Source organism: Suncus etruscus, chromosome 1 (assembly GCF_024139225.1).
Source record: "Suncus etruscus isolate mSunEtr1 chromosome 1, mSunEtr1.pri.cur, whole genome shotgun sequence".
NCBI classification, from domain to species: Eukaryota; Metazoa; Chordata; class Mammalia; order Eulipotyphla; family Soricidae; genus Suncus; species Suncus etruscus.
The window spans coordinates 111,212,091-111,356,269 of record NC_064848.1 but is presented as its reverse complement, the minus strand read 5'-3'; the positions used below and the strand labels follow the sequence as shown (position 1 = coordinate 111,356,269).

The window sequence follows — 144,179 nt, the reverse complement described above, 5'->3', positions numbered from 1 at the left end:
ACAAGATTAGCATGTGCAAGGCAAATGCCCTACCACTTGCACCACCACTCCAGCCCCTGAAACTCTTATTAGTCCTTTGACTTTGATGACTATTTAAGATTTCCTAAAATATTGACCATGTTGGTCCAGTAGCTAAGTAAACTTTACATTTGCTGTCCAGCTGAGGAAACCTTAATTAGAACTACTCTATTCCTGAAATATTGACCATGCTGGTCCAGGAGCTAATTAAACTTTACATTTGCTGTCCAGCTGAGGAAACCCTAATTAGAACTACTGTATTCCAGCACTTCCCTCCACTTGGCCTCTGTAATATGCACATATCAAAAGGACTTAGTTGTAGAAGTGACTATGTGAGAACAAGGACACCAATGCCTCAACATGAAGCCATTTAAAGAGCAGTCTTAGGTCCTAGCAAAATTAGGGGTCATGCCTTTTCCCACCATTGTCTATGAACTGTGAATTAGCTACATATGAGTAAGAGAATGTCAAGCGATAGTATCAGTGGTGGGAAGTATAAAGGCAGGAAAAACATTAATGAATGAGGGGGAAGTGGCCTATGAATGCTGCCACCCCATCATTTGGAGCCTTAGGAGATAATAAGCCTCTTGGAGTTAATGCCAAGCATGAGATGCAGAAGGCCAGCTCGAAAATTAATATTCAGCTGACCATTTATCCTTCCATGAATATTCAGAAAGCACAAAAGAGTCCATGTCATTTAAGTACTCAATTCTTCCGAGAGAAAGTTTATCACAAATCTGACACAAATCTGAAAAGCAAAAGCATGAACAAGTATATATGCTTAAAGAAACATCTTCACGGGAGATTATCTGACAGATGGAAACAAATGCAGACTTCTCTGTAATCTGTTACAAAGATCAAGTTAGCCACAGAAATAATTTACTTGCCTTTTATTCTTGTTTTATTTTGTTTTAATTTGAGCCAATATGAAAATTTTTTGTGATTTCAAATATAGGAACTCAGACAAAACCATACATGTTTCCCAGAGGGCAGACATCAGGAGCTGAGAAATGTTTGCTGTTCTGTAAGGTTAGGGCAGGAGCTTCGCATGGGGTCAAAGCACACACACACAGCTATATTTTCAACATCTTTAAATATTCTAAAATCAGGTATGGGGCCTAAAGAATAGCAAAGTGGTAAATACCTGTTGTATAAGTGTGAAGTCTGAGTTGTGAGTTAGAATCCTGGTGCCAGTACATGTGGTAAGTGGTGGCTCTGCTGTCGGAACCCCTGGTGCCACAACAGACTGAGCAGTCTCAGGTGTAACCAAAGTGTGCTGCCTCTGGAGAACACCACATCTAAAGCTGTGTGAACATAATGGTCAGGAGTACAACTGCTGGCTGGTAAGCCTGTGCATGGCACCAAAGTCAACCAAGATAAGCAGGACACCAGAATGTGCAAAAAGTACCACAATCAAATGAGGTCAACTCTCAGCAAACTTATATGTGTAACCCCTGGTCAAAGGTGTCTGACCTGACCTCTAGCAAGCACCGTAGCTCCATGTGCTAGCACTGCAACCAGATACATAATCTCTGGTGTGCACCACAAACAAATGTGAAAGCCCTGGCCATTGTAACTATAGCAATCAAAAGAAGAAACAGATCAAAATTAGTCAGTGAGACCAGCAAAAAACTGAATGGCAGGATAAACATCCTGATGCAGACTCTGGTATCAGTATTATGTCTACTGAGTTTGTTTATTTAGGGGGCCATTGAGTCACTCACTTTATACACGGTATTCAGTTATAGTAAGAATATGGGTTGGCATGTTCTATAAATGCAGACTTTTCTGTGATTAGAAAATGTTCTAAAAAAAAAAAAAGAAAATGTTCTAATTCTCAAGGAATTTGGAAATATTTTCTTCTGCTTTATTTTACCTTTTTTATTTTATTTTGAAGTGTCTGAGGTCACATTCTTTGATTTTCAGGGAGCTTCTCCAAATTCAGTGCTCAGGAGATAATTCCAGCAATGCTGAGGAATCATGTGGTGCTGGAGATTGACCTGGCCCTCTAGCATGCATTCCAGGCCTTGGAGCTATCTTCATAACCCTAACCTTTTTTACTTGAGTAAGAGGATTGGTTAAGGGGCAGAAGCTATAGAACAATAGGAAGATTATTTGCCTCTCTTTCTTTCTCTCTCTTTCTCTTTCTTTCTATCTCTTTTAATTTCTCCCTCTCACTTTCTCTCTTCTGCTCTCTTTTCTTTTGTGACATTTTGGTTTGAGTACATTTTAAAATTTTATTTTATAGAAATAATTATGATCTACAGAGTCCTCCATAGTTAAATTTCAGTATATACAATGAGTCAAGGCCCTTCCAGTGTCTACCTCCTACCTCCTACCTCCTACCACCAGTGTCTATGTCCCTCCACCAATGGACCCAGAGTGCATCCTATACCACCACACTTTGCTCCTGACCTGCCAGTATAACTGGCAGTTGTAAGTTTAGATTGTTTAAATTTAAGTTTAGATTGTTAAAGTTTAGGCCCCTTGATTCTATTATTGTTGATTTTGGCTTGGATATTTAGTTCTGTCCTTATTTATTTCCCTGGCAATGCATCTGAGACCACTTGGCCCTTGTCCCCCAACCTTTCTTTATTCCATTCTTCTTAGTTTTATAGAAGAAATGAAGTAATAAATAAGTTAATTTTATTAATCCCAAGTTTCTATGAAAAAGGCAGGAGCCCCAATTTAAAAGATAAGAGATTTAAAAAAGTACAATTAAAAAAGGGTGTGTGTGTCAGGGTTTTTTTTCCCAAAGGCACAGAAAAATATGGGGAAAATAGAAAGAAAAAAACTTTGACCTAAATTGGAGCTGGAGTAATAGCATAGTGGTAGGGTGTTTGCCTTGCATGCAGATAACCCTGGTTGGACCTGAGTTTGATCCCCAGCATCCCATATGGTCCCCCAACCCTGCCAGGAGTGATTTCTGAGCACAGAGCAAGGAGTAACCCTTGAAAGCTGCTGGGTGTGGCCCAAATATTAAAAATAAATAAAAATAAAAAGAAGGAGACCTTATGTCATGCCATGCATAGGCATCTCCATTAAAGGGGTGATTCAGTAGGTTCGTCAAATAATTTTTTATTAATATCTTTATTTAAGCACCTTGATTACAAATATCATTGTACTTGGGTTTCAGTCACGTAAATACCCCCCCTTCACCGGTACAACATTCCCACCACCAATGTCGCAAAAATCCCTCCTCTCCACCCCACCCCACCTGTACTCTAGACAGGCTTTCCACGTCCCTCATTCATTCACATTGTTATGATAGTTCTCAGTGTAGTTATTTCTCTAACTGCAATCCCCGCTCTTTGTGTTGATCTTCAGGTTGTGAGCTGGACCTTCCAGCCCTCCTCTCTTTGTCTCTGAAGATTATTGCAAAAATGTCTTTTATTTTTCTTAAAAACCCATAGATGACGGAGAGATAGTACAGCGGCGTTTGCCTTGCAAGCAGCCGATCCAGGACCAAAGGTGATTGGTTCGAATCCCGGTGTCCCATATGGTCCCCCGTGCCTGCCAAGAGCTATTCCTATTTCTGAGCAGACAGCCAGGAGTAACCCCTGAGCAATGCCGGGTGTGGCCCAAAAACCAAAAAAAAAAAAAAAAAAAAAAAAAAAAACAAACCATAGATGAGTGAGACTATTCTGAGTCTATCTCTCTCCCTCTGCCTTATTTCACTCAGCATAATAGATTCCATGTACATCCATGTATAGGAAAATTTCATGACTTCATCTCTCCTGACGGCTCCATAATATTTCTTTGTGTATATGTACCACAGTTTCCATCAGATAAATTTTATTTCTGGAGCAGATAACAAGTTCGCCCCAAGAGATGTTTGACCAGGAGGCCCACTGAGGAATATTTCTGAGATTCATGTCATGGTACTGACATTATATTCTCTTCATATTAGTTGGCTTATTTCTCTCTTGTAAATTTACAGGTCGAAATATGGCCTCAAATAAATTCTTTTGCTCAGATAATTCTCAGCACCAAAAATGATATTAAGACAAGTTTCCTCTCTCTCTATCTTCCCTATTTACATCTAAAAGTCAAGTCAGGAATTTTGCTCTCAGTCACTATAACTCATAGAAAGGCACAGAAATGTACATTTCTTTGACCTAGCTCTCTGCTACCCAAATAGCAAACAAGCAGTTTACCACTTTTACTGCTAGCCTGCAGAAGCCTGTCATTCGGGCTCAGTTCCCAATAGCAGCCACCTTTTGTTTTACTTTCTAACTCAAGACTTCCTAGATAAGATCCTTTTCACCTGAGCTGCCTACCAGTCAGAATTGTTATGTATATACTAACATGCCTACCACTAATGTTTTTGTTTTTCCAAACTCCGCTCTTTGTCAGCGTCAAAATGCCTTTCATGCCTAAGACTGTGGTTTTGCCCTATATATACTCCCAGCATGGAGATTAAATTTTGTCACACGCTTGCCAGAATGTGTTGTCCCCATACATTGTGTGGTCTCATCATTTATTTCATATTTCTCCATCTGTTTATCCACTTTCCTTAAAGGGGACTCAAAAGAAGCCCTCTAATGCATCCAGACCCCAAGTGACAGTCCACGGGATCTGGCTGACCTAAGCTAGCCAACAACAACCTTACCCATGAAGCATCCTGGCATAAGACCAACTACAGGCTTCAAGCATACTAAGTTATCTAACCCCAAAGTCTTTCTCTATAGTCCCAATAAAAGGTCTTTCCAATCACGGTTGTTGCAGTCAAGTTTCTGTAGTTAGAGATCCTGGTTTTTATACAAATACTATGTTGAAGTCAGGGTGGCACAGAGCATCTTCTGGTTTCATCTCACCATTAGTTGGCAATGCAGAAAACTCTGCCCTGAAAGCAGGTTTTTTGCTGTTACCAACTCGTCAGGGTGTCATATGACCCACTCTGGAGGAAGTCAATGCCAGGGCAGCATCAGGGCCTTCCCTGGTAGAAATTTGGTTCCTGAAACTGGTGTAGGAAACCATGCTGTTTCCATAGATGGATCCAAGGTTCATGGGTGAATGGCTAATGTCTGATTTTCTGAAGCTCACTATGACAAGTGTTCATGGTGTAAGGCCCCACTACAATATAAAATTTATGTGTTCCTATCTCTATTAGATAAGAACTTGGTTGCACACATGAGATTTCCCCATTATATATAATATATAATATACCTATGAAAAAAGGACAATGCCACATGGTACTACTGGTGCATATGGGAGTAAAAATAACAACCTAAACAATCCAGATAACCTGGTTCTTTTTTTCTCCCAATAACCTGGTTTTAACATGAATGTGGAACACTAGAGAAACTTATCTACTAGAATTTCCTACTAAATAGATACCTACCCTGCAAAAAATGGGGAAATTGCTGTTACACAAGAAGATAGACAATAAGAGTTATATCCATTACGGAAGTACATCTAAAGAAATATTCAAAGGAGATATACATGTCCCCTTTAAATCTTTTGAAATAGGGCAGGGGGATAAAAACCAGTGCACAGCTTCAGCCTGTGATATGATCTTGCAGAGACTAAAAAATGGTTCCCATTTGTCACATATTAGGAAATGTCTTCTAGCTGGGGACTTCTCAGAAACCAAATCTGTAGCAAGCAAGAGTCCTCAGTGAACGTAGGTGGAGGAAAAGGGGCCACCAAGAGCAAATCAGCAGCAGTGACAGTGGCGGCTTCTTGAGCTGAGGCAAGGTGGGCTGGAAATCTATCTTTTCACTTTGGGAGCTGGTTGGCAGCTGGCTAGAGTGAGAGAAATTTCTTTTTTGAAATTCTCTTTTGACTTCTTTATCACTGCTGCTTTGTAATTTGTCTGCAAGTTCCTATGCGATTCTCCAATTGTGTAATTTGAGGGGGGCTCACACCCGGCAGAGCTCAGAAATCGCCCCTGGCAGGCACAGGGGGCCATATGGGATGCCAGTATTCAAACCACCATCCTTCTGCATGGAAGGCAAACGCCTCATCTCCACTATCTCTCCGGCCCCCAATGTGTAATTCTACTATTATGGCTTGCTAACATGTTCAAATTATATAGAGTTCTTTGAGTTGGTTGAATTGTTCAACTATAGATTTCTTAATTTTGCAGGCTAGTGACTCCTTGATTTCCATTGTTAAACCATTAAGTGTTGATTTTAGGGCCTCATCTATAAGGTTCATGCATTTGGGTTGACTTGGAGATTTGCCAGGATTTCTCTCCATCTCCTCCACAGTGGTTGTCTTTCTTAGCTACCCCATTGATCTTTACATTTAGTAGTTTGGAATGCTTGAACTATCAGAGTGTTTAAGAAAGTGATCTATTGAATTGTTTGTATGAAATTTGGTTTAAGGAATATCTTCCTTAGAGGTTATTTTTCTAAACTGGCAAGGTTGTCTAAGTATGATAAAAATTTGAATACTAGCTTGTTGATTTGTTCAGCTGGTTTTTGAGATGTATATTTTCTAAAAGAAAGAAGTACTAGATAAAATCTACCAGGAACTCTTTGATATGAGTTGAAATGACTTTGCTGGAGTTTGAGTAAAGGATGGCTGATGGGAAGAAGGGGCTTTCGGTAATGGCACTGGAACCCAGAAGGAGTCTGAGGGAAGACTGGAAAGAAGGCCCTATTCACGCTTTGTGAAGATTAGGGCAGGAGTTTCCCTGTTCCAACCCAGACACAGACTGGACTGTCCCTAGTGGACAAAGGATCAGCAATGGCACTGGGACCCAGAAAGTGGCTAAAAAAAGACCCCAAAAAAACAGCCCCGTTTTCATTTGGTGGAAAAGATTAAGAAGTGAGGTGATATTCCTTATTCCCTCCTAGACACAAACCTGGTTGGCCCCAAAGGGCAGAGGATCAGTGATGGCCATGGAACCAAGAAGGAGGCTTGAGGAAAGGCTGAAAAGAAGCTCAAATATTTTTTTTTTTTTTTTTTTTTTTTTTTTGGTTTTTGGGCCACACCCGTTTGACGCTCAGGGGTTACTCCTGGCTATGTGCTCAGAAATCGCCCCTGGCTTGGGGGGACCATATGGGACGCTGGGGGATCGAACCGCGGTCCGTTCCTTGGCTAGCGCTTGTAAGGCAGACACCTTAGCTCTAGCGCCACCTTCCCGGCCCCAGAAGCTCAAATATTTAAAGACAAATTTACATCTCATTCTTAGTAACTATTATATTTAACAGTGAATATCATCTTGATTTCATCTTATATTTATTCTTGTCCTTTGTCTCAGCCTTCTCTCTAATTTTATTTTTAAAATGGCATTTAGGGAACTGGAGGAAGAGCTCAATGACGTAGAATACTGACTCCCACACATTACTTGGAATATTGCTTTAGTTCAAGTCCCGCTGCCATGTGTACCCAATGCAATCTTGACAGCTCTGCCCATGGAGCCCACAGCTCTGCCCATGGAGTCCCCAGCTCTGCTGCAATTCCCAGGCACCAAAGCCAAGAGGTACAGTCCTTAACAAGCACCACACTAAAAATATATACATTGCAAGGTTGTACTTTCTTATTTAGGATGCCATAATTCTTTTCTGATAATTCGCAATAGCAGATTTTCTTTTTAATAAAAGTCTTCACTTTTTATTCAAAGAGATACTGGAAGGATAATCTGACGAGAAATCTGATGAACTAATGTTAATGGTGTGTTTTCTTAGATCTACAATAATGACTTTATGATTATGTTTTAATAGTGGAGTCCTTATCTCTTAGATATAATTACCACATATTTGCAGACATATATGGTGCTGTTTGGGACTAAAAATTATCTGTTGTATAAAGTGAAAACTGGTCAATCAATAATTATTGGAATTGGTTAATGAGTACATGAACTCTATTATGTTGTTCTATCTATTGTATATGTTTAAAATTTGTGTTGGGGGCGGGGAAAAATAAAAAAAAGGAATTTGTGTTGTATGAAGCTTAAAATCTCTGAAAGACTATAATAATGAGTTTTTATCACATTAAATATATATGAAGCTGGTTTTTAACATTTTTATAAAGAATGTTTCTCAAAGTATAGAAGATATTCATTTTACATGGAACTTCATATATAATAATTTCATATAAAATTATGATACATAATAAACTAGTATATATGATAATATATTAATTCCACATGAGACATTAAATTCCATATAAAATATACAATAATTTTATGTAACATACAATATTATATAATTCCTTATATGATATAACAGACCACAGAATGCACCCTATTGAAGCATAGCTTTCAATATCTTTTAGATTTTTTTCACAGAGCTGTGCAACTATCACAATGATCTAATTTTAGAATACTTTTATCTTTCCAAAAGGAAACCTCTTGCCTATTAGCAATCCTGCATGTAATCTGATTGCATATTTTCCCTACTGTTATTTGGTTCTTCCTTTCACTATATTAAGAGACACCTCTATTCTTCTGCACAATACTTGTTTATTTAAAATTATATTTTGTATGCTAGCAGGGAAATAAGATCCCAATTATGACACTTTCTTTCTACCCACTTCCTTATCATATGCCTGGCATAAAAAATACAGTCACCTACTAGACTAGATTGCTGGGCTTATCCTCAAGAACCGCCTTCCGGAGCAAGGATTAGGCAACCTCACTCACTGATGTTGGGTTTGGCAAAAGGAATGTGGGCAGATAGGGTGACGTACATCCATATTCCAAGCAGAAAGTTTGATAGAAGTTAGTGAATTCCCACCAACCTTCTTTGTTTTTTCTGTCCTCTACCGTGTAAAGGAAAATTTTTTCAGGAAGGAAAGTTCTTTCAGTTTGGGTCCTAAAATGAGAAAATATGTGAAGCTTACCTATTAGCTGACAGATTACTACAATCCACAATCTGTATGTGATATGAGCAAGCCACTGAGATCACGACCTTGAGAAAATGTCTTCACATGTTACTCTAATTCTGAATGAGTTTCAGCTCAGTCCTAGGTTCAATAATTTTCAGTATTCTTAGAGGAAAAAAATAGTTGCTAGTAAGAAATCCTGAAACAAAGCAGTAGTTTCTTTGTCTTTTGAGAAGTTACAATCTTTTTTTTTTTTTTTTCGGTTTTGGGTCACACCCGTTGACGCTCAGGGGTTACTCCTGCCTATGGGCTCAGAAACCGCTGCTGGGTTGGGGGACCATATAGGACATAGCAGTCCGTCCTAGGTTAGCGCATGCAAGGCAAACACGCTACCACTTGTGTCACTGCTCCAGCCCTTGAGAAGTAACAATCTTATAATATTTAGTCAATAATATTTTGAAGACATTTTGACTTTTGCTTTCAGAACCATCACAAGTGAGTTCTTCTCAGAGACACAAAAAATTAATAGATAGGAGCAGAGCTACAGGAACTGAGAGAGAAAAACCCCATCTTTATTAGAAAGTGAATTTTGCTGAGATGCCCGTACTGTAATGGAGCGGGGGGACAAAATGAGCTGAGAGAGATTTGTCTCTAACAACCATGGCCAGTAAACAAAAAGAAAATTTCTTAAATTTTCTCAAAAAGAGAGCACTTCGGGCCCGGAGAGATAGCACAGCGGCATTTGCCTTGCAAGCAGCCGATCCAGGACCAAAGGTGGTTGGTTCGAATCCCGGTGTCCCATATGGTCCCCCGTGCCTGCCAGGAGCTATTTCTGAGCAGACAGCCAGGAGTAACCCCTGAGCAATGCCGGGTGTGGCCCAAAAACCAAAAAAAAAAAAAAAAAAAAAAGAAAAGAGAGAGAGAGAGAGCATTTTTTAAAATGTTACTTAAATCAAACTGAATAATTTTCAAATAAAAGGCTCTATTTTTTCTGAGATTTTCATTCTAAATATAGAATTTATATGTGAAGACAGATCTTTCTAGAATGAAAAACACCATAAAACTTGATTTGCTATATATTTGTATATGTATATATGTGTTTATATGTATACATATATGCACATATATGTATATATATAAAGTCCATTTCAGAAAGGAGTGCTCCCTTGCAAATGTAATGTACAGTTCCAGTTATGAAACTTATTTCACACACAACTACTAAAGCAGACAATTGCTGTGTAAACTGAGATGATTTGGTAGCCGAGGTACTTGCATACAGTGATCACGTTTTCCTTTAGGGCTGCCTCCTATTTGGTTCAAATGTCAACCTTCATCTTATGCTTGAATGTGGCAATCTGTAGATGACAGCCTATTTGTTCAGTTGCTAAATATTATCTTTTTAAGGATGAGGAAAGGGTGGTTGCAATGCTTTTGTCACTGCAAATAGAGGAAGTTGTGGTTTTTATACAAGCTCGATTTCCTATTTCTGGGCCAAAGATAAAATTGCCATTATGCTGTGCAAAGAGCTTACCTATTCTTTCCCTCCCAGGGGTCTCAAACTTGCGCAAACGGCCCTCCGTACATTTTGTGGCCCTGCCCTAGAGGAATCTTTTTTTGATTTGTTTTGTTTTAGTTGTTTGGGTCACACCCCCCAATGTTCAAGGCTTACTACGGACTGTACTCAAGGATCCCCCCCCGACTTTGCCTCCTGCGGCCCGCAGGTAAATTGAGTTTGAGACCCCTGCAAGTTGTTGACAAGAAAGAATAGGAGGGAAAGAATAGGTAAGTTCTTTCAGTTGAAGAGAGGGATATGCGATGAGTACTGGAATGCTGAATGTTTACATATGAACAATTACCATGTGAAGTGAATTTCAGGATAAACTGGTACAATTTTGTGGAAGAAAATTTGATGGCATCTGGTAAATTCGAATAAAAAACAAAGACCACATGTAACCTAAAGGCCCAGGGATGGCTCCATGATAAAGCCCCTTCCTCAGTCATAGTGCAGGAAGTTACATGCCAGCCCCACCCTATTCACACTAAGGGTAAACCTACAGTACTTCCATTTGGTTTTTTTTTTTTTTAGTTTTTGGGGAGTTTTGTTTGTTTGTTTGTTTATTATTTATTTTTTATTTTTTATTTTTTTTGGTTTTCAAGTCACACCCGGCAGAGCTCAGGGGTTACTCCTGGCTCTATGCTCAGAAATTGCTCCTGGCAGGCTCGGGGGACCATATGGGATGCTGGGATTCGAACCACTGTCCTGCATGCAAGGCAAATGCCTTACCTCCATGCTATCTCTCCAGCCCAACACCACTTCCATTTGGAATTCAGATTTCATAACAAAGGGCACTGTAGCCACTTATGTGCAAATGCCAGACAGAAGTAGACACCCTACGAGATATGAGGCACACCGAGAGCACAAATACCAGTCCAGTGTGTGTGACTCCATCATCACAATAGCAGTTTCAGGGCTGAAGGGATAATACAGTGGGTAGGGTGCTTGCTTCGCAGGCAGTGAACATGGCTTCTATCTCTGGCACCCCATATGCATCCCTTCCAGTCCTACCAGGAGTAATCCCTGAGCACAGAGCAGGGACAAAGCCCTGAGCATGCCCCCAAACCAGCAGTTTCAGCCACAGATGCAAGATAGCCTTCAAGAAAACAAATTATGGGGCAGGAGAAATGGCATGGAGGTAGGGCGTTTGCCTTGCATGCAGAATGGTGGTGGTTTGAATCCCGGCATCCCATATGGTCCCCCGAGCCTGCCAGGAGTGATTTCTGAGCGTGGAGCCAGGAGTGACCCCTGAGCACTGCCGGATGTGACCCAAAGACCAAAAACCAAAAATAAATAAATAAATAAATAAATAAGAAAACAAATTATAGAAGCCTAGTCTACATAAAACTCTTTTACATTTATTTGAAGGTTTATAAATTTACCAAAAAATGTTTCAATGTCTTTCAATAGGAATATGGTTAAGTTACTGCACATCATGCTGTAAAATACTGGTAGTCTTTAAAAGACATAAGGTAGTGTTCTGGTTGAAGGTGATGAATTAACACTAAATTCTTAGCTAATGGTAGTAAAGGAATATAAATAGCAAACATGTTGTGCAAGGTTAAATATATGTACTAAAAATGGCGACTGAAAGCAAGAACTTTAATTTTGTATAAACCTGAGTTATTTGGAATAGGTTATTTAAGCTCTTCAAGCCTCAGTTTCCTCATCTATAGGATACCAATGAAGCATAGTACCTCTTTTATAGCAGGTGACTTGAAGAATAAATAAAATGCTATAGTAAAACTCATAGTGTGCTGTGTGGTATACAGTAGCTGATCAAAGCAGTTGATTTCTTTTTATTGCCCTAAAAGACCTTTCTTTTCCAGTTGCCAGTGATCAGTCTCAGGATCTCATGTGTTCTCTACCACTAACTACATTCTTAGCCTCTCAAACACCACATTTCCTCAACTCTTCACTTATTTTTTAAAAATATATAGCCTTAATACTTAATATATTTTATCACTAAAGTATCATATGTGTGTTTACAAGTTTAGAATCTAAAATATAAATGCCAGTGTACAATGCAAACTCACCACCTATATACTGTGTACTCTTGAATATCTCTACAACTAAAGTGAAAAATGATTAATTTTTTCACTTGTTTTGAGGCTCAAAAAATAATGTAATAATAAAGATTTTAAAAGTCAGCTACTGATATTATTCTTAAAGCTACATAAATAATCACCTAGCCTTGTACTTAGTGGTAGATTAATACAGTCCAGTGATGTATCACTCAATGATGTTTTTATTTCTTAATCAATGGACCATTTTTGCAAGGTGGTCTCTCTGAGCTATGCCATAAAAACAAGAATTGTTAAGTAATCTATACTATGGTGGTTTGGTAATTCTACTCTGAATTTGGCATAGCAGCAAAGTTGCCTAACAAAAAATTTCCCCATAAATAACTGCCCAGGAAGCAATATTCTCTTTCTTCTTCATCATTAGTCCTAAAGTCCATAAGAACTCAGGAAGCTGAGGAATAATTTTTTACATCATGAGATCTTTTCTTTGAAAGGACTTAACAGGCATCTTTAATGATATATCTGTGAAGCAAAGTTTATCTTAATGCCTTGTGTATTTGCTTTACTATTTTTTTGCTTATTTGTTTGGTTTTTTAAATATGTACTTTATCCATAACAAACAGGAACACGAGATCTGGAAAGAGGACATGTAATACTAAAGATTTTAAAAGTCAGCTACTGACATTATTCTTAAAGCTACATAAGAGTACAGTGATTTCTCATCAGTAAAAAATATTAACTTATGCATCATGATTTGCACTCTTATAATGTTTTAGGGGGCCAGTAAGATAGTAAAGCAATAAGGGTGCTTGCCTTGCACAAGTCTGAGTCGGATTCGATCCTTAGCATCCCATATTGTTCTTTGAGCACCTCCAGGTGTAAGCTCTGAGTACAGAGCCAGGAGTAAGACCTGAGCATCACTAGGTGTGGCCCAACCCCCCCCCCGCAGTAAAAATAAGAAAATATTAATGTTTAAGGCACACCCTGTTACAGGAAAATCTTGAGCAATTACTTCATTCTGATTATTTTTGTTTGTTTGTTTTTTGTTTTGAGGCCACACCTGGAGGCACTTAGCAGTCCACATACCAGGCTAATGTCCTAACCACAGTTCTATAATTTCGGCCTCTACTTTATTCTCTTTCTTACTTTACTCTGGTCCCTTTTTTACTCCAATTTTAAAAGCTTGTCATAGTGACACTAACTTTTTTCAGAAAATATCTTTATCATATCAAATGCAAAAAATAATTATTTATTCAAACCTATAGACTGTTCATAGACTCCATTCTTCAAAAAGAACTAAAATATCGGGCCCGGAGAGATAGCACAGCGGCGTTTGCCTTGCAAGCAGCCAATCCAGGACCAAAGGTGGTTGGTTCGAATCCCGGTGTCCCATATGGTCCCCTGTGCCTGCCAGGAGTTATTTCTGAGCAGACAGCCAGAAGTAACCCTTGAGCACCGCAGGGTATGACCCCAAAACCAAAAAAAAAAAAAAAAAAAAAAAAAAGAACTAAAATATCATCTCCTCAGTTGAGGTTAGTGCTGTTAGAATTGGGCTTCCATGTATAGCTTGTTCTGCAATATGTTGCTTAATTGTGCTATTGGTTCAATTTAGTTCTACTTTATACCTAACCAGGCTCCTTTGTGGAATCTGTGCTTCTCTCACCTGGAACACCATTCAGTTTTTCTGGAAAAAGAGATGAAGCTTGTATTTTCATCTTGGACTCTGCAGTTAATTACATGGTTTATTTCTTTATTTTCTAAAGTAATTTTATTTCCTGCTATACATTTATTTCTTAATAGTGACATCTAAACAGACTTTCTTAAGTTTGGAGACTATGGAAGAAATGATTATTGATTCCTGTGCCCTTCTTCTGCACTTTAATATTAAAAATCCCAGCATCCATTGAGTAAATGATGGCCTGAGGCAAAGACTATATTTCTCATTAACACCCACAACTGCCTAGTGTTTTTCTTTTGGTGTTTTTTTTTTTTTTTGCATTTTTTTGTTTGTTTTGTTTTGTTTTTTGTTTTTGGGTCATACCCAGTGATGCTCAGGAGTTATTCCTGACTATGCGCTCAGAAATCGCTCCTGGCTTGGGGAACCATATGGGACGCCAAGGGATTGAACGAAGGTCTGTCCTGGGTCAGCTGTGTGCAAGGCAAGCACCCTACCACTGTGCTACCGCTCTGGCCCCAACAACTGCCTACTGTTATAAATAACTGATTGCGAATCGAGGTGTCTACATCCTTTATCAAAAGATCACAGAAGTAAGTCAGTAGATGAAGAAACTGGACTTCTCATTCATTTCAATGAATCTGAGCACATATCATGAAAAGCTATGGTAAGAGTCTATTAAGGAAGATTTAAACTAAGATTTGGCTTTTGTTGGTGAATTTTAGGGATGTTTGAAAGAAGTCCAGCTTTTTTTCTGAGTTAGATATTGGCAAAATAGGCAGTCCAGAGTCCAGAGCCGTGACACAGTGGTAGGGCATTTGCCTTGCACGCGGCTGATGTAGGATGGACTGCAGTCCGATAGATCCCCAGAGTCCCATGTGGTATTCCGAGCCAGGAGCGATTTTTGAGCACATTGCCAGGAGTAACCCCTGAGTATCACAGAATGTGGCCCAAAGAGCAAAGAAGAAGAAGAAGAAGATGAAGAAGAAGAAGAAGAAGAAGAAGAAGAAGAAGAAGAAGAAGAAGAAGAAGAAGAAGAAGAAGAAGAAGAAGAAGATATCAAGGGAATCCAGATAGAAAAGGAAGAAGTAAAGCTCTCATTGTTTGCAGATGACATGATACTCTACTTAGAAAACCCTAAAGACTCTATCAAAAAGCTTCTAGAAACAATAGACTCATATAGCAAGGTGGCAGGCTACAAAATTAACACACAAAAATCAATGGCCTTTCTATACACCAATAGTAATAAGGATGAAATGGACATTAAGAAAACAACCCCATTCACAATAGTGCCACAGAAACTCAAATATCTTGGAATCAACTTGACTAAAAATGTGAAGGACCTATACAAAGAAAACTATAAAACTCTGCTCCAAGAAATAAGAGAGGACACACGGAAATGGAAACGCATACCCTGCTCATGGATTGGCAGGATTAACATCATCAAAATGGCAATACTCCCCAAGGCATTATACAGATTTAATGCCATCCCTCTAAAGATACCCATGACATTCTTCAAAGAAGTGGATCAGACACTTTTGAAATTCATTTGGAACAATAAACACCCTCGAATAGCTAAAGCAATCATTGGGAAAAAGAATATGGGAGGAATTACTTTCCCCAACTTTAAACTGTACTACAAAGCAACAGTTATCAAAACAGCATGGTATTGGAATAAGGATAGGTCCTCAGATCAGTGGAATAGGCTTGAATACTCAGAAAATGTTCCCCAGACATACAATCACCTAATTTTTGATAAAGGAGCAGGAAATCCTAAATGGAGCAGGGAAAGCCTCTTCAACAAGTGGTGTTGGCACAACTGGCTAGCCACTTGCAAAAAATTGAACTTAGACCCCCAGCTAACATCATGTACGAAGGTAAAATCCAAATGGATTAAAGACCTCGATATCAGCCCCAAAACCATAAGATATATAGAACAGCACATAGGCAAAACACTCCAGGACATTACAGGCATCTTCAAGGAGGAAACTGCACTCTCCAAGCAAGTGAAAGCAGAAATTAACAGATGGGAATATATTAAGCTGAGAAGCTTCTGCACCTCAAAGGAAATAGTGCCCAGGATACAAGAGCCACCCACTGAGTGGGAGAAACTATTCACCCAATACCCATCAGATAAGGGGCTAATCTCCAAAATATACAAGGCACTGACAGAACTTTACAAGAAAAAAACATCTAACCCCATCAAAAAATGGGGAGAAGAAATGAACAGACACTTTGACAAAGAAGAAATACACATGGCCAAAAGACACATGAAAAAATGTTCCACATCACTAATCATCAGGGAGATGCAAATCAAAACAACGATGAGATACCACCTCACACCCCAGAGAATGGTACACATCACAAAGAATGAGAATCAACAGTGTTGGCGGGGATGTGGAGAGAAAGGAACTCTTATCCACTGCTGGTGGGAATGCCGTCTAGTTCAACCTTTATGGAAAGCGATATGGAGATTCCTCCAAAAACTGGAAATCGAGCTCCCATACGATCCAGCTATACCACTCCTAGGAATATACCCTAGGAACACAAAAATACAATACAAAAACCCCTTCCTTACACCTATATTCATTGCAGCACTATTTACCATAGCAAGACTCTGGAAACAACCAAGATGCCCTTCAACAGACGAATGGCTAAAGAAACTGTGGTACATATACACAATGGAATATTATGCAGCTGTCAGGAGAGATGAAGTCATGAAATTTTCCTATACATGGATGTACATGGAATCTATTATGCTGAGTGAAATAAGTCAGAGAGAGAGAGAAAAATGCAGAATGGTCTCACTCATCTATGGGTTTTAAGAAAAATGAAAGACACCCTTGTAATAATAATTTTCAGACACAAAAGAGAAAAGAGCTGGAAGTTCCAGCTCACCTCAGGAAGCTCACCACAAAGAGTGATGAGTTTAGTTAGGGAAATAACTACATTTTGAACTGTCCTAATAATAAGAATGTATGAGGAAAATGGAGAGCCTGTCTAGAGTACAGGCGGGGGTCGGGTGGGAGGAGGGAGACTTGGGACATTGGTGGTGGGAATGTTGCACTGGTGATGGGTGGTGTTCTTTACATGACTGAAACCCAAACACAATCATGTATGTAATTAAGGTGTTTAAATAAATTTAAAAAAAAAGAAGAAGAGGAGGAGGAGGAGGAGGAGGAGGAGGAGGGAGGGAGAGAGGAAGGAAGGAAGGAAGGAAGGAAGGAAGGAAGGAAGGAAGGAAGGAAGGAAGGAAGGAAGGAAGGAAGGAAGGAAGGAAGGAAGGAAGGAAGGAAGGAAGGAAAAGTAAAAGCACTCATGCTTGTTTGGGCAGAACAGGAAGATGTTGGATCATTTTGCAGATTGGATAATGTTCTTTTATTTGTGTTGAGACATAATTTATAAAGAATCTGGTTTTCATGACCTTATCTGATGCTAGTGTCCATTCTGCCATTGGATAGAGAATATCAGGCCTAGCCAGGAGACCCAGTGCAGCTCTCAGAGGTCAGGAGCTACTTTTCTCTTTCATATTGTAAGCAATAAAAGACACTGAAACCTGTTAAAAAAAAATAGCTGGGCCGGGCGGTGGCACTGGAGGTAAGGTGCCTGCCTTGCCTGCGCTAGCCTAGGACGGACCGCGGTTCGATCCCCCGGCGTCCCATATGGTCCCCCAAGCCAGGAGAGACTTCTGAGCGCATAGCCAGGAGTAACCCCTGAGCGTCACAGGGTGTGGCCCAAAAACCAAAAAAAAAAAAAAAAAAAAAAATAGCTATCATGTGCCCTTTACCAGAATTATTTCCCCAAAATACTGGAATGTGCTTGTGATAGTTTTAATAGTCAGATGAAACATGAGGAGATTCTGAAAATGAAAGCTGTAATAGCACTGGACCACCTTAGTTCCAGACTAATATGAGAAGCAAGACTATGTCAAGTCATTGTTACTTGGATCTTGTTATCTTTTTCATGAATTCGTCATATTGTCTGTCTAAGATATTACACTCCTGGAAGGAATGAGGGCTTAAACATCTTTGTGTTCTATGTATTATCTCTCTCAATACTTTTGATAATTAATTGTGTTAATTAATTAATAATTAGTTAATTGTGTTTCTAAAGTTTTGAGAAAGTTTGTGATATAATTATATTTTTAGAGAAAAATCAAATATAACAAGAGTTATTTAAAATATGACAATAGGCTTACATATAGAATAATAGGAAGACGGTTGCTATGAAAGATCTTTTTTATATTTACTTTGTATTTTGGCTGGAGAAGATACTTTAGAGGATACAAAACAAGTTCTGGTGAATTTTAGATTACTTTGTATTTGGTATCCCTTTGAAGTCTGTTCATGGTTCTCCAGCTTCCTGTCTTTAGATATGGTTTCCTATTAGCACCTTTAGTGAATTTGACCAAGGAAAAGAGAAAAAAACTCATTTAGCTGATGAAGTTTCTTATTAATAGCTATGGAGAAAACTAGAATAGGAATGAAGCTTTTTCAAATATTTTGTTTGTACAATGATCTGACCACAGCTCAGGTATGCCAGTTTAGGGACTAATAGCACCAAGGCTTTTTGGAGTGATTGTGGGCACCCTCTCCCCATATCTCCCATCTTCCAGGGGGCCTGCCCCTAAAAGTCTTAGTATCAGTAATAGTGCTTTGAATTTCTGTACAATTTCATTTGTTTGATGCTGTCATCCCTAAAGGAACACCCGAATTTAACAGAAAAGAGAGCTAAAAACAAGAGCTTACTAAACCTTCTGCCATTGTATTAATGGCTTCATTGGAGAGACAATAATTTTCACAAATGTGCTTACTACTGTACTTTTTCTTTTTTCTTTATTTTTTTCTCTTTTTGTTTCCCTTCCATCTTATTTTTTTCTATTTTTTCAATAACTTTGCTTTCACTTATCTGGAAACAAGTTTATTATGATCAATTATGCCAGCTATGTGATACATTTTTAATTAATTAAAATTTTAAATCAATGGTTTCAAGTATACTATTGTAATGTAAATTATAAATAAAATAATTGGATATAAATTAGATATGTTTTATAGGTATAATTATCATTTTTTAATCAGTGGTATTTCTCATTTTATTTTCTTATAAATTAATGACAGCATCTAGAAATGCTGAGTTGTATTTCTCTAATTCTGACAGTTTCCATAATTATGAACTTCTCTAATTTACTGAGTTGGAGGAAGATATACATATTCTATTCTCAGTGGACTTGGGTGTGAATTGAGTTCAGTGTGGAATTCATAAATATCATTTCATAGATCACATTTTCACCTTAAGTAGAATGGTTCCATGTAGCCATAAAGATTTTGTGCTAATTTAGTATCTCAGAAGAACATAATTATAAAGCTGTTTACTATTACTAATAATATGTTAATTAATACATTTATAAATTTTGACATATTTTATCCTATTCTGTCATTGTTGATAGGGGTTATTATTGTTATTTAGTCATTCTAAAGTTTACAAAATTACTTATAATGCCCTAGCAAATCTGATTTGCAACTGGTAATCTGGATTTAAATATTACCAATTCTAATTCATTTGAATATGTCCTTCGCCTTCCTGTCACAATGTTAAGTAAAATGGCCTAGTGTAATGGAAATTTTTTTTTTTTTTTTTTTTTTTTTTTGGTTTTTGGGTTACACCCGGCAGCGCTCAGAGGGTCCTCCTGGCTCTGTGCTCAGAAATCGCTCCTGGCAAGCTCGGGGACCATATGGGATGCCAGGATTCGAAACACTATCTGTCCTGGATTTTCTGCATGCAAGGCAAACGCCCTACAGCTGTACTATCTCTCCGGCCCCCTAATGGGAAATATTTTAAAATATTGTAACCTGTAGTTAGTTATGATGAACTTATAATACATTTTATCATACTTTTGCCAAACTGTAATGTTTTTGCTAAATAGAATTATTAGAACTATGGGGCCAGAGTGATGGCACAGTGATAGGGTGTTTGCTTTGCACGTAGAGACCCAGGACAGGCCTGGGTTTGATCTCCGGCATTCCATATGGTCCCCAGCGCCTGCTGGGAGTGATTTCTGAGCGCAGAGCCAGGAGTAACCCCTTAGCGCCTCTGGGTGTGACTCCAAAACAAAACAAAACAAAAATATGTATTAGAACTAATAATATTTTCAAAATTGTTTGGGGGAGGGGGTTGATGGTATACCAGTGGTGCTTAGGCGTTGCTCCCATCATTGTAGGGATCAAACTGGGACATCCTAAAAACAAAGCATGCACTTCGCCCTCAGAGCTCTCTCTCCAGTCCAAGAAGTTGTTTTTTTGTTTTGTTTTGTTTTGTTTTGTTTTGGGGTCACACCCAAAAACTCAGGAGTTACACCTGGCTCTTTGCTCAGAAATCACTCCTGGCAGGCTGGGGGTGGGGGCATATGGGATGCCGGGATTCCAACCACTCTTGGTTCTGGGTTGGCTGCTTGCAAGTCAAACACCCTATTGCTGTGCTATCTCTCCAGCCCCTTAATTAAACTCTTTTTTTTTTTTTTTGGTTTTCCGGGCCACACCCGTTTGATGCTCAGGGGTTACTCCTGGCTAAGTGCTTAGAAATTGCCCCTGGCTTGGGGGGACCATATGGGACGCCAGGATCGAACCTCGGTCCTTCCTTGACTAGCGCTTGCAAGGCAGACACCTCGCCGGCCCTTAATTAAACTCTTAACAAATGTTTTATTATATTATTTCTCAAAGAAATTGATAACTCAAATTTCTCCATTCATGATTCTCAAAGAAATTGTGAATCATGATTCTTTCCTCACTCTTTTCATCATATTAAGTCTGTTTTGCACAGCTTGTCACCCCTCCCCATTCATTCACCACAATTAGCCACATGGTCTTCTTTAAGAGAGCAAATGCATGTGCTTTAAAATGTTCTTGTGAGGGCCAGAGTGATAGTACAGCCGGTCGGGAATTCGCTTGCAGGCATCTGACACTAGTTCGATCCCCAGCATCCTATATGGTCCCCTAGGCCTGCCAAGTGTGATTTATGCACACAGAGCCAGAAGTAGCACCTGAACATTACCAGGTGTGGCGCAAAAACAAATCAAAACAAAGCAGAAAATGACTGAAGGATGTGTGCTTACAGTGAGTCTAATAAAAAATTCTTAATAATAATCTTTGATTTTAATGTTATTTAAAATTAAACAAATAAATCTTCAGGCAGATTTCCACTATATTTAATTCTTGGGAGATAACTCAAAGGGTTGGAGCATGTGAAGTCTCCTAGTTTGATTCTTGGAACTACATAGTCTCCCAAATACCACCAGGGTGATCTTAATGGCCACAAGCACAGCTGAGCCTGACTAGCAACAGGTCAAGTATTGTCTGGAGTGGTCAGGAAATACTTAAGTACTAATTGGAAGACCTCCTTTCCCGTAAAAGACTCTTAGGACTGGAGATATAGTAAAGGAGGTAAGGAAGTTGCCTTATATATGATTAAAGTCAGAGACCCTGAGGGGGAAATTCCTAGCACCATATGTGGTTCACTGAACAATGGAAAGTGTCATTCCTGAACACAGAGCCAGCAATAGCCCCAGAGCACAGTCGAGTGTGGCCCAAGACCTTCCTCCTCTATTAGAGCTCTAATTATATTAACATTTTAACATAACAATTCCCTTCTTCATCTGATCCTTATAAGCATCTGTCCTGCTCTTCAAGTATTCTCAACTATGTGAAGCTAAAATTGCCAGACACTTCCTGTATCCCATGTCATTTCCTATGTCCGGAATGTCCTACTTGTGAGTCTCTATTCATCTTTGACTATTTGAATGTTACCTCTGAAATTTCCCCCTGATAAACATAAACTGAAAATAGTTTTTCTCTTTTGCATTCCAAAACATGTAGTTTACATGCTATTTAAATACAAAATTTATTTTACTGCTCTAATTATTTTTTAATTGTCTATACCCACCACAGCACAGACACTTAGATAAATTTATAGTGTCTTTAACTAAATGATTAGTATTGTATTTTATTTTGGGGGCTGCACCTAGAGGTGCTCAGGTGTTTCTCCTGACTCTGCACTCAAGAATCACTCAATCACACACTCCTGATGGTGCTCTAGTGATTCCAAGGAATACCAAGGGTAGAACGCAGGTCAGCCTGCATGCAAAGCAAGAGCCTTACCTATAGTGCTATCTCTCTGGCTCCTTCATCAATATTTAAGAATACATTTTTAAATTTTAAATGCAGAGAATTGGTCTATCAGCTATAAAAAGTTGCCAATCAGGAACTAGTATCTACAATGTTTTGTTTACATGGTGTTTTTTGTTGTATTTTTGGTGGGGAAGTACACCCAACTGTGCTCAAGAATTTCTGATTTTGTGTTCAGAAGTGACCCCTGTCCGTGTTTGGAGGAACCATTTATAGTGCCAGGAATTAAACTGTGGCCAGCCACATGGAACAAGTGACTTATCTTGTACTATCTTTCTGATCCTGAGGAAATGTTCTAGTGAATATATTAATCTTAGTTTAAAATGTATTCTAAATACATTCATTTTAAGTACATTTTATATATATTCCTATGTATATATTCATATGAACAAATAACCTAAGTGAGAGCATTCTCAGAACCAACCCCATGTCAAGAAACTGCATGGAAATGGTAAAAAAGTCTAGGCTTCCCTATCAGGTTCTTAGTAGCCTTGTCACCTATAAGTTCTGAGTAACTCAGACAAGATACTTTCTCTATACCTTTATTTATACCTTTATTTCGTGTTTGTAATGTAACTATAATAATTACTTAATTCATATGTTATTTCATGGATTCAGTTGAGATCAAGTACTTTAAACACTCACTCTACTGACTGGTAAAGAATTAGTACTCAACACATATCAATAATATACTGTATACTAAGATACATGTGATTGCTCTTCCTCAATTTCCTCTTCCCATTTCCACTATCCAAAGTTTAAAGATATAGTGTGTGTTTCGCATATCAGGAAATTGATCAGACATAGTAGGAAGAATAGCTTTCAAGTTTTCTTGCTTTTATTTCTAAAAGTCCTGAAGAGGTAAGAGTCTCAAGACAACAAGATTTTAAAATCAGAGAAGTGGGGGGAAAAATTCCTCAAGACAGAACCAAATACCCCTAGGCTAGAAGTAAAGGATGGAAGTCATCAAACAGGGCTGTGTTCTTTGTGTTTTTCTGTGTTTCTAGATAAAGTGGGAACTTGAGCCTTATTTCCTGTGCAGAGAAACTAGGAAGGTATCATCCCAGGAAAGACCAATCAGATGGCATGTTGGGATGGACAGGGCCTAGATAATCCCCAGTAACATCCATACTCCATAGCCTAATAAAACAGCAAGAGAATGCTTGTGTTCCTGGGCTTTTTTGAGAGAAAACATAATGTTTAGATGTGAATATGCCAGGCTGGATTAAATATTTTTGTTACCTAAAAAATTAATTTTTTAATAAAACCTCTCAAATAACAATGGGTTAGAACAGCCACAAGCTTTTATTATATCACACCATTTCTGTTAGGAAGTATACCGGAATTGTGCGATCTCTCAAGAGCTTGTAGATTTAATATCAGTTGGGGCTGTGGTCAACTGCACACTTCGCTGCCTTGCCAGAGTATCCACTTCTAGGCTGGCTCACTTACACTGCTGGCAAATTGGTGCTGCTTTTGGCAGGAAGTCTCAGTTCCTCCCAAGGGGAACTCTGAGAGCTTCAGAGTATCCTCACAACACACTGGCTGACTTAACGAAGACAGACACATCCAAGAGACCAAATCAGAGGTGACAGAATGTCTTTTTTTTTTAACCTAGTCTCAGAAGTCACATACTATCACCTCCCTTGAATTCCATTTGTCACACAGGCTGGCCTTGGTATGATGCATCTGGAGGCTACACAAGGGCATAAAAATCAAGTGGTTAAGGACGCTGGGGGCTCTCACAGAAGCCAGCTGCCACACATGACAAAGTAGTTGGGAACTGTCTCAGCAGTGAGCTGCTTAGTCTTACTGCTTGGACAAGACATCAGTACCTGGCAACTGGCCCCTGGGTATGATTTTGAAAACTGGCATACTAAGGGAGGAGGGGAAGCTTGAAGGATTGCACTAAGATTTTTGGTCAGCATGAGGGAACTGGAGGCATGAAGCAGAATTTAAACAATTATAGAAATAAATGGATTCCTTACACATCCAACTCTGTAAATATTTAACAGCAATTACCACTGTTATTATAAACAGGGAATAAGTTAGCTTTTGTATAATTTGTGTGACTCCATTTTCACATGGTCAATAATTCTCAAACTAGAAAATCAACTGCAAATGGGAAATTTTAAGAAAATACCAACCGGGACCAGAGAGATAGCACAGTGGTGTTTGCCTTGCAAGCAGCCGATCCAGGACCTAAGGTGGTTGGTTCGAATCCCTGCGTCCCATATGGTCCCCCGTGCCTGCCAGGAGCTATTTCTGAGCAGATAGCCAGGAGTAACTGCTGAGCACAGCCAGGTGTGGCCCAAAAACAAAACAAAACAAAACAAAAAAGAAAATATTTCTGATAGGGATTTTTGAGCACATTTCTGAGCACATAGCCAGGAGTAACCCCTGATCATCAAATGGGTGTGGCCCAAAAACAAAACAAAACAAAAACAACCAAAAAAAAAAGGAAAATACCAACCTGGGACCGAAGTGATAGCACAGCAGTAGGGCCTTGCACACAGCAGATCCAGGACAGACCTGGGTTCGATCCCTGGCATCCCATATGGTCCCCTGAGCCAGGAGCGATTTCTGAGCACAAAGCCAGGAATAACCCCTGAGCATCACCACCCCCCAAATACCAACCTCTGAAGCTTCTGATTTATTTAATATAGATTATAGTCTGGACATTATATTTTATAAAGTCCTTTAGATGGCTTTACTAACTAAAAAGGATTGTGACCCAGTGCCTTAATGCAAATCCCAAGTTTCTTTATACCTCAGACAGACATCTATGAGTCTATCCTGAAGCACCATCTAGAAAGCTATTAATACTCCTGGCTAGCTGCCTGAATTATTTTCTTCAGAAACACTAGAAACACTTGTAATATTCAACAAGAGAGCAAAGGCTAAACAAGCAAATTCAAATAAAACCAAGGTAAGGAGGTTCTTAGGACCAACGCATTTAAGGATTGTTTTGAACTCACTCTTCATCTTACTACACACTTTTTCCTATTAAAAAAAAAGTCTTACTTAAATAGTATATATCATCTATTTAATAACAATTCCCGGATTTGTTTTCCTGTCCAGATTTCTTTCTTGTGATTCTAACCTGCATTTGTAGCTTCCTGTTAATGGAGGACTCAGATTCAATAGATTCTAAATCGAATTATCAGCCATTTCCACACAATCTCCCTACCAGTTTCTCCTTATTTTCCTATCTTAGAGTCATAGTTCTAGTCATCCATTGCAGAAAGCAGACATTATCTGAGAACAGAGGCTAAAAATCTGCTTATTTACTGAAGTTGTCTTGTTTAGTTCAGTCAAAACTTTAAAAACAAAAACTCTGTTGTATCTATATCTATTATGTGTGCATCTCACCTGTAAGTTCAAATTTGACTTATCTTTAAAAATCAAAATAGAAAAAATCAGGAGGTAGTGCATGTGGTAGAACATATACCCACTGTATATTAGGCTATGAATTTGATCTTGGCACCGCATGCTGTCTTCTCCATTACTGATAGGTGTAGCTCTGCTACTCCCTAACACAATTTGGACAGGCAACACTGAAGAACTAACTAGAGCTGGGCAGATATTCCATCTAAACTGAGATAAACACTTGGCTCGTGTAATATTCAAAATGGCTACAACAGATACTGGGCTCTTCTCATTAATCTGTTTCAGTTCTCTGGCCCTTGAGTTAAACACCTGAGCTTTTTTGGTGGAGAGAAACCACACCCAGCTGTGTCCAGGTATTACTACTCTTGGCTCTGTGCTCAGAAATCACTCCTGGTGACTCTCAGGGGACCATATGAGATCCAGGGATCAATTCCTGGTCGACCACTTGCAAGGCAAGTGCCCTACCTACTCTGAGTGTCCCTACCTACTCTGAGTGCCCCATCTCTGAGAAATTTCTTTTCTTCATACATCCACTCCATAATCTGAAACTTATATACAGGCTAGCATTTTTCTTACCCATTTCCTTCTCTGCACCTAAATTGCTTTATTATTCAGAATCTCTATCCCTGCTCATGTGAACTTCTGTAACAATTTAATCTCTAAATTCCACCTGTAGAATCCATTGCTGGCTTGTCATTCAAGTAAACAGAAATGACTTTCCTGTCTAAAAGATTTCAATGAGTCTCCACTGCCTATAAAGTTCAAATTCCTTTAGTTCATGGCACCAGACCATCCATGCCCTGACCCCTGATCACTACACTGGCCTTATCTCACTAACACCCAGAGTAAGTCTATGCTGCAGCCCTGCCAAATAGTTCTGTTAATCAGGTGGATTATTTCAAACCTCTGGATCAGGCAACTCTTAATGCCTAGAATAGTTTAATCTCGCTCATTTAGTTCATGCAGCTACATTTGGGATGAGGAGTTGGGGTCACAACCAGTGGTGCTCAGGGGTTACTCCTGGATCTGCACATCAGGAATTACTCCTGAAGAGCTTGTGAGACCAAACGAGGTGCCAGGTATCAAACCCAGGTTGGCCACATGCAAGTCAATCCTACGTGCTGAACTATCACACTAGCTTCTCAACTACATTTTAACCACAGAGAATCAATTCAAGTGTTTCTTTCTTGAAAATTTTCCTGACTCATTCCCAGTTCTGCAGGTAGATATAACCACAACACTCCCACATATTCCCTTTTTATTCCCTACCAGGTTGCTATTCTGATGACGATGACATTTTACTATACATGCTTACTTTTCTGGCATGTTTAGATATCTAATGAACACTCCTTAAAGACTGAGACTTTGCCTTATTTGTCATTATATTCCAGACCCTTGCTTGGTATATAAAAACTACTGTGCCTGCCAGGAGTGATTTCTGAGTGTAGTAACCTCTGAGCACCACTGGTTGTGACCCAAAAACCTAAAACCAAAAACAAAACAAACAAAAAACCTACTGAATATTAAACAAATATAGAAATAATTTCAAATTATTATATACAAGTAGACTGTCCATTAAATAGGTTGATTAACTTTCTGTAATCCTTGCCTCACTGACCTGTTTTATTTAAAGTTTGAGAAAGGTTAAACACTTAAGCTGAGTTTAAGCAAATTATTGCAGTTTCTAAAATGGTAGTAGCTTAAATCAATAGAAATCTGAATTAACAATGTTTTCCCAGTTTTATTCTTGACTCCATACAGTGCCTCTGACACCTAGGGCAATTGATTGATAAGTAATTTATGACTCAGGTTAATTATACCACATGTAGGACACACATCAGTGTGCCTTATGGGTATGGCTTATAAATAGTACTAGGTTGAAGCTGTCCAACTTCTTAATGAGGAAAAGAATACAAAAGGACCTTTAAAGAACCAATAATGAATCAACCAACTTTCATGGCACAAGGGAATATTAATGGCACTACACTCCAAGAAATATACTTCATATTACTTCCTACAAAATCTTATTAATATAACTGTAAAAAATTAAACTTTCATACTGTCAAATAAAATAATCTTAAAATAGCAACTTTGGAGTTCTGAAAATACTCATCCACTCAATAAATAACTTATTTGGTACAAATTTTATGAGAAGCCCTGTCTTAAACTCTAAGGCTTTTGTTGCCTTTATAAATAGAACTAAGGAATGGGAGAAGTCAGTAGATTATGTTGAAATATAATAAAAAAGCAAAGAAAAAGACTTAACCCAGTTGTATATTACCTGCCTTAAATAAGCGTGAAGACCTAGGTTTAATCCTTAGCACTAAACAAAAAATAAATAAGTAATTAGAGAGTCCACATCTAAGTAGCATATAAGAAATAGGGGCCAGAGAGATAGCATGGAGGTAGGGCATTTGCCTTGCATGCAGAAGGACGGTGGTTTGAATCCTGGCATCCCATATGGTCCCCCAGCCTGCCAGGAGCAATTTCTGAGTGTAAAGCCAGGAGTAAACCCAGTGCGCTGCTGTGTGTGGCCCAAAAACCAAAAAGAAAATAAATAGAAAGCACTTTTTGAGGGAACTAAACAAATTTTCCACTAGCACCAACACACAATTTTCAGGTATCCTTAAGAAGTTTGTATTTAGTGTAAAAGGTAGTAAACAATAGACTAAGAACAACAGGGCTGGAGCGTAGGTGCAGGCGGTAGGGTATTTGCCTTGTTCACACTAACCTAGAACTGACTGTGGTTCAATCCCCAGTCATTCCATATGGTCCCCCAAGCCAGCAGCGATTTGTAAGCGCATAGCCAGGAGTAGCCTGAGCATCACCGGCTGTGGCCCCAAAACAAAAGAAAACAAAACAAAAGAACAATAGACTAAGAACAAAAGGTGAAACAACAGACAACAAAAACTAAAACATACTTTCTCAGAAAGTATCAAGTTCTATATAAGAAACAGCTGGAAAAGACAGGAAGAATGCTTGGAAGAGAGGTACAATTTCAAATAGGCTGGCTAGTCTAACTCACTGTTGGTAAGAATGTCAGTTGGTTCAGCCTCTAGGGAACAGTATAAATATTCCTCAGAGAGTAAGATTAGTGGGGCACAGAGACATATAGCACAAGGGTTAAAGCACTTGCTTTGCATTTTATTGACCCCAGTTCTATAATCCTTGGCATTTATTTATTTTTTGGAGGGTCACACCCAGCAGCGCTCAGGGGCTACTCCTGGCTCTATGTTCAGAAATCACCCCCGGCAGGCTCGAGGACCATATGGGATGCTGGGATTCGAACCACCATCCTTCCGCATGCAAGGCAAATGTCTTACCGCTGTGCTATCTCACCGGCCCTTATAATCCCTGGCATTTAACAGTGTCTCCTAAACAGTGCCAGTAACAGACTCTCGGGGTTATTACTCCTACCTTCCAAGTAACATTAGCATTTTCATATGGTAATTTCACATGCTAACATTAATCCAAAACACACACAAAAAAAACATTAATTTGAAAAAATATATATGCAAACACCTATATTCATTGTAATGCTTAGTACAAGAACCAGGAAACAACCCCATTGTAATATCCAATTACAGTTGAGATTTAACGAATCTGTGGTAGATATACACAATGAATAATATAAACTGTAAGAAAAGATAAAATTCACTGCAAAGTGGATGAAACTGGAGGGTGTCAACTCAAGTGAAATAAGTCAAAGGGAAAGAAATAAGTACCAGTATGGTATATAGAGAAACAAAACATGAAAGTTGAATGACAAACCCTTGATTTTGGATTACAAAACTCAATATTACCAAGCAGTGGGGTCAGGTGGGCAAGGAAGCTAAGATAAATAAAAGAGTGAACTGGAGGTGGCATAGGCCAGTGGTGGAGGGTCTTAGGCTACTTGGTAGTGGTGGGGTGCAGTAACTTTAGGCATCATGCCATAAATGCAATATAATGCTATTATAGCCATGTTAACTAAACTATAAGTAAAAAAATAAGTATAATCTAAAAAAAACACAAAACAAACAAAACAAAAACATGGTGATAGGGAAACCTTCAATGATAAGCAGCATTTAAGAAAAGAGTTGAAATAAAGGGGGAAATGAGCCATGTGAATATCGAAATGGTATTACAGCAGAGGAAATAAATAGCAGATACATGGGACAAGAGCAAAAGTACAATGGGTAGGGCATTGGTCTTGCCCACAGTTGCCCACATTTTAATGCCTGGCAGGGTCCTCTTGTGTCAGGAATTACTCTTTAGCATAGTGGGTGTGGCTCCCAAGCCCTTACCCCCCAAAAGCAGATCAGACAGAAATACACAAGTATGTATATGCCTAGAACTTTCATGCAAACTCAGGGAAACCAGTAGCCAAAGTGACTAGAACCAGGGAGCATAGAAAACAGTAAATAGTAGATTAAATCAGACAGGTACATAGGGGAACAAAAGGGCAGGGTGAGAATATGTAAGGAAATAGGGCAGTACTTCTCAAATCTAATAGACCCAATGTTCTCTTTTTTTTAATTTTTAATTTGAGGATTTTGTGGGGAGACTACAGTTGGTGGTACTCAAAGACTATTCCTGGCTCTGTGCTCAGGAATGGCTCTGGCAGTGCTCATGGATCACACGTGACTTAAGATCCCTGGGGATTCAAACTGAGCTTAGAACAATGCAAGGCAAGAGCCTTAACCCCTTTATTTTCTCTCCAGCCCCTGCTCTCTGTTTATAATAAATAGTTTACACTGTTCCCTTACTATCTTAAAATTAAAATTACAGCTATTTTAACCTATATATACATCTAACTTCAAAGTAACCAATGTAATGCTAAATATAATATGAAAGTGTAACTTAAAACATCTATTTCCAAATAGAGACATTTAGATGTCAACATAATGAAATGTGCCACCTTTCTGGAGAAACACTGTTAATATGACAGCTACAAAAGCTGACTAACAGAAGAATGTTCTAGAAACACAAATGGCACAGATGGTCATGCTGATGCTAAATCTCTGCCATAATTTTCCAAAATGGAAAATCAAGGAACTATATCTTCCCATGATTTGCATGGGAGCAGAATTTATAAAACATCAAGTATAGTTTTAATTCATGCAAAAAATTGCATTTAGGTAAAATTGAATTCTAGGCTCAGGGCACTATTCAACATTTTTTCATCTTCAACAAAGATGAAAAGAGGCATTCATGGAGCCAGAGATAGCACAGCAGTAGGGCGTTTGCTTTGCACGTGGCCAACCCAGGACAGAGGGTGATTCGATTCCTGGCATCCCATGTGGTCCCCTGAGCCTGCCAGGGGCGATTTCTGAGCACAGAGCTAGGAGTAACCCCTGAGCACCAGCGGATGTGACACAGACACACACAAACAAAAGAGACATTCAAAAAGTCAATAAAATTTATACAAGGGAACTTTTGGATGCTAATGCATTGTTTATGTATTGCTTGTTGTGGTGGCTATATGAGTGTGAACATTTGTCAGAACACTTCAAACCATACATATAAAATATGTTTCTTTTTATAGAATTTAAACCTAAAAATGATTTAAAAAAATAAAATCGAGGACAGAGCAATAGCACAGCAGTTAAGGTGTTTGCCTTGCACACGACTCACCCAGGTTCCTTCCCCAGCATCCCATACACACCCCAAGTCTTCCTTGTAATTTCTGAATGCAGAGCCAGAAGTAACCTTTAAGCACCTCCAGATGTGGCCCCCAAAATAAACAAACAAATAAATAGGAGCTGGAGCAATAGCACAGCAGTAGGGCATTTGCCTTGCACGAGGCCAACCCCTGACTGACTCCAGTTTGATTCCTGGCATCCCATATGGTCCTTTGAGCCTGCCAGGAGTGACTTCTGAGCAAAGAGTGCCACCAAGTGTGACCCCAAAACCTAAAATAAATAAATAAAATAAAATAAAAGTTAAAATAAAAATAAAATAAATTAAAAGTTATACCAGACTGGGTGTATGGCTCCAGTAGTAGATCACATTTTCTAGCATGTACCACAGCCTGGTTACTATATATAACTGCCTTTTACAACTGCTGTGAATTTCTTTTTTGTTAGTTATTTTATTATAGGGAGGGGGTAAAACTACCCAGCACTATTAGGTATAATTCTAGTGTCCCCTGAGCATCACTCTGCTGGGAATATTCCCCACCACAATTTTAAAACATAAAAGATCCCCAGCATTCCATTATGGTCCTCTGAATCTGCTAGAGAGATTCCTAAGTGCAAAGTCAGAAGTAATCCCTGAGCACCACTGGGTGTGGCCAAAAAAAAAAATATATATATAGAAGACAAACTCACCCATACTATTACCATTCAAAGACGAAACATCTTGATACATTAAATTTCCATGTGCAGATTTTCAGTTAGTTAATATGGTTGTGGTATTTCTATCTGAAATAGTGTTACAATAAAAATAAAGTTAAAAAGAAAAGATAGAAAAAAGAAAAGAAATTAATTCAGGATGAGAAATAAATCTAGAGAGAGAGAATTTGGAGAATGGGCTAGCAGCACATGTTCTTTAAATGCCATTCAATCTTGGGACAATACAAAATGCTTGCCTCAGATTTCTAAAACAATCCCCAATGAGGCCACCAATTCCACTGGGAATATTATGTGCCAATCTCATCTCAGTGGAATGAGAGGCTACAGCAGAGTTTTGAATAGAAGAGTAATGTGATCTGACATGTTTTGAAAGGATTGTTCTGACCTTAGGGGCCGAGATGAGCAAGGGCTGATGGAGAGATGGGTTAAAAGGCTATCTTAAAAGGCAGGTAAGAGAAGATAGTGTCTTAGCCAAGGGCAATCACAAAGTGGTAATCATGCAGTATAAGAGACCTTCAGAAGTGTCAAACATGTTCCAAAAGGACATGAAAGAAGTAAAAAGAATACAATATATCTATTAGACTAGAAGTCAAGAGTCATTTTCAGTATTCTCAACAGAATATATGCTCCTTTCTTATTCAATAAAATTTCAAAAACACTTCAAGAACATAATTGTGTCATTTTATATCTAAAGATGATGAAGCATTATCCCTGATTGAAATGAGATTCAACTAACATATTTTTAAAATAGAAAATTATGCTTCTTGCCTAAGTGAAATATTTTATTTGGCTCCTTATTTAATAATTTAGATCTTACGATACCTTAAGCTCAGTGTAAAGAACATTAGTTTGTCATTTGAGAGTCTTCTTAACTGTAGAAATCCAGGAGATTATACTAGATTTAAGTTAAGACTGGAACCTAGTAGAGTGATTTTTTTTAAGCTCTGAGATCACAGATAATTTAAAATGGATCTCATTCTTTTAAAATTGAGGAACAGTTGAGGCCTGAAAGATAGTACAGCACTAGGGAATTTGCCTTGCTTGAGCCTGACCTGGGTTCAAACTTCCCAGCATTGGACAAAACCCAGTGTGGACAAAAAAAGAAATTGAGAAACTTGATGGTTCTAGTTTGTTGGCTCTAAATAAAATGAATTGTTTAATTTAATGAGCAAATCTTTCACTTAAAAATTGAGAGGGACTGGGGAAATAGCACAGGAGTTAAAAGGCATATTCTTATTAGCATATGTGTGAGACCTCAATCCAGTCCCTGGAACTGCATACCTTCTGCCTCTACCCAGCACCAGCACTGCATATAACAGAGCATTATTGGGAACTGGGTTTCCTAAAAAATTCTGAAAAATTTTTACGAATTATGTATGAATTAAGTATTTCTGAATTTGCTTCAAAATAATGGCAAGGGGAAAGGGATTTATATAAAATATTATTGATGCTATGTTGCTAGTAATAAAAGCTGATTGTTAAGTAATGGGGAGAATTTATTTCAGTTTGTTTTTATTTGATTTTTTTTGGAGGGGCCATATTCAGTGGTGCTCAGGACTTACTCCTGGTGAGATCTCTGGGGAACCATATATGCCAGGGATCAAACCTGGTTGGCCACATGCAAGGCAAGCACCCTACCCACTGTACTATCACTGTGGCCCCTATCATTGCTTCTATGTATAAAATTTTAATTTTATTTTTTTTGGGGGGCCACACCTGGTGACTCTCAGGAGTTACTCCTGGCTATGAGCTCAGAAGTCACTCCTGGATTGGGGGACAATATGGGATGCTGGAGATCAAACCCAGGTTCATCCTGGGTCAGCCACGTGCAAGGCAAATGCCCTACCACTGTGCTATTGCTCTGGCCCCTAAAATTTTTAATTTTTATGTATAAAAACAGTTTTAAAATTCATAATGAAATATTTTAAAATTCAAGGCCTAATAATTTATCCAATAGTTGTTAAGTAACTATCATATGCCAGACATTTACTACTTTGGGAGAAATTTATTATAAAGATAAGATCTCTACATGAAAGAGCTCATATCCGAAATATATAGACAAGCAATGATAAAATTCTGAAAAGAAGCTCAGGAGAGAGCTCAAAAGGCTGGAGCACTTGCTTTGCGTGCTGGAGGCCCCCACAACCACACAACTTCCAACACTTCATGGTTGCCCAGCACTGCTGAGAGTGGCTCTCAAGCACTGTATAAGATGGGGCAAACAAAACAAGCAAAAAAATAAAAACCTAAAAATTTAATTTTTTTTGTTTGTTTTTTGTTTTTTGGGCCACACCCGGTGACGCTCAGCGGTTACTCCTGGCTATGTGCTCAGAAGTCGCTCCTGGCTTGGGGGACCATATGGGACGCCGGGGGATCAAACCGCAGTCTGTCCTAGACTAGCGCTGGCAAGGCAGACACCTTACCTCTAGCACCACCACGCCAGCCCCAAGAATTTAATTTTTGATTAAATGTATAAAGTGCTATAAGAGCAAAGGCATAACTGATTCGGTTCAGCAAAGTCACAAAATCTTCCTAGAAGACTGATTTGAAGATTGGCCCTGAAGATGAAACCATTTTTCACTGGTTCAAGAGGTTCTCAAACTTATTTGGCCTACTGGTCCCAGAAAAAAATTACCATATTTTTTGCTCTATAAGACACACCTAGCCACAAGACGCACACAAGTTTTTTTATGCTCTCCTCCCATGCACTCAGGTATCAGCTCCAGGTGGCATTTGCTCCATAAGATGTACTTTGGGTGGCCTGGAGATATAGCACAGCGGTGTTTGCCTTGCAAGCAGCCGATCCAGGACCAAAGGTGGTTGGTTCGAATCCCATATGGTCCCACGTGCCTGCCAGGAGCTATTTCTGAGCAGACAGCCAGGAGAAACCCCTGAGCATCGCCGGGTGTGGCCCAAAAACCAAAAACCGAAAACCAAAAAAAAAAAAAAAAGATGCACTTTGGGGGGTAGGGGTGGTTGTGTCTTATGGTATGAAAAATACAGTATTTAGCCCTCCCCTGGGAAATACGCCTTATTTAAGTAAAGAAAGAAAAAGTGCCCCCCAATTGCCTGAGGCTACTGCCACTCCCTCAGATAGTTCTAGTGTGATTACCCTTCCTGCTGTGGGGGTGGGGTAAACAGTATCACCCACTTTGGAATAGAGAAACTGGGACAGAAATATGACAGAAAGCCTCCAAAGAGAAGGCATCATAATTTTTTAAATGACCACAATATAACATTAAGAGAAATTCAGAAGTCTGAAGAAATTTTAAAATGTCAGAGTAATGGTTGTATTTTTATTGCCAGTACCTAGTGCTCATGATTATTTTATTGACTGCATGAAAGAAAGGGGAAGAAGAAAATAGGGTAGTGTTTTAAAATACAAGACAGAAGATAACTTAAGAAATGGGGAAATATTTGCAATTCTCAGATCTGATAGGAGTCTAATATTCAGAATATATGACTAAACGTTAAACTCAAGAACAAGAAGGGCTGGGAATGCATCGACTGTGCACAATGAGCCCTGAGTTTAACATACACACACAACAACAACAACAACAACAACAACACACACACACACACACACACACACACACACACACACACCACTTCATGCTCTCCTGAATACCATAGCCAGAAGTAAGCATTAACCCAGATGAGATCCAAAAATGACACTTGGATCCTGGTACCATAGGATTGCCTAAGTATTACTGGTTGTAGCAATAGAGGTCCTCAGAACTAGAGGGTATGGCTTTCAAGGTCACTGAGCATCCCATACGTGGATGGTCTGGGAAACCACAAATACTACAGGCCGGAGGCTGGAGAGATAGCACAGCGGTAGGGTGTTTGCCTTGCATGCAGCCGATTCAGGACAGAAGGTGGTTTGAATCTCGGCATCCATATGGTCCCCCGTGCCTGCCAGGAGCGATTTCTGAGCAAAGAGCCAGAAGTAATACCTGAGCGCCACCGGGTATGACCCAAAAACAAGCCAACAAAAACAAAACAAACAAACAAACAACAACAACACAACAACAACAAAAAAAAACAGCAGGCCCAAGTAGGATCACATCCTCAGACCTGCTCATTGACCTGAAGTCTGATTAGCTGAGAATTGCTGGCAGGTGCTCCAAGTCCTCTGAGCACCACTTGAGCCATCCCAACTACTAGAAAACAAGGTAAAATATTAGTATTTCTACATTGTAACAAGTTATGCTAAATATAACAACTAGACAAAGAGATTAAATGTTGAATGATTCCATTTATATGAAATATCCTAAAGAGGCAAATCTGCATATACAGATTGGTGGTTGTCATGGGGCTAGAGGAATGAAGAAATGGAGAGTAACTGTTTTATGACAAAATATGAAAATGATTTAGAACTAAATAGAGTTGGTAGGTCCAAAACTTTGTGAATGTACTGTCATCAAATTACTCAACTTAAAATGGTTAAACTGAGGGCCTGGAGAGATAATACTGCAAGTAGCTTGCTTGCCTTGCAGATAGCATAAGATTTGACTGTTTGGCACCTTATGCATATATTCTAACTGAGCACTACCTGATGTGATTCTTGAGCACAAAGATAGGAGACCTAACCACTGCCTCAAAATCAAAAATGAAAAACCAAAAAATAAAATACAATAATAAAAAACTTTAAACTGATTAATTTGGATCTGGGGAAATAGCTCAAATTCTAGAAAACACTAAGGCTTTGAATTCAATTCTTAGCACCTCATAGCCCTAGGCAGCCTGGGTCAAGGTATGACCCTGGAAACCTCCAACAGTGACAATGAGTGGCCCTGAGTACTGCTGGAAGCAGCCTCTATAAAAATGTTTTGTAATAAATTGGTTGATTTCATATTATGTCAATATCACCACAGTTTAAAAATAAAATCAAGGAAATAGAGAATTTCAAGAAGATAATTTACTGAAAAGGTTCCAATGCTACTAAAAAGTCAAGTTGGAAACAAAACAAGAAAGAGGTCATCATTAGTCCATGCAGGAAGGTCACCACAGAGAACAGGGGGAGTGCAGTTGGGCCAGAGAAGAGATCACTGTGACAATGAGAGTTGGAAATAATCACTCTGGACAAAAACTGAGTGCTGAAAGGAGGTAAAGTAATATGCATGATACCCTTTCAATAGCAATATTGCAAACCACAGTGTCTAAAAGGAAATAAGGAAGAGAGAGGGGGGAGGAGGAAGGTCTGCCATGGAGGCAGACAGCTGGAGGAGCTCAGGAGAGAAACTGGGACCATTGTGGCATAAAATATGCACTGATGAAGGGTGTTGTACATTCATGTATGACTGAAATTCAATCTTAAGCAACTTTGTAACTGTATCTCACAGTAATTCAATTATAGAATTTATTTATAAGTAAAACAGAAAGAGGTAATCATATCTGATCATTAGGAGCACTTTGAGGAAAATGTGCCAGCAGTCAGATTCTCGGGGCTGCAAGATATAGGATTGGGTAATAGATTGTGAGAGTCCTGTAGATTTTGTAGTAAGAGAGTCAGTGGAGAGAGAAAACTGAAGAAAGATAAAAGAAAGGAAGTATTTGTACAGCAAGACTAGAACGAGATAAAGGAGAACAGAGAGGATCAATTGAAGAGGTGTTAGCCTCTCCAGAACACTTAAATAAGGCAAGTTTGAGGAGCTAGTGGAAGTTATAGAGAATAAATTAATAGCTGTCAGAACAGCTTTTAAGACTTCAGTGGAAATAACAAATATTTGTCAACACACAGATACAAATCTACAATGAAAAATTCTGTCAAAACACTGTATAATTAATGTCTAGCAAATTGCTCATCAAAAATAAAAGACTGCTGAAGCTGGAGCGATAGCACAGTGATAAACCGTTTGCCTTGTACACAGCCAACACAGGATGGACCCCAGTTCAAATCCTGGCATCCCATATGGTCCCCCCAGCCTGCCAGGAGAGATTTCTGAGTGCAGAGCCAGAAGCAACCTCTGAGCACTGCCGGGTGTGACCCAAAAAAAACCAAAAACAAAACAAAAACACAACACACTGCTTAGTACCAGCTATATGTTACATGATTCTGAATATTATTAATATACTTTTGAAGTCATGTGAGAAGCAGAAAAATATCAGTCAGGAATAATAAGAGAAAGCAAACTGGAATCTAATAAGGAAATATTAAATAGTCTACCCCCAACTCAAAAATGAAATGAAAAATTTCTGTTTTATAGTGGTAAGTTACTTCTTTAGAAAGATATGAACATACATTTCACAGAATTATTTTATTTTTATTATTATTATTTTATTTTGGAGGCCACACTTGGCAATGCTTAAGACTTAGCCTTGGCTCTGTACTTTCACTAAAATTTAGAAATAGGGAGCTACTTAAAAATTGGTAACAAAAGTGTAGATAGTAATTGCCTTAAAACATTTCATAACTGATTTTAAATTGTTCTTTGAACAACTGGTAGAGTATATTAAAATAAGTTTTTTAAGAGGATAGAGAGATAGTACAGCAAGTAAGTTGCTTGTGTTGCACTCAGTTAACTGTGTTCAGTCTCTAGTACCCTAAATGGTCCCCAAGCCCACCAGGTGTGATCCCTGAGCACAGAGCCAGGAGTAAGCCCTGAGTACAGTCAGGTGAGGCCCAGAATAAAAAAATAAAAATAAAAGATTTTAAAAGAATTTTAATGGGGCTGGAGAGATAGCACAGAGTTGGGACGTTTGCCTTGCACGCAACCAATCCAGGATGGATGGTGGTTCGAATCCTGGCATCCCATATGGTCCCCCAAGCCGCCCAGGAGTGATTTCTGAGCACAGAGCCAGGAGTAACCCCTGAGCGCTGCCAGGTGTGGCCCAAAAACCAAATAATAATAATAATAATAATAATAATAATGATAATAATAATAATAAAAGAATTTTAAAACCACAGTTAAAAGTTCAGAATAACAATAACTAGCTATTGACAGTAAAGACTTGTAAATACATTTTAAATAGTTGTATTTAAGTAATGACAACAAAATGTGATAGTCACTTGTGAGGCAAGGTAATCATCTAATAATCTCATTGAATGAAACATAATACTGTAAGTCTTAGAGTACCTGTTGGGATTCCATAGACACTTAAAAATTCTTGCATAATGTTATGAATCTTGGAAATAAAATGTGTCCCTACACATTATAGTTTAAATTTGCAACACCAAATATTTATGAATGGTGGGCCGGAGAGATAGCATGGAGGTAAGTGTTTGCCTTGCATGCAGAAGGTTGGTGGTTCGAATCCCAGCATCCTATATGGTCCCCTGAGCCTGCCAGAAGCGATTTCTGAGCATAGAGCCAGGAGTAACTTCTGAACACTGCTGGGTGTGACCCAAAAAACCAAAAAAAAAAAAAAAATTATGTAGAGTTAGAGAAAAATTACTGAGGGGCACATAGAACCTCTTTATAATTGAGAATGCATAGATATCAAGTGTAAAAGAAATTAGTAAATTAGTAAAAGTAATAATAAAAAAAGCAAGTTGAGCTGAAGCAATAGCTCAGCAGGTAGAATGTTTGCAAGCAGCAGATCCTGGTTCGATCCCTAGCATCCCATATGGTCCCCTGAGCTTGTAAGGTGTAATTTCTGAGCACAGAGTCAGAAGTAACTTCTGAGAGCCACCAGATGTGGTCCGAAAAACAAATGAAAGAAAAGGTAAAAAGTCATATAGACACTTTAAATATCATTTTTACTATGTAAATATAATTTTTACTATATATTTATACTACATAAATTTTTTACTATGGTAAGTATCCCAAACATAAAATTTACCATAAAACTATTTAAAAATGTAAGCCAGTGATATTAATTCTACTCATACTCTTATACCATCACCACTCTCTTCCAGTACTTTTCCATCATACTGAGCAACTTTGCTTTTTAAATCATCTTTAAATTTATGCACATTGTGAAACAGAGCTTTAGAACTTTTCCATCTTACTACAAAAAACTCATTAAACTGTCCTTTATGCTTGCCCCGTAGAACCTGCTGGTCAAATCACTTGTCTACACTCCTCTAAATCTACTTTAGCTATCATAAATACAAGGACTCAGATTTTAGCCTTAGCTTTAACTGTTAAATCACTATTGAATCAAAGGTATTTTTCTTATTTAATTCTAGTGCTTTCTGCTAGTGGTTTGGCCTGAGCTCAATAAATACAGTGGATGAATTTTATATGCCATGATCGTAATCACGTTTCTTGTTAATGATCCATTTCTGAACACAGAAATTAAAAGCCATCATGTTGAAGGATCACTAATTAAATGTTCAGGTACTTGACTTTTAAATCATTCATAAAATTTTAATTTTTCTTTGAACGGTAAATGAAACAGTGTAAGTAAGAAATGTGAGCTAGAAAAGTTAGAGAAGAGACCTGATTTAATTACTGCATTCTCCTGCAGTTGGTACTTATTATTTCACTATTAAGCCTTTGTGTGCAACACGGAAATTTTCATTGAGTGGAAAGTCAATTGGATTTTGGATCCAGTTTATACCATCTACATAAACTTTCGGAAATCATTAAACTTTTTTTTAAGGCTAGGCACTTGAAAGACAGTACAGTAGGTAATGTGTTTGTCTCAAGTGTGGCTAATGCGGGTTTAGTCCTGAGCACGACATATGTTCCTTAAGCATTGTCCCTGAGCACAGTGTTGAATGTAAGCCACAAGCAGAGTCAGGATCAAAAATATTTTTTAACAATTCTTATAGGTTAGGCTTTATTATTATTATTATAGTAGTTTGATGCATAAACAAAATGGACATAAACAAAATGTATAAATAAAATGGTGCTGGAGAGATAGTACAGCAGTTGAGGTCCTGGCCTTACATGCATGCAGCTGGCCCAGGTTCAATCCCTAACACCACATATTGTCCTGCCCACTGCCTGGAGTGATCCTTGAGCACAGAACAAGGAGTAAGGCCTGGCACTGCTGGGTGTGGCCCAAACAAAATAAAACAAAAATAATAATACTTGTTTGTTTACTTTTTAGGATATATTGCTATAAAAAAGAAAAAGCTCTGAAGCCTTTATAAGCTTTTTTTTTTAGATTTTGGGTCACACCCAGCTTTGCTCAGGGGTTACTCCTGGCTCTGTGCTCAGAAATCACGCTCAGAAATGGCAGGCACGGAGGACCATATGGGATGCCGGGATTCGAACCACCATCCTTCTGCATGGAAGGCAAACACCGTACCTCCATGCTATCTTTCCGGCCCCCCTTTATAAGCTTTAAAAGCATTTATATAGAGTCAGAAAGGTAGCTCAGAGAGTTGGAACACATGCTTTGCATTCTGGAGCCCCAGGTTTGATCCAGGACCTCTTGGCGTTCAAGCACCAGCAGAAATGATCCTCCCAGGACCCGCCCCTTGCAGCAGCAATAGTGATTCACAAATACTGGTATCCAGAAGTAGCCTTTGAATACCACCAGGTATGGCTCAAAAACAACAAACAACTATGTCTGTTATGTTATGTATACATTAAAAGTATTAAAGGGGGGCCGGAGAGATAGCATGAGGTAAGGCGTTTTGCCTTTCAAGCAAAAGGTCATTGGTTCGAATCCCAGCATCCCATATGTCCCCCCGAACCTGCCAGGAGCAATTTCTGAGCGTGGAGCCAGGAGTAACCCCTGAGCGCTGCCGGGTGTGACCCAAAAACAAAAACAAAACAAAACAAAACAAAACAAGGAAAGTATTAAAGGAATCCCAATGTTTTCAAACTTCTCTCTCGTTTTATATGGCTTAAAAATCATATGCTACTCTAAAAAAGTCATGCTCCTTTCTTTCTTTTTCCTCTATATACTGGACCACCTATTTAAAAAAAAAACTCAAATTGAAAATGGTCAACTTTGAGTATGTGTGTGTACATGCATGCGTGCACATGCATCTGTGTTTTGACTAGATCTAGGAATGAGGGAGTAAGAGATACCAGGAATAAACCAGAGAAGAATTTTCCTCCCTTCTTTCTTATTTACTCTCCCACAATTTCCCAGCTATGAGTCCATGTTTGAAAGTATAGAGAGGACTGAGATATGTAGGATAAAATAACAGGTTATTATTAGAAGTGCTACTTTGGGAGAATCTCAGGAACAGTTTGAATCTTCATCTGTAGTTTCACTTAAATTACAACAGGTATAAAAGTGTGGTGACTCAGTAGTTTATGCAACAGCTGGAAACTCAGGACCTGTGGGTTCTGGCCAAGTGTGTGACTTTTTTTTATTTTTACAAGTGAGTTAGTCATGTTTACTCCCTTGTCTCAGTTTTTCATCTATTAATGAGGACAAGGTTGCCAAATTACTCCCAGTGCTATAAAACAAAGCCCCAAACCCAAAACTCACAAAGAGCTATAATGCCATGAAAGCCCAAACACAGGTAGCATTTGAGAGCAAATAAACATAAATATACTCCAAAAATTAAAATTTCATAAAACATGATATTGAACTTGCTAGAGAGGAAATATTGTGAAGGTGAAACAGGTTTTAGAATTTAGTTTCAAATTCTTTCCCTCTCAAACTTTCACACAAGTACTAAAAAGAGAGATTTTTATACAGAACCTTTTTTTCTCATTTGTTACCCAGAGTGAAAATGGTTAGTGAGTAGGAAAAGAGTGAGCAAAATAAATAAAAGCTAAAAACTATTTATTCTGTATTAGTTTTATTCTACTGTCTGTTATAAATAAGCATGAAATGTGGTACATTGATTCTACTATCAACAGGGGGACACACCCAGCAGTGTTCAGGAGTTATTCTTTGCTCTGCCTTCAGGAATCACTCCTAGCAGGCTTGAGGGACCATAAAGGATGCCAGGAATCAATCTCAGATTGGCTGTACACAAGGCAAGTGCCATATCCATTGTGCTCTCACTTTGACTCTACTAATTCTAATTTTTTTACCCACTAATTCTTAAACATACTATGTAACTTCCCTAAAAGTAAATCAAAATGTAGAAAGGCTAAGTGACTTTCTTTTGTATAATAAATAGAGCAGATTTTGGTTTTGGGGGGGGTGGGGGATCACACAGTTTGTGGCTGGGTGGGGATTACTCCCAGTGGTATTTGAGGGACCATTTAATATGGAAAACAAAACCCAGGCCTCATGCATGCACCCAGCTTCTAAGCTATTTCTTGTGCCCCTAGAACAGGTGTTTGAACCTTCATGTCTCTGAGTTCAAAGTCCATACTTACTATTCTCTTTTAGAAAAGGTAGCATTTACTTATAGACCAAACATTAATGAAATCAGTTCTAAAATGAAATCTGATTTCTGGGGCCTGAGCGATAGCACAGCAGTAGGGCATTTGCCTTGCACACAGTACACCCAGGATGCACCTGGGCTCGATCCCCAGCATCCCATTTGTCCAGTGAGTCTGCCAGGAGTGAGAGCCAAGAGTAACCCCTGAGCACTGCTGGGTGTGGCCCCAAAACAAAAACAAGCAAACAAACAAAAAAAAGAAATCAGATTCCTCAGGAGAGAATGATTCTTCCATCTTTCCCATGGCCATGTGGGTTATATTGTGACATCTCAAATATCTTTTCATGATGCTAAATGTTCTCTTGACTAACCAGATTTTCATACTTTCTATTCTTTCTCACAAGGCTTCACTCTGCCAAACTCCTAATTCTATCCCATGGCATTCAATTTCTTCCTTGATTCTCAATAACTTATTCTTCTTAGATTTCCAAATTCAGATTTTTGAAAGTGAGAAATGATTAACATGGGTCATGTTCCTCTACCAGGACAAAAGTACTAGCTTGTCTACTGGCTGGTTAACTTGGGTCAAGTGTTCTCAACCTTTGGGCATGACTGAGGATTGAGAGGACAGTGAAGTTTTTCTCTAGAAGTATGGTGTATATATAGGTGGACATGCTGAAAGATCAGGTGCCATGTGTCAAGAGTCAAACAAGATTTTTTTTTGTTTTTGCTTTTGTTTGTTTTGAGGCCACACCCAGTAAAGTTCAGGGGTTACTCCTAGCTATGGGCTCAGGAATCCTGGCTTGGGGGGACCATATGGGATGGGCACCGCTACGATCAAACCGAGATCTGTTCTGGGTCAGCTGCATGCAAGGCATGCGCTATCACTCCAACCCCATCAAACAAGATTTACTTTTTTTTTTTTTTTAAATATTCGCTTTTCTATGAAAACTACCGCAATTCATTTTAGCATTTGGGTAGAAAAAAGGATTTAGTTAAAATAATTTAATTTTGTTGGAAAAATAATGCATGCACATGGAAAAGTAATCAAAATATAAATAGTTATACACAGTGGAAGTTGTTTCCTAGAGGAAACCAGAGCTGTTTTAAAGTATGCTTTAGAAATATTATATTATTTCCAAACATTTTAATCCCATTTTTACATAAATGGAAGACCATAAACAATGTAGACTTAATTTTTCTTATTCAATACATATATTTGTTTCATACAAACATACGTGTGGCTTTTTCATTTTTTTTTTACAGCTTCATAGAGAACTAAATTAGATTTATTACTTAAATAGAGACTATTTGTTTTGTTTTGTTTTTTTGGGCCACACCCATTGGTGTTCAGGGATTACCGCTGAAGGCTCTGCATTCAGAAATCTCTCCTGGCAGGTTTGGGAGACCATAGGGGATGCCGGGAATAAAACCCAGTTTGTTCGGGTAAGGCAAATGCCTTACCGCTGTGCTATCTCTCCAGCCCCATAAATAAAGACTTTTTTGATAAGCAAGATTGTTTTCACTTTTTTTTTCTTTTTAGTCTTATCAGTAAGACTAAAAGAGTTATGTATATATTTGCACACAACTATAAATAGAACTGTGAAAGTTTTCCATCAAACTTGGTGGGTTGGAGAGATAGCACAGTGATAGGGCATTTGCCTTGCACGTGGCTAACCCAGGATGAACCCTGGTTCGAAACTTGACATCCATATGATCCCCTGTGCCTGCCAGGAGCGATTTCTGAGTGCAGAGCCAGGAGTAACTCCTGAGCACCACCAGGTGTGACCCAAAAACCAAAAAAAAAAAAAAAAAAAAAAAAAAAAAAGCGAACATGATACATTCATGTATCAAAATACTAAGATACCAAGCAGATTTCTTTCATCATCTCCATAGGTGAATGTCAAATTGCCTATACCACATAAGACCTAGGTCTGTCATTTCTGACTTCTTTCAATCTGCCCAGTTTTTTTTTGTTTGTTTGTTTTGTTTTTGTTTTTGTGTCACACCGAGCAGCGTTTAGGGGTTACTCCTGGCTCTATGCTCAGATATCGCTCCTGGCAGGCTCGGGGGACCATATGGGATGCCAGGATTCGAACCAATGACCTTCTGCATGAAAGGCAAACGCCCTTCCTCCATGCTATCTCTCTGGCCCCAATCTTCCTGTTTTAATGTTTTTGAACTCTACCTTCTTTCCTGCTCCCTAACCAGTTCTAATTCTGAGTCTCTTCTCAGTTCCATCTTTGTCTGTGAGATTACAGAAATGGGACCTTTCTTTCAGAATTGTTACTTTATGTATTTGTTCTTAATCTCTCTTATTCCATTTCCCCCTTAATAATTCATAATTTATACCAAAGCGCCAATTTTACATTTTCATAGTTTTAATCATAAACCTTTGATGGTTCCCATGCCAACAGGATCAAACTTGATCCTAGCCAAGGTATTCAATGCTCCCCAGTGACCATTCTCAGGCTATTTTAGTGCCTTTTCATAAACTGAAGTTCTGCTTGAACCTTCTAATCTACTGTCTTCACTCTAGCTGTTTCATCACTTCTCTCTAGTAGGTTCTTCCTGTTCAAACCAAATTTCACTTGTCCTTCAAGACATGATCATCTCATGCTCTGAGAATCTGCTTCTACCACTGTCTGCTCTCAGAACTGGGTTTGTTTCTTTGTTTTTGTTTTGTTTTGGGGTCACTTGGTGATTCTCAGGGCTTACTTCTGGCTCTGAACTCAGGAATTACTCTAGTGATGCTTTGGAAATCATGTGGGATGCCAGAGACCGAACCCCAGCCAGCCATGTGCAAAGCAAACACACTTAAGTTCTACCCCTCTAGAGCCCTACTCTCAGAATTGTTAAACTACTCATTGTATCATTCATTTGTGGAGTGTACACACACACACACACACACACACACACACACACACACACACACACACACACACACAAATGCTTACATATACCAGTCAAGTACTACATAACTCCTTATATTTGGTGACATACTTAAAAATCTCTCTAGATGGAAACAAGGTTTAAACACTAAATATATTTAGGAGTGGAAAGCCTTTCCAACAGATTCTGAAATCCAGAGATTATTTACATTTGTCTTCCCTAATTTCAGATGCCAAAGGTAATTAATGGGAACTCTAAAGACACTCATATTACAAGAAAGTGAAGTTTGCCAATAAAAGAAAGCTTTTTGTTTGTTTTGTTTTGTTTGGGGTCACATGTGGTGGTATTCAGCCTTACTCCTTTCTTTTGCACTCAGGAATGACTCCTGGTGGGCTCAGGAACTGAATTACTCAGGTTGGCTGCATGCACGGTAAATGCCTTACCTACTGTACTCTCTCCAGCCGCAAGAGAAAACTTTTTTAAAAAGAAAAACATGTTTTTGTACCATGTACCATGTATTCACTCTTTTCCCGAAAGAGATGTAAACCAAACTGTGAAAAATCATGGGTACACTAGAGAAAGGTAGTGGGGAGGGCGGGCCAAACCTCTGCCTGCTGAAGCCCAATGCTATATTTATCAGCTAGAATCACTGTTTTGCTGATGGCCCTGCCTCACTACCCCTCTACAATTCCCTTTGAGACAACAGTCTGACCAAACTTCAGGTACATTGGTCTTTGGGTTAATATCACTAGAGTTTTTTGAATCAATTCTTGGCACTCTCCCTGCCCCCATCCCCTTTCTTTCTAGAGGCCTGGCAGCTGAGAACACACCACTGAAAGCTGCAGTATTAGTAATAGTGTTTGAATTTCAGGACAACTTCATTTGTTTGATTCTTTATCCCCATAGGAACACATCAATTTAATAGAATGGACATCTAACAAGAGCATACTAAAATGTCTGCCCTTGTATTAATGATTTCATTGGAGATAACAATTTTCACAAATGTGCTTGCTACTGTACTTTCTTTTTTCTTTATTTTTTAAACTTTCTTATCTTTCTTTTCCTGTTCTATTTTTTCTTTCTATTATTATTGTTGTTACTATTATTATTATTATTATTATTTTGGTTTTTAGGTCACACCCGGCAGCGCTCAGGGGTTACTCCTGGCTCTGTGCACAGAAATCACTCCTGGCAGGCTCTGGGACCATATGGGATGCCGGGATTTGAAACACCATCCTTCTGCATGTAAGGCAAATGCCTTACCTCCATGCTGTCTCTCCAGCCCCTCTATTATTTTTTTGTTGTTGTTGCCAAGTAATTCCTTTCTATTATTTTTAAATAACTTTGCTCTCACTTATCTGGAAACAAATGATCAATTATGTCAACTATGTGATGCATTTTCTTTAAAAAAAGTTAAAAAAAAAAAACGGAATACCAAACTAGTCAAAACAGTACTAAACTCAAACAGTGAGGCCAGAATGATCATACAGTAGGAATGGATACTTGCCTTGCATGTACCCAAACCAGGTTTGATCTTCAGCATCCCTTGTGATTCCCGAACCCCACCAGAATAATTTCTGAGCACAAAGCCAGGAGTAACCCCTGAGCAGCTCCATAAATCACCCCCATCTTCCAACAAAAATATTAAATTCAAGTAAAATTCTTGTCAGAGTTTGACTAGACAAGTACAACCTCATTAATCACATCAGTATTTATGTATATAGCATTGGTATTAATGGTGCCTAGTTTTTTGTATGTAATTACAAATCCAGAGGATTTGTACAATCTTTGCAATATCAAAAGCAGAGGTACTCCGGATCACTTGCCTATTTCTTTGCCAAGAGCTTAATTTCTCTCCCAGTTTGAGAGAAACAGGCTCTATCTGCAATGTGCCATATTGATAAACTGCAAAGTTCTGATCCTAATCTTCTTAACATCCAGTAAAACATTGTGTTAGTACAGACCCTGTTTCAGATAATGTATAAAAATGCACAGGAAGAGATTTGGGAAGGGTACAAATGAACTGCATGTCACTGAGAAGAGAGGTTATTTATATATAGTGTACCAGTCTCATGAAAAATAATTTTCTCTAAAAAAGATGAAATTATATATTGTATTGCATCAGATATATATATTATTTTTTTTTTTGGTTTTTGGTTTTTTGGGTCACACCCAGCAGCGCTCAGGGGTTACTCCTTGCTCCACGCTCAGAAATCGCTCCTGGCAGGCTCGGGGGACCATATGGGACACCGGGATTCGAACCAATGACCTTCTGCATGAAAGGCAAACGCCTTACCTCCATGCTATCTCACCGGCCCCTGCATCAGATATTTAATTATAGAGGGTTTAATCATTAAACCCCATGTTGTTTCTGAACATTAGTTTAGGAAATGAAGTTTAACTTAAAACTTTTTGTTTGTTTTGGGGCCACACCCAGCGGCACTCAGTGGTAGCTCCTGGCAGGTCCTGGGGACCATATGGGATGCCAGAGATCAAACTTGGGTCGTTCCTGGATTGGCCTCGTGCAAGGCATACGCCCTACCTGCTGTGCTAGAACTCCAGCCCCAACATAAATGGATCATTTTACCCAAAATTCCGAAACAGTTGGATTTGAGAAAATGTTAGTGAATGCAAGAGGCCAAACAGAAAGTAGGCACGGACAAATCTTTCTTTTCTATGAGATTATGAGAAGTCTGTCTTTCCTAGGCAGAGACAATATGGTGTATTTACTTTAGTGTTATTAAAGGGATTAGAATTCTAGTTCTGGGTTGTCTGAGACTGTGAGCTACGGTGGTTATGCTTAGCACTCTGGGCAGATGATTTTGTAAAAGTTAGGCCATTCCGCACTGTAGGCCTCCTCATCCCACTTGGGATGTGTTTAATACCTTTTACTCCATAAGATTCCCTCTTCTTAGTCTCTGTGCTCCTTCTCTCATATATTTCCTAAATAAAGGTGCCTCACTAAATTAAACTTACTAACAAATTAGGTGGCAACAGATAATTCTCTGGTTACTAGAAACTGCAAAATATATATAATGGAGAGTGGTGAAGCCTATTCTACGGGAAAAAAGAAACAATTCGGAAGTACTGCCAATCTAAAACAAAAAGAATCCATTTACTCCAGCATGTAACAGATCTATCTGTAAATATATTAGAAACTCATTCGGAGAATCAGTTTAAGTTTATAGGTATCTGAGAAAAGCAAGTCTTTCCCCTCCAGGGTAGGTTCGTTTTTCTAGGCCATTGTCATCCCCGAGCGTCGAGTCTCCAGGTGGCGAGACCGACCACGTAGCCGGCTCCGAGGAAGACAAACCTTCCCAGCACCAGGGCCGGGTGGACGTGGAGCGGCCCCTACTACAATCCCCAGCACGCTCTCGGCCCTCCACCGCCCTTTCCCCGCCCCCGGAGGGTCGTCGGCCGGCCGGGAGGAGAAAACGAGCCCAGGGCAGGCGACGGCACGGCACGGAAGTACTCCAGTGTAGAACTTAGTCCTACTTGGAGGTGCTGAGAGAGACCACGCGTTCCTAAGAAAAGTCACACAGGCTCTTCCGCTGCGCCCGGCGCCGCAGGGAGCACGCTGAAGCCGAATTCCTCAACCCGACGCGAGCTGCCCCCACCCCGCTGGGGCCACGCCCCGGAAGTAGAGTCAAGCGGCTCCAAGCGCGGAGACGCGTCCTGGCCACGCCCCAAGACGGCTGGGCGGGTGGGCTCGGGAGGGGCGTGGCGATCTCCGAAGGGGCGTGGTCAGAGGCTGGGCGGACGGATCAGAGCGGCGAGGCCGGGAGGGGGCGGAGCCTCGGCGCGGGGGCGCGCGTGTTGGTGGCGGCGGCGGCGGCGGGGGCGCGCCCGTGTGGAGTGGAGTGGAGAGGCGAGGCGGCGGCGGCGGCGGCGGCGGCGGCTGCCAGTGGCCGGGGGCGGGGGGCGGCGGCGGGAGGCGGCTCCGGGAGGGGGCAGGGCGTGCGCTGGGAGCGGAGCGCCTTGTTCCTGCGGCGGAGGAGGGCGGGGCCGGACGGGATGGAGCCGGCCGGGGGTGGGGGCCGGGCTGGGCGCTAGGCGCTGCGGCTGTGCCGGTCGGTGGGAGCCCGCGCGCGGCTGCGGTGCTGCTGGAAGTCGTGCGGGCGGGGAGCGGGCGCGGGCGCGGCGGCGGCGGCGGCGAGCTGGGGCCGACGGAGCGGGCTCTGCGCCGGGCGGGCGGGCGGCGGCGCGGGCGGGGGGCGAGGATGGAGCAAGTGGAGATCCTGCGGAGGTTCATCCAGCGCGTCCGCGCCATGAAGAGCCCGGACCACAACGGCGAGGACAACTTCGCCCGCGACTTCATGGTGAGTGGCCGCCCGGGGCCGCCGCTTTGTGCGGGGCGGAGGGCAGCGCGGAGAGGGGGCGCGCCCGAGCGCCGGGCTCCCCGCGGCCCCCGGGACCACCCATTGTTTGTGGGCCCGGGGCCGCTCGGGGTCTCGGCGCCCGCAGGAGGGAGGGAGGGAGGGACGGAGGAAGGGCCCCCCCATCCCCGGCGGGCTGAGCGGGCACCCCGCTGAGGTCGGCGGCCGTGCCCTCCGCGGTCCCCTCCACGTTGGGCCGGACGTGCGGGAACTGCCCGCAGTTCTGCGTGCGGGTTCGCGGGTTTGTGTGTGTCGCTGGCTGATCGGGCCCGGATCGCCCCCCGAGGGACCGGACGGAGCCTTTTTCCCGATCGAACCTCATTCACATTTTGGCCGCCTTTCCGCCCTGCCCTTCGGTCCCGGGCCCGGCCGGGGGTGCGTGCGGGCTCCACGCGACCGCGAGCTCGGCTGAGGGTTCGAGTGTGTGTCGCGGGCGGCGGCGGCGATCCCGGAGGAAGCCCGGCGCGCCCGCCCTCCCGGGGGATGTGACTCCCACTTCCTACCGGGCGGGGGCGGGGAGCCCGGGAACAATGGTCGGTCCCGGCGGGCGGAGGGAGCGCCGCGGGGCCGGAGCCCTCGAGTGGGCGATGACCTCCGCGCCCACCCCGCCCGCACCCCGCTCCCTTTCCGCCTTCCCCCCGCTCCGCTCCGGCCCGGCCCGCCCGGGAGGGAGAGAGGCAGGGAGGGAGGAGGAGGTCGAAAGTCGGGCCCGAGGTCCTTCCCCGGGAAAGGGGCGTGGGACCCCGCGTCGGCCGGCTTCCTACGTGACCCGCCCGCCTCCATCCCCGCTGCCGCCGCCGCCGCACACGCCCTTTTTCTCCTTCTGCCGGACAATGTTCCCTTCAGGGCTGTTTCCCGGCGCTCGCGACGGTGGTTGCGGCGGCGGCTCCTGCGGATGTTGCGCAAGGCCCGGGCGTTGGAAAGCCTGGCGGTCTGGGAAGGCCGAGGAAGTGAGCGGGGCTTGGGGAAGCGGCGGCTCCCCCGGCCCGGCCTTCGCGGGCTTTGCCGAGGGGAAACGGGCTTGGGGGACTTTGCTTCCGCGCCGGATGCCGGAGCTCCTGGAATCCGCCCTTACACGCTGCAAGAAAAGACACTGGGAAGGAATAGCTATCGAAATGAATGGGGCCGCAAACGTGGGCCAGTTTTGGTTTCAAGGCGCCGAGTACATTTTTACAAGCTGCAGGTGAAACGACTTCGCATTGAAATACTTTTTCACATTTTTAAAGAGACTTCGGCCTAGTAAAGTTTCGACATTAAAATTAGCAGCTTATAAAACAGATCCCTGACTTACACAGTATTGTAATAGTGCTGTTGAACTTTGATGGTTTTCGGCTTCCTAGAATAGAGGTATAGTTTTGTTAATACATCTCGAAGCCACAAAAAATACAGGCTAGATCATTTTATTTTATTGTATCGGGGGTGGGGGTTAGTCGGCCACACCTGACGTTGCTTATGACTTTTCTGGCCCTGCACCGGAAAAGGTCACTTCTGGTGAGCTAGCTTGCGTGCTGGGATCCAACCCGGATTAATCGCATGCAAGACAAGCAAGCACTTTAACGGCCATGCCATACCAGGTACTCCCTGGCCATCTTACTTTAACCAATTCCATCTGATAGTTAACATGTGTTTTAAAATGTTAATTCCTGGGGCCAAGGGATAGTACAGTGGATAGAGCATTTTTGCACGCTGCTCACCCGGGTTTGATACCTGCATCGAGATGGTCACCTGAGCCTTCCAGGAGTAATTTCCAAGCGAAGCGCCAGGAGTAACCCCTCAGCGCAACTAGATGTGCTCCCCTCTCCCAACAAAACAAAAGTTGATTCTTAAACCAAAAAGAGTTAAAGGCAAACATCATTTTTCCTTCTGTGAGTATATTGAATGGTATCACAAAAGTTTAGTCCTTTAAAAAATGTCACATTCTGTTCATAGAAATGAAAAACTATTATGTAGAATATTTCAAAATGTGGGGCCAGAGCCACAGTATAGAGGGGTAGGGTGTTTGCCTTGCATGCAGCTGACCTGGGTTCAATTCCCAGCATCTCATGGGACCTCCTGAGCCTACCAGAAGTGACCTCAGAACATCATAGGGTGTGGCCCAAAAACAAACATATTTTGAAAATGTTCTGTGCTACACTTTAGCATCTTATTTTGATTATGGAAGAAGAGATGCACTGGTCACTTGTGCACAGTAATATTATTACCCCCTGGGCATAGCCTGTCAAGATAAGTGCTTTGTTTGGTGAGGTCAGGGCAGGTGCCCAGTCCCTGAACTCTTCTAGAGGGGAAGTAGCCTTAGGGATCATGCTTTGGGAATGAGTCAGGGATTCCTATTGGAGATTTCATGTCTGAAGAACTAAAGGAGTTTCCTCTTTTCCACACTACCCAGAGTTAGCTAAGTGGTTGTATATTCAAGATTTGGTAACTTAAGGCATTTCCCCTCTATACTTGCTTTTTTAATTTTGTGACTAGCCGAGCAGTAGCTATAATTAAGACTGTTAGTTGATGCCCCTTTCCTCGATTAGAAGACTAGAGGAAACTTTGCCCCTTCTGCATGGAAAGAGTAGAAAATCGGCCGGAGAGATGGCATGGAGGTAAGGCGTTTGCCTTGCATGCAGGACAGTGGATCAAATCCCGGTATCCCATATGGTCCCCTGAGTCTGCCAGGAGTGATTTCTGAGGGTAGATCCAGGAGTAACCCCTGAGCGCTGCTGGGTGTGACCCAAAAGCCAAAAAAAAGGGAAAGAGTAGAAAATAGACTATACCTGTTGTTCTTAAATTCTGATGTGTCGGGCCCGGAGTCAGCACAGTGGTGTTTACCTTGCAAGCAGCCGATCCAGGACCAAAGGTGGTTGGTTCGAATCCTGGTGTCCCATATGGTCCCCGTGCCTGCCAGGAGCTATTTCTGAGCAGACAGCCAGGAGTAACCCCTGAGCACCACTGGGTGTGGCCCCAAAACCAAAATAAATAAATAAATAAATAAAATTCTGATGTGTCTCTCAAAAGTACATTTTTAAATTATAGCATTTTAGAGTTAACCCTATTCAATTGTAAAGTAATAGTGTTCACTTTTTCGTATTTGGAAATGAGAGAGTATTCAATAATGCCTTGCCCTTTGGAACTGGGGGGTCATGCAAACTCTGCTTGCCTTTTCTATTTTTCTCTTTAGCCATCAAATGGTCAATATACAGATGATATTATATGTGAAACATACTGTTTTATATTCTTGGCTTTTTGTTTTGTGGTGGTTTTGTTTTTGGGGGGGCCACATCTGTTAATGCTATATAATTGCAGTGCTGGGAGACCATCTACCTGGACTGTAGCAGAGCCCCTTTTATGCAAAACATAAATAATGATAACTGTAAGAGTTACCTTCCCAGCTATTTTATTTTATTTTTCCTAAGTGTTTGTTTATAAAAATTAATTTGTTTTGGGACTATGTTTTTTTTTTTTTGGTTTTTGGGTCACACCCGGCAGTGCTCAGGGGGTTATTCCTGGCTCCAGGCTCAGAAATTGCTCCTGGCAGGCACAGGGGAATCATATGGGACGCCAGGATTCGAACCGATAACCTCCTGCATGAAAGGCAAACGCCTTACCTCCATGCTATCTCTCCCGCCCCTTGGGACTATGTTGAAGGTGCTCTGCACTATTCCTGGCTCTGCTTAGGGATCACTCTTCTCTGTGCTTGGAGATAGTGCTTTGAGATGCTGGGAATTGAAGCCAGGTCAGCCATGAGCAAGACAAGTTCTCTTTTTTACCAAGACAAGATCTCCAGACCCTATTTATAAAAATGATTTGAGACTTTTAAAGCTCATCAAAAGTCTATGTGATAACCATCTTCTTTTGAGGGCATAGTGTTAATGGTGGCAAGGTTTGTGACATAAAGGTAGGTGTTGGGGGCTATTTTCAGCACTGAGCTTAGAGGTCATTCAGCAGTGTTTTCGGGAACCATTAGATGAAGGAGATTGAACCCACATTGGCTGTATGAGAATGCCACTGCTTTAACTCTGTGATCTCTCTACCTAGTTTAACAGTTTCTTAGGGATGAATATTTAGCCTTATTTTTGTTTTGGGGTCAACACTTCGGTGCTCAGGGGTTACTCCTGGCTCTGTGCTCAAATCACTCCTGGCAAGAACGGGGGACCATATGGCATGCCGGGATTCAAACCATTGTCTGTCCTGGATTGGCTGCGTGCAAGGCAAATGCCCTACTGCTGTGCTATCTCTCCAGCCCCATATTTAGCCATTTTTATTTTCAGTTGTTGTATGTCATAAAAAGCATGATAAGTCTTTATATGTAAACTTTACTTTGGATTATTATATGATACTTTTAATAATGGAAGTATTAGGTAAAGGGATACAAACATTTGATACATTTGTAAGTACCTTTTAAAGAAGTATAGTTTTTTAACTGTTAATAATGTGGATATTCATATAATCATTTCTTGATCTTTGATAAGCCAAAGGTTGAAGATTGGTGTTTTAATTATTTGCTTACTGCTAAGGGTAGACATTTTCTCCCTGTTAACTTTTATGTTACTTATTTTTGGTGGTTATGAGAATCAAACCCAGGACCTCCCTCAGGTAAGGTATGTGACCTACCACATTCCCTAGCCACATTCCCACGCATAATTTTATCTTCTTGACTTAGTCTGTTGTATCCCCCATTTTCTTACAGGCAAAAACTTAAGTTTTTAGTTTGTATAAATTAAAGCACAGAGATACTTACAGAGATAGATTTTTTATAGGTTAAATCATTTGTGGCAGATTTAGAACTTAATCTCACCTTGCAACTTTTAGTCTTTATGATACTAGTCTGTGGTCATGAAAGGAAATGCATAAGATAGGGTGAGAACTTTTTTTTTTTTTTTTTGGCAGACCTGAGTTTCACTCTCTTCACATTGATGGCTAATTCCTTGACCTTGAGCAGGTCACTTAAAAGAGTTTTCTTGGTGAAAAAATAAAAAGTGGGGGGCCAGAGAGATAGCACAGCGATAAGGTGTTTGCCTTGCTTGCATGCTGACGGACGGTGGCTCGAATCCTGGCATCCCATATGGTCCCCCGAGCCTGCTGGGGGTGATTTCTGAGCATAGAGCCAGGAGTAGCTCCTGAGCACTGCCGGGTGTGACCCAAAAACCAAAAAAAAAAAAAGAGAGAGAGAGAAATAAAATGTGGGACTAGAGTGATAGTACAGATACTCCTCGCTTAATGACCTACCTGTTTAGCAACCACTCGCACTTACGACCATCTCTTCACCATTATTTTATTTTAAATATCCTTTTTCCATCTGTACACTCTACAGTTAAGTACTGTGGTTTTTGGTGCTTTAATGTACCTACTTTGCTAACTTTATGTTCTGTAATACATTGCAGTACTGTGTGTAAATTACACAACCTATGCAAATTAAAACAAGTGGAAGTTTTCAATTTGCTCTTTCATTATTTTACTTATTCAGAATGCTGTATTGTCAAGTACTATGCATATACTGTACTACTGTTTACAGTACATGCAGTTCCTCATTTAATGACCAATTCGCTTAATGACCAAGTGGTTGAAATGGAACTTGGTCGTTAAAGGAGGAATATCTGTCTAGTGCTTTCCTTCTAACCCAGGTTCCATCCACAACACCCTGCATGATCCCTCAAGCCCTATTAGGAGTGATCGTTGAGAACAGAGCTAGGATTCAGTACTGAGCACTGCTGGGGTAGGCCAATCCTCTCCACCCCCCAGAAAGAAAGTTACATAATTTACAGACTGAAACCCTGGACTAATACGGTCATCACCTAATAAATTATGTTAAGATAACCAGAGCTAGAAGGAAAGAGGTATCTTTTGGATACCCATTTTCCTTTACTTTGTTAAAGCTTTCTAATATCTAGTTTAAAAGTTTTGAAACAAGAAGTAAAATTATTATCATACTAAAGCTTAATGTGCATTGAGGCATTGAGTATTAATGATTACACTATATTTCATATTAGCATATTTCATGTTACCTTCTAACCAGGCATGTTTCTGAGAGAGTGAAATATGGTGCTGTATAGATTAGAAATGGCGCTGGTACAGCAATTAGGTATTTGCCTTGCATTGTGGTCATCCTAGATTCATTCACTGGTACTGCATATGGTCCCCCAGCAACAACAGGATAGATTTCTAAGCACAGAGGATATAGTTAGCTAGGTACAGTATTGTGTGCCAAAAATGAAAGGAAAGAATAAAGTGATAAAAATTCCTTATACTGGAGGCCTGTGTATTACCATATTTACAGATAAAACATAATTTAGTATTATGAAAACTTTTGACTTCATAGGCTGAAACGTCATGAGTGAGGGTGGTCCTGGGACATGTGTGTTTGCAGTGTTAGATATTAAGCCCACTTGTACATGCAAAACATACCCTTTACCATTTGGGCCACACCCTGCTGTTTGCAGTGTTTACTCCTAGCTCTGCTCAGGGATCACTTCTGGTGGTAGCTCTGGTTCGTTTGTGGTGCTGGGAATCAAACCAGGGCTGGGCACATGCAAGGCAAATGCCTTAGTGCTATACTGTCTCTCCAGCCATTAAAAAATATAGGAGCCACACCTAGGAGTGTCGTGGGGCAATCAGGGTCTGACCACACAGTGGTACTTGGTTTGGGCCTATGGGTACTTGGATCAAACCCAGCCATTTGTTACTTACGTCTTTATCACTTGTGCTATCTCATGAGCACTTCTGGACTTTTTTTTTTTTTTTTTGAGTATTGGTAAAGAAATGAATAGTAAAAGAACAAAGTTAGGAAAGCTGAGACTGAAAATTATTTATTTTTGCCCACACCTGACAGCACTCAGGAGTTATTCCTGGCTCTGCACTTAGAAATCACTACTGGCAGGCTCAAGAGACCATATGATGATGCTGGGAATTGAAACCAGGTTGGCCGCATGTAACACTGTGCTATTGTAACACAGCATGTAACCTGCTGTGCTATTATTGCTCTGGCCCCTAAGTTTTACACTACAACTTCTAGAGTTGTACAGGGAAAAAAGGTAAAGTAATTCTAGCAGTTTCCTCCCTCTCCAGTATCCTACATCCACTCTCCAGACAGTTTTATAAAAAGGCCTTCAGTGATATCATAGATATGTGCTGGTAGAAATGTCTGAGAATCATTACTATGGGCATGTGGAGAGCATCTTTTATGAGAGGTAGTTATTCGATGACTTGTATTATAGGAAAATTGATTAAGATGATAGTGTGATAACTGGAAGGGGCATGAAGGAGAGCATTTTGGAAGCTACTGAAATACAAAATAAGTTATGAGAACCTGAATTCAATTCTGACATCTTTTTTAAAAGAACCTGATAATGACTAAGGATATGATCATAATAATGATTGAGGTATTTCAATGATTTGCTAGATGAAGATACTAAATGAGAAGAGGAATATAGCAGTATGACTCTAGAGTTTATAGCTTTATATTAGTATTACCTGGTTAGACAGTATGGTATGGTAGAGTCAGGAGTAAACAAGGAAATCCTTAACAAGAATCACAGAGATAGATGCTGATGGGGGCAAATTTCATGAAAGAAAATAGAGTTTGGAACATGTTAAAACTGAGCTGCCTATGATACATCGTCTAGAAATGTAGAGATCATGAAAGCTGACAACATAGGGTTACAAGATTGGGAGTCATCATGAAAGAGCCAAAAATCAAGGGAGTAAATGAGCTTATTCAGACAGATAATAAGGAGGGACCAACTTAGGTGAAAGAGCAAAGGAAGTTTGTAAAGACACACAGTTCTCAAAAGGACCAGAGATAGTACATGGGCCACTTGCCTTGGGTCCTGGTTCTTCATCCAGCACTACATAATGGTTCCCTGACCATTAGGTAGGAGTTAACCTTGAACATCTCTAGATGTGACCTACAAACTATATATAATGTATGTATATAAACACATTAATAAAAATTAGTTTTAGATAATAATTTGTGGAAGACCAAGATTAAGTTGTTTACCAAGTATGGGCGATTTGTTGACTAGGAAAAAAACCATTAGGGGGTCTAGAGCAGTAGCATTGCAGGTAGTCATTTGCCTTGCACACTGCTGACCCGGGTTCAGTCCTCAGCATCCCATAATGCAGCGTTTTTCTTTTTTTTGTTGTTGTTGTTTTTTGGGCCACACCCGGCGTTGCTCAGGGGTTACTCCTGGCTGTCTGCTCAGAAATAGCTCCTGGCAGGCACGGGGGACCATATGGGACACTGGAATTCGAACCAACCACCTTTGGTCCTGGATCAGCTGCTTGCAAGGCAAACGCCGCTGTGCTATCTCTCCGGGCCCAATGCAGCGGTTTTCAACCACTGTGCCACAGCACACTAGTGTGCCGTGAGATATTGTCTGGTGTGCCGTGGGAAAAAAATCCAATTTCATCTGTAACATGCGGCTTTGGCTCACAAATAGACCAATCGTAAAATACTTTATTATTTCTGGGACCGGAGAGATAGCATGAAGGTAAGGCGTTTGCCTTGCATGCAGAAGGTCGGTGGTTCGAATCCCGGCATTCCATATGGTCCCTGAGCCTGCCAAGAGTGACCCCTGAGCACTGTCAGGTGTGACCCAAAAACCAAACAAGAAAAATTATAAAATAATTTCTTTGTGTTTATTTGATTCCTATTCAAGAGAATTACTTTATATATAGTCAATATAGGCACAGAGTTAAATTTTTTTTAGCATTTTCTAATGGTGGTGTGCCTCGTAATTTTTTTTTTCATGAAAAAAGCGTGCCTTTGCACAAAAAGGTTGAAAAACACTGCCATAATAGTGCCTGCCAGGAATGAGTGATTTCCGAATGCAGGAGGAGTAACTCCTGAGTGCTGCTGGGTATGGCCCAAAAACCAAAATTATGTATGTATATGTATATGTATATATATACGTATTTATATGGGAATGGAAAAAAACCAAATTATACTGGTTTGAGGAGGAACTGAGTTGGCTACTGATTTCTTTTATTTAACATTCTGAAAGAAAGTGGTAGAGGCTAGAGGAAAATTTGGATTAAAAGGAAGTCCTTCTGTTTGTATCTTTTTAAAAATGTAAGGAAGAGTATACTTTTCAAACAGTATGTGTATATATTCTAAAATGATTTCTATAGGTGGCATAGGTTGTGGAAATGGCGTTTTTTTTTTTTTTTTTTTTTTGGGCTACACCTGGTAACGCTCGGGTTGTTCCTGGCTATGCGTTCAGAAATTGCTCCTGGCTTGGGGGACCATATGGGATGCTGGGGGATCGAACCACGGTTCCTCCAAGGCTAGCGCAGGCAAGGCAGGCACCTTACCTCTAGCGCCACTGCCGGCCCCGGAAATGGCTTTAAAGCCTGAAATATGTACTTGCATATAGGATACCCAGATCAGCATGTTCCCTAGGCACCTCCAGAGTGATTCATAAATGAAAGTAAAATAGCCGAAGCGAGCTTTTTCTTTTTCTTTTTTTTTGGTTTTTCGGGCCACACCTGTTTGATGCTCAGGGGTAACTCCTGGCTAAGCGCTCAGAAATTGCCCCTGGCTTTGGGGGAACATATGGGACTCCGGGGATTGAATCTGCTGTCTTTCCTTGGCTAGCGCTTGCAAGGCAGACACCTTACCTCTAGCGCCACCTTGTCGGCCCCAGATCCTTCAAGTTTTTACTTAATTTTGGAATTGAATTGTTAGAGAGGGAAAAACTAAATACTTAGCAATATGTTATTCTGCAGAGATTAAGAAATCACAAAAATTTACTTTGTTGGACTGTTCAGTATTGTGGTTTTAAAATTTAAAAATAGTTTGATATTTAACCTACCATAAAGTGATTTATTTATTTGTTTGTTTGTTTGTTTATTTATTATTTGTTTGTGGTTTTTGGGTCACACCCGGCAGTGCTCAGGGGTTATTCCTGGCTCCATGCTCAGAAATTGCTCCTGGCAGGCACGAGGAACCATATGGGACACCGGGATTTGAACTGATGACCTTCTGCATGAAAGTCAGATGCCTTACCTCCATGCTATCTCTCCGGCCCTGATTCATTTATTTTTTAAATGATTCATTTATATTGTACAATTTAGTAGTTACTTTTTACAGAATATGTAACCATCACATTTAAATTTTCATTATACAAAGAAAACCTATATCAATTAGCAGTTGATAATTGATAAATCTCTCCTCCCACCATCTCTGGGCAATTGGTAACTTTCTGATTGAAAAATTATTTTTGATAGGGTTTGGTAGGTCCACACCAGGCTATGCTCTGGGGTACTTCTGGCTCTATGCTTAAACTTTGTAGTATTGGGGATGAAACCTGGGTTTCCTACATGCACAACATATTCTCAGACCATTGAACTATCTCTGATCTACATGCTTAAGATTTTGAGAAATTAGCAAATCTGTTACCCAAGATTGCTGTACTTTACACTCTTGTCAATTTCTGTGCATTTGTCACTTGTGTTTTATTTTAATACACTATTTAATAATAGTGTATATGAAGTAGTATCTTGTGGCTGATTAATAAATTAATTTTGTTTAACATTGCCCTTCAAAGCTAGAGTGGTATTTTTCAGGCACATGCAGTTGAGCCAATCTTAGAATTTTTCCCAGTTTCACTGATTTAATCAAGATATTTTCTGCTGGGGCCAGAGAGATAGAATGGAGGTAAGGCATTTGCCTTGCATGCAGAAGCACAGTGGTTCGAATCCTAGCATCCCATATGGTCTCCGGAGCCTGCCAGAAACAGTCTCTGAGCAGTAACCCCTGAGCATTGCCAGGTGTGACCCAAAAACCAAAAAAAGAAAAAAGATATTTTCTGCTTTTGGGAATTGGGAGGATGCTTGGGGGCCACTACTGGTGCTCAGAGATTACTCTTGGCAATGCTCAGGGAACCATTTGAGGTAGCCTGCATGGGAAGAAAAGAGCCTTACCTCTCCAGCCCCATATTTATGATTTTCTTTCTTCCCTGACCTCTCCCCTCCCCTCCCTCAACCCTCCCCTACCTTCCCCTTCTTTTTGTGGGGGAGTGGGGAGCACACCTAGCAGCTTTTAGGGCTTGCTTCTGGCTCAATGCACAGGGATCTGCGACCAGATGTTGGGACCATTGCACCTGAAACAGATGCATACAGGTAGCTAAAGATTTTTTTATCCATTTTTGATAGGTATTCAGTTAAGTATATTTATAGTTGAACTAAATTTCACCTGGAAATAAAGTTTTAAGTAATTTTTTAGATATGGTTCCAAGGCAACACACTAAAATTTTACCTCCTGTTAAATCTATAGAAACATTATTTTTACTTTTAAGGTAGCATTAGTGGGACCAAAGAGATAGTTCAGAAGATGGATGCTTCCTTGCATGCAGTTGAACAGGGTTTAATACCTGACACCCCATCTAGTCCCCTGAAATCCTGCCAGGTATGGCCCCAATGTGAAAGTAAAAACAAAATAGCATTATTTTTTCCTTAATATTTGACAGTTTGTAAAGGAGTTTTAAAAAGTTGAATTGAAAGGCATTATCAGTAGACATACACTTCTTTATTCATGTGTTAAGCAATTCTGTATTTCTGTAGTATTAGATTCATAAACATTTCTGATATGCTCATAATGAAAGCCTCAAAGGCAAGAGACTGAGATTTAATTATCTCTATCCTTGTTGCTTAATAGGCACTAATGACTACTGTGAGCAGAAACGATAGGAAATCTTAATGCTGTAAGATAGATTTCTTTTTCAGGTGGAGTCTTCTAAAGTTCCAGAGGACTTAAAACAGCATAAAAACTGCTGTTTCCCATCTTCTTCCTATTAAGTATGCTTATGCTTACGCAGTTGCAGTTAGGTTTTTAGTATCAACTGAAAAGACAAAACAAGGTGGGACTGTAGAGATACTACAGGGGTTAAGGCACATCTGATCCCTGGTGTGACCCTGGAGATCCCTCATTGCCACCGTGCTGACTCAGTAGGTCCCCAGCTCCACAGGGGCCAAGTAGCTCGAGGACCTAGTGACTAGGTCCTTGGGTCCTTGTTTTGAAATGCAGACCAGTTGGTCAAGATTACAGCAGCAGCCCAAGATCTCTCTGTACCTCAAACCAAAACAACAGAAAAAGCAAGATTCAAGTTCTAGTTTGAATTCTATAAAACCCTTAGAATAAATCTTTTATTCATTATAATATAGTCTATGTAAATATGAAAAATAATACAATTCATATCTCTCTTAACATAGATATATATGTGTATATATATAATTGTGCAAGAATTCAGGAAACTACTTCTCTAATTGTGTATCCCTTCACGCCATGGATTATAACTTGAGGACATTTTCTTAAAGTATTACTTTAAAAATGTCCATTTTAAACTTTTGGTTTAGATTTAATAAAATCCTTACCTGTTAATACCTCTTTCAATGGTGTTACCCTGTAATTTGCATGTGTTTGGGGAGTGATTACAGTCTAGCTATTTCCTTGCCTTCAGTTTCTTGCCCTATCCAAATCATACCACCTATTATAATCACTTTACTAAAATACTTTGAAGTATTGTCATCTATAGGATAATGGCTATAAAGTCAGGAAATATGTGTTTGAATCTCTATCTTACTGCTTAGGTGTATGGTTTTAAAAATTATTCATAAAAAACTGTTGGTTATATGGCTTTACTTTTATTATTATAAATGTTTTTAGAACCAGAGAGATAATATACTTAGTAGCCTTGCATGTGGCCAATCTGCTTTCAGTTCCTATCATCCCATATGGTTTTTTGAGCCTACCAGAGTGATTCCTGAGTGAAGTCAATAATAACCACTGGGCACCAGTGGATGTGGCCAAAAATAAAATTTTTAAAAAAAAATAGATTCTTTAATGACCATGCAAAGTATTGGAATTTTAAATGCCTATGCCAACTGAAAGCATGTGATCCAAACTCTGGCTGACTCAGGACTATATGGGATGCCTGGGGACCAAATTTGGGGCCGACTTTAAGCAAGGCAAGTGTCCTACCCATTATACTATTTCCAGCCTCTAAGTCAAATCATCTTAAAACAAAGCTCCTTTATAAAATTTATATTTTAATACCATCAAGAAAAATATCTTTCATCAGTGTTAAATGAATATCTAAAGCAAGTCCAGTAAGAGGCAGTTGTCCTAAACAGGTTATCTCTCCAAATAGGACTTACACCTTTCCCAGCAATATATTTTTGGATGGGACTTGGGAGTACACCCAGAAGGGTTCAGGGCACAATTTGGGATTCTGGGGATTGAGTATAGTTCAGCTGTGTGCAAGGTACACACCTACCTACACACCTATACTCCCTTCCACCGACTCTCCCAGCATTTAATGCAGTGCTTCTCAAATAGTGAGGCGTGCCCGCGCGGGGGGGGGGGCGGCGCAAGGCTCCATAAAGGGGGGCGCATTTGACTTTGGCAAACATTGTCATAACAAGCTAATCCCTGTGTTTATGTCTCTATGTCTCTGGACGAAGAGTTGCTGTGTCCTGCTTCAAACCCCGTTTGGAAAAGCTATGCATTGCAAAACATGCTCATTGTAGCCATTAATCCAGACATCACCTCTGATTAAAAAATCAGCTCAAATTATTTTCTATATTTTTGTTTTGCAGGTTAAAGTTTTTTTTTTAATAAAGATACTATTTACAGTCGGGGGGGGCGCAAAAAAATGTTTTCTTCTGCCTAGGGGGGCATGACAAAATAATTGAGAGAAGCATCGATTTAATGTATCCTGTAGTATTCAGTGTTTTTAGATCCAACAGTCAATTCTTGACAGTTACATTCTTCTGAAATCACACAAAAATCTTGTTTTCAGGGGTCAGAGAAATAGTACAGAGGTTAAGATTAAGATGCTGGGGGGGGGGGGGGGGATTAAGATGCGGATGACCCCAGTTCAATCTCCTGCACTACCAGGTGTGGACCAAATCAACAAACCCCATCTACCAAAAAAAATCTTGTTTCCATTTTGTAATGTGATAGTGTCTCTGACCAGACTTAAGGCAAATATGTAACTAGCTGATCCCTACACGTTTTTGCTGCATATATGCTATCGATAGATCCTTTAATAACTCTTATTAGATGTAATCTGCATTAAAAAATTATTTAACAGAAATCTGGTAGACTCTAAAGAGTGTGAAAATATGTCCCTGTCATTGACCTTCTTTCCTAGCATCACTATTCATACAAAATTCATACCAAAAGAAACTCTGAACTTGAATGCTATAGCCATTGTATTTAGAATTGACAGTTGGAAATATGTCAGCCATTGCTCTCAAAAAATTAAAACGGCTAAGGGCAGTGGTTTGTTTTTAGGGGATTATAAACCTCCTTTAAGTAAATTATATATTTTTATATATTTTATTTTACATCCTTTTGTATAATTTGTAGAATTTCATAAAAAGGGAAAGATTATACTAGACATGTATTGTAAGAAATCTTAGAACCTTTTGACAAATAATAAACTTCTAAGTCATTAATTAAGAAATAATTTTTGTTTTTATTTTTGTCTGAGGTCTTGGTTCTCCTATGTTAATAAGCAGATTATCTTGGGGAATTGGGATTGTAACATCTGCCTGAAAGAAAAGAACCAAGACCAAAATAATGCATGAAATTTCTAGCAGTATGTAGAAGTCAGTAATAATTCACTGTAGGGGCCGGAGAGATAGCATGGAGGTAAGACGTTTGCCTTTCATGCAGGAGGTCATCGGTTCGAATCCCGGTGTCCCATATGGTCCCCCGTGCCTGCCAGGAGCAATTTCTGAGCCTGGAGCCAGGAATAATCCCTGAGCACTGCCGGGTGTGACCCAAAAACCACACACACACAAAAAAAATTCACTGTAATATGAGTACTGAGTACATGTGTGTGTGTGTGTGTGTGTGTGTGTGTGTGTGTGTGTGTATACTAACTATATAGAGAGAGATACAGAGGGATGAAATCCTAAAATTGCTCTTAAAGCAGCAAACTGGCTATTTGAGTTAACACTTGAAAAAATTGTCAGGTAGCCTAGGTAGATAAAAGGTGTTTCATTTCTAGAAAACAAGTTGCAAAGACATAAAAAGAGTTGGGCTGAGTTGAGCATAGCACTAGGGTGTTTACACGAAGCTGATTTAGGACAGACGGTGGTTTGAATCCTGGCATCCCATATGTGGTCCCCATGCCTGCCAGGAGCGATTTCTGAGCACAGAGCCAGAAGTAACCTCCGAGTGCCACCTGGTGTGACCCCTCCCCACCAAAAGTACTGAGTTATAAGGACATAGAAATGTATTGATCAACAGGACAGCAATAAAATATCACAGTGTTATACTCAGGCAATAAAAAAGGAGATAAGGGAGCCTTGGTGATAGCAGAGCAGGTAGGATGTTTGCCTTGAACACGCATTTCCAAGTATGATCCCTGGCATCCCTTGTGTCCTTCGAGCCTGAATGCAGAGCCATGAGTAACTCCAATGTGGTCCCAAAACAAAACAAAAAGATGAATAGACTGTATTTCTGAATGTTTGACCAGGAGTATTTTTATGTTTCATCATTACATAGCTTAGTCTTAAATGGTTTGGTTATTATGAAACATCTTTTATTTGTTTTTGTTTTTGTCTTCTTTTGTTTTTTTTGGGTCACACCCGGCAGCACTCGGGTTATTCCTGGCTCTACACTCAGAAATCAATCCTGCAGGCTCAAGGGACCATATGGGATGACGGGATTCAAACCACTGTCCTTCTGCATGCAAGGCAAACACCCTACCTCCATGTTATCTCTCCGGCCCATGAAACATCCTTTAGAGGCAGCATTGGTGCTGTAGATGCTGGAGGGAACCTGCCCTCTCAGAATGCCACTCAGGCCTCACATAGCTCTTTACATCTATGAACTATCTCAAGCCCCTCAGCTGAACTTTTTTTTTACCTAGCAGTGGTCAGGACTTATTTCTTCCTCCATAAATAGAGACCACTGATGGCATTGCCATCTGTGAATTAAACAGTATGACATTTGAATTTTTTGAGTTTTTCATGATGTGATTGTGAGGTTTTGAGCCTACGCTTTGGGGACAAAAGGTAAAATGGAATTTTAGCACTCAAGCATCAAATAGGGGAATAGATTTGATACCTTTCTCCTCATGACAGTTAATTTACTAATAAATCATAGGACTGTTGGCAGTAAAATAAATACTAAGGGGTGTGTAGCTATAAATTATAGTGGGTAAGGGCTTGCTTTGGATACAGCTGACCCCTTTGGTTCAATCTGATTCCTAAGCCCTCTTAGGAATGATTCTTGAGCTCAGAGCCAGGAGTAAGCCCTGAAGATTCAGTATGTGGGCAAGAGATAGAAAGGCGCTGGCCTTGCACACTGCTGACTCGTTTTGATTCTTCACACCACATAAGCTTACCCAGTGCCACCATCCCCGAGCACAGCTGAGTGTGTCCTCTCTTTCCTGAAAATAAATGTTTAAAAGTTAAGGCAGAGGTAGCTGGGGAGTGCCAGAGAGATAGTATGGATGTTAATAATTAAGCTCTGAACATTGTCAGATGTGGTCCAAAATCTCAACCAGAAAAACTTGAGGGTCTCATTAAAAATTTTTCAGTTAAAAAGTTGCAGAATGAGTTTTATAACCCATTGTCAAAGCAGATGTTTTTTCTATTACATGATGCTCGGTAGGCCAACTTCATGAACGATGAATGAAAGGGTAGCATTCTTATTAGGAGAAAATCAAGGAAAAACAAAAATATAACAACTCTCCTGATTTACAGGAAAAATACTGCCAGTTAGATGTTTGGTTGCAATCTACTTATTTACTTTAAAATACTTTCCATTAAATTGCTTAAAGAATTGGAACCAAGAAATTTATAACCTAAGTGACTATTCTCTTGATTTTAGCTCCCCTTTTTTTCTTTATAGTTTTTCATATTTATCTTTCTAGAGCTGCTTAGATACTTTGGTTCTTGGTGTATTTATTTTATCATACCTCTGTTTTTATCAGAGATGGATTAATCAGTCATTTGCTTGATCTTAGCTTAGTGAAAGAGTTCAGAATGACTAGAATTATTATCTTACATTCTCATTCCTGAAAGAATTGATCAATTTTTTTCATTTATACTTTCTAATAGAAATATATTAAATTAGAGAGGGAAGGGTGATTATTTGGATGTGTATGGAAGGAATTTAAGGAAGAGGAATGGTTTGAAAACTAGGCAGGCTGCCCAAAGATTAGTACAAAAATCCTTGAAGAAAAATTGGGGGAACTTTTTTATCTACTATTTTAAGAGTTCAGCCCAAATAAATTCCACCCACATTCTTACAGAGAGAAAGGAAAAGAAATTTTACAAAGAGTCCTTGTGATTTGATTTGGAAAAATGTTCTTACTCTGGAAGAGCAGCATTTCATATACCCAGCACACACCAAACATCACAAACATCAGGCAAAATTTTAGTTTTTGTGTGGAGGTTATAAAATTAAACTATAAGCTATTTATTACTGGTACCTAAGAATTTAGTTGTAATTTTTTGGTGTTAAGATATGGAACTAGAGCAATATCTTCTTGTAAAGAAATGCTGTTGTAAAGATAAATTTTTATCAAAATGCTGTGTTAGTCATTCTCCCTCTTCTTATCTCCTTTGTTGCTGTTGCTGTGATGCCTGGGGTCACACTTGGTTGTAGTGTTCTCATGCATGTTTACCAGGTACTGTACACAGGGCTTCAGTATTATTCTTAGTTTTAGTGCTCATAGGTACCTTGCTGTGGCATGCCAGATACAGCACAATATTCCGTGGCTCTGGGTGTTCCAAATTGCAGAGATGCTAGGACTATAGTCAAATACTTGCAGCGAACCATTTCAGACCCTCATGTTTGCACAACAGGTGCTTTGCCATTACTCCATGACCCAACCCTCCTTAGTTATTCTTTATTGGCTCCTTGAATATGCATTTGAAATATATCGTTGTTGTTATATATTTGTCTGAAAGACTTTGTTTTTTTGGTTTTGGCCACTCTGGCGGTGCTCAGTGCTTAATCCTGGCTCTGAACTCAGGGATCACTCCTGGCAGGCTCGGGGACCATATGGGGCATGTTGACCTTATTGGGCATGTGCAAGGCAAATCCTGTACCTGCTGTATTACCACTCTGGCCTTGCAGTTTATTTAGAGTTGCTGTGATTCTTCAAGTTTTATACCATAAGTAGAACAGAAATTTCAAGGAAGGATTTAGAGGACCTGAATATCAGTAATAGGATTTTATAATTAATTATAGAGAAATACCTGTAAACACATTTGTCTATTAGGTGTTTGCAATAAAGTATACATTTAAAAAGATTATGAAATTAAAGTAAGAAAAATTGAGCTTTAGTGTTTACAAGAAACTTTAGGCTTCGTATTCTTGCAGAAAAGCTAAAAGGTTGGTAGGTATTTTAATAGTTAAAAAAATCAGGAACAATGTTTTATTTGGATGGGGGCACACCCAGTGGCATTCGGGGGTTACTCCTGGCTCTGTGCTCAGAAATTGCTCCTGGCAGGGTTGGGGGACCATATGTGATGCTGGGAATTGAACCTGGGTGTGCTGTTGTGTGCTGTTGCAAGGCAAACACCCTACCGCTGTGCTATTGCTCTGGCCCCATGAACACTGTTTTGTGTGTGAAAGTCAATATTCAAGAATTTGTTATTAATGATAAAATGAAGACTGAAAGTAAGCTTTATTAAATGAGTAGTCAGGTAGACATTGGCTAGCTCTACTTTTCTGGCTCCTGCATTCCTTTAATTCTACCTTACCCCAATAAGAAGCTGATTTCAAGCTCTTGAAATCTAAAAATCTATAGTTTATGGTAGTTTCATTGTTGATACATCTTTAACATTCCAGTACTATTCACTACCTTTTAAAGCCCTGCTTTCAATGTTGAAGCATTATTATTTTGTAGTTTTGAGTACACTCTGTGGTGTGGTGCTTAGAGCTTCCTTCTTGCTCTGTACTCAGGGATTATTCCTAGCGGTGCTCAGGGGACTGGGATAGGGTCAGTTGCATGCAAGGCAAGAGCCCTTCTTGCACCAGACCTCAATTATAGCTATTTTCCCCCCACTTAACTAATTATTGGTTAATATGCTTTCTTTCATGCTCTGAGGTCCTAAAGTAATTGAATTTAATATTGAGAACTAGAAAGAATCTTACTAATCATATAAAAATAAGTAGAGTGACAAGTATTCTACTGGAGAGTGGTTCCCAGGGGCTTCAGGCACCCTACTGTAATATTCACTGCAATCCTTAATCAACTAGGCTGATGTTTCAGTGCTAGGGTCTAACAATAAGGTGCTCCTCAGGCTATCGCATGCCTGGGATTGAACTGCATTGAGCACATGCCTTACCCACTGTAATTTCCCAGCCCTGCACGTCATTAATCTGATGCTCCAGGTTAGCTTTATTTTTTCTCTCATTCCCTACATTTTTGTGATGACTGGTATTTTTTTTATGACTGGTATTTTTTTTTGGGGCCACACCCTTCTGACGCTCAGGGGTTACTCCTGGCTATGCGCTCAGAAATCGCCCCTGGCTTGGGGGGACCATATGGGACGCAGGGGGATTGAACCGTGGTCCGTCCTACGCTAGTGCTTGCCTCTAGCGCCACCTTCCCGGCCCCTATGACTGATATTTTTGAAAATGTAATTTAACCTACAAAATGTATAACATAGGGTAGGATAAATAGTGTATGTGTTAAAAGTATTTGCCTTGTACCTGCTGAACCAGTTTGAATCAAAGGCAAACATAGAACCCCCAAGTAGCACCACTGATTACTTCTGAACAGAGCCAGGAATAATACCCAGCACCATCTAATGTGGTCCAAACCTCAACCCCAATAAAAATAAGTAAAAGTTGACTGAGTATTAAAAATAGAATAGAATTATGGATTGATTTTAACTAATACATTAATTTTCTGCCATTATATGTCAGTTTTTATATTGCTTACATGCCATATATTTGTAATCTGTTTATACCATATGTTTATCCCATCGATTTAATATTTTAAAATTTATCCCAAAATCATTTCAACTTTCATTTTTTTTTGTTTGTTTTTCAAATGGAGACTTAGGGGCCAGAGAGATAGCATAGAGGTAAGGCGTTTTGCCTTGCATGCAGAAGGACAGTGGTTCAAATCCCAGCATCCCATATGGTCCCCTGAGCCTGCCAGGGCGATTTCTGAGCATAGAGCCAGGAGTAACCCTTGAGCGCTGCTGGGTGTGACCCAAAAAAAGCCAAAAAAAAAAAAAAGTAAAACAAAACTTTACAATGTAGATTGGGGCCAGAGCGATAGCACAGCAGTAAATCGTTTGCCTTGCACATGGCCAACCTGGAATAGACACCAGTTTAATTCCTGGTATTCCATATGGTTCCCTAAGCCCACAAGCAGTGATTTCAGAGTGCAGAGCCAGGAGTAACCTGTGAACACCACCAGTCTGCCCCTCAAAAATTTATATAAACTGCAGCTCTTCAGGGGGCTTAAATTATATTTTTAATTCCATCACTGTAAATTGCAAAGTTACATTCACAATTGAGGAGTTAAATGCTCTTGACAAAAGAAGTATATAGTAGATCAGATGTTAGATATTATGACTAGAGAACAATAAAACAAAGTAAAGACAGTAGAGTGCATTATTTATATATTATCACAATAATGTTATATAATAATATGAAAACCTTGATGACTTATAAATAGCAAATATTTTTCTATGTTGGTTTTAGATAGGCAACTTTGTTGACTTTGACTTAGTTCATTTATGTTTCTGAGGGTCAATATGACTGTGACTAAAATGCCTAGGATTTGTCCCTGTCCTAAAATGTTTCTCATTCCCCAAAAAACTTTCTGGGACATTATTCTCATAGTTTTGCATAGATTCAAGTGAAAAAAAATAAGGATATTAATAAGATCAACTTATCAATTCAACATGTCATAGATAGTAGGGGTTATTATAACTTAACCATAGTTAAGACATCAAGATTTGAAATAGCAAGAGAATGAACTATTCAGTTATCTGTAAGAATAGTATTCTAGGGGCTGGCATGATAGCATGGCCTGTAGGGCGTTTGCCTTGCAGGTGGCAAACCAGAGTTTGATACTTGGCATCCGAATATGATCCCCTGAGCCTGCTAGAAGCAATTTCTCAGCGCAAAGCCAGGAGTAACTCAAGTGCCGCCAGGTGAGGTCCAAAAACCAAAAAAAGAAGTAAATTTCAGAAGCCGGAACTATAGCACATTGGGTAGGGCGTTTACCTTGCATGAGGTCTACCTAGCATCCCATATGGTCCTCCATGCCTGCCAGGAGGAATTTCTGAGCACCACCAGCTGTGACCAAAAAAAAAAAATCTATTCTAGACAGTGAACATTAAATGCCTTGAAACATAGATTAAGAGTGTGTTGACAGACTTTTAGGGAACTTATGTGTACTTTATCAGATTGCAAGAAGAAGAGCATTGGTTTTGCATTAGGGTTGGGACTTAATGGCAGCCTTGAGTCTTGTAGATCGTTCTAAATATTTTGGTCTTTACTTTTGGTTTGGAGAACCCTTCTGGTATAATATGGATATAATTTATGTTTTAACAGAATCCCTTCAGCTGCCAAATACAAAGTGTAAAGAAGTAAGGATAGAAGATACAGGAGGGCCTGAAAACAGTGACAGCAAATATTTAGGGCAAATCTGAAAGAGTGTTCTCAGATAGCATTAACAAAACTTGTGATTTTAGTCTGAGAGGAAAGAACTTATCTTGTTAAATTGAAAACTAAATTATAATGATGACATGGGTATACAGTACGAAACACGAGTTTGAGAAACTGGGTAATGGGTTGAGTTCAATTTCAGATGTATTGATTTTGAATTGAATTTAGGTCTTAGACCATCAGTCATCAAATTGGCCCTATAGAGTTCTAATCTTTTTTTTCTTTTTTTTTGGTTTTTGGGCCACGTCTGGTGACACTTGGGGGTCACTCCTGGCCTTGCCTTCAGAAATCACTCCTGGCTCGGGGGATCAAACCACAGTCCATCCTAGGTCAGCCACACCCTACTGCTGTGCCACTGCTCCGGCCCCGAGTTCTAATTTTTTTAATATAAATGCTGATTGTTAAAGATTTTCTGTGTGAGGGAGAGCATAACCTCAAGAGCATGTTGGGATGGAAATGAGTTGAAGATTTTTCAGACAAAATGTGAATTTAATCCTAGATTTGACTACTTTTTATCCAGGTTTCTTATTTTTAACTTTGTTTTGATTTAGTGTTGAAACCACACCCAACTTTTCATCTAGGACAGGGGTCTTCAAACTTTTTAAAGTAGGGGCCAGATTATGGTCCCTTAGAGAGCTGGAGGGCCAGACTATATGAGCTACTAATTCGTACTCACACTGCACATATCTTATATAAATAAAATGAAAACCATTTATAAATAAACAGATCACACTCCAGTATTTCAATGGGAACTGTGGGCCTGCTTTTGGCTAATGAGATGGTCAATGTCCGGTTCCATATTTGTCACTGCCAGCCGTAACAAGTGATGCAAGTGGGCATCAGTTAATCTTGATCTGGTTGGAGATTTCAGATGTTTCATTCTTGAAAAAGTCTGTTCACAGGCATAAGTGCTACCAAAGATGGTTACCATTTTGAGTGCATGGTTCCTGATATTTGGATATGTCTCAGAGGGGAGAGATGCATAGAAATTCAAAAGGTTACTTGACTTAAATGCATCTTTCAGAGAGTCACAATTCTGCAGTTCAGCCAGTTCCATTTGGTAAATTGTAAGGACATTTTCAATCTCAACAGAAAATGGGTTACGAAAAAGCTGTATGTCCTGTTCATGGAGATGAAGCTCTTTGAATCTAAATTGAAACTCCTTTTGTAACAATTCTAGTGAAGCCAGACATGTTTCCTTTGGGAATGCAACCAATGGTTTGTCTGCTGACAGGTTTTGAGTTGTTGGGAGATGACTGAAGTTTTCCTCCTGTACTTGTTTGATGAGAAGGCCTAATTTTACTTCAAATGCTTTCACATGCGATATCACAGATGAGCTTCCCCTTGCCTTGAAGTTGCAGATTGAAACTGTTGAGTAGCTCTGTTATATCTGTCAGAAAGGCAAGGTGCCATTTCCGTTCTGCATCATTGAGCTCTGGTACTTCTTGGTTTTTTGAAAGTAGAAAAGCTGTAATCTGCGGAAGTAAGTCATAGAAACGTTTCAAAACTCTCCCTCTACTCAGCCAACAGACTTCTCTATGGTACAGAACATCTTCATGGGCAACATTTACCTCAGATAGAAATTCCTAAAATTGTCTGTGGTTTAGTGCATGAGTTCTAATGTAATTAACACAAGATACCACAATTTTCATAACAGAGTCCCACTTCAGTGATTTACAACACAGTGCTTGTTGGTGGATGAGGCAGTGTATGGCAGTTGGATGAGGATGGTTATGTTTGTCCATCTCTTGTGTAATGTGAGCAATTACTCCTCTCTTAGACCCCACCATGCTAGGAGCACCATCAGTTGTTACACTGACTAGTTTAACCCAGTCCAGTTCCAAACCATTCACAGTTTGGCAAACCTTTTCAAATATATCCACTCCTGTGGTTGTACCTTTGATACTTTGCAGTGCAGCAAGCTCTTCTGTGACTTCAAAATACTCATTTGTCCCACGCATATAAATGAGAAGTTGGGCAGAATCACGAACATCATTGCTTTCGTCGAGTGCCAAGGAAAAATAGCAAAGTTTCTTTGCAGAGTTTTGAAAATGGTGCAGCAAATTTTCTCCCATTTCTTCAATTCTTCGCGTCATTGTAACTCCTGAAAGGCTCACTGTACTAAATAAATCGGCCTTCTCTGGACACATCTCTTTGGCAACAGAAATAAGGCATTCTTTAACAAATTCTCCCTCCACAAATGGTTTGCCATTGCGCGTTATTAGCTTGGCAACTTGAAAACTTGCCCGCAGTGAGGAAGTATTTAACTGCTTCTGCTTCACAAAAGTATTTTGCTGAGTCGTCAGTGTATGTTTCAGTTGTAATATTTTATCTTTTCTCACTTCTCCAACCAAACAATCATATTTATCTTTATGTTGAGTTTGATAGTGACGTTGCAAATTGTATTCTTTGAACACAGCAACTATATTCTGGCATATCGGACACAGCTTTTTCTTTGTATCGCATAAAAAAGTAATCGTAAGTCCACTGTTCTTTGAATATCCTACACAATTTTTCTTTTTCTTGACATCATTGTTTCCTAGGGATTCCAAACTGATATTAGTGAAATACAAATATGTGTCTTTATATACAGTGGTGTGTATATATACACACAGTGTATGAACCCCCATTAGTCCCTGATGTGAACACTTACCCCTTGCAGGCTTTTCTAAGCAGACCAGCTCAGTCCCTGATAGTTCAGTTATATCTTCCTATATAATGCCTAAATTGATATGTTCGGAATCAGCATGTGAACACCGAAAAGGAATTGCAAAATGCATATAAAATCTTCAATGTAACCCCTTTAAAATGCTTCAGCATCGAACCCCTAATTTTCCACATGGACAATTCAGCACCGAACCCCTAACCTCCCAACCACCGCCAACCCCCTAACTTTGATTTCAGCACTGAATGCCTCACCACCCCCAAAGGGGAATTTTCATATGAGTCACCCACAGCCCAGTCGGGCAGAACCCCCCATCTGGCAAAACTTTATTTCTATGGCACTTTTGACTGACCTTTGGCAGTGGAGGGAGTGGAGGAAAACCTCACTGACAGGCAGGCACAGCACAGATACCATCTTGCCTGGGGGTGGAGCAGGCCCCTTTTTACATCAGATAGTCACCCACATGTGGTACTCCTAGCCACTCGGCGTTTGCCGCCCTCCAGCGACGTCATCAGCAACGTGGGCAAGCGCCAGGTGCAAGGGCGCATCAGTGTCCCTCTCAACACCGCCCTCATGCCCACCCTCCCAGCACACAACATGCCGTGGGCGGAGGCGGTTGCCGTCATCCCTGAGAAACCGTGACACTGAGTGTATATGCTGGCAGGTATCTTGGCAACCAAACAGCGCTCACTGCTGGCGAGCGGATCAGACTCTTCTGCGGGCCAGACTCTTCTGCGGGCCGCAGTTTGAAGACCCCTGATCTAGGAAAACTAAAACCTTATACACATTGAACAACTAATTCCCTTCCCCCACCAGTCCCAGCAGTCATTATTCTGCTTTCTATCTGAATTTGGTAACTATAGGTACCTCATGTAAATAGAATCATACATTTTTCTTTTGTGTCATATTTCAACTCACATAATGTCCTTAAGGTTCATTCATTTTGTAATGTATGTCACAAATGTTCTTTGTAAAATCAAATAATATTCCATTGTGTTTTTATTTCAAATTTTGTCTGTTCATTGGACACTTAGGTTACTTCTTGTGGTGAGTATTTTTGTTTTAATCAGGATTGTACACATGATTTGCGCAGATAACTGCTTTCGGTTCTGTTCTATTGTATAATCAGAATGGGAATTAGTGTAAAATGGTAACTCAAGTTTCTAATTGTTTAAGGCATGGCCATATTGTTTTCCATAGAGACCGCATCATTTTACATTCTTCTCAACAATGTGCATGGGTTCCAGTTCCAGTTTTTCTATTCTGTTACCAGCATTTTTCCTTGTTTCATAGTAGCGATTGTGATGGATGTAGGATGGTTTTTAGTTGTGATTTTAATTTGCATTTCTCTTTTGATTAATGCTTGTTGGCTGCTTTCTATCATGTTCATTTCCATCTTTATTGCAAAGGGCCAGTCACTTTATAAAAGTTAATTATAATAAAGCAAAATTGGTTATTTAATTTAAAAGTAAAATGTTCTTGTCACATAATGTGGCTTCATAATTTCAGTTTAAATAATAATTCTTTGGGGGAGCACATCCTGAGCAATGCTCGAGGGTTACTGCATGTAGAAATTACTCCTAACAGTGCTCAGGAACCATGGTATGCTGGGGATCGAACACATTTCAGTCATATGCAAAACTAGGTGTATCATCTCTGGAACCTAAATAATAATTCTAAAAGTCATCCGAAGTTACAATTATTTACCTTTATTTCTTTAAAATTGTTAATAATTTGATAAATCTTCTATTAGATAGGTGCTTACTTTGCACACAACTACAATTCCTGGCACATATAATCTCCAAGTATCTCCAGGAGTGATCCATGCGCTCAGAACCTAAAGTAAGCCCGAAGTGTTGCTTAATGTGGTCATTGCACTAAAAAGAGAAATATATCACAGTTAAAGGGGAGAAAATATGTGTGATTCTGTATTATAATGGTACTGTTCTTCCTCATTGGCAGTGGAGCCAGAAATTAAAAGTAAAATCCAAACCTTCAACAAGCCTGAATTTAAGATGCCACAAAAATAAAAAACACAGAGGCATTTTTTAAAGAACTCATTTCTGAGACTAAAGCAATAGAATAGTGGGCAGGTCTCTTGCCTTACACACAGTCAACCTGGGTTTAGTTCCTCTCATCCCATATGGTCCTCTGAGTACAGCCAGGTGTGGCCCAAAAGGCAAAATTTAAAAAATAAAAAGGAAATTATTTGTGTTGCTTTTCATCAGGTTGATTTAAATTGCTCCTGATGATATTCAGTAAACTATTTAAATGCAGAACTAAAGAGAACACTTAGGACTACAAATATATATATTTTGGGTTTTATTTTGTTTGGTTACTTTTTGGTTTGGGGGCCCATATGGTATGCCAGGAATCCAATTCGGGTCTGTCTGGGGATCATCTGCATGCAAATCAAACACCCTGATGCTGTGCTATTGCTCCGGCCCCTGTATTTTGGGTTTTACAGATCTTATTAAGGACATGTTGAAGAAGGCATCACTTGCTAAAGATAAAATCAATACTAGAATAATTCCATAGAGAATACATTTAGCTGCTGAAAAATCTAGGAGCGAGATAGGACTAGTCAGGTAAAGGGACAGTCAAGAGACAGTTTCTTGAAAGTTTGGGAAAGGAAAATATTTTAAGGAGATGGGTCATCTAAGGAACTGAAGCTTTAGAAATAAAGGAAGGATGAAGTTTTTTTTCGCAGGAGGGTAGGGGAAGAGTGTCATGAAGTAATTGTTTCACCAGGAAGTATAGGTTTCTCTAGAAAGTTGATTACATATTTTGTGGCAGAAAATAATTTGGTTTGATTTTAATGGCAAAATATGAATTAAATTATTTTAAACTGCAAAGATATATTCTTCCTGTGCTTTGTTTTTTTAAATATAATATGAATTAGAGGGGATATCTTTGTTTTACTTTTCAGCTGGATAGTGTTACTACAATTTAATGTAAAGATTCTCAAACATCTTTTGCTAACTGTCCACATTTTAGAAAAATAAATTACTCAGCACCTTTCTGATATTTACCTTTTTTAAGTGAATAAATAAAAAACACCCCACTCCACAATTGCACTACTAACCAACCCCCAACCCCACTCCTATCATTCCAGTGAAAAATACTGATTTAAGTGTGTTAAAGTTAGTTTAAAAATAGTTTTAATTTTACTTTATGTTCATATTACATATTATAGAACGTTTAGTGATGGATTGTTTTGGAACATTATGAGAGTTTTTCAGAGTATTCCCCAATGGAGAAATAGATGCAAAGGGCAAAGGGCACTATATTAAGTCAAAATACATCGCAAAATGGAAGGGTGGCATGGTTAGGAGCAATAGAATTGGCTACATGGAATTGGGAGGATTCTGAGCTATTTATCATAGGGACAGTGAAAAAAATATTTGAAGCTGGGATTGACTTGGAAAATAGAAAACAAAGGTTGAATTAGCTAAATTATTTATTGTGGAGTGGAGAGAGAATTTGAGCGCAAACACACATGCTTTCTTCCATGCTGGAGGTACAGGTTTGAGCTCATCATTGCATGTTCCCCAACTACTACAGAGTAATTCCTAAGCAATGAAAGCTCTGCCTGTAGTATCATTGCTGCGTGTTGCTCCACAAAAATAGTACTACTTATGTATATAATTCATTTGTTACAGGTTGTGCTGATAGTAGCCTGCACTACAGAATAATAATAGATGTTCTACATTATCAGGGAATCCATGTTCTGTTAGGGATGGCCTATCTTCATATCAACAATTATGTATGTTGGAATATATCTTATATTATCGGTATATATAAAGAACTGTGGATAGAAATGAGGAAGCAGTTGGAAGGAAGTGGAAGATGGGGTGGTTGCTAATACTGATGTCAGGAAATGTTTCTGCAAAATAATTTTTATTTGAGTTTAAAGAAAGCAAGGAATTTGCCTGGCATACTAATAGTAAAATAACTGAAATAGGGCCGGAGTGAGATAGCATGGAGGTAAGGCGTTTACCTTGCATTCAGAAGGACGGTGGTTCGAATCCCAGCATCCCATATGGTCCCCCGAGCCTTCCAGGAACAATTTCTGAGCACAGAGCCAGGAGTAACCCCTGAGTGCTGCTGGGTGACCCAAAAAACAAAAAACTGAAATATTGAAATCAACAGGAACTCCAAAATTTTTGTTACCCAAAGACCCATTTACTTTAAAATAGCCTCAGGACTGTCTTAATTTCCAGTAAGAAAGCATTGTTATGTAGTTTTGAAAAAGAAAGGAAGAGGGTCTGGGTTCTACTAATTTATTTGTCTTGCACATGTAAAGTTTCGGGTTTGATCCTCAGCACCACTTTAAAAAAAAAAAAGAACAGTGGCTGAAGAGTTAGTACTGTTGGTAAAATGCTTGCCTTATACAAGGCTGACTCAGGTTCTATCCCCAAACCCCTTACCCATCAGGAGTAATCCCTGAGAATAGCCAACTGCAACCCAGAAACCAAAAAAAAAAAAAAAGGAAGAAGAGTGATTCTCATCTGTGGGATATAAGGGAAATAAGACAGTGTGATGATATCCAGAGACAATAGAGATGAGGATTAGGAGGGACCAGTTCATGATAGGAAGCTTGCCACAAGGAGCTGAGAGTACAGTTAGAGAAGGGTGTACTATGAAAGTGATAGTTGGAACTGATCACTCTAGACAAGAACTAGATGTTGAAAGGGGAAAATGATATGCCCAGCACCCCTTCACTAATAGTAATGCAAACCACAGTGTCAAAAAAACAAAGTGGGGGAGGAAGAGAACTAAAATTAAAATGTCTTCCCTAGAAGTAGGAGATGGAGGGTAGAAGAGGGCATCAGGAAGGGTGAGAGAGAAACTGGGGACACTGGTGGCATAAAATGCACACTGATGAAGTTCATTGTGGTAGTTTTAGAGAAATCAATATTATACAACACATTCTCATTAGCTTCTGTCCTTAGAGTGGGGGTAGAAAATCCTTCTAATGAACTCAAATCTTGATATACAGATGGATACCTTTAAGAGGATCTGTTTATTGTTTTGGAATTTGAGGGGTTTTTTTGTATTTTTTGTTTTTGTTTTGGTTTTGGTTTTTTTTGGACCACACCCAGTGATGCTCAAGGGTTACTCCTGGCTATGCGCTCAGAAGTCGCTCCTGGCTTGGGGGACCATATTGTACAAGGTTAGCATATGCAAGGCAGGCACCTTACCTCTAGTGCCACTGTGCCGGCCCATGGAATTTGAGTTTTAAAAAATAAAAGAAAATTAGGGATGGAGAGATAGTTCAGGGGTTGTTATATATGCCTTGTAATGTACAAGGACTCAAGTTTGAGCCCCAGATAGATTGAACTTGTTTAGAGTTTTATAAAAAAAAAAATCACTTTCTTATCAGAAATTCTGATCTATTAAAAAAAAAAAACATGGTGCCAGAGCAATAGAACAGTTGTAGGGCATTTACCTTGCACGTGGCCGATCCGGGATGGACCCAATTTCAATCCCTGGCATCTCATATGGTTCCCGCAGGCCTGCCAGGAGTGATTTTCTGAGCGCAGAGCCAGGAGTAACCCCTGAGCACTGCCAGGTGTGGCTCAAAATCCCCCCAAAATCTGCCTTATCTGGGAAGCTTAGTAAATCTTCAGTTCACCTTCTTTTATTTTTAAAAGTATTTTTTATTTGAGGTACTGTTTTTCCATAACTGTGTTATGGTTTTCATGCAGTCAACTTTCCAACACTACAACCTCTATCTTGCCTTCGCCATTGTTCCCCACTATATTTAATATGTCTTGCATTATCTTAGATACTTCTCTATGAAGCCGAATCAGATAACTTCATTTCCACATTTCAATTTTGCATTCTAGTATGTGAAACAAGTATTACCAATACTACTTCTAAGATGATAATAGGACAGTGTATTGTTGCATATTCACTGCCCTAATTCTGTAGATCCCTTTTAAGAAGGAGAGGTACAAATAAGGCCTTCTCAAAGGAGTACGTAACATTTAACTTATCAGCAATGTGACAATTGTGAAATTCTTCTTAAGGGGTTGAAGGATTTCTTTTTTTTTTTTTTTTTTTTTTTGGTTTTTGGGGCCACACCCGTTTGACGCTCAGGGGTTACTCCCTGGCTATGTGCTCAGAAATCGCCCTGGCCTTGGGGGGACCATATGGGACGCCGGGGGATCGAACCGCGGTCCTTCCTTGGCTAGCGCTTGCAAGGCAGACACCTTACCTCCAGCGCCACCTACCCGGCCCCAAGTGAAGGATTTCTTATGGTAAATAATTCCATAATATCCGGAGCATCAGATTCTGCCAAGAGATTGTTGAAGAGAGAAAGGCTCTAAGAAATTGGCAAGTAGCATTCAAAAATGACTTGTAATTATCAGGGCCACATGTAATTCTGAAATTGCTAGAGCCAAAATGTGTAACTCAATGCTGGAGTTGTGTCCCACTTGGTGTGTATAAGGTCCTGAGTTCAATCCCTGGCATCACAACAAAACTACACTAGGTACTTTAATTTAGAAGTTAGACACCTATTGGTTTATAGATTTACTGGATTTTTAAGTGTGGATATAACTGGGCTTGTTTTATAGAGCAGTAATTTAGATAATAATGAAATTAGTGGAGGAGTTTTAAATGACTTTCATTTCACCGATACATTTAAGGGACCAGAAGGATAGTATAATGTGGGAGCTAGTTTAATGGGGAGAACATTTGCCTTGCATGTAGTCTACCTAGGTTTGATCCCTGGCATTCCATATGGTAATCCCTGAGCCTGGCCAGATGTGGCCCAAAACAAAGGTACTCTTTTGTTTGTTAGTTTTTGGACCACACCCAGAAATACTCAGGGGTTACTTCAGACTCTGTACTTAGAAGTCACTTTTAACAGACCTGGGGGAGCATATGGAAATGGAAAATGTTTAATTGAAAATGTTTTTCTTAAGACCTTTGATTAAAATTTTAAAGCTATGCTTGATAAAGGGTCTGTTTGCTTAAATAGCTATACTGTTTAGTAGTTTTACTTAAGATAATAAAGTTATTCAGATTTTCTTAAGTGGGAGTTCACATCCAGCAGTGTTGAAGACATTACTGACTCTGCCCTCAGGAATTACTCAGTGTTCAGAGGGCCATATGGAATTCCCAGCATTGAATCCAGATAGGCTGCAAGCCCTAACTGCTATGATATCACTCTGGCCCCTTCAGAATACTTTCTTTAGTATTAACACTGAATTAAATGGGTAGCTCAATAAGTGACTTCTTATATATTTACTTAAGTGCTATTCTTTATCTTTCACATAATTTATCAATAAGCTTATAAATAAGGTTCCGTAGTATGTGGCATGTTTCTCAGTTAAATTTCTTAGCTTCACTATAAACAGCAGAATGATGTTGAAAAAATTAAAGTGATTATACTCCTTGATCCCCAACACTACACAGGGTCCCCTAACCCTGCCATAAGTCATCCTTGAGTGTAGAACCTGAGGCCTGCTGGGCGTGGCCCCCAAAATAAAATACTACTACTACTATTGTGGTAGTAAGTTAAAATGAAAATAAACATATTGGGACTTTTCATATAGTTAAGCTAGAGCTTGAGAGGTAGCTCGACAGGCTGAATGTATGCTTTGCATATGGGAGGTCTGGATTTATTCCCCAGGAATAATCCCTGAGCATATCACAAGCAGTAACCCCTGAGTAATACCAGAAAAACATACTGCTAAATTATAGTTAATATAGTTTAATGTGTTATTTTATGCTACATCTACTTCAAGCATTATTTGGACATTAATTTTGGTGTGGCATTTTGGACATTTGTTTAGGCCATATTAAAACCTTATTCTTGGGGCTGGAGAGATAGCATGGAGATGAGACATTTGCCTTTCATGCAGAAGAAGGTCATTGGTTCGAATCCCAGCATCCTATATGGTCCCCCTATCCTGCCAGGAGGGATTTCTGAGCATAGAGCCAGGAGTAATCCCTGGGCGCTGGCGGGTGTGACCCAAAAACCAAAAAAATAAAATAAAATAAATAAAAAATAAAACTTTATTCTGAGACTAACAGTATTTAATGAGTTCTAAGGAAACAGTACATATATACATATTAATCTACTGTTGTCATTAAAAGTTTTTAAAGATAAAAGTTTTGAAAGAACCTTATTCACTTTTGGTGGCCGTATCTATCATTGGGGCTCAGGGTTTATTCCTGGCTTTTCACTCAGGGATCCCCTCTGGCCTGACTGGGTGGGGAGAGCATATACTGTATTTTTCACTCTATAAGACACACCTTATAGACCACAAGATGCACATAGTTTTTAGATGCTCTCCTCTCCTGCACTCAGACTTCAGCTCCAGATGGCATTCACTCCATAGACACTTTTGGTGGGAAAATGTGTGTCTTATTGTGCTGGGGATTAGGTTGATCAAGTGCAAGGCAATCAACTGTGCTATCTCCAATACCTGAAAAATCTTGTTATGGTCATTACTTGTTTTAGTTATCTTTGTTTTAAAAATTACATATGCCCCACCCCCGGGGGGGGGCTGGGAGAGATAGCACAGCAGCATTAGCCTTGCAAGCAGCCGATCCAGGACCAAAGGTGGTTGGTTCGAATCCCGGTGTCCCATATGGTCCCCCGTGCCTGCCAGGAGCTATTTCTGAGCAGACAGCCAGGAGTAACTAACCCCTTAGCACTGCCGGGTGTGGCCCAAAAACCAAAAAAAAAAAAAACAAAAAACAAAAAACAAATTACACATTGCTGTGAATAAGTTCTACCTGACCCATAGAATGTTGTATTATTATTTAATTTTTTGATATTTGCTCATTATAATTTTACTGTACTCCTAATTTTCTTTCTAAGAAAAATTTCTAAGCATCTTTTCAATATATATATTATAAATATAAAATACAGAAGAACGGAGAGGCCAGAGCAAAATCTTAAGGGATTTACTTAATGAGTACATTCTCTTCTGTAGGCAAGAGACCCAGATCAGTCCCCCAACATAGAAAAGTATGCCTCAACACCCCATCCCTGATACTGCTGAGAATTATTGAAGTATGCCCTGAGTATACTTAGTTAAACTTATTTTAATAGAATATTCTTCATTAGAAGCTTGAATATAGAAAGCATTTCATACTTTGTCGAACATTTTAAGAAAACTAGACTGTAAAAATTCAAATACGAATCAGGAAATCAGGTATTTTACTTATATCACAAGTATTCTAACAGGAAATGAGAAATGAAAATTCATTTCAACTCTATTTTACAATTTTCTCAGTAGTATAATTTGACTTGTAGAATGCTCAGTTGTTGCTGCAGGTATTGTAGAAGCATACTGCCCTGATCCCTCCATTGCACTGAACTGTAGGCCCCGTTATCCAAGAATCATGGGAGGGGATCCTGGCCTTCTAAGTACCACTTGGGAAAAATTCACACATCCTCTAAATAAAATAAAGCCCTCTTCTTTTCCTTGTAATATGTATATATTATATGCACCATTTTACACACTGGGCCATTGACAGTTACTTAAATTATCCCCAGGCTTTTGCAACTGATTAGATTGGCCACATGCTATAAATATATGTAAGTGAAAATCTTAGAGGTTAGAAATAGAAGGTTTTAGTTGAATATGCAATGTGACAGGAGCGCCTATGTTAATATGTGGAAATTACATCACAGCTAACCTTTTCTACTTTTCCCTTCACTTTTTAGTTTTTTTGTTTTGGGGCCACATTCAGTAACACTCGGGTTATTCCTGGCTATGTGCTCAGAAATTGCTCCTGGCTTGGGGGACCTATGGGATGCGGGGGAGGGGGAATCAAAACTTGGTCTGTCCTAGGTTAGTGCATGCAAGGCAGATGCCCTACCACTTGCACCACCACTCCAGCCCTATCTTTAACTTTTTGAAAATGTAGTATGCTCATGTAATCAAAAAACATGAAAACATTTACCCAATTTCCTTTCCCACAAAACACCATTGTTAATAATCTATCTTCCCGAGATATTTTGTGTACATGTATAAATACAAATATATTTTTATTTTTCTGATACTTATTATATATAGCATATTGTTCCCTACTTTCTTGCAGAGTTTCAATTATATTATTGAAATAAATTATTTAGTTAGTCCTCTATTAGTAGACTTTTGGGGGATTATTTTCAGTCCTTTTTCTTGCCATGAGCAACACTATAATAAATAACATTGTGCCTGTTTCTTTATTACAGGAGAAAGTTTATAAAAGTACAATTCTTGTGTTAAGGAATTTTTATATATCTATAATTACTACATTTTAGGAGTTGTGCTAATCCTTTCTGCCAGCATTTTGTATAGAGGTTCTCATTTTCTCATACCCTCTCATAGAAGTTCATTTGCTTCTAAATAAAAAAATTTGCCGGGGCTGGAGAGATAGCATGGAGGTAGGACGTTTGCCTTCCATGCAGAAGGACAGTGGTTCGAATCCCGGCATCCCATGTGGTCCCCCAAGCCTGCCAGGAGTGATTTCTGAGCATAGGGCCAGGAGTAACCCCTGAGCGCTGCTGCGTGTGATCCAAAAACAAAAAAAAAAATTATTTTTGCCTTAACATATTACATCTTTTTTTTTTTCTTTGGTTTTTTGTTTTTGTTTGTTTTTGGGTCACACCCAACAGTACTCAGCGGTTACTCCTGGCTCTACGCTCGGAAATCACTTCTGGCAGGCTCGGGGCAACATATGGGATGCAGGGATTTGAACCACCGTTCTTCTGAATGCAAGGCAAATTCCTACCTTCATGTTATCTCTCTGGCCCCATATTAAATACTTTATTACCAACATTGTGCTATTATGGAATAATTTTTAGTCAATCTTTCATCGTAAGGAAACAAAAATTGCATATTTCTGTTTTAGGCCTCTTGTGTGATAATTTAGTTTGTTTTTTTTTGGGGGGGGGTTGTTTGTAGTTTTGTTTTCTTTTTTCAAAGAAACAAACTCCAGATTAAATACTGCATGCTCAGGTATTAACACAAATAAGTTGATGATCTTAAATAATTAATTCTTTTTTTTAAATATAAATATCAGCATCACAGTACAAAAATAAAATGGTAGAAAGCTGAATGTTACAACAGTTAAATTTTTTTATTTGTATTTAATACTTGGAATAATAAAAAATAGAATATTTTCTATATGGCCTTAGGCCTGGAGGAAAAAATAGGATTCTTTGAAATTAAACTTTAGCAGTGTAGTGAAATAGTAAAGTTAAACAATTCACAATGCAGACTTTCAGTGCTTCTGAAAGCAGGAAGTGTATTACTGACACGCAGAAATATTCCAGCCCAAAAAACATCCCTACTGCCATATGTGGTAAGAATTTGTCACTAACTTAAAAACCACTTCTGTAATGCAGTGAATAAGCAGAATTGGTCTTTGTAGGGCATTTCCAATTCAGTAATGAAGAAACTTTGTTTTGCAGTAACTTTAAGTAATTATTAGCTTATGCTTTGGAAGGGGCTTTGCGTGGTTTATTGAGAGAAGGAATAAAGAAACTTGTACATAATCTTTTAGGCATAGTTTTAGAATTTGGTTATTGAGACCCTTAGTTAACATGCAGACATTACTTGAATAAGTTAAAGACTGAGTTAAATATTTTAACTTCAGGGTCAGGGATATAGTGCATGTTCAGGAAGTCTAGGTTCCATTCTTTGTACCTTGTGAAGTGACCCTTGAGCACCAAACTATAAGTAGCCCCTAAGTGCTGCCAGGTTTGGCCCCTAAAATTAAAGGGTGCTGGAGAGATATAGTACAGAGTTCAAATTAAGATACTTATAAGAAGGGCCGGAGAGATAGCATGGAGGTAAGCCATTTGCCTTTCATGCAGCAGGTCATCGGTTTGAATCCCAGTGTCTCATATGGTCCCCCGTGCCTGCCAGGAGCAATTTCTGAGCCTGGAGCCAGGAATAACCCCTGAGCACTGCCGGTGTGACCCAAAAACCACCACCACCATCCACACACACACACACAATACTGAAGATACTTATAAGAATCAACTTTGGCTTGGATTCCTAGCACAGTAGATGTCCTCTTGAGCATAGCCAGGTTTCGCCCAACAATTCCCTCCCCCCCAAAAAAAGATATTAATTCTTCTTATTTTTAAAAGTGATTTCTTATAAAATTTTACTTCGTTGTTCCCTTTGATCATTTAAATTATCTTTGGTATTACTTTCTAAGAGAGGTGAACTGAGAAAAACAGGAAAATGAGTTGTGAAGAATTGGGGTTAACGTAAGAGAAGAGCTATTTTTGTCATTAACATTTTGAAAATGTTTTTCTAAACTTGATTTTTCTTTTTTACATATAAAGCGATTAAGAAGATTGTCTACCAAATATAGAACAGAAAAGATTTATCCCACAGCCACTGGAGAAAAAGAAGAAAATGTTAAAAAGAACAGATATAAGGACATACTGCCATGTAAGTTTTAAATGCCCCTAATAGGACAAATGAAAATGTTAATTTGCAGTTTCTAAACTAAACTGCTTTATTCTTCCTAAATGAATTTGATTGTTGAGAAGATAGTAATTAAACCTTTCTTTTAAGGTATAACAAGATAAAAGCTTAAATTTTTTGCCTTTTTTTCTTTCTGAAAGTTTTGTTGTTTGTTTTTTAAAATCTCTATTTTTCTGAGTATCACAAGTTTTAAATACCAAATAAGAATACCTGGAGTTCTAAATTCAAAGTAAGAATACCTTTGTTGGACTTCATATTCAAAGAATATATTTTGTTAAAATAACATTGACATAAATACAACGGATGCATTTTTAATGCTAATAAAATAATGACATACCTATTCACAAATATAATTTTAATTAACTATGTGAATAAAAGCTTAACTTTTTTTTTCCCACCCCCAAAAGCTTAGCTTTTAAGATGACTTGTTTCTATCTGCTATTCTATATTTTTTTTATTTTTATTTTTTATATTTTTTGGTATTTGGGTCACACTCAGCAGTGCTCAGGGGTTATTTCTGACTCTACGCTCAGAAATCACTCCTGGCAGGCTCAGTGGACCATATGAGATGCCAGGATTTGAACCCCTTTCCTTCTGAATGCAAGGCAAATGCCCTAACTCCATGCTATCTCTCCAGCCCCATAAAATGTAAACCTGACATCAGGGGTCTGTTTGGGAAGTAACTAGAGTGCAACCTGACATATACGAGATTTTAAATTCAATATCGAGTATGGCTTGGTTCGCTGACACCCACTACCAATTGCCATGCTGTAGTATTATATTGTCAGTTTTGCCTGGTTATGCAAAGTATCTCCAAAAGTGGATCTTGGACCCACTGAGAGTTGTTTAGAAACCTCCTCCTCCAAAATTAGAACAAAAGTGTGTCATACCTGCTATTTAAATCTACAATAGTTTTTTGTTTGTTTTGTTTTGAGGGCCACACCCTATGGTGCTCAGGGGTTATTCCTCCTGGCTTTGTGCTCAGGGATAGAACTTTTGTCAGCTATATGCAAGGCAGATGACTTAACTGTTATACTATATTTATTGCTCAGGCCCTGCAAATAGTTTTATTTTCTTTGCTTTAAGTCATGTCAGAGATCGAACTTGTGTCAGCTCTATGCAAGGCAGATGACTTACCTGCTATACTATCACTCAGACCCTTCAAATTGTTTATGTTCTTTGCTTTATAATCTTGAAGTTATCTACATCTACAACTCCCAACTCATGTCTCATTGTTCTCTGGTGTTCTTGCCAAAAATGCATAACATCATTCCAATCACAGGAATCAATCAATCAAAGAAACTTCTAGATTGGAAGAGACAAAGGAGAAATAATAGCTAAGCGTAGTGTGGGATCCTGCAAAGAGAAATATTTTAATCTGGTTAAAAAAAGTTGCTAATGGGGGAACTAGGGAAATAACTGAGAGAACTGTAATACGCCTACTTTTCATGATGGAGCCCAGATTGAACTTCAGTGCTGTATAGTCTCCCAAGCACTTTCAGGAGTGACCACTGATCATTGTTGGATATGATCCACAAACCAAGCAGAAACACTCAAAATAGTTTGTTTTGGTTTGGGTCCAAACCCTGGGGTGCTTAGATTACTCTTGGCTCTGCTCTCAAGAATCACCCCTAGCAGGCTTGGAGGACCATATGGGATGCTAAAGATTGAACCTGGGTCAGCCATGTACAAGGCAAGCACCTACCTGCTGCACTATTGACCCAGTTCCTAGTAAAATTTTTATAATTAGTGTTTAATACTTATTTTTGTTTTATCATTTTGGGGCTACACCTGGTAGGGTTCAGAGCTTATTCCTGGCAGGGTTTGGAGGACATATTGGGTGCCAGAAATTGAACCCTGTCAGCTGCATGCAAAGCAAGCACTTTACCCGCTGTACTATCTCTTCTGCCCTGAGTTGTGAAATAGTTTTGTAATAATGTTGATTTTCTGGGTTTTTATAATTGTACTGTGATAAGGGAAACAGTAAGGGATCTATAAGAATTCTTAGTGCTATGTTTGCATCTTTTCTGTGAATTTAGAATTAGTTGGAAATAAAGTTTTTCAGGAACATAAAATGTTGAGTATAACCTAACCCTCTCAAAAATGTATTTTTTTTAACTTTTTAGATTGTCAGATATTAAAAATGATGTGTCTATAAAGCATTTTATATCAATATGCATATTTTAGGGGCCAAAGAGATGGCACACCAGTAGGACGTTTGCCAGGCACACAGTTGTTGAATGGTGGTTTGAATCCCGGCATCCCATATGGTTGGTCCCCTGAGCCTGCTAGGAGCGATTTCTGAATGCACAGCTAGGAGTAATTTCTGAGTGCAACCAGGTGTGACCCCCCCCCAAAAAAAAAAACCCCAAAAAACAAAATATGCATATTTTAGGACACAAGTAGCACTTTCTGTTAGTAACTTACCCTATACTATTCCCAACAGATAAATAACATATGTACATTTCGTTAGTTTTTGCTTTCTAGTGGGTTTTTTTATTAGTTTTTGTTTGTTTTGTGCCACACCTGGCAGTGCTCAAGGTTTACTTCTGGTTTTGTGCTCAGGAGTAACTACTATAAGTGCCATGGGTTTATATGGTATACTGAGGATTGAACCAAGTTGGCAGCATGCAAATCAAGAACCCTACCCATTGTTCTATCTATTCAGCCCCCTATCTTAGTATTTCTTTTGTTGTTGATGATTTTTGCTCTGCACTCTGAAATCGCCCTGGCAGGCTCAAAGGATCATATGGGATGCCAGGAATCGAACCTGAGTCCTTCTCAGGTCACTTGTGTACAAGGCAGATGCCTTACCACTGTGCTATTGCTCCAGCCCTCTGTGTTAGCATCTCTCTCTCTCTCTCTCTCTCCACTCCTCTCATCTCTCCTCTCCTCCTCCCTCTCCTCTCTCTCTCCTCTCTCTCTCTCTCTCCTCTCTCTCTCTCTCTCTCTCTCTCTCTCTCTCTCTCTCTCTCTCTCTCCCTCATCTCTCTCTCTCTCTCTCTCTCTTCTCCTCTCTCTCCTCTCTCTCTCTCCTCTCTCCTTTCCCTCCTCCCTCCCTCCTCTCCTCTCCCTCCCTCCCTTCTCTCCCCCCCCTCTCTCCCTCTTTCTCCTTCCCCCACCTTCTCCCCCCTCTCTTCCCCTCCCCCCTCGGTTTTTGGTTCACACCCGGCAGCGTTCAGGGGTTACTCCTGGCTCTACACTCAGAAATCGCTCTTGAAAGGCTCTGGACACCATGTGGGATGCCAGGATTCAAACCACTGTCCTTCTGCATGCAAGGCTCTACCTCCATGCTATCTGGCCTCTTTTTTTTTTTTTTTTTTTTTTTTTTAACATTTCTTTAGGTTTTGGGGTCAAACTTGGTGGCAGTCATGGGTTACTCCTGGCTCTGCGCTCAGAAATCGCTCCTGGCAGGCTCAGGGACCATGTGGGATGCTGGGGAATTGAACCCTGATCTGTCCCCGGTTGGCCACTTGCAAGGCCAATAAATGCCCTACCCGCTGTGCTATTGCTCCATCCCCAGTTAGCATTTCTTTTTTTTTTTTTTTTTTTTTGTGTGGTTTTTGGGTCACTCCCGGCAGTGCTCAGGGGTTATTCCTGGCTCCAGGCTCAGAAATTGCTCCTGGCAGGCACCGGGGACCATATGGGATGCCAGGATTTGAACAGATGACCTCCTGCATGAAAGGCAAACGCCTTACCTCCATGCTATCTCTCTGGCCCCCCCAGTTAGCATTTCTAATAGAAAAAAGCCAGTTAGTTGAGTAGCTGGTTAAATAATGGAATATACATATACTGAAATCTGTGTAACATTGCAAGAATGGATGATTGGAGAGTGTCAGAATAACTGAAAAGTATCAGGGTGAAAAGCAACATAAATATATATTATGATCTTACTTGAATAATTTTGAAATGTAGGGAGATACATAAAAATTACTTTTAAGGGGAGAGGAAAAGCACAGTGTTAGAATACCTGCACTTGAGGCCAATTACACACACCTTTCTCCTTGACTAGTGAAATCTGGCAGTATTTGTAGATGATCTTTGCTACCACGACCAAGTGTGCGAGAATCACAACCAGATAGATACACATGACTTTTGGTCATCACGACAACAAAGGAAAGGGGAGAATGCTAATTTTGAAAAGGAAAAGAAAGCTTACTAGTATCTTTGTTGAGAAAGAGAACATTCAAGGACAAGGGAGATTACTTTTAATTTTATCCATTTTCTAAGGTCAAGTATTTTAAATTATGTTTTTTATACATTACTTCTATTTTAAGTATAGCATATGATTTCATTTTTGGATTTTATTGTAAAGAAAAAGTCACATAAATTTTTACCCTAAATTGATGTCGCCTAGTTATTGAATGGGTATAGTTTTGACTTTATATATTATCTTAATTTACCAAAATTTGATGACCCGCTTCTGGGTCAGGGTTTCCTATGTAGCAGAGCAGCTCCCTCACTCTGCTCTATTGAAAGTCAACCCTTGACACAAGGGTTCGTAAAGAAATAAAAAGAAGAGAAAAGAAAAAGAAATTTATCATAATTTACTTAATTTTAAAAGATTTCTGAGGGAATGACCAGAACAATAATACAGCAAGTGGGGTGGTTGCCTTGAGCTCATCTGGGCTGGGTTCAGTGTCTGGCATCCCATCTGATACCCTGAGCACCACTAGGAATAACCCCTGAGCACTGCTGGGTGTGGCAAAAAAAGAAGGAAAGACTCCTGAGGGACCAGGAATGTCTCAGCTATAGAACATATGCCACACATCTATGAGACCTTGGTTTTGACCTCTGGCACCACATTACAGAACACAGTTATTTTGGGCCCGGAGAGATAGCACAGCGGCGTTTGCCTGGCAAGCAGCCGATCCAGGACCAAAGGTGGTTGGTTCGAATCCCGGTGTTCCATATGGTCCCCCCGTGCCTGCCAGGAGCTATTTCTGAGCAGACAGCCAGGAGTAACCCCTGAGCAACGCTGGGTGTGGCTCAAAAACCAAAAAAAAAAAAAAAACAAAACCAAAAAAAAAAAAAAAACAAAACAGTTATTTTGAATGCAGTTGTAAATTCAGCTCTATGCCATAGGTGAGCTTAATAGAGTCATTTTTCATTAAATTGTCTTTTAAAGTAAAGATTTTCTTATTTACATGATTTATCAGAATACCTATTTACCAACATGTCCTTTTATAATTTTTTTCTTATAGTTGATCATAGTCGAGTTAAGCTGACTTTAAAGACTCCTTCTCAAGATTCAGACTATATCAATGCAAATTTTATCAAGGTATGTATTTATTAAATGCTGCTTATCTACTTTAATGTTTTTCTATGCTAGTAAATAAATGTTTTATATTTTTTCTCGGGTCTACACTTAACTGTATTCACTTGATCTTAGCCAAAAGGCCGAGAAGCGATACACCTAACTGTATTCAGGACCTGCTCATGGCTCTGAACTCAAGGAACGCTCTTAGTGGTACTCTGATGACTGTGGTGCCAGGATCAAACCTGGTTTAGTTGCCTGTGAAGTACATTCCAAAATGTACTATTCTTTATCCCTGTTACTAAATATTTTATTGCTTCAATTTATATCAACAACAAAAGAAAATCACAATCCTGGCACCTTTTCTAGCCTTTGCTTCTAGATGCCTTATTCATATAAGCTTTGCTTAGTTTATGATAGTAAAGAGAAAGTTTTCTATTTTTCTTTTAGTTTATTATAGTAAGTTTCCTTTGTCTCCTTTTTTTTGTTGTTGTTTTTTTGTTTGTTTGTTTTTGGGCCACACCGGCAGCAATCAGAGGTTACTCCTGACTCTGCGCTCAGAAATTGCTTCTGGCAGGCTCAGGGCCCCATATGGGATGTCGGGATTCGAACCACCATCCTTCCGCATGCAAGGCAAACGCCTTACCTCCATGTTATCTCTTTGGCCCCTCCTTTTTTTTTTTGGTTTTGGTTTTGGTTTTTGGGCCACACCTGGCAGTGCTCAGGGGTTACTCCTTGCTTATCTGCTCAGAAATAGCTCCTGGCAGGCACAGGGGATCATATGGGACACTGGGATTCGAACCAACTACCTTAGGTCTTGAATCAGCTGCTTGCAAGGCAAACACCATTGTGCTGTATCTCCGGCCCCTTATTTTTTTTTTTTAACATCAAAAGCAAATTTTGCCCATTGCAAAATCATCACTCAGTTTTCTTTTAGTTAAGAAGGTCTTTCCCCATATACAAGGTCTTTCCCTTTTGTTGTAACATATTAAGTGATTTCGAATTGTTGTTAATATTTAATTTAATTTTATTGCTTTTGGTTTTTGGGCCATACCTGGCAGGCTCAGGGGACCATATAGGATGCGGAGATCAAGCCTAGGTCTATCCTGGGTCATCTGCATCCAAGGCAAACGCCCTACCGCTGTGCTATCACTCTGGCCCCATTGGTACTCTTTAGAATAACTTTTTTTTTTTTTTTGGTTTGGGCCATATCCGGTGATGCTCAGGGGTTTCTCTTGGCTATGCGCTCAGAAATTGCTCCTGGCTTGGGGGACCAAGCTCCTGGCTTTGGACGCCGGGGAATCCAACCGAAGTCCGTCCTAGGTTAGCACTTGCAAGGCAGATGCCTTACCACTAGCGCTGCCACTCCGGCCCCCTTAAGCCTAAGTACCGGGATAAAGTCTACTAAATAATGTTAATTTTAAATCATTGAGTCTCAAACTAAGCTGGACAACCCCCCTTTATCATTTCTAATCACTATTTCAAGTGTGCAACCCAAATACAAAATTAATTTGTCCTTTTATATAGATAATCTCCTAGTTGATACATACTCCTTTTTATTTATATATTTTTATTTATTAAGCCACAACACGGTAGCAGTGCGTGGGTTTCCTACCCGACCTTTCTCCAAGTAGGTCAGGTTTGCTTCCCCAGGAATCAGTCAGCTGCAGGGGCCAAAGCTTCCCTTCCTCGGGCATCTAGTATGCAAGTATACACTCCACCCTTTTCAGTTATACCATCAAGGAGAGTGGGGGTTCCTCCATGTACACTATTTTGATATATATTTGATCAAAAGCAGCCAAACTCTTTTTTATAGCAGCTATTCAGAAGATACAGCTACCTGATTAAATAAAAATAAAAGATTATACCTTGTTTCGTTCAGCTTATTCTCTGACCCTTTCAATTTTATAACAAATGTGATTTGGTTCTTTCTTAAGTAAGCAAAAGATATTCTTAATAAATTAGTAAGGTGATGTAGAGGTCTCTAGTAAAATTAATACTATCGAAGTCAATGTTGAATAGTATTTGTTTCAAGTAAAATTTTTTAACAAGGTTTAAAAAATTGTTGGGCCGGAGAGATAGCATGGAGGTAAGGCATTTGCCTTGCATGCAGAAAGTCATTTACCTTGCATGCAGAAAGTCGGTGGTTCGAATCCTGGCATCCCATATGGTCCCCCGAGTCTGCCTGTAGTGATTTCTGAGCGTAGAGCCGGGAGTAACCCCTGAGTGCTGCTGTGGTGTGACCCCTCAAAAAAATTGTTTGATTTTGTTAAACAATTTTCATTATGGCAAAATCCAAAACTAATAGGATAAGCAAAACATTATACATAGGTAGTAAGCTGTTTCACTTGTTGATATTACCTTTATCTGTTTACTTATGTTTAGTGTGAGGTCACATTGAGCAGTGCTGAGGGCTTACCTTTGGCACTGCGTTTAGATATCACTCTTAGTGGTGCTGGGGGACCTGATGAGGCACTGGAGATCTGACCCAGATCTTCCTTCCATAAATTTGGGTGGCTTCCATGAAAGTCAAGCGCCCTTCATACTGTGCTATTGTTCTGACCTATGTAAGGACTTCTTACCTTTATGTAAGGACAGGGTTTGTTTGTTTTAGGACCATACCTGACACAGTGCTCAGGTGTGTCACCTCTTGATCTTTGCTCAGGGTCACTCCTGTTGTGTTTGGGGAACTATATGTGATGCCAGAGATAGGAATCCAGGTTGTCCAGAGCAAGGCAAGCATTTGACCCACTGTACTATCACTCCAGCCTAGATGTTTAAAAATTTCAGGTTTTTTGTTCTTTGTTCTTTAATTTTTTTCTTTTAGTTTTTGAGCCATACCAGATATACTTAGGGGACCATAAAGGTGTCAGCTTAGCTGGTTGCAAGGCAAATCCCTACTTGCTGTTCTCCAGTTCTCAAAAATTTTGTTTTCTTATTGTACTTGACACTAACCCAATTGTATGATTCAGTTATGTACTGATTTAGTATTATAGTTAATAACCTTTTGGTGTATCCATTGATTATTAAAAATTTGTAATATTAATCAATTATAAGTTGAATAATTGAAAGCTAGATAATTGAAAGTATCAGAGAATTTAGCTAAGAAAAAAATTAAAAGTGAGTTTTAGTATTGATTTTAGAATTAAACATGCTTTTATGTCCCTGTTGTAGTTAGCTTTCCTTCACTAGACATTGGATTTTCTGCTTTTGATTCTTAACTTGTATAAGGTGACATATCCTGTCTAATAACTTCATAAAAATAATAACATTTCATCAAAAACTGAAGTAAATTTACATTTATTGTGCTTTTAGATGCTGTTAAAGAATATTTATTTGAAAATGCATTTTTAAAGTACCTTTTTTTACTAATAAAATTTGAAATATTTTAATTTTGATAATCATAATAATATGACATTTGCTTTTAACCATCCTAGGGTGTTTATGGGCCTAAAGCATATGTGGCAACCCAAGGACCCTTAGCCAATACAGTTATAGACTTTTGGAGGATGATATGGGAGTACAATGTTGTAGTAAGTAATTTTTTTTTCAAAATTTATTTTGAGAAATATTCTATGTAATGACATAGGAAGTTTTTCAAAATAAGGAAAGGAAAGACCTTTTGGTGATCATAATGTTGATTATTAGTTAATGTTTACAGAAAGACAAAATGTATTTAGGGTATCTTGTTAATTTCTTTTAAACTGATCTAAAGTTTAAAGAACAGTGTGATGATATTTTAAATTATGTTATAAGTTGTTAGGTATTAAGAGAGCTACTAAATAAAAGGATAGATGAAAGGAGAGATAGTTATTGTAATAAAACATGTACAGTGAAATATTAACAGTAGAATTTTAGATAGTGCTATACAGTATTTACCATAAAATGCTTTCAGGTTTTATTGTATATTTTAAACATTACATGTTGGGAATAAGGAAGTAAATATAAAAGCCTTATGTGTAAAGAGTAAAGTGCATGAACCTTTATATAATTTTATTAAATGTAAAGTATATTTTAAGATTCATTTTAAGTACATTTTTTCATAAAATTTAAATCACATCAATTTAAGCTTATTTAATTTTTTGCTGTAGGATTAGTTTTTATTTAGAAGGCCCAGGTGACTTTTTAAATTCATTTCTTAAGCCCATACTTAACAATAATGCATCAACTTTTTTGACGGGCCAGGTAGACTTTTACTTACAGTGTAAAGTAGTGCTTAAGTTGTTTTTTGCTTTAACAGTTAATTTATGTTTAACTAGAATATTCTTTATCTTCCCCTATGTCCCTATATTCTTTTTAGATCATTGTAATGGCCTGCCGAGAATTTGAGATGGGAAGGGTATGTATACCTACCTGTTAATAATTAAAATAATTGTGAACTATTCTTTTTTTAATCTCTTTATTTCTAGGGATATATATATTTCTGATCTTTATTATGAATCTAAATTATTAAATACTCTGTTACCTTATTTGGTAAAAAGTAACAAAATTAATTTTATTAGCGTTTCTTATGCACATTTATGAATTAAAGTAATTTATATGATACTTAACAGTCTTTAAGTTTTGTTTTTTGTTAACTTTTGCATGTATAGGCATGTGTGTGATTTCTGGGAATCTAACCCACTGTCTCATACATGCAAAACATTTTTTTTACCACTGAATTAAATCCACGGTTCCACAATTTTAATACTGTTTTAAGTAGAAAGCTAATTTGTATATTGAAGTTCAGAAATACTTTAAAAATAGAAATAGGTCGGAGTACAGAGAGGTGCCTGCCTGCCTTGTGAGTTTCCAACCCTGGCTCAATCCTGGCACCAGATCTGGCTCCATCAAGCAGGACCAGAAGTACTCCGAGTACTGTCAGGTGTGACACAAAAGCAAAACAATAGAAATAAGATCAGGGGGGCCCGTAGAGATAGCACTGTGGCGTTTGCCTTGCAAGCAGCCGATCCAGGACCTAAGGTGGTTGGTTCGAATCCAGGTGTCCCATATGGTCCCCCGTGCCTGCCAGGAGCTATTTCTGAGCAGACAGCCAGGAGTAACCCCTGAGCAACACTGGGTGTGGCCCAAAAACCAAAAAAAAAGAAAAAAGAAGAAGAAATAAGATCAGGGACCAAAGAGATAGTGCAGCGGTAGGGCGTTTGCCTTAGACGGTGAAGGACGGTGCTTCAAATCCCAGCATCCCATGTGGTCCCCTGAGCCTGCCAGGAGCTATTTCTGAGTGTAGAGTCAGGAGTAACCCCTGAGTGCTGCTGGGTGTGACCCAAAAACCAAAACAAAGAAAAAGAAAAGAAATAAGATCAGAGAGTTAGTTCTGGGTTTAAAGCCATTAGCTGATTCCAGTTTGATCCCTGACCCTTCATATTGTTTCTAGGACTGCCAAGAATGACCCCTGAGTAGAGAACCAGGAGTTAACCCTTGAGTATCACCAGGTGTGGCCCAGTGCCCCCTCCTCACCCTCTAGTAAATTGAAAATAAAAGTGATAGGGCTGTAGTTGGGAGTAAATAATTTCTTAAAATATGAGAGTTCAGCCAGATATTAATAGAAATTATCATTTTATAAGCATTAGAGCTTGACCTGATCCTAAATAGACCTCCTTGTACCAGTCACTCTTTTAAAATAAAACGTCAGATAATTCTTCTTTATTCACTTTTCCCCCCACTATTTACAGTTGTTTTTTATGACTAACCATCAAGAGACAGCCCTCCTGGGGCAGGAGCGACACACTGTAGGGTGTTTGGCTTGCATGCTGCTGGCCCGGGGTTCAATTCCCAGCATCCCACATGGTCCCCTGAGCCTGCCAGGAGTGATTTCTGATCGCAGCAAAAACCAAAATAAATAAATGAATAAAAGCCCTCCCAACTTCTGGCCTAATGATGGTAATGTTTGTGTGTTTTGGAAAAGAGTAACAGTTTTTAACCAGGGCACAAAATACATTCAATAAATGGATTACATTCTAACATTCTTGTTTTGTTAATAGAAAAAATGTGAGCGCTATTGGCCCCTATATGGAGAAGACGCTATAACATTTCTACCATTTAAAATTTCTTGTGTAAGTCTCATTTTTTATGTATATTGTTTATTAGGAAATGAGAAACTAGATGAATGAAACATTATGGTATGAACCCAGCTTTATATATTTAATGATACATGTAAATTTATTCTTTTTTTTTTCCTTTTTTTTTTCTTTTTTCGGCCCCGCCCCGTAAATTTATTCTTAATAAAATTATTATGTATTAATAATAATGTTTTTATACTCCCTTTAAATTTAGAATATTTGGGAATATATCATAAAAGTTTAATTCCTTCTACATTTGTACATTGATTGTATATGTTGTCTTTGCATGTTGATAAATGTTTGTGTAAAGAGTAAATGGAGTCACTGTACTTTGAGTTATCTACTTGAAAATTGGAAAAATATTCATTTTTAACTTGAATAAATGAGTAAAAACTTAGAAGAATGCATAGTAGTTTATCATGTTAACTTCTCATATCCACATATACTCCTCAGAAAGTATAAAGGTGGGTTTATAAACTGCTATCTTAGAATAAAATTAATCCTAGGGCTGGAGAGAGAGTACCGAAGGTAAGACACTTGCCTTGCATGCAGCTCCTTTTGCACAACTCAGTTTTAATTCTTGGCACCACATATTAGCCCTAAATGCCTAAAAAAAGAAAGAAATAAAAATTCCTTCATTAGAGGTGATGCAAGCGGTAAGGCTTCTGCCTTGCTTGCGCTAACCTACGACAGATCACGGTTCGATCCCCAGCATCCTATATGGTCCCCAAAGCCAGGAGCGATTTCTGAGTGCATAGCCAGGAGTATCACTGGATGTGGCCCAAAAATAAAAATTAAAAAACCATAGTAAAATATAAGTAAACTTAAGGAAAAACACTAACAATTTTCTTTAAGTAATACAAGATGACATCTTTCTTACAGATCCAAAACATACATTGTCCTGTTATTTAGTGCCTATTTTGTAGATAGTTTTCTTAAAGCATAACAAAACCCATTAATTTACATATTTGACTATCCCAATAATAAGGTTGAGTAGGGACTCTGACTTGCAAAACCAAAATTATTTATCTTCTGTAGTAGGAAAAATTAAATTCTAGGACCAGTATTCTCACCTAGTATTCCTTTTGTGATGACAGTAAAAATATAACTTCTCAATGTTATTTGAAAGTTTATTTATTTGATTTTAAAATTTAAGCAGGAGGGGCTGGAGAGATAGTACAGTGGGTAGGGTGCTTGCCTTGCACACAACTGACTTGGGTTCAATCCTTAATACCTCTTATGGTAGTCCACCAAGAGTCATTCCTGAGTGCAGAGCCAGGAGTAAGCCCTAAGCACCACATGGTGTGACCCCCCCCCCCAAAAAACAAGATAAAAATACAAAATTTAAGCAGGAATAATATCACCGATCCTTCTTATCCCATTGTTCTTGAAAAGTCAAGTCTTATACCACTATACATGTTTTAACTAGAGCCTAAAGAAGTTTGCTTATTGAAAAATTGATAGAGGCATTTTTCTAAGTGACAGAGATTTTGCTGGTCATCAAAGTTACAATTTGGGATTTTCTCAGTGCATCCTCTTCCTGGCTCTTTTGACATGCAGTTAGTTAATTGAGAATGATATATTGGGTAAGGAAAATCAAGTTTTATGGAAAGATAAAATAATTAAAGGTGATAATAGGAACTGAATGATACTATATATTATATTTGTTTCTGTACTTGATTGCTCATCATGCCTATAAAAGCACCCTATTGGGCCCGGAGAGATAGCACAGCGGCGTTTGCCTTGCAAGCAGCCGATCCAGGACCAAAGGTGGTTGGTTCGAATCCCGGTGTCCCATATGGTCCCCCGGGCCTGCCAGGAGCTATTTCTGAGCAAACAGCCAGGAGTAACCCCTGAGCACCACCGGGTGTGGCCCAAAAACCAAAAAAAAAAATAAATAAAAAAAAATAAAAGCACCCTATTATAAACTTGTACAATAATTAAAAAAAAAAAAACAATCTATAAATTAAACTTAGGTAAATCGGGGCCGGAAAGATAGCATGAAGGTAGTGCATTTGCCTTGCATGCAGAAGGACGGTGGTTCAAATCCCGGCATCCCATATAATCCCCCAAGCCTGCCAGGAGCCATTTCTGAGCATAGAGCCAGGAGGAACACCTGAGTACTACCAGGTGTGCCCAAAAACCAAAAAAAAAAAAAAAAAAGGTAAATCGATAACTTTTAAATGATCTTAAAATTACAGATATATTTGCAGTTTTAAAGTTATTTTTATGGACTTTAAATAGATGGCTACGTTTATTTTCATATTATCTGTTTTTGTTGCAGTTCTCAATAGCAAGTGTTTCTTTTTTTAGGAAGCTGAACAAGCAAGAACAGATTACTTCATTAGGACACTCTTACTTGAATTTCAAAATGTAAGTATTTTACTTTTTTCGTGTTTTTGTTTTTGGGCCACACCCTCCAGTCTCGGGTTATTCCTGGTTCTGCACTCAGAAATTGCTCTTGGCAGGCTTGGGGGACCATGACAAAGATCAAACGTGAGTCTGTCTCGGGTTGGCCACTATTTTACATTTTAAGATAGCTTCCAAGACAATTTTGGTGTTGTTGTTTTTTTAACACTACAAAACAAAACCATATTATTGAATATCCTGACTTAAATAAATGGAGAATATATGAATAATGCAAATTAATCTAAAAAATGTAAGGTATATTTCAGTAGACAGGGCACTTGCCTTACTTGTGGCCAAGGTAAGTTTGATTCCTGGTATCTCATATATGTCCCCTTCCCAGACCTGAGCACAGAACCAGGAGTAAGTCTCCTAAACACTGCCAGGTGTGGCTCCAAAACCTCCCAATTTTTTTTGTTTTGTTTTGTTTTTTTGTTTTTTTGAGTCACACCCAGCAGCGCTCAGGGGTTACTCCTGGCAGACTCTTGAGAACATATGGGATGCCGGGATTCGAACCTCCGCCATCCTGCATGCAAGGCAAAATGCCTTACTTCCATGCTATCTCTCTGGCCCAGCCTAAAATTTTTTAAAGCTTATGTTTTTATAAACCTTAGCCAGAAAACGTTTAATTCTTTTCATTTGGAAACAATTGCTTTTCCCCTTCACTCTGCTGATTTGATACTGTGGCAGCCAGGTTGTGGTACTTGTTGGTGATCACATTCCTTTTAATTACAGAGTTTCACATGTGAGGCTCTTTAGTGAATAAGCCATTTGTGCAATTAAGAGTAAGCAAAGTTTCAAAATACTTAATGCTGCCATGCAGTCTTATTTGCAATACAGAATAGCCAAAATTCTTAAAATAGTGGTCAGAGGTAGTAAAGAGGGTAGGGCATTTGCCTTGCTCGTGGTTAACCTGGACTTAGTCCCTGCTCCCTTTTATAGGCTCCTGAACCCATCAGGAGTGATTTCTGAGTGTAGAGTGAGGAGCTCTATTGGGTATGGCCAAAAATTTTAAAAGAAAAAAAGTTTTTAAAATAAAATAATAAGCAAATCACATGAGTAGATTTTATCAAAGACACAGTTACCAAATAAATTTGCCAAAATTGCTCATTTGGAATCCTCAGTGAAACAATCAATATAAAATATAATGTAAAATCAAACTAAATAAAAACTATATGTCCAGGACAAGTCAGACAGATAGTTCAAAGGGCTTAGTGCAAGTTTTGGTATGTGGGAGTAACCCCTGAACAATAAGAGGTTGGAGATGCCATCTAGTACTGACAGATGTAGTCCCTAAACAAAAAAAAACTCACACAAAACTTAGATATTCATAAACAAGTCAGTGATTAAACTATCATTGGTAATTCTAAAGGGAGAATAAAGTTTAGTTGAATCAGAATAAAAGAAATTGTTAGAATTGGTATATGTTTAGGATTGGATAGATAATACAGGTATTTTTGCTCTTGTTTTGCATGCAGCTGACTCCACTTTAATCCCTGTCTCTGCATGTGATTCATTGAGCACTGCCATTGTGGTTCAAAAACCAAAACAATCCCCCCAAAATTAAACATTTAATAATTTCAAATTACAGTATTTAAATACTACATTGTTTTATATTAGTTATAGAAATTTGATGTTTCAGTTATTTGAGATGAAGTTAGAATAATGATTTTTGTTGTTGTTTGGATTTGGGGCCACCCCTGGCAGTGCTTCTGCCTCTGGGCAGGCTCGGAGACCTATGGCATGCTGTGGATAGAACCCAGGTCAGCTACGTTCATCCTACCCACTGTACTATCACTCTGGCCCCTTGTTTGATATTTTGAACCTTTTTCTTATCCAATTAGTTACAAAGTAATAAAAAATCGAAATTAGAACAATTTTACCTAAATTAAGTTTACTATATTTGGAATCAATTTTCTTTGCTACAAATTCTTTTCCTCATTTGCAGTAAGCAGATCAGAATATTGTTTACATAATTACCATCCAGTTCTACTGGCTTACATTTTTGCTGTTTTTTATTTGAGCATAAGTGGTCCTCAGAGGCTGTGATCTCAGCATTGCTCTAGGGACTGTGTGTTATTAGGAATAGTACCTAGGATTCCTTCTTACAAAACATGTACCATAGCCCTTTGAGCTCTCTCCCCAACTCCATAGTGTACAAATTTTTTAGTCAGGTCATCATCATGCTATATCTTCACTTTCATTTATGTTTTACTTGAGGTTTCTGTCTTCAGTTTTTCAAACCTACAAAGTAATTACTTTTCTAAGAAAAAAAAATCAAAGGAATATCTTAAAAACATTCTTCAGCTAGTGCATTTGTAAAGTATCTATATTCTTCTTGAACGCTACCAGGGTGACTTTGAGTCACCAGGGTAACTGAGCACCACATCCTCAGGCCCACCCATGCTTGAATCACCAGCAGAGAATTATTAAACATGTTGGTATCTGGCCTTTCCTTTTTTTTGGGGGGGGTTGGGTTTTGGGTTTTGGGCCACACCCGGTGATGCTCAGGGGTCACTCCTGGCCATGCACTCAGAAATCACTTGTGACTAGGGGGCTGATATGGAACACTGGGGATCAAACCAGGTACATCCTGGATCTACTGCATGCAAGGAAAATGCAGTTTCACTGCGCTATCGCTCCGGCCTCCCTTTTACATTTTTTAAAGTATTGAAGAGGCCACGGATTTTTTTTGTTTATATTAATGATACCTTTCAGTGTGTAGTATTTTAAAAATAAAAAGTGAAAATAAGGGGCCAGAGAGATAGCATGAAGGTAGGACGTTTGGCTTGCATGTAGAAGGACGGTGGTTTGAATAAAGGCGTCCCATATGGTGCCCCGAGCCTACCAGGAGCAATTTCTGAGCCTAGATCCAGGAGTAACTCCTAAGCGCTGCCAGATGTGACCCAAAAACCAAAAAATACAAATAAAAGTGAAAATAAATTGTGTGTATGGTACTGGACCCAGTGCTATTTGGAGCCACCAGAGTTACATCCATCTGACATTGTTAGGGAATCAGGGGACAAGGGATTGAAATTATTACTTGAAATATGCCAGATGTGTACTCTGCCTCATACCAAGCTCTAAAAAATAATTGGGGGAGCACATTCAGAAATTATCAGGGGTCAGTCCTGGCTTTACACTCAAGAGTTACTCCTGGAGGTGTTCAGTGAAAAATATGCTATGCTAGGGATCAATCCCTTGTCAGTTGTGTGCAAGTCAAGTACCCTACTCTCTCTCTCTCTCTGGCCTCCATAAAAGTATTTTTTTTAATAGGACTACAGGAACATATATTTCATTAAGCTATCAGAATGCTGACATCATAAATGATGTAGTCTTTTGAAGACTACACTTACCAGAAAATGAAAACCAAAAAAAGCAAATGACATATTGTCATGAAAATAATTTAAAAAACATACATGAAACTCAATTATGAATAACGTTATGATTCATGTGATTCAATAAAAATATTTTAATGAGAATATAAAACTCGGGGCCGGAGAGGTGGCGCTAGAGGTAAGGTGTCTGCCTTGTAAGCGCTAGCCAAGGAAGGACCGTCGTTCTAGCCCCAGGCATCCCATATGGTTCCCCAAGCTAGGAGCATAGCCAGGAGTAGCCCCTGAGCATCATCGAGTGTGGTCCAAAAGACCAAAAAAAAAAAAAAAAAAAAAGCCGAACAAATGTGCTGGGCTGGAGTAATATCACAGTGGGTAGGGCGCTTGCATTGCACCAGGCCGATCCGGGCTCGATCCCATATGTCCCACCCCCAAACAGATTAGGAGTGATTCCCGAGTACAGTGCCAGGAGTAAGCTCTGAGCACATCTGGGTGTAGCCCAAAACCAAAACATAACAAACAAAAATACAAAACAAAACCCTCACAGAACTGCTGAACAAGTAGGGGATGTGGGCAATCCGCACTATTTAATAATCAATGATCTAAATAAAATATGTGGTTTGGTTTTGCTTCTAATTTTTCTTTTGAGATATTCTTTGTAATTATAGTAGATTCTAAGACTTAGAGCTCTTTGTATAATATTCATCTATTTATGGTGTAGATTATTTAATATTATGATAACAGTAAAAAATGCACATTATGAAGGAAACTACTTGGGTTCAGATTTCACATTGGTCACTTGCAGTGAAATATAAGGCAAATTATTTAATTTCTCTGTCTCAAGTTCATTACTGACCAAAGGACAGTATTAATATTACCTTTATCATGTTGTTACATATTAATTAAATAATTAATGTGAAGCCCTTAGATCAGTACTTGATAGGTAAGTCAATAATTGTAGGCTATTATTTAATTGGGAATTGTTAAGGCAGTGCTAAATACCACAAAAAAGAAAATCTTTGAAATGGCAGCAGAGTTAGATGTGCAGATTTTTGTATGCTTTAAAGTTTACAAACTTATTTTCATAATTGTTCATGTCTTTTATTCTTGAAGGAGTCTCGTAGGCTATATCAGTTTCATTATGTGAACTGGCCAGACCATGATGTTCCCTCCTCATTTGATTCTATTTTGGACATGATAAGTTTAATGAGAAAATATCAAGAACATGAAGATGTGCCTATTTGTATTCATTGCAGGTACAAAATAATTTTCAAAAATATTTAAATACTTTGGAATAGAAACCTAATTGTTGAAATTTCATTATTATATAGGTCTTTAAATAAGACTAACGGAGCTCGGATGCAATTTTTCTACTTTTATTTTATTTTGGCTGGGACCCATACCCAGTGGTACCCAGGGCTTACTCCTGACTATGTGCTCAGACATCACTCTGGCAGGGCTTGGGGCACAATAAAACTATTAAAATGTATTCCCGGGGCCAGAGAGAAATGGTACAGTGGGTAGGGTGCTTGCCTCTCGTGGCTGACTCGGATTCAGTTCGTACTTATCCTATATGGTTTATCGAGCATCACCAGGAGTGATTCCTGAGTGCTCAACTAGGAGTAAGCCCTGAGGCAATGCCAGGTTTAGCCCCAAAACCATTAAATGTTTTCCTTTATGTGATTTGAATGCTTTCTCATTTGATTGAAAAAAGTAAATGTGTGGGCCGGAGAGATAGCACAGCAGTGTTTGCCTTGCAAGCAGCCGATGCAGGGCCCAAGTGGTTGGTTCAAATCCTGGCGTCCCTTATGGTCCCCCGTGCCTGCCAGGAGCTATTTCTGAGCAGACAGCCAGGAGTAACCCCTGAGCAGAGCCGGGTTTGGCCCAAAAACCTACATGTTAACTTGCCCCAGTTTGTCCCCGGACCTCATAAGGTCCCTCAAGCACTGCTAGGAATGACTTGTGACCACAACTAGGAGTAACCCTTGAGCATCACCAAGTGTGCCCCCCCAAAAAATAAATAAAAATAAATGAAATTTTTCAGATTTACTGACTACAGTGGAATTTATATTTAATTTCCATTCCTTTTTTTTTTTTTTTTTTGGTTTTTGGGCCACACCCGGCGGCGCTCAGGGGTTACTTCTGGCTGTCTGCTCAGAAATAGCTCCTGGCAGGCATGGGGGACCATATGGGACACCGGGATTCGAACCAACCACCTTTGGTCCTGGATCGGCTGCTTGCAAGGCAAACGCCACTGTGATATCTCTCCAGGCCCAAATTTCCATTCCTTGATGGTTATCCTTCTTTTTCAGTTATTTTAAATCAATAGTTTAAATGTGTGGCAGCCTTTATTATGATCAAATATTTAAGTACTAAATTTGATTTTCATAAATTGATGTTAATCCTAGTACTAACTATTTTAGGGAATGCTTGCTTTTCGTTCTCTTCCCAATACTGTTTTTGTTTGTTTTAGCAACCCTTTTTTTTCTTGCTCATTTATACTTTTTATTTTTAATTGCTTGTTTTGCCACATGTTTTATGGTAGACTTTTTTTTTTCTTTTACTCTTTTTGTTTATTTTTTATTTTGGGGTAACACCCAGCAGCCCTCAACAGTTATTTCTAGCTCTGAACTCAAAATCACTCCTTCGGGCTCAGGAAAGCATAGGGGATGTTTGATATCAAACCTGGCATTGCTCAGGGGTTACTCCTGGCTGTCTGCTCAGAATAGTTCCTGGCAGGCACAGGGACCATATGGGACACCGGGATTCGAACCAACCACCTTTGGTCCTGGATTGGCTGCTTGCAAGGCAAACGCCGCTGTGCTATCTCTCCGGGCCCGGGATTGCCTTCTTGATGTCCATCTCTTCCCTATCATTATTGGTGTATAAAAAGGCCATTGATTTCTGTGTGTTAATTTTGTAGCCTGCCACCTTGCTATATGAGTCTATTGTTTCTAGAAGCTTTTTCATAGAGTCTTAAGGGTTTTCTAAGTAGAGTATCCTGTCATCTGCAAACAATGAGAGCTTGACATCTTCCTTTTCTATCTGGATTCCCTTGATATCTTCTTTTTGCCTGATCGCTATAGGAAGCACTTTCAGTACTATGTTGAATAGGAGTGGTGAGAGCAGACAGCCTTGTCTTGTACCAGAATTTAGGGAAAGGCTTTTAGTTTTCCTCCATTGAGGATAATATTTTCTATTGGCTTGTGGTAAATGGCTTTAACTAGATTGAGAAAGGTTCCTTCCATTCCCATCTTGCTGAGAGTTTTGATCAAGAATGGGTGTTGGACCTTATCAAATGCTTTCTCTGCATCTATTGATATGATCATGTGATTTTTATTTTTCTTGTTGATGTTGTGTATGATGTTGAAAGATTTATGGATGTTAAACCATCCTTGCAGTCCTGGGATGAAACCTACTTGGTCGTAGTGTATGATCTTCTTGATGATGCATTGGATCCTATTTGCCAGGATTTTGTTGAAGATCTTTGCATCTGCATTCATCAGGGATATTGGTTTGTATATTTCTTTTTTTGGCAGCATTTCTGTTTGGTTTTGGTATCAAGGTGATGTTGACTTATAAAAGCTATTTTGGAGTGTTTCTGTTTTTTCAATGTCATGGAAGAGCCTGGCTAGTATTGGTAGTAGCTCCTCTTGAAAGGTTTGAAAGAATTCATTAGTAAATCCATCTGGGCCTGGGCTTTTCTTTTTGGACAGATGTTTGATTACAGTTTCAATTTCCTCAATAGTGATGGGGTGTTTAGATATGCTATAACCTCCTTACTTAAATGTGGAAGGTTATAAGTGTCCAAGAATTTATCCATTTCTTCTAGGTTCTCATGTTTAGTAGCATAAAGTTTCTCAAAGTAGTCTCTGATTACCCTTTAGATCTCTACAGTATCTATCGTGATCTCCCCCTTCTCATTTCTAATATGGGTTATCAGGTTTCTCTCTCTTTCTTTTTGAGTTTTGCCAGTGGTCTATCAATCTTGTTTATTTTTTTAAAGAACCAACAATCTTTCGATTGTTTTTTGGATTTCCACTTCATTGATTTCTGCTTTCAGTTTTGTTATTTGTTATTTTGTTATTTGCTTTCATATTTGTTATTTGTTATTTTGTTATTTGTTATTTGGTTCCTTTTGTTGGTCATTTTCTAATTTTATGAGCTGTGTCATTAAGTTATTCAGGTATGCCCCTTCTTCCTTCCTGATGTGTGCTTGTAAAGCTATAAATTTTTCTCTCAGGATCAATTGCTGTGTATCATAGATTCTGGCAGTTTGTGTCTTCATTATCATTTGTTTCCAGGAAAGTTTTGATTTCCTCTTTGATTTAATCTCAGACCCACTGGTTGTTCAGTAGCAGGCTGTTTAATTTCCAATTGTTAAAGTTTTTCTTCTGTGTGCCTTTGTAGTTCACATCTAATTTCAGAGCCTTCTGGTCAGCAAAGGTAGCCTGCAAGATTTCTATCCTCTTGATTTTATGTGTCAGCATGTGGTCTATCCTGGATAATGACTCGTGTATATTGGAGAAGAATGTGTATCCAGGTTTTTTGGGATGGAGTGTCCTATATATATATATATATATATATATATATATATATATATATATATATATATATATATACTAGTCCTCTTTCTTTCATTACTCTTTTCAGGGCTAGTATGTTTTTTGTTGTGTTTCAGTCTGTTGAGGTCTCCCAAAATTATTGTGTTATTTTTGATGTCTTCTTTCAGATTTGTCAGTTATTGTATTAGATAATTTGCTGGTCTCTCATTGGGTACATATATGTTTAATAGTCTGATTTCTTCCTGTTGCACATATCTCTTGATTAGTACATAGTGTCCATCTTTGGACCTTACAACTTTTTTGAGTATAAAGTTGGTGTCATCAGATATTAATATGGCTACCCAGCTTTTTTAAGGGTGTTTTTTGATTGGATGATTTTCCTCCAGCCTTTGATTTTGAGTCTATGTTTGTTCTTTTTTTTTTTTTTCTTTAGTTTTTCGGGCCACAGCCGTTTGATGCTCAGGGTTTACTCCTGGCCAAGCGCTCAGAAATTGCCGCTGGCTTGGGGGGGACCATATGGGAAGCCAGGAGAAACAAACTGCTAGCGCTTGCAAAGCAGACACCCTTTCTCTAGCGCCACCTTGCTGGCCCCGAGTCTGTGTTTGTTCTGACTATTCAGGTGTGTTTATTGTAGGCAGCAGAAGGTTGGATTCATCTTTTTGTCCCATTTTGCCACTCTGTCTTTTAATTGGTGAATTTAGTCCATTGACATTGAGGGAGATGATTGTCATAGGATTTAATTTCATCTTTGTAGATAAGTTTGCTGTGTTTGTTGGTCTCTTGTCTTAAAGTAGACCTTTCAGTTTTTCCTTTAAGTTTTTCATCTGTGAAGTTTCTGAGCTGCTGTTTATCCATGAAGCTACGTATCCTTCCTTCAAACCTGAACGTGAGTCAGGCTGGGTGCAGTATTCTCGGTGAGGCATCCATTTCATTCAGTCTTGTCACAATATCCCACCATTGTTTTCTGGCCTTGAGAGTTTCTTGTGACATGACTGCTGTAAGTCTTAGGGATGCTCCTTTGAATATAATTTCCCTTTTTGATCTTGCTGCTTTCAGTATTCTATCTCTATCTGTGGGATTTGTCATTGTAACAAGGATGTGTCTTGGGGTGTTTTTCTTTGGGTCTCTTTTAGCTGGTACTCTTCGGGCATGATGGATTTGATTGCATGATGGATTTGTAGTCTTTAACTCTGTGAGTATCTCTTTGAAGAATGTCTTTGACAGTTGATTCTTCCTGGAGATCTCCTACCTGGGCCTCTGGGACTCCAATGATTCTTATGTTATTTCTGTTGAGTTTATCAAAGACTTCTATTTTCATCTGTTCACATTCCTTGAGTACTTTTTCCATTGCCTGATTGTTTGTCTTAAGGTTCTTTTCCAATTTCTTCTGCTGTGTTGAGTTTTTCTGCATCTCATCTTCCAGCACGCCAATTCTGTTCTCAGCTGCTGTTAACCTGCTGGCGAGTCCATCCACTGAGTTTTTCAGTTCAGCTACCGTGTTTTTCAGATCTGTTATTTCAGTTTGGAGTTTTCTGATTTCTGTCTTTTGTTCTTCAGATCAATCTATGCTTTCTTTGAGTTCTACAAACATCTTCCATATTTCTATTCTAAACTCCTTATCCAAGAGGTTAATCAGATGGTTGGGATTTTTTAGGTCATCCGAGCTATCATCTTCATTCTCTGTGCATGATGTTTGCCTGCGAGGTTTCCCCATTGTCACGCTTGTAGTGTGATTTTTTTTCTGCGTGTTTTGGTGGGGTTCATTGGTTAGAAAGAGTGCGCGGAGCTCCGGCTGTGCTCTTGTGGAGGCTCTGGGAGAGCTATTTTTCTGGGCCCTTTTCGGCCCACTCCCAAGATGTTTCGGAGACAGGACAGTGGAAAAACACGCACAGGCAACACTCACAGTCGGGAATCTGAGCTGTATTTTCAGCCTTTATATAATACCATTGGTTTTTCATCGTTTTTATTGTTTTACTATTCATATTTTAAACTATTATATAGCCTGAGATATCAGTCTTTTCACTTATAATTTTTGCCCATTGATGTATGCTTAGGTCCTTTCCTGATTTAGCATAGTGCGTAGTTTGGCCTCTATAATATTTTTAAACACCTACATAGATACTTTTTGGTGTGTTTTTTTTTAATTCATTTGGACTTGGGAGCAGGTATGTTTTTGGTTTCTTAAGCCTCACTTAATGTTCCTTAGGGGCCACCATCACCATGTAGAGGTATCTTGGGATCATATGTGGTACTAGGAGACAACAATTGTCATAGCTACATCCACGTAGACTAGGCAAGTGCTGTCTTTCTGGCCTACATGGAATTATATGGTATGGGTATAAAGTAAAAAACCAATGTTTACTTTTCATTATTAGTTTCCAACACCATCTATGATCTATTTAATCTTGCCCCTTGGTTGGATAAATTGCTCTCGATATCTTCTTTTTTTTTTTTTCTTCGATATTTTCTTAAATAAAAATATACAAATTCTGATGTAAGTGTTTTTACCTTGAGACCATGGATATGGCTTAGTGATAAATGTGTGCGTCCCTGGTTTTGTTCACAGCACAACACATAAAAAAGAATAAGTAGAATTTTGCCAAATGTTTTTAATGATTATTTTGCTTTTTCACAAAAATAAACTTATTTTTTAACTTTATGTCCATAGTGCAGGCTGTGGAAGAACAGGTGCCATTTGTGCCATAGATTATACATGGAATTTACTAAAAGCTGGGGTAAGAATAATTTTTGTACCATTATAACATTATACCATATACCATTATACCATATAATTGATCTATTAATATTTTTCAAACGTATGATGAATTGCAATAAATTATTGTGTTCATGTGTGTTGCTTTTATTTAGCGGAAGCTTTGCTTATGTAAGAAATGAAGGTAGTGAAAAATGTATAAATGAAGCAGTAATAGCTCTTTGGAAATCATGCTGAGTTGCTTATATTTCATTAGGTGTTTTTAGGTTACATTGTATTTAAAAAGCTACAATATTTGTAACTTGATGTACTATGAATCAAAGAATCTGCAAATTAACACTTGTATTGTGAATGCTCAACTAGGTATTGACTTTTATACATAGAATTTTAGCTTCTTTTTATATTATTTTTAGTTGTAAACAATTAAATATTTTATGTAACAAGACACAAGTACAATGTCTAAAAATAATACTAAGGGCTGGAGCAATAATTGCACAGCAGGTAGGGTATTTGCCTAGCATGCCACTGACCCAGTTTTGATCCCTGGCATCCCATATGGTTCCCTGAACCTGCTGAGTGCCGAGCCAGAAGTAACCCCTGAGAGTCGCTGGGTGTAACCCAAAAAAAAACAAAAAATAGATAATAATAAAAATAAATGAAATATTAGTAACTTGGAACAAAATTGCTGAGATTTCATTTCTCTGTAGTTGTGGGATCTTGGTCAAATTAGTCTCATTATAATCCAATATTTTTATCTGAAAGTAAAGAACATATTGATAATTCAAAAGGATTAAATTTATCAACCATTATAAAGATATTTAATCTTTAAATTTCTGAAGGAAAGCTTGGGGTTTTTATTTTGTGTTCCTCAAAATCTATAATCTTTTTTTTATAAAGCCAGTTAAATTGAGCAGTGGGGGGGGTTATATACCAACTTTTGTGATACTAATGTTATTAAGTTCTGATAAACCACTGTCATCGGACCAGCCGATGTAATCATTTCTTACTCAAATGAACATTTTAAATGAATAAAATTTAGGAGTCTATCATTTAAACATAAAGACTAAAATGGAATAGGAAAGAGATATTTGGCTAAAGTAAGCAAACAAAATAAATCAGAGCTTATAGATTTTTGCATGTCATCCTTGTGCAGGGCCCATGCTAATCTTCACTGTATCGTTCAATTTTAGTATATGTGCTGCCGAAGCGAGCACAGAGCTTATAGATTTTTATCATAGTTCCTATTGTTTTATGTTAAGCTTAAGATCTTTGTAGGTCTAGCATTAGGATTTGGTGTAGAAATCTTATGGTGTGGGGCTGGAGTGATAGCACAATGGATAGTCTGTTTTGTCTTGCATGTGGCTGACCTGGATTTGATCCCCAAAACCTGGCATCTAATATAGTCTCTCAAGCCTTCCAGGAGTACAATAATCTCTGAGTGCAGAGCTAGGAGTAAACCCTGAACACCACCATGTGTGACCAAAAAACAAACAAACATGAATTAAAAAGATCTTATGGTGTATGTACATATGTAGATTCCTTAATAGTAAATCTAGGGATCAATTTTTTTATTAAGGCCCTGTGATTTATAGAGTTCGTGACTTACATATGATTTATAAAATTCATGATCAAGTTTCAGGCATATAATATGTCAACACAAATTTCATCACCAGTGTCTCCTAGTTTAGGAATCATTCTTCACCAGTCTATCTTCCTTATTATACCAAAATACACTGACTATTTCCGAGTTCTGATGGTCTGCTTAAGAAATGTGCCGCAGATCTGTCTTTGCCTTTCTTCTCTTCAGTTTTAGTAAACTCCCACCAGTTTTTCTTCTTTAATAATTTTATCTTCCCTCCTGAATCTCAAACCTGCCTTGTCAAGGCTATGGTTTTAATCCCTAATATTATTGATGCTGTATTATAGTAAATCTACAGATATATATGAGGAATCTTTTTTTGTTTATTTGTTTTTTGGGTCACACCTGGCAGCACTCGGGTTACTCCTGGCTGTACGCTCAGAAATCGCCCCTGGCAGGCACAGGGGACCATATGGGATGCTGGGATTCGAACCACCGACCTTTTGCATGAAAGGCAAACGCCTTACCTCCATGCTATCTCTCCAGCCCCGGAGGAATCCATATTTTTACCTAATTCTCTTAGCTAGTTCTTTAGCCACTCCCAGAAACAATACCTATAGAATAAACTCAAGATTACTCCCAGGGAGCCTTTTCTGTTCATCTGAATAATTTTTTTTTCTAGTCTTAGCCTTCACTCACATTGAACTCAATTTTCTAAATTATTTCCCTTGCCCTTGATATTTTTTCATGTTTCCCAGCATGCACTATCAGTCACAGCATCTTTATTCCCATTACTCTCTCTATTTGTGTCTTGATTGAATATTTTTTAAAATTCATTTATTGATTGATTGGTTTTTGGTTACAACTGATGGCACTCAGGAGTTTGTCCTGACTCTACGCTCAGAAGTCGCTCCTGGCAAGGTTGGTGATCATATGGGAAGCCAGAATTCAAACCGGGCCTCTCCAGGGTCAGCTGCATGCAAAACAAATGCCCTATCGCTGTGCTATATCTCCAGCTTTTTGATTGAACTTTTGTTTTTTGTTTTTTTGGGGGGGCCCACACCTGGTGACACTAGGGTTACTCCTGGCTGTGTGCTCAGATATCGCTCCTGGCTTGGGGGACCATATGGGATGCCAGGGGATCAAACCACGGTCCGACCTATGCTAGCACGGGGAAGGCAGACACCTTACTGCTTGTGCCACCACTCCAGCCCCAGATTGAACATTTTTATCTCACTCTCCAACTTGACTTTGAGAATTAACATTAATTTTATATACACAATACCAGTGTAATGTCTGATTATATAGTAGTGTGTGATGATATAAAATATAATACAGTAGAAAAAATATAATACAGTAGAATAGTGTTCAATAATTGTTTTTCAATTATCTAGCATGTATGTAAAGCCATATGAAAGGTTAAAGACTTTGATTGTTATGAGTAGTTGTTTACAACTCATATTTTAAATTCTGTATTTTAGAAAATACCAGAGGAATTTAACGTATTTAACTTAATACATGAAATGAGAAAACAAAGGCATTCTGCAGTACAAACTAAGGTATAGTATACTTTACAATCTATGTTTTTGTGTTTTGTGTTTTTTCTATTTTGGTTTTTGGGTCACACCCGGCAGCGCTCAGGGGCTACTCTGGCTCTGTGCTCAGAAATCCCTCCTGGCAGGCTCAGGGGACCATATGGGATGCTGGGGTTCGAACCAACGTCCTTCTGCATGCAAGGCAAACACCTACCTCCATGCTATCTCTCCAGCCCCAACAATCTATGTTTTTATAAATGTCCTGTAATTTTTTATTTCATTTCTCTTACTATTTTATCTCCTTATTAGGAACAGTATGAGCTTGTCCATAGGGCCATCGCACAACTGTTTGAAAAACAGCTACAACTATATGAAATTCATGGAGCCCAAAAAATTGCTGATGGGGTGGTAGGTATTCTTGACTTGTTAATTTTAGAAAATATTTACTGAAGTGAAATAACTAGTTTTTTTTTTTAATGAACCTCATTTTTGTTGACTTTTTATACTCTGTGCATGTTATTTTAGTAGTGGTTATATCTGAAAATATTTATTTCATTCAACCTGTATTTTTTTAGGAAATCTATTTCCAATGGTCAAAATGTGTTGAAATGTATACATTTACTATTTTTCTATTTGTTTTCATTTAAGTTTGGTTCTTTAGGCTAAAACAAAGTATAAGAACTGTTTGATAATTGGGCAAAATTGGCACTGCTTTAAAATTTAAAAGTTCAGGGGCTTCGGGGCCGGCAAGGTGGCACTAGAGGTAAGGTGTCTGCCTTGCAAGCGCTAGCCAAGGAAAAGACCACGGTTCGATCCCCCGGCATCCCATATGGTCCCCCCAAGCCAGGGGCAATTTCTGAGCACGTAGCCAGGAGTAACCCCTGAGCATCAAATGGGTATGGCTTAAAAAAAAAAAAAAAGATCATCAAAGTTCAGGGACTGGAGTGATAGGTATTTGCCTTACATGTGGCCAACCTGGGACTGACCTGACTTTGATCCCTGACATCCCCTGAGCCTGCCAGGAGCAATTTCTGAGCGCAGAGCCAAGAGTAATCCTTGAGCACTATTGGGCATGGAAATAAAAAACTTTTATAAATAAATAAAATACCAAAGTTCAAATAATTTGTAGGAATTTTGAATGAGGAAGGAAAACGATTTTTCCCTTGATGCCAGGGAAAAATCCAAGGCTCTCACATGCAAGGTATTTGTTTTTTTCTTAAAATTCCTCTAGAAAAGTCTTTTTTGTCTAAGACGGACTGCGGTTCTATCCCCTGGCGTCCCTTATGGTCCCCCAAGCCAGGAGTGATTTCTGAGCACAGTGTCACGGGGTATGGCACAAAAACAGAAACAAAGGAAAGAAGGGAGGGAGGGAGGGAGGGAGGAAGGGAGGAAGGGAGGGAGGGAGGAAAACAAAAGCCTTTGTTTTGTTTTGTTTTGGGGCTACACCCAGTGGTGCTCAGAGGTTGCTCCTGTCTTTGAGCTCAGAAACCACTCCCTGCAGGCTTGGGGGACCATATGGAATGCTGGGAACCAAACCTGGGTCTGTCTCGGTCAGCCACGTGCAAGGCAAAACGCCCTACCACTGTGCCATCGCTCTGGCCCCAGAAAACTTTTTATTATTTGGTTTTTGGTCACACCCAGTGGTGCTCAGGGGTTACTCCTAGGTCTGTGCTCAGAAATCGCTCCTGACAGGCACGGGGAAGCGTATGCGATGCCAAGATTCAAACCATCATTCCTCCTGGATCGGCTGTGTGCAAGGAAAACGCTGTGCTATCTCTCCGGCCCCTCGGAAAGCAATTTTTATCCTTACACTAATGAAGCAATTGTTTTCTTGGCAGAATGAAATTAACACTGAAAACATGGTCAGCTCTATAGATTCAGAAAAACAAGACTCTCCTCCTCCCAAACCACCAAGGACCCGCAGGTACTATATATCCTGTTTTCATTGAAAAAATATTTCCCTCTCCCTCCCCCCTCCCCATTTTAATTTTGATTTTTGGCCCACACCCAGCAGTGCTCAGGACTTTCTTCTAGTTCTGTGTTCAGGATCGCATGACTGGCAGTGCTCAGGGTCCCTATAGAGCAGGGGTCTCAAACTCGCGGGCCGCGGGCCATTTGGCCCGCCGTACAGTATTTTGTGGCCCGTGGCCAGACTTCAAATATCGCAGTATTCGCGATGTAATAAAATCCCATTAGTAAGGAAAAAAATCACTTACCCCGAGCAGTACCGTTCGGGTCATGCAAATGTTTAGTGTGATTTTTTTGTGATTATTTTCTTACTAATGCGATTTTTTATTGCGAATATTCGGTAAGCGAAATCTCTTATGCGGCCCTGCCTCACCCCGACTTTGCCTCCTGTGGCCCCCAGGTAAATTGAGTTTCAGACCCCTGCCATAGTGTCAATGAATCAAACCCAGGTCAGCCATGTTCAAGGCATGTGTCTTACCTGTTGTACTATCTATCACTCCAAAATATGGATTCAAATTTTTGTGCTCAGTTTCCTGTCTTGTTTCTATGCCAGTATAATGCCTAGCATGTAATAGGTCTGAATAGCATATAATAGGTCTTTTCTTTTTGAAGTGAAAAAATACCTTCCTTAGAACCAATGGAACTAAGAACTGTAATAATGATACAAATCATAATGTTTAGTTGAATGTTTTTGGGGGTACATACCTGTTAGCGCTTGATTTACTCCTGGCTCTGTGCTCAGATATCGCTCCTGGCAGGCTTGGGGAACCATATGAGATGCCAGGGATCAAACTCAGGTCCATTCTGTCACCTTACACTGTGCTATCTCTCTGGCCCTCTTTAACAGTTGTTTCTGGCATTATACTCAGAGGACCTGGTTCAATTTTTAATGCTGACTGAACCCAGACCTCCAGCATGCAAAAGATGCACACTAGCCCTTTGAGTTCTATTCCTAACACCTTTAGTTTTTCATTTTACTGTCATTCGTAAGAGAATACATACTTTTTTATATGTTTTTGGGCCACACCAGGCAATGCTCGGGGGCACTCAGAAATCACCCTTGGCATGCTCGGATGACTATATAGGATGCTAGGAATCGAACCCAGGTTTGTTCCGGATCAGCCACATGCAAGGCAAATGCCCTACCACTATGCCATCTTTCCAGCCCCAAGAATACATACTTTTAAGGGACCGAGCAATATCACAGCAGGTAGGTCATTTGCCTTGCATGTGGCCGGCTCAAGGTACAATCCCTAGCATCCTGTATGGTCCCCCAAGCTTGCCACGAGTCATTTCTGAGTGCAGAGCCAGGAGTAACCCCGAGTGCCACTGAGTGCGTCTGTCCTCCAAAAATAAAATATATGCTTTAAATAAGTAGGCTTAGCCACATAATTTTTATAATGATGGAAAACTCTTACAATGCCCTTTTCTTAATGTTTTTTAGTTGCCTCGTAGAAGGGGATGCTAAAGAAGAAATACTGCAGCCTCCAGAACCTCACCCAGTGCCACCCATATTGACACCTTCTCCCCCTTCAGCTTTTCCAACAGTCACTACTGTGTTGCAGGACAATGGCATATACCATCCAAAGCCTGTATTGCACATGGTTTCATCAGAACAGCATTCAACAGACCTCAACAGAAACTATAATAAATTAACAGAACTCCCAGGGAAAAATGAATCAACTGCTGAACAGGGAGATAAAAAACTGGAGCGAAATTTAAGCTTTGAGATTAAGAAAGTCCCTCTCCAAGAAGGACCAAGAAGTTTTGATGGAAACACACTCTTGAATAGGGGACATGCAATTAAAATAAAATCTTCCTCACCGTGTGTAGTTGATAAGAGCTCTAAGTCACAGGATTTGAGTTCAGGAGTTGATCCAAAAGTTGATAATGTTTCTCAGAATTCTTGTGTGGACTGCAGTGCAACCAAGTCAAATAAAACTCCAGCTGTTCCACTGGAAGAATCCCAGAATGTTGACACACCTCCAAGGCCAGATCACTTGCCTCTTGATGAGAAAGGCCATGCCATGTGGTTATTTCATGGACCTGAAAATGCCCCACCTGTATATGAGTCCCCTGATGGCAAGTCCTCAGACACCCACTGTCAAGCCACAAAAACTCTGAGTTTATCACCAAGCTCCACAGCACAAGTTGAAGCCCACAATCTGGATTATCACAGTAATTCACCTATATTCAGAGCACCTCTCAGTTTCACCAACCCTCTTCACTCTGATGACTCAGATTCAGATGAAAAAAACTTTGATAGTGCTGTGACTAAGAATCAAACTAATATTTCAATAGCAAGTGCCACGGTTTCTGCTGCCACAAGTACTGAAATTGCTACTAGGAAAGTATTGCCAATGTCCATTGCTAGGCATGATGTAGCAGGAACAGTACATTCAGGTGCTGGAAAAGGTAATACTACAGTGAATATTATTAATAGTATTTAACAAGTAAATATTTTAAGTACCAATTACTGTTCTTACATTAAAGTGTAATATACACCCACTCAAAATATTCACTCAGCAAAATTTCAGTTTTTTAGATCCTAATTTTTTTTTTGTTTTGTTTTTTTGGGCCACCGCCGGCAGTGCTCAGGGGTTACTCCTGGCTGTCTGCTCAGAAATAGCTCCTGGTTGGCACGGGGACCATATGGGACACTGGGATTCAAACCAACCACCTTAGGTCCTGGATGGGCTGCTTGCAAGGCAAACGCCGCTGTGCTATCTCTCCGGGCCCAGATCCTATTTTTTTTAAAGCAGATTTTTTATTTCCTTCTATATGATTATATCACATTACTAAATTTTGTATTTCTAACAGTGTCAATTGTTTTATTTGAAAATGATCACTTTTTTCTTCTATAGTCTAGCTTTCAATATTTTATATAGGTCAAAATGTATCTAGCTGCTAGAACTAATTTAGAATTACAGAATTGCCAATGGGATACTGATAGAATGGCTTTTTAGCTATATTATTTTATCCATGGTATTTTAGCTTTGATTTTTGTTGGGGAAGAGAGCCTTACCGACACCCACAGTGGTGGGGCCCACTGCTTAGAGGTCACTCCAAGTAGAGCTTGGGGTCTATGCAGTGCCAAGGATCAAAGCAGACTCAGCAAGCAAGGCAAGTGCCATAACTCCTGAACTGTCTCTCCTGCCCGTCATCCATATTTATTACAAAAAATCTGTTTTCATCATCTCATTGCAAATTTGGGGAGATCACACCCTGTTGGGCTCAGGGGTTACTCCTCACTTTGCACTCAGGAATCCTGGCGATATGGAATGCCTGGGATTAAAGTGAAATAAATGACTTTAATGGCCATATGGAATGCCTGGGATTAAGCCTAAATTGGCCTAATCCACTATACTATCTCTCTGACCTCTGTACAGGTTTGTTTTGTTTGTTTTTTTGTTTCTTTTTTTTTGGGGGGGGGGTCCACACCCAGCAGTGCTCAGGGCCCTATGCTCAGAAATCGCTCCTGGCAGGCTCAGGGGACCATATGGGATGCTGGGATTTGAACCACTGTCCTTCTGCATACAAGGCAAAACACCTTACCTCCATGCCATCTCTCTGGCCCCCATACAGTTTTTTCTTTAAATAAACTTTATTGATTGATTGATTGGTTTGGGGGCCATACCCAGCAGCGCTCAGGGATTACTCCTGGCTTTGCACTCAGAAATCACCCCTGGCAGGCTGGAAGACCATGTGGGATGTTGAGGGATCTAACTGGGTCCCTCCCAGTTGGCCGCATGAAAGGCAAATGCCCTACCACTGTGCTATCTCTCTGGTCCCAAATTTTTTGGGTTTTTTTTTGTTTGTTTGTTTCGTTTTCCCCTGAGGGACTACAAGATACCTATTTAAAATTTTAGCTCGCAAGTAAAGGACCTCACAAATATGCCTTCATAGAGCAGCATTGCTGCTGTTAGAGTATTAAAACATAGTGAGTGTTCAAATACAATTCAATAATGAGTGGGTTGTATCTAGTACAACATTAATGCTATTAATTAATGATTCTCTGAATAGTTTAGCATTACAAGGTTATGGTGCACTTCCCAAAAGTGCTTTTTTTAATATTTATTTTTTTTAAAAAACTCCTTTTTTCCCTGGTTTTGGGACCAAACCCAGGGATGCTTAGTGTTAACTCCTGGCTCTATGGTCAGGGATCACTCTTAGAAGAGCTGGGGGAGGGGAACGGAGAGATAGCACAGTGGTGTTTGCCTTGCAAGCAGCCGATCCAGGACCAAAGGTGGTTGGTTCAAATCCCGGTGTCTCTTATGGTCCCCCGTGCCTACCAGAAGCTATTTCTGAGCAGACAGCCAGGAGTAATCCCTGAGCACCGCCAGGTTTGACCCAAAAACAAAAAATAAAAAAAGAAGAGCTGGTGGGGGCCTATGGTGCTGGGGATCAAATTTAGGACAGCTGGATATAAGGCAATTCCCTTAACAATTTTCTATTTCACTGGCCTTTAATAACTTTAATGTTCAGTGCACAGTATTTTAAGAAACAGTTTTTAAATCCTAGGGAGAAAATTCTCCCTGAGACTTCTCACATAGGATTGGATTCCCCTGGGTGTTTGTTTTGTTTTGATGTTTGTTTTTTTTTTTTTTAGGAGGTCATGTTCAAGGATCACCAGGATCATGCTTGACAATCCTGGTGTGGGAGGAGTATTGGGGTTCATAAATAGACTAGAAGGCCTCACTTTAAAGGCAATCTGTTCTTATCACTTGAACCAAGTCCTTGCCCCTGCATCCTCCTGTTGTCTTTTGACTTTTTATTAGTGAAAACTTCTACGTGGCTTCAATTAGTATTCTCATAGTATAATCATGTTCCATTTCACGTAAGATTTTAGGTAGTAGGGACCTGAGTGATAGTACAGCGGGTAGGATGCTGACCCAGTCTCCATTCCTGACACCCCATTTGGTTCCCCAAGTCCCCCTAGAGGAATCCCTGACTTCAGAGCCAGGAGTAAGCCCTGAGAACTGCCAGATGTTACCACCACCCCCTACTCAAATAAGCTATTATAGTCAGTAGGCGCTGATGAGAGAACACAGTGGGTAAAGTAGCGTGCTTTTAGTGCAGCTGATCCAGGTTCGATCCCGAGCACTACAAATGTCTCTTCAGCACCATCAGGAGAGACTCCTGAGTGTAGAGCCAGAAGTAAGCCCTGAGCACAGACAGTTGTGACCTAAAAATAAAACAAAATCAAAAATGTATACTTGAGGTAATAAATAGACATAAAAAAAATTAGACTCCATCTGGCCCTGGTGGAGTCACCTAGGGGTCACTCCTGGAGTACTCTGGGAACCTTACAGCACTAGTTATTGGAATCTGGGGATCCCTTTATGCAAAGCCTGTGCTCCAACTCCATGAGCTATCTGGTTTCATTTATTTATTTTGGTGGTTAAGTGTTAGGAAAATCACCCTTCAAATCTGTTAGTGTATAAATATAAAACGTGACCACACCTGGGATTATTCCTTTCTCTGCTTGAGTGAACTCTAGGTGTGGTCTCCATTCAATGCAGTGGCCTGGGATGGAAGCAGGATTGGCATTGGAAAGCAAGTATTTTCATCCCTTTAATTTTTCTGATCCTGATGAGTAGAATTTTAAAAGATGATACGAAGTATGACAAACCCCATGAAAGAAATTAAGCAATTTAATCTCACTTGTCACATGATTAAAAATCTAAAACTCTGGTTTAAGTCCCACAGCTAAAACTTTCCTTTTGGGCTCCACATCATGAGCAAGCCCAGTGGATGAGCTATTTATGTGCTGTCTTCTCTACTGAATCTTGTCTTCAGACTCCCAGGACAGTGGAAACTCAGTGTCTGCAGGGAGGCAGGAAGGTCATGTTCTCTGCAGCAGTAATGGGAGTTTATTCTTTGCTTATAATAAGAAAACTAGTTAGAATGGTAAAGAGTTCTTGGTTCTTACATTAAAACAAAAACAAATGGTTTTCTTAGATACTGTATCAGCCATTATTTTTAGAACTTAAGATAGTTCTCTTGTTCAAATAAGTTTCTTCTTAATAATCTGCTTAAATTTTATGTATTTAATTTAGATGTTGATGTTAGTGAAGATTCACCTCCACCCCTACCTGAGAGAACTCCTGAGTCTTTTGTATTAGCAAGTGAACATAGTGAGTGTCTTTTTCTACTCTTACGTGCTTTATATGATAATAAGCTCTGGAAAATGTGATGGATGTTAGTTTATTTGAATTTGAACTGTTCATAAAAATACTAACAAGTGATTTAATTCCCTTTTGAAAAATATTTTTAAATTGGTGGGTTTTTTACTTAAATTACAAAAAATAGCTGCATTTGTGTTAGATATTAAAAAGTATGAACATATGTGCGATTTAGTGTTATCCTTTTAAATGACAGGTATTTTATCATTTACTTCCTGTCCAGGGAAATAGACATTTAAGTTGGGTTATAGGTTGACATCACTAAGGTGATTTTATTCAGGGTGCTCATATGTCACTTGAGTCAAAACTGAGAGAAAATAATCCTATTTCAAAGAATTGACATGTATCTCCCCCAGAGTCCTATGGTAAAAAAGTGCAGGAGCAAGTTGTTTAAAATTTCCATCGTCTCCTGGTCAGTGGAGATATTAGTCTCTAATCTGATTTCATTTTTACTGATTTTAAGTATGTTAAGAAGGGTAAAGCAGAGTATTTCTGTCATGTTAAATTAATGTTTCACCTGTAGATTACTGAGTTTATGATAAACTGATTGCTATATTCTTATTTTAAGAAAAGGAAACTTTAAAGGAACTGAATTGACTGAAACAAAACTAGAACATTTTTATGAAAGTGAAAGCTTCAGAGAATATATTTCATTAATGCAAGAAATTTCAAGAATTAAAGACATTTTTATTGTAAGATTTTATTTTTCTCAGATACACCTGTAACAGCTGAATGGAATGAACTTCAGAGTCAGGATCAGTCTGAACAAAAAAAATCTGAAGTGAGTCCTTTGGTATTGAAGTAGCTATTGCTGGATATTTCTACTCTTGTTTATTTTCCTTACAACTTGTTGTTATCAATTTAATACTATTTTGACCAACATTTTTTATGCTAAGATTTCAAATGAAAAAGTGCATATAAAACATGGTATGGGGGGGCAGAGAGATAGCATGGAGGTAGGGCATTTGCCTTGCAAGCAGAAGGACAGTAGTTCGAATCCCAGCATTCCACATGGTCCCCCTATACCTGCCAGGAGCAACTTCTGAACATAGAGTCAGGAGTAACCCCTGAGCGCTGCCGGGTATGACCCCAAAACAAAACAAACAAAAAAAAAACATGGTATGGAAACTAAAATTGTTTTAAGAGGTAACACAATTCCTATACTACTATAATTGCGAACTATTTCCTTGGGTGTTTTTGAAATTTGTAAATTATACCAGGCTTTACGTTACTTTGGAGAGATCTAAATGAAATACAAATAAATCGGGGCCGGGCAGTGGCGCTGGAGGTAAGGTGCCTGCCTTACCTGCGCTAGCCTAGGAGACGGACCGCGGTTCGATCCCCCGGCGTCCCATATGGTCCCCCAAGCCAGGAGCGACTTCTGAGCGCATAGCCAGGAGTAACCCCTGAGCGTTACCGGGTGTGGCCCAAAAACCAAAAAAAAAAAAAAAAAAAAAGAAATACAAATAAATCTTTTTAGGGCCCTAGAACTTTACAATATTGTATTCTTTTTACTATAACACTAGGGACATGGGGCCAAAGATGTAATACAGTGGGTAGAGCACTTGCACACTGTTAACAGGCCAGGTTCAATCCCTGGCACCCATAAAATCCCCTGTGTCCAACAGGAATGATCCCTGACTGCAGAGCCAGCAGAAACCCCTGAGCATTGCCCAAACTAGGAACATACTCCCTCCTTTTGTTTTTTTTTCTGACCTCATAAAATTTCAGGAAATATTCTGACAATAGGAAATAGGATTTTTTTTTACTAACACTAATTTATTTAAATATTTCTCCATTTCAGTATTTATGAAATTGGGTAGCATCATACAATTGATTTTAAGACATTGCCATGAAGCTTGATAAACTGCTGATAACTTAAAGTAATGATATATCTTACAGTCAGTGATAACTATAATTCTATGAATACAGTAATTCATAATGCACCAATTTTAATAGCTAATAAGTACCTTTCTTATAGGACTCAGGAACCTGTGGAGTTGAAAAATGTGGTAAGTTAGTAGGTTTGATTTACTATAGATCATATAGATTAATATTTTTGATTGTCTTGCTACATACTATTTATGTATGTGAAATAGTAGAGCAGAGGCTGGAGTGATAAGACAACGGGTAGGACATTTGTCTTCCATGCAGCCAACTTGGGTTTGATCCCCAGCAACCTGTATGCTCTCCTGAGTATCACCAGTGTAGCCCAAAATCCAAGAAATAAATAAAATATGTAGAAATTATGTGATATATACTTCCATATTAATTACTATACAGATCTAAATATAACTGATCTTGATAACAGCATTTATTATCAGTCATATATTATAAATTAAAAATACATTCTTGCGCTTTGTTAAAATCAAGTACTATCAGTGATTTCAATAAGTAGCCTCCTGGTTAACAAATTATTGAATTGAAATTCTAAAAAAATTACTTATATTGGAAATCTCTTAGGACTTTTACATTTGTGAAGATAGTAACATTATTTAACTCAAAAAAAAAATTATTTAACTCGGGGCCAGAGTGATAGCACAGCAGTAGGGTGTTTGCCTTGCACGCAAGCGACCCGGGTTCAATTGCTGGCATTCCATATTGTCCCCGAGCCTTCCAGGAGAAATTTCTGAGCAAAGAGACAGGAGTAACCCCTGAGTGCTACCAGGTGTGGCCCAAAAACCAAAAAAAAAAAAGTGTAACAGTGCCAAGATAAAACATTTTTTCTACCACATGATAGTTATTAACAGTAAAGTAGTTCATTATTATTATTATTATTATTATAAGCACTAACCATTTAAGCATTTCATTCTAGTCTATGCTCTACTCTCAAAACTACTAGTGTTTCTCCCAATACCCTTTATTCTGTTTCAGCTGCTTTCTCTCATTACAGCCAGATGTTGGCCTACAGGGACTCTTCCATTCATAAACTACTACTTACTGCTTTTCATAAGTAACAGATGATAATGGAAAAGAGCAGAAGCTTTAGTCAAGTCCATTGGGGTTGGAATCTCTTTTTTGCAATTTTATCTGTTCTGTGACTGGAATCTTTCTGAACTTTTTTCTTCTTTTTTTGTTGTTATTGTTGTTCACTTTTCTTTGTGAGATGGAGATGATATATTATAATCATACTAATGATAGGGCCCGGAGAGATAGCACAGCGGCGTTTGCCTTGCAAGCAGCCAATCCAGGACCTAAGGTGGTTGGTTCGAATCCCGGTGTCCCATATGGTCCCCCGTGCCTGCCAGGAGCTATTTCTGAGCAGACAGCCAGGAGTAACCCCTGAGCACCGCCGGGTGTGGCCCAAAAACCAAAAAAAAAAAAAAATTATACTAATGATAGTTGTGTTAATTGTATTAACACAACTAAGGATAGTTTGTTAATTTAATTAAATTAATTAAAGCTCATCAGTAGTGTACCCAACACTAAAACTGGAACACAATAGGCATAGTTTTGTCTTTTCCATTTTGGAACCACATCAGTGGTGCTTATGGATTCTCCCACTTTGTACTCAAGCCTGCAATGCCAGGAATCAAACCCAAGCCTCCTCTTTGCAAAGCATGTGCTTCAGCCCATTGAGTTGTCTCTCTGGCCCCAGTATCACTTGGTTTGTTTGTTTGTTTTTTAAATATGGGACGCTTCATGAATTTGTGTGTCATCCTTGCTCAGGGGCCATGCTAATCTTCTCTGTATCGTTCCAATTTTAGTTTATGTGCTGCTGAAGCGAGCACAGAAAATGATATTTTTAAATTCCCTCCAGCAGGTAGGGTATTTGCCTTATACAAAGTCAATCTGAGTTCAATCCCAGCATCCCTTATAGTCGGTTCCCTGTGCTCACCAGGAGTAACCATCCTGAGCATCATCATTGTGGCCCAAAAGCATAAAAGCAGGAGAAGAAAATTTAGGTCTGGATATATTTGTAATATCTTATCACTTTATTTTAAGAATTCATGTACTTATCTCTATCTCTATCCCACTAGATCTGTTTTTGGTAAAACTAATCCATGAGCCTAATTCATAAAGAGTTGTTCAGAAATTTTTTTTGTTGGAGCAAATAAGAATCAATGAAAAGGGCCAAAGTGATAGTACAATAGGTAGGACATTTGCCTTGTTTGCCTTGCCTGAAGTCGACCAAGCTTCAATTCCTGAAATCCCATATGGTTCTAACCTGCCAAGAATAATTCCTGAGTGCAGAGCCAGGAGTAACCCCTGAATATTATGAGGTGTGGCCAAAAACACACAGAAAAAGAATCAGTGAAAAGTGTGATGCAGACCATAAGTGATTTGAAAACCTCTCATCATATTCAAAGTTTCTGAGAACAAAGATCATCTCTTTGACTTAAATTCCAAGGATTTTTATTTTGTGTTGTGTTGGTTTGAGTTTTGGTCCTTGAACCACACCAGCATTATCGGTAGCATCTCCTAACTCTGTGCTTGGGGTTGCTTCTGGCAGTGTTCTGGGGACCATCAGAAGCCAGGGAACAAATCCAGACCTCCTCCCTGCTTTGCTCACTCAGCCCTATAATCCAAGTTTATAGAAGTTTTTTATAGAGATTGGAACTATAGTACAGCGAGTAAGGCATTTGCCTTGCACGAGGCCAACTCAGCTTGTTCTCCAACATCTTGTATTGTATGGCTCCCCAAGCCCACCAGGATGATCCCTGAGAAGTAAAACCTCAGTACTGTCAGGAATGGCCCCAAAACAAAACAGACAAAAAAAAAAAAAACATAGGAAAGAAAAATGTTTTCAATTTTGTGGTTTGGTTTAGTTTGTGTTTGTTTGTTTTTGATTTGGGGGCCACACCCGGTGATGCTCAAGGGTTATTCCTAGCTCTGCGCTCAGAAATCGCTCCTGGCTTGGGAGGCCATATGGGATGCAGGGGATCTAATTGAGATTCGTCCTGGGTCAGCCACTTGCAAGGCAAACGCCCTACCGCTGCACTATCAAACTCATAGTTTGGGGGTTTTTTTGGTGGGAGGATTCCACACCCACCACGTCCAGTGGTGTTCAGGATTTACTCTGGCCCTGCACACCAGGATCACTCTTGCCAGTGTTTGCGGGACTATATGGGGTGCCAGAGATCAAGCCATGGTTAGCATGCAAGACAAACACCTTATCCACTATACTAGCACTCTAGCCCAAGAAAAATTCTTTATAGAGGTGTAAGATTAAAGGTGAAAATTTAATGATAATAGTAATTTTTTTGTTGCTGATTTTAAGTGTTGAATTAAATCTGCTAACTAAAATAAACAACATAAAACTTTAAAAGAAAAGAAATTATTACATTAGGGACAAATAGTGTATCTGTAAATTTGTTTTCCATTCATCTTTATATTTAATGTATTTTAGTAATTATTACATTGGGACATTGATATATTGTAAAACTATTGTAGGGAAGTGAGCCCAAGGTATATTAAAGAGACTCACAATATTCTCTGTAACATAATTATTCCCTTCATAACAAATATTTCTAATATCTTAAGAATATCTATCCCGGTGTCCCATATGGTCTTCCGTGCCTGCCAGGAGCTATTTCTGAGCAGATAGCCAGGAGTAACCCCTGAGCACTGCCGGGTGTGGCCCAAAAACCAAAAAAAAAAAAAAAAAAAAAGAATATCTAACATTGGGGCCGGAGTGGTGGCTCAAGGGGTAAAGGCGTCTGCCTTCCCCATGCTAGCCTAGGACGGACCCCGGTTTGATCCTCCGGACCATATGGTTCCCCCAAGTCAGGAGCGATCTCTGAGCGCATAGCCAGGAGTAGCCCCTGAGCATCACCGGGTGTGGGCCAAAAACCAAAAAAAAATAAAAAGACTAACATTTTAATCTCTGCTTACAGCCCTTTCATTTATACTTATTTGGGCCTCTAAATTTATGCTCATGAGATGGTTGCTTTCTTTTTAAACCTCTACCTTAAGGTAATTAGAGGAATCTGAAGACATTTGGTGCTATAAGTTATGGTAATTTAACAGCGGCTTTGTTTTATTTTTATTTAGATTATCCAACAGGAAATGTGCTCACAGATACTTGTCCAGAATGTCTACCTACATGCAGTACCAGAAAAGATCAAATATCAGAAAGTCCAACTGAAACTACAGATATTGGTAATTTGTTTACTAAATAAATTTAAAACTTTATGTAATTAATGCAAAAAAGAATAAAGAGGTGAGTGTAGGGTTTTTTGGAGGGGGGGCTCTCAGCAGTGCTCAGAGCTTAACTCCTGGCTCTGCAATCATGAATCATGCCTGGCAGGCTCGGGGACAATATGGGATGCTGGGATCAAACCCAGATTAGTAAAGCAAGTGCTTTATAGGCATTTTTTAATACAAAATAAATCATACTATTATCATTCATTGTTTCTTTAATGACACATAATAAGAATATAATACTGCAAATGAAGTTCATTAGAATTTATAATGAAAGACTTTATTACATTTCATACTGAGATTAAAAATTAAAATTTAATAGAGGGTATTGAAAACAGCGCTGCAATGAATATAGGTGTGAGGAAGGGATTTTTGTATTGTATTTTTGTGTTCCTAGGGTATATCCCTAGGAGTGGTCTAGTTGGATCATATGGGAGCTCAACTTCCAGCTTTTGGAGGAATCTCCAAAGTGCTTCATTGCAGCACTGTTTACAATAGCCAGACTCTGGAAACAGCCTAGATGCCCCTCAATAGATGAATGGCTAAAGAAACTGTGGTACATATATACAATGGAATATTATGCAGCCATCAGAAGAGATGAAGTAATGAGATTTTCCTATGCATGGATGTATATGGAATCTATTATGCTGAGTGAAATAAGTCAGAGGGAGAGAGATAAACACAGAATGGTCTCACTCATTGGGTTTTGAGGAAAATAAAAGACATTTGTGTAATGATTCTCAGAGACTAAATAGAGGAGGACTAGAAGGTCCAGCTCATGATATGAAGCTCACCACAGAGAGTGATCATAACAAAATGTGACTGAATGAGGGAAGTAGGAAAGCCTATCTAGAGTACAGGCCGGTGTGGGTTGGGGAAGAGGGATACTTGGGACATTGGTGATGGTGAAGGTTTTTTTTTTTAACATATAAAAAAAAACTTAAAAAAAAATACAGGTCAACAAAATTAAGGGTGTACTCAAGTTGACCCATTTTGAGAAAAATAAAATAGACTAGGGGCTAGGAAAATGGCATATGTGAGGCTCTGGGCTCGGTCCTCAGCACCACAACCTGCTTTGGCTCCCATTTAATAAGCTAAAATAAGAGACCAGAAGGATCAAACAGCAGGTAAGGCACTTTCCTTGCACACAACTGACCTGGATTCAATCTTCAGGATCCCATGTGGACCTCTAAGCCCATCAGGATTGATCCCTGAGTGCAGAGCCAGGAGTATCTCATATCTACTTAGGGAGGCCCCAAAACACACCAAAAAAACCCCCAAAACTATAGTATATAAAAAAAAAACTTTATCTTGGGCCCGGAGAGATAGCACAGCGGCGTTTGCCTTGCAAGCAGCCGATTCAGGACCAAAGGTGGTTGGTTCGAATCCCGGTGCCCCATGTGGTCCCCGTGCCTGCCAGGAGCTATTTCTGAGCAGACAGCCAGGAGTAACCCCTGAGCACCGCCGGGTATGGCCCAAAAACCAAAAAAAAAAAAAAAAACCATTTTATCTTTTGGGGCCAGAGCGGTGGCGCAGCGGTAGGGTGTTTGCCTTGCATGCAGCTGACTTAAGACGGGCCGAGGTTCTATCTCCTGGCATCCCATTTGGTCCCATAAACCAGGAGCAATTTCTGAGCATCTCCAGGTGTGGCCCAAAAACTAAAAAAAAAACAAAACACTTTATCTTTTGGGGCCAGAGCGGTGGCGCAGCGATAGGGTGTTTGCCTTGCATGCAGCTGACTTAAGACGGGCCGAGGTTCTATCCCCTGGCATCCCATTTGGTCCCATAAACCAGGAGCAATTTCTGAGCATCTTCAGGTGTGGCCCAAAAACTAAAAAAAAAAAAAAAATTTTATATTAGACCAAATTGTCTTCTCCTACATTGTGATAGAATTTATTTTATTTTTACAGAAGTGGTCATTTTCAACTACATGACAGATTGAATGGTTTGTGTGTCCAGATTTATAAATTCTAAATTTACCATATGAAATTTTTTTTATTCTAGGAAGTTACAGTATCTAGAGGCATGACTTTAATAGTTTAGAAATACTTGTGAACAGTGACCAGCTATTATGTTTTGATTATAGGTTTTGGCAATCGCTGTGGAAAGCCCAAAGGACCAAGGGATCCACCTTCAGAATGGACTTGATTCAGGGAGCTTGAAAGATACTTTAAATTATACTGGAAAATTCAAGTGCCACAGAAAGCCAGATTTATATAGTATTCCATCCTTAAAATGTGGGACTAAAAGCAGAGTAGATTGTTACCTTTATGTATTTTGTTGGGACCATCTACCTGCCTTATACTACACTTAGGAAAAAGTATTATATGGTTTATTTTGTAACTTCCAAGTATTATTGCCTTAATGTCTCTTAACCCTGTTACACGCTGCTTGTAGACATGTTAATATAGTAATACTTTTATGATAAATTGAGCAAGGACTACTCTTTTGCTAATGTTTATCAATGTATGCATTATTTTGTATATGTACTGGGCAAGTAGGTATATAATTTGATAAAGTTGCAGTCATAAAATATTATTATTAACAGAAGATGTAAGAAATTTCTGCATGGTCTAAATCTTTGTGTACCTTATTTGTAAATTATTTGCCCTAAAGTTTTAGAAAATAGTTTCTAAAATTGCTGGATTCATGCAGCCAGCATTGCAGGTTATCAGAGAGCAAAGATTGTAATAATAATACATTTTGTAAATTGTAAGCAAAAAGTTATTTTTATATTATATACTGTCTAATTGTCCTTGTTATCATCTAGTCATGGAGATTCAGTAAGTGCCTTGGAACAATATTGAATTCTCTTAGCTCGTGTGTGTTTAATATTTGGACTCTACCGGGATTAGAAGACTATCAAAATATATGTATGTTTCGGGATATTTGACCTGCCATTAAAAAATGAGAACCGTTTTACAGTGCCTACTTGTCTTGGTTTTTTATTCCTAGGAAATTAGACTTCTTACCATCTTCTTGCTGCCTCAGTGTTAACTTGAAGACTTTTACATAAATGGGGTTTATCTATTAATAGGGTTTACAGACAGGTATCACTTCTACAAAAACATAGCTTTGCAGTTCTATGTATTTATCCATGAACATACTAGTTCAGTATTCAAACACTTTAACTCTGACCCAAGTCCCTGTAATCTAAACTGCTACCAGTTTACTTCATGGCACCTACATTTCCCACTGCTCCTAAACTTGCTGTGGTCATGCTTATTCACAGTGCTCACCTCTGTCTCTGAAACTGCTTATCTCCTTAGTCATATCAGCATGAAGGCTTTCCTGTTTCCTTCTGCTCTGATATTTTCTGATAATTACTATCTTGTATGGTAAGTATTCTGGCTCTTTGGATCAGTTGACTTCTACCTACAAGGGAGTCACCTGATTATGGGCTGGATTGGAGAGATTTGAGACTGGAGAGATGGGGTGGAGCAATGGTTTGAATCTTGATTATTGGAGCTAGGCATAACGGAGTTAATCTTGCTGATACTTATTAATTATGTGACTTTTTGATCAAATTTTTTAACCCAGGGCCGGAGAGATAGCACAGCGGTAGGGCTGAACAACGGTGGTTCGAATCCCAGCATCCCATATGGTCTGGGCCTGCCAGGAGCGATTTCTGAGTGTTGAGCCAGGAGTAACACCTGAGCACTGCTGGGTGTGACACCCAAAAAAACAAAAACAAACAAAAAAATTGTTTAACCCAAAAGATCTCATCTATAAAATGAGGGTACATACTGTTTTTGTTTTTTGTTTTTTTACAAGTCTTTCACTGTAATAGTTTAGGTACATAGTGACATTGAATCAGGGGCATTCCCATCACCAATGTTGTCCTCCCTCCATCCCTGTTCCCAGCATGCATCCCATATCATCCTCCCTTACCCCCCCCCCCACCGGGCTGCCAGTATACCATATTTTTTGGCGTATAAGATGACCCACTAATTTTACAGTTAAAACATAGGTTTAGGCCTAAATTCGCTGTATTAAGACTACCCCCCACTTCCAAGGCAACACCAGTTATATTTTTAATTAATTTGGGGTGGGGTTTGGGTCACACCCAGTAGTGTTCAGGGGTTACTCCTGGCTTCATGCTCAGAAATCGCTCCTGGCAGGCTCGGGGGACCTTATGGGATGCTGGGATTTGAACCGATGACCTTCTGTATGAAAGGCAAACACCTTACCTCCATGCTATCTCTCCAGCCCCTTTAATTAAATTCTTTTTTTTTTTTTTTTTGGTTTTTGGGCCACACCCGGCGGTGCTCAGGGGTAACTCCTGGCTGTCTGCTCAGAAATAGCTCCTGGCAGGCACAGGGGGGGGGGGGGGAGACACACCATATGGGACACCAGTATTCGAACCAACCACCTTTGGTCCTGGATCGGTTGTTTGCAAGGCAAACGCAGCTGTGCTATCTCTCTGGGCCCCTAATTAAATTTTTAATGAACATACCGTACATTGATATGATAAATGGAAGGTCTCTTCACAAATGGCAATGCCATGAACTTGACCGAGAAATAAGAAATCCAAAAGAGAACATTAACAATGATGGCATCATCTGGAAAGAAAACTACATGCAGAACTTGCAGAACACGCTTGCTTGTGACTGACTGGGATAAGAGGTTTTTCTAGGCAGAGGAGCATTGTGAGCTTAAAATCCATTCAGTTACTATGCATGTGACCTGATACAGTAGCTTTGGCTACACTGAATGTCCCTGTGCTGCAACTGTATGTACCACAGTGAGCCAATCACAACAAGCAAAGGTTCAAAGGTCATACTGTAACACTGACTCGGGCCAATCTGAGCAGGCTTTTTACAGTGTAGATTCGGGTACAGAACATTATATAACTTGCATGCATGAAAAGCCTGCTTGGATTGGCTGAGTTAGAAAGGCCGTCCGAGCAGCCTTGCATGATTGGCTGCAGGATCGAGTTGGAAAATTCATGGCATTATCCAGACGATTTTCGTTTAGCAGCATATCTAAATGTTTTTCGAGATATACTCAGCATATAAGACAATTCCCGATTTTCGGTTGACTTTTTCGTTTCAAAAGTTGTCTTATACCCTGGAAAATACGGTAAGTGGTCCCCTCTGTGTCTGGGTATCGATTCTGTTGTCGTTGGCTTTGGCGTTTTAAGTATGATTGTTTTTTGTTTTTACTTAATGTTCATATGACTGTTTGGTCTTGGTACCTTTCATTATTTCTCCCTCAATTTGTTTTGCTTTGTGTGTGTGTGTGGTTTTTGGGTTACACCCGGCTACATGCTCAGAAATTGCTCCTGGCAGGCACGGGAGACCATATGGGATGTGGGGATTCAAACTGATGACCTGCATGAAAGGCAAATGCCTTACCTCCATGTTATCCGGTCTTTTTAGAATTTTTTGTTTTGCTTTTTTCTCCCTCAATTTGTAAAGCAGAACAAGATGGTTCAAGTTAATGAGGTTCTGTTAGAAGGAAAGAAAAAAAAAAAAAAAAAAACCCTGAGAAGCACCACAGCAATTGTTGGGTTACTGATCCTACCCTAATCATAATTGCGCCCCACCCTAGGGTGTGATCTGGTGACAGTATATTGGATTATTCCTTACTTGGTTATCTGCTGCCATCCTAGGGTGGTACCTGATTCCTGTGTATAAAAGCAAGGGTCTGAGGAAGGGCGGGGGCATTCTGGGACAGATTCTTCAGCCTTATCCACTAAATAAAGCTGATGTCTCCTGAAGCCTGACTGCCTGTGACTTTTCTACCCACCGCCATCCTGAACCCTCAGACCCGCTGGCTGAAGAAGGTTGCAGACAAGCGGTCCGAGCTGGAGGAGAAAGACCTCTTCCTCCATCCCATCACCTTCCAGCCCCATCCAGAGCTGATATTCTACTTATTGGCACCCGAACAGGGATTTGAACCCTGGACCCAAGAGGACAGTGATCATGATGAGATTCCTCTTCTTGTGTTTGGTTTCGGCTCTTTTCAGCTGGAGTGAGCCTAAAAGCTTGGGTCACGTGAAGCCATTTTTAAAAATGGAGGAGTCCTTTTTTGGGGGGAGAGTGACCAGTGAAAGAGTGTATGCAAAAGCTTGGATCACCCCCCATCTGAGGCTCAGGACTGCGGTTTTGCTGCAAAAAGTCCTTTTTCCAAAGACCTCGTCCTCCTCAGAGATTGATGGAGAGCCCTGATTGGAAAAGGGTGAGAAAAAAGACTTTTTTGAGGGAGAACTGAATTCTGATCATGACCATCAGCCCAGAAATGGATTTCGACTTTTGAAATTTCTGACTCTCGGCTTAGACCATTTTGAACGCACCGACAGAGAAGCTGGCGGTGGCAGCTCCACGAGAAGCACCGAACTGCCCCCTCCTCCTGGCGCGGGTCTGCTTTTGCTGCGGCCCTGCGCCTGGGCGGGGCAGAAAGCTGACAGGGTGCAGCTGAGAGGCTCCCCACCTGGAGAGCACAGCCCATATAGCTCCAGCCCAGACCACCTGTGGGGCTTGGGACTCCATGGAGCTAAAGCAACGTGGTGAGCGGCCTGGGAGAAGCTCACCGTCTGGACAATGGGAAAGTCCACAGCGTATTCACGTTTGGACAATTTGTTGGTGGTATAAAAATTTTAAAAAAGGAGGTAACATTGAAGCCCAACTGAACAATCTGATTTGGAACCACTTGCATCTAACTTTGATCTAAGTCATTTCCTTACTGATTTAAATGTGCTTTATAGTTTTCCATAGTTAATGTTTCCAATTGCATAATGTTTTACTGTGTATTTTAATGTAGTAGCCTGTTTTCAAAATGTATGTTCTGTATAAATGTTCTTGTACTTGTGTTTAGGGAAAAGTTAATAGGAACAAAGTTCCAGGGGAAAATGCTTGGTTAAATAGCATTAAGAAGTTTAGGAACAAGAAAGTTCCAGGAAAAGGTGCTTGGTTAAATAGCATTAAAAAGAATAGGAACGGGGCTGAGAGATAGCATGGAAACAGAGCGTTTGCCTTGTATGCACAAGGACGGTGGTTCAAATCCCGGCATCCCATAGAGCGATTTCTGACCATAGAGCCAGGAATAACCCCTGAGCTCTGCTGGGTGTGACGCCCCCCCCCAAAAAAAAAAAAAAAAAAGAAGAACAAGAAAGTTCCAGGATAGTGCTTGGTTAAATAAGCTTTAAGAAAATTTTAACTTACAGGTATATTTTGCAAAAAAGTTGTTATGGAAATGGCTGATATGTTAATTTTACACTTTGAATATTAAGGTTTTCTCCTTTTGCTAAAGGCAGAGTCAGGAATACAAAAGCTTACTACCCTTCATTTATATTCAGGGAAGGGGAGAAGTTGGGTTACTGATCCTACCCTAATCAATGACTGTGCCTCACCCTAGGGTGTGACCTGGTGATAGTATATTGGATTATTCCTCCATATTCTGCTCCCACCCTAGGGTGGTACCTGATTCCTGTGTATAAAAGCAAGGGTCTGAGGAAGGTGGGGGCATTCTGGGATGAATTCTTCAGCCTTATCCACTGAATAAAGCTGATATCTCCTGAAGCCTGACTGCCTGTGAGTTTTCTACCCTCCGCTATCCTGAACCCCTAGACCTGCTGGCTGAAGAGGGATGCAGCCGAGTGGTCTGGACTGGAGGAGAAAGGTCTTATCCACATCCATCCATTCCATCATCTTCCAGCCCCATCAAAAGGGCTGTTATTCTACAAGCAGTAAAGACAACAACCACGGTCCTAACATAAAAACAAAGCAAAAAATAAGGAAAAAATTTAAGAAAAAGACGGAAAAGAAGACAAAAAAAAAAAAAAAGAAAAGAAACAACAATAACAAAACCAAAAAAAAAATTAGTTTGAGCTTTTTTATTTTTTACATAGGCACAGTAAAAATTGGGGAGATTAGAAAGGGAATTTTCGGGCCCGGAGAGATAGCACAGCGGCGTTTGCCTTGCAAGCAGCCGATCCAGGACCAAAGGTGGTTGGTTCGAATCCCAGTGTCCCATATGGTCCCCCGTGCCTGCCAGGAGCTATTTCTGAGCAGACAGCCAGGAGTAACCCCTGAGCACCGCCAGGCGTGGCCCAAAAACCTAAAAAAAAGGGGGGGGGAGGGAATTTCCTTGGCCAAGTAGATACAGGGTGTCTCCATTCTTGAAGTATACTGTCATGTGAATAACCACAGACTCCAAACATGGTCTTTTACTCTCCCCTAGGTCTTTTTGTGGTGGCTAGAAACTTTCTGCTCAGTCGTGGATGATAAAATCAGGCCAATTATACTTGGTGGTCTTGGTTTTACACCAGTCCCCTGACAAAGCCTGGGCTAGTCTTTCATTATGTTTCCAGAAGATCTGCTCAGTTGCAGTTTTCTCAGTCAGACCTCTGGAATTAGAGATCTTGGTTATTGTACAGATCATAGGCCAAAGCCTAGACTAGAGACTTTTTTTTTTTTTTATTTGTCCCAGGATAAGCTCTGCCCAGTCATGTAGTTACAGTCAGTCTTCTGTAGATAGCGATCTTGGCTTTTGCACAAATCCAAGGAGGATGTGTCGTCTTATCGTTAGGTGGTGAGGTAAGACAATCTGCTCTTAGGTCAAGTTGTTGCCATTTCCTCATTGTCAGGATGTCATATGAAAGCTGGCCCATGTTGGTGGTGTGAGAGCAGTATTAAGGATATTCCAGATTTTCAGATTTCCGGAGTTGTTATGGAGAACTGTGTTGGTTCTGTCCGGGATCTAGGGTTTGGAATTGATCTGTCGCTGTCTAATCATATGGAGTCTAAGTTGAGTGCACATGACATGTTCAAGGTTGGAGGTGCCCCTATATTTTTAAATGTATGAGTTCTTATCCCTAGTAGATAAGAGCTTGTTTCTATATGTAAAATTTCCCCTTTTTTAGTTTGCCTTTGCAAGAAGAATTGGTGTTATATTGCTGGTGCATTTGGGGAGAGTGTCAGGTTCCATCATATTTGTGACTTGGTTTTGGCTATTATCCCAGGCAATACTTTTTCTTGTCGGTTTCTGTACCATATAGAACCAATACAGGTGAAGTTAAGGAAGAGAAGAAAACAGAAACAAGTCAAAAATATATAAAATATATTTTTTAAAAAAGAATATATATCCTCACATATATTAATATAAAGGAAAAAGATAAATAAAATGAGTTTTAAAAAAAATTTTAAGGGAACATGGGCTGGAGAGATAGCATGGAAGTAGTGTGTTTGCCTTGCATGCAGAAGGACAGTGGTTCGAATCCCAGTACCCCATATGGTCCCCTGAGCCTGCCATGAGCGATTTCTGAGCATAGAGCCAGGAGTAACCCCTGAGTGGTGCTGGGTGTGACCCAAAAAACAACAACAAAAAGGGAACAAACTGATGCAGGAGACTACCTTACTTTTGAAAGATAAACAGGTTAAGAGGTAGTATTATATAGATCTTGAGCTTGTAAAGAAAATATAGGCTGCCCCATTGTCTTTGAGATATTCTTGTGGGGGGGTGTAGAATCCAGGGGATGTTTTCATGACTCATCCTGGTCTTGTTGAGTTTGAAAAAATGATTTGCAGCAGAAAGGGCTCAGGTAAAGTTCTTGCACTGCAGATCCTTCTGGAGCTAAGTCTGGTATCAAGCAGCAGTCCACATTTGGTAGGGAGTGAGAAAGAGGGCCCCAGAGCTTGAGTCAGAAGGGGTGTTGGGGGGCCGGAGAGATAGCATGGAGGTAAGGCATTTGCCTTGCATGCAGAGGGACGGTGGTTTAAATACTGACATCCAATATGGTCCCCTGAGCCTGAGAGGAGCGATTTCTGAGCAGAGAGCCAGGAGGAACCCCTGAACACTGCCGGGTGTGACCCAAATAACAAAAAAAAAAAAAAAAAGGAAGAGAGATGGGGGCCAGAGAGTGCATGCAGCCAACCTGGGATTTACCTGAGTTCAATTTCCAGCATCCCATATGATCCTCCATGCCTGCCAGGAGCGACTTCTGAGTGCTGAGCCAGGAGTAACCCCTGAGACCTGCTGGGTGTGGCCCAAAAACTTAAAAAAAAAAAAAAAAAAAGGAAGAGAGAGAGTGTGAAGTAAAATGCTTTCCCCAGAAGCTGGTGGGGGAGGATGGATGAGAGGGCATTGGGGGGGGGGTGAGAGGAAACTGGGGCATTGGTGAAGGGAAATGTGCACTGATGAAGGTTGTTATACACTGTATGACTATCTCAATTATAAACACCTTAATCTGTGAAAAGTACTATTATGTAACCCCAGTTTTTTTTTAATTTGTTTGGGGGGATCACATCTGGCAGTGCTCAGGGGTTACTCCGGCTCTCTGCTCAGAAATAGCTCCTGGCAGGTTCTGGGGACCATATGGGATACTGGGATTTGAACCACGGTCCTTCTGTATGCAAGGCAAACACCCTACCTTCATGCTATCTCTCTGGCCCCAACCCCAGTGTTTAAATACAAAATAAAAAATAAATGTTCAGGGGACTGAAGAGATAGCATGGAGGTAGGGCATTTGCCTTGCTTGCAGAAGGATGGTGGTTTGAATCCCGGCGTCCCATATGGTCCTCTGAGCCTTCCAGGAGTGATTTCTGAGCATAGAGCCAGGAGTGATTTCTGAGCATAGAGCCAGGAGTAACCCCTGAGCACTGCCGGTTGTGACCCAAAAACCAAATAAATAAATAAATAAATAAATAAATAAATAAATAAATAAATGTTGAGCTTTATAATGGATTCAAGATATGGAGCATGGTGCTGGCATATAAAGGCTGTATATACCAATTTGGAAAACTCAATGAATCAAATAGGGCTCAAGGTGGAAAGAAGAGTGTAGTAATGACAGAGGACACATGTTGATTTTCAGTGACATTCCTGAAACATAAAATATCAAAAATGTGACTTCAAGTTAAAGAGAAATCAAATATGAATCGACCTTATGAGTCCTCCCTCATTACTGTGTACAGAAGTTCAACTAATAAAACACAAAAAGAGGCAGATTGGGTAAGAGAACCAATTTCTTTCATTGCACAACTCATATGAAGTATAGGTTTCATCTATAAGTACCAAGTTTGAATTTTGACGTTCTGGATTGAAGTTAGTATGCATCTTTATTTTTCTACAAGGGTGAAGAAACTACGAGACTAGAGTAGTAGGAAGTTGTTAAGAAGATAACGTATCTTAAAACAATAATTCCTTAGACTTTCACATTGTTTCCCATATACCATTGATCTTAAGGAAATGTGAAATTTCAGGGGATCCTTACTATTCACCAGACAGATATATCGTTAGCATATAATTTTCCTAATAAAATTTAAATTGAAGTAAAGAATACCTTATTTAGTTCCTCATGCCAAGGAGTAGGTCCCTATCTGCACAGGTTTGACCAAAACACCAAAATAATAATTTCACTTTCATACACTTGATTTGTATAATAATGATACTAAAATTATAATTATTATAATTATAAAGGGTTTGTTTAAAACATTTTCTTTGAAGTACAACATTCTTCAGAAGGGTTTGAAAAATAATTTAATCTTATAAAAACCTTGATCTGGGGCTGGAGAGAGTACTTGGTAGAGGCACTTGCCAGCATGTGGCTAATGCACTTTTAATCCCTGGCACATGAGGTTCCCCCAAGGATCACTGGGTGCAGCCCTGGGACCGCCCTGGAGCATGATCATGGTGGCTTGAGTGGACCCTAGTACTATGATAACTAAGCAGCATTTTTTTTAATTTTTTAAATTTTTTTGGTTTTTCGGGCCACACCCATTTGATGCTCAGGGGTTACTCCTGGCTAAGCGCTCAGAAATTGCCCCTGGCTTGGGGGGACTATATGGGACTCCGGGGGATCGAACCGCCGTCCTTCCTTGGCTAGCACTTGCAAGGCAGACACCTTATCTCTAGCGCCACCTCACCAGCCCCACCCAAGCAGCTTTGAGTCCTTGGGCCTTTACATAAAGCCACTGACCCAGCTGGCCAAGAATCCTGGCGTGCCTTTTGGGCCCGTAAGCACCATTTGGGAGCCCCAACTCCCCCGTCTCCAAATAAAAGATGCCTGTGTGAGTGTGATTAGCACCCAGGTCAGGCAGTAGAAGAACTTGGCCACTGAAAAACCCCTTCACTTCTGAAATTCTATTGCTCTCACTCACAGCAATTTGTTCATTCTTTTTTTTTTTTTTTTTTTTTTTTGGTTTTTGGGTCACACCCGGCGGCGCTCAGGGGTTACTCCTGGCTATCTGCTCAGAAATAGCTCCTGGCAGGCACGGGGGACCATATGGGACACTGGGATTCAAACCAACCACCTTTGGTCCTGGATCGGCTGCTTGCAAGGCAAACACCGCTGTGCTATCTCTCCGGGCCCAATTTGTTCATTCTTAACTGCTGGAGTTTTATATCATATAAGCGCATCATAGTTTGTCCACTCTGCTATTTATAGACATTTGGGTCGTTTTTGGTTTGGGGCTTTCACAAATTATTTGTTATAAACATTTTTGGTATGTTATTTGGTACTTACACATAAATCGTTGTTTGTTGGGATTGGCTTATTTTGTTTGTGGGCCACACCTAGATTCACTAGATTTACTAGATTTACTCTTGGCTTTGGGCTTAGGGACTCTTCTTAGGCTTGGGGGGGGGGCTGTAGGAGTATCTTGTGAATATGCTCTCTTCAACCTCTCACCAACAGTTAATACCAAAACAATGGACCAGTGGTTTTTGACCTTTCTGCACCTGTGGCCGAGTAGTAATCATGAGCCATGATTGAAGACCACCAGGTTTGAGAACCCTGTGGACTTCTCCTGATTTTTTTGCAGGATGTATCCATGCACAGTGGGGCTGAGCTGGATTCTGGTGTCATGAAAGCCTGAGTCTATGGCTTGTGTCTACAATTCTATACACAACCTGTGTGGCACAGAGTTTGTGTCCAGCAGCACATGGGAATCTGCAGAACAAACCTGTGTTGCTTCTTGGGCCAAGTCTGTGGCCAGAGCCTCTTTGACTTTGCTATCAGATTTTGAGGTGTTGCCTAGCATAGTGCTGCTCTTTGGAGAAATCTCCCCAATGCAGGACACAAACCTGCACTTAGTCAGAAGCTGAAAGAGGGAAGGGCGACTGGGAGACGCACCTGTGCTTGGGGTTGCAGGGGGAGGTGTAGGGGGGAGTCTAAGTGACTGGCTTGATTCTTGGAGGGCTGGGGGCTACTTCCACTTGGAAACCACAGGTTTTGCTTGTATCTCCTGCAGCTCAGTCGTCCATCAGCCCTAACTTGCCTGGCCTGGCACGGGGTTTGTGCAGGTATGAAATGTTTCAAGAGGCCAAGGCACAGATTTCTAGTCGCCATTTGCTTTTCCTGACTATGTTCTCCTATGCTTCAGATCTGCCCCTCCTGCTTCTGGAGCATTCTCCTGTTGCAGGGCCCTTGCTCTCCAATGTAGCGCAAAGTCTCCTAAAGTCTCTTGTTGGGCCCCTCCGTGCCTTTCCTCCCTGGACACATACATGGGATTCTGTGTATTTCTGGTTCATTGGGACAGGGTAACAGGGTAGACATTTGGGGGCTAGAGCCTTATATCTCATCCTTTTGCTATTGTCATTCTTTTTATCTATTTTATACTCTGGTCACCTATTAATATCTTTACACATTCTGCTTTCATTAATCCCTCTAAGACGTGACCATGAAAAGTAATGAAAAATATTAGCATATTCATACTTTAACAAGCAGCTAAATTTGTAAACTCAAACAAATTTTGAATATAAATATTTTCTTTAAATATTGTTCTGATAAAATGTCAGTTATCAAAGTACTGGAGATAAGGTGCTTGCTTTGCACAACACACACTCCAGTTAGGATGAGGCTGGAGAGCAGGTAGGGCACTTGCCTTACATAAGGCAGACAAAGGTTTGATCCCTGGCAGCTGCATGGTCCTGAATACCCCAAAAGTGAAGCCCGAGTCCAAAAGCAAAACAAAACAAAAGGAAGAAATTCTGATACAATATATAGTCTCCAAACACTGCCAGGGGTCACTCCTGAACACAAAGCCAGGTATAGCAAATGAGCACTGGATGTGGCCACTGCTGGATATGGCCACCTGCCCTGCCCCCCACCCCCAAATAATTGTGTCTAGGAGCCAGAGCCATAGCACAGCTGGTAGGACATTTGCTTTGCACGTGGCCAACCTAGGTTCTATCCCTGGCATCCGTATGGTCCCCCAAGTCTGCCAGCAGTAACACAAAAACCAAAAATAAAAATAAATAATTAAATTCAGAGCCAATTCAATTAAAAAATATTGAATCAGGTGTCAGAGAGATAGCATAGCGGTAGGATGTTTGCCTTGCAAGCAGCCAATCCAGGATGGACGGTGGTTCAAATCCTGGCATCCTATATGCTCCCTGCCGCTCAGCCAGGACAGACCTCTCAGTTAGATCTCCCAGCATCCTATATGGTTCTCCAAGCCAGGAGTAAATTCTGAGCGCCACTGGGTGTGACCCCCCCAAAAAAAATTTAATCAGGGACCAGAGAGATAGCACAGCGGCAGGGCGTTTGCCTTGCATGTGGCCGACCTTGGATGGACCCGGATTCAATATGCTGCATCCCATATCTGATCCCCTTAGCCTGCGAGGAGTGACTTTTTTTTTTATTAATTTTTATTTTTAATTATGAGAACAAAGATGCAAAGAAAGAGGACAAGGTAAAGTTACAGTGGAAGGACAATCACCCATAAACAGAATTCTCAGTAGTCCCATTGCTGATATCTTAACTTTGAACTTTCAGCCAAAGAACATTAAGAAAAATAAAACAGAACCTGGGGCCGGGCGGTGGCGCTGGAGCTAAGGTGCCTGCCTTGCCTGCGCACGGACCGCGGTTCGATCCCCCGGCGTCCCATATGGTCCCCCAAGAAGCCAGGAGCAACTTCTGAGCGCATAGCCAGGAGTAACCCCTGAGCGTCACAGGGTGTGGCCCAAAAACCAAAAAAAAATAAAACAGAACCTATGTACAATTACTTTGTCCCTCAAGTCCCCAGATTGTAGTACATAATATTTCTTAGCAGCACACAAAGCAATCTAAAGACATAAAACTTATGTAACTCCTTAAACATTGAAGGCAAAGTACTTTTTTAACATTTCCATGCACATGCATATTAGTTTAAGTTAACCTCAAAAGTTTAAGTGGGTTATTTTTCTTAAGGATTAGAGTCAAAGGAGCACAATAAAAATGGTGTTAGAGTGGCAATTATTGTTTGCATAGGTCCACCAAATATGAGGGACATGGAAAGGAAAAGTCTTGGCCTAAATACAAGGA

General features: G+C 39.6%; 1 protein-coding gene and 2 non-coding genes across 3 annotated transcripts; 1 reads left to right on the top strand and 2 right to left on the bottom strand.

Annotated features, from left to right (window-relative positions):
- The first annotated feature begins 50,238 nt into the window (after positions 1-50,238).
- PTPN12 (protein tyrosine phosphatase non-receptor type 12) lies at positions 50,239-131,846 on the top strand. The gene is made up of 18 exons (XM_049783275.1): positions 50,239-50,357; positions 87,042-87,150; positions 92,391-92,467; positions 95,881-95,976; positions 96,744-96,782; positions 98,425-98,496; positions 100,816-100,875; positions 105,357-105,499; positions 111,477-111,543; positions 114,582-114,659; positions 114,945-115,043; positions 116,474-116,559; positions 118,048-119,018; positions 122,663-122,740; positions 123,502-123,569; positions 124,770-124,800; positions 128,783-128,890; positions 131,019-131,846. Exons 1-18 carry the CDS (start codon positions 50,259-50,261, stop codon positions 131,078-131,080), a joined length of 2,343 nt encoding a protein of 780 aa, XP_049639232.1. The 5' UTR covers positions 50,239-50,258; the 3' UTR covers positions 131,081-131,846.
- LOC126028008 (U6 spliceosomal RNA) lies at positions 112,629-112,735 on the bottom strand. Its single transcript, XR_007502362.1, has one exon. It is a non-coding gene; the product is annotated as a U6 spliceosomal RNA (small nuclear RNA).
- LOC126025563 (U6 spliceosomal RNA) lies at positions 126,413-126,519 on the bottom strand. Its single transcript, XR_007501477.1, has one exon. It is a non-coding gene; the product is annotated as a U6 spliceosomal RNA (small nuclear RNA).
- Positions 131,847-144,179: the final 12,333 nt, after the last annotated feature.

What these genes read in the sequence shown, in the direction of transcription:
- PTPN12 (XM_049783275.1), top strand. Translation starts at nt 50,259, where the DNA reads ATGGAGCAAGTGGAGATCCTGCGGAGGTTCATCCAGCGCGTCCGCGCC. An exon ending in TCTTACTTGAATTTCAAAAT is followed by an intron (nt 100,876 to 105,356) that starts GTAAGTATTTTA and finishes TTATTCTTGAAG; the next exon opens with GAGTCTCGTAGGCTATATCA. An exon ending in CTGTGGAGTTGAAAAATGTG is followed by an intron (nt 124,801 to 128,782) that starts GTAAGTTAGTAG and finishes ATTTTTATTTAG; the next exon opens with ATTATCCAACAGGAAATGTG.